This window comes from Lutjanus erythropterus, chromosome 18 (assembly GCF_056507025.1).
Source record: "Lutjanus erythropterus isolate fLutEry1 chromosome 18, fLutEry1.hap2, whole genome shotgun sequence".
NCBI lineage: Eukaryota > Metazoa > Chordata > Actinopteri > Lutjaniformes > Lutjanidae > Lutjanus > Lutjanus erythropterus.
In genome coordinates this window covers 7241094-7385272 of record NC_139334.1, presented here as the reverse complement: position 1 = coordinate 7385272, position 144179 = coordinate 7241094, and the positions used below count along the sequence as shown (strand labels likewise).

At 40.4% G+C, this 144179-nt stretch overlaps 6 protein-coding genes across 7 annotated transcripts in view; 1 reads left to right on the top strand and 5 right to left on the bottom strand.

Moving 5' to 3' along the window:
• col12a1a (collagen, type XII, alpha 1a) overlaps positions 1–61971 on the bottom strand; it is a 71778-nt gene extending 9807 nt beyond the window's left edge. Inside the window, exons 1-57 of the mRNA XM_084742958.1 lie at positions 61694–61971; positions 59773–59878; positions 55578–55694; positions 55320–55463; positions 53890–53943; positions 52344–52607; positions 52080–52244; positions 51658–51831; positions 50754–51044; positions 50017–50619; positions 48901–49179; positions 48536–48811; positions 48165–48437; positions 40469–40738; positions 38711–38977; positions 38397–38589; positions 37704–37825; positions 35473–35622; positions 35266–35385; positions 34973–35137; positions 34720–34866; positions 33920–34059; positions 32955–33084; positions 31287–31432; positions 30631–30760; positions 30369–30505; positions 28824–28953; positions 27928–28067; positions 27537–27669; positions 27304–27330; positions 26377–26666; positions 23026–23155; positions 22733–22872; positions 22486–22615; positions 20104–20246; positions 17314–17443; positions 16994–17136; positions 16634–16763; positions 15914–16033; positions 15672–15818; positions 15422–15538; positions 14204–14356; positions 13999–14073; positions 13784–13923; positions 13537–13660; positions 13290–13433; positions 12388–12552; positions 12122–12160; positions 11888–12026; positions 10327–10469; positions 9809–9918; positions 4317–4475; positions 3953–4030; positions 2558–2644; positions 2056–2109; positions 1096–1191; positions 743–796 (exon numbers count right to left, since the gene is read on the bottom strand). Coding sequence (XP_084599084.1) covers positions 743–796; positions 1096–1191; positions 2056–2109; positions 2558–2644; positions 3953–4030; positions 4317–4475; positions 9809–9918; positions 10327–10469; positions 11888–12026; positions 12122–12160; positions 12388–12552; positions 13290–13433; positions 13537–13660; positions 13784–13923; positions 13999–14073; positions 14204–14356; positions 15422–15538; positions 15672–15818; positions 15914–16033; positions 16634–16763; positions 16994–17136; positions 17314–17443; positions 20104–20246; positions 22486–22615; positions 22733–22872; positions 23026–23155; positions 26377–26666; positions 27304–27330; positions 27537–27669; positions 27928–28067; positions 28824–28953; positions 30369–30505; positions 30631–30760; positions 31287–31432; positions 32955–33084; positions 33920–34059; positions 34720–34866; positions 34973–35137; positions 35266–35385; positions 35473–35622; positions 37704–37825; positions 38397–38589; positions 38711–38977; positions 40469–40738; positions 48165–48437; positions 48536–48811; positions 48901–49179; positions 50017–50619; positions 50754–51044; positions 51658–51831; positions 52080–52244; positions 52344–52607; positions 53890–53943; positions 55320–55463; positions 55578–55694; positions 59773–59842 — 8637 coding nt within the window. The 5' untranslated portion in view covers positions 59843–59878; positions 61694–61971. The remainder of the gene's footprint in view (positions 1–742; positions 797–1095; positions 1192–2055; positions 2110–2557; positions 2645–3952; positions 4031–4316; positions 4476–9808; positions 9919–10326; positions 10470–11887; positions 12027–12121; positions 12161–12387; positions 12553–13289; positions 13434–13536; positions 13661–13783; positions 13924–13998; positions 14074–14203; positions 14357–15421; positions 15539–15671; positions 15819–15913; positions 16034–16633; positions 16764–16993; positions 17137–17313; positions 17444–20103; positions 20247–22485; positions 22616–22732; positions 22873–23025; positions 23156–26376; positions 26667–27303; positions 27331–27536; positions 27670–27927; positions 28068–28823; positions 28954–30368; positions 30506–30630; positions 30761–31286; positions 31433–32954; positions 33085–33919; positions 34060–34719; positions 34867–34972; positions 35138–35265; positions 35386–35472; positions 35623–37703; positions 37826–38396; positions 38590–38710; positions 38978–40468; positions 40739–48164; positions 48438–48535; positions 48812–48900; positions 49180–50016; positions 50620–50753; positions 51045–51657; positions 51832–52079; positions 52245–52343; positions 52608–53889; positions 53944–55319; positions 55464–55577; positions 55695–59772; positions 59879–61693) is intronic.
• A 2106-nt stretch (positions 61972–64077) lies between these two features.
• LOC146310549 (cytochrome c oxidase subunit 7A2, mitochondrial-like) lies at positions 64078–67565 on the bottom strand. The gene is made up of 4 exons (XM_084742008.1): positions 67415–67565; positions 65842–65931; positions 64541–64625; positions 64078–64344 (listed from the first exon to the last, which is right to left on the bottom strand). Exons 1-4 carry the CDS (start codon positions 67430–67432, stop codon positions 64286–64288), a joined length of 252 nt encoding a protein of 83 aa, XP_084598134.1. The 5' UTR covers positions 67433–67565; the 3' UTR covers positions 64078–64285.
• A 390-nt stretch (positions 67566–67955) lies between these two features.
• Positions 67956–73839, bottom strand: cdc50aa (cell division cycle 50 P4-ATPase accessory subunit Aa). Its single transcript, XM_084742007.1, has 7 exons — positions 73365–73839; positions 71789–71908; positions 71218–71325; positions 71036–71123; positions 70705–70848; positions 70402–70611; positions 67956–69133 (listed from the first exon to the last, which is right to left on the bottom strand). Exons 1-7 carry the CDS (start codon positions 73611–73613, stop codon positions 68940–68942), a joined length of 1113 nt encoding a protein of 370 aa, XP_084598133.1. The 5' UTR covers positions 73614–73839; the 3' UTR covers positions 67956–68939.
• A 1275-nt stretch (positions 73840–75114) lies between these two features.
• On the bottom strand, positions 75115–101454 carry LOC146310547 (filamin-A-interacting protein 1-like). The gene is made up of 6 exons (XM_084741835.1): positions 101244–101454; positions 88190–88481; positions 87686–87859; positions 87042–87220; positions 76915–79717; positions 75115–75672 (listed from the first exon to the last, which is right to left on the bottom strand). Exons 2-6 carry the CDS (start codon positions 88472–88474, stop codon positions 75466–75468), a joined length of 3648 nt encoding a protein of 1215 aa, XP_084597961.1. The 5' UTR covers positions 88475–88481; positions 101244–101454; the 3' UTR covers positions 75115–75465.
• Positions 101455–110885: 9431 nt separating this feature from the next.
• tfb1m (transcription factor B1, mitochondrial) lies at positions 110886–143619 on the top strand. 2 transcript variants are annotated; one of them, XM_084741837.1, is made up of 8 exons: positions 110886–111039; positions 112671–112817; positions 113387–113538; positions 114454–114562; positions 114648–114799; positions 115340–115459; positions 140745–140872; positions 142588–143619. In XM_084741837.1, the coding sequence occupies exons 2-8, from the start codon at positions 112685–112687 to the stop codon at positions 142865–142867; spliced, it is 1074 nt and encodes a 357-aa protein (XP_084597963.1). In that variant the 5' UTR covers positions 110886–111039; positions 112671–112684; the 3' UTR covers positions 142868–143619. The 2 variants fall into 2 exon arrangements, with proteins under 2 accessions (XP_084597963.1, XP_084597964.1); XM_084741838.1 differs by having other exon boundaries at positions 111010–111030.
• On the bottom strand, positions 126063–129950 carry LOC146310546 (claudin-20). Its single transcript, XM_084741839.1, has one exon. It carries the CDS (start codon positions 129912–129914, stop codon positions 129174–129176), a length of 741 nt encoding a protein of 246 aa, XP_084597965.1. The 5' UTR covers positions 129915–129950; the 3' UTR covers positions 126063–129173.
• Positions 143620–144179: the final 560 nt, after the last annotated feature.

Genomic DNA, 144179 nt, shown 5'->3' with positions numbered 1-144179 from the left:
TGTGGTGTTGTTGTCAGAGTATCAAGTATTTCAACTTACAATGTTTCCTTAATCTCTGATGACATATTACGGTCATATTACAGTCATTTTATGATAAGTTAATGGAAGTTAATTGGTTAATAGAATTAATTGCATAATCTTCGTAATAACTGTCCAAGCACAATCACACCCAAGTCAAACCCAATACATGAAAGTGAACAAAAGCTAAATCAATTACATGGTTAGAAGGCTATTGTGGATTTGGGTTTCCAGAGGCTTTGATCTCACATTTGCTTCTGACTTTAAAAAGCAGTGATAGAAACAATTTGAAGAACTCTGAATGTTATATTAATGGTAGGTCTGGTTTTATTTTACATTCATTTTCATCCAAGAAGTCCTCAGAATGACATCTACTGTACATCTAAGATGCTCATGCTTCAGACAGACTGTAAGTCTTCACCGAGTCACGATCATCTTCAATTACCATTCTGGGAAGAACACGTTCCATTCCCTATTTCCCCTTTGGTAACACGAGTCTGTGCTCCATAATAATTTAACTGCATCACTGGCCCTCTACTGTTTGTCAATCAACAAGGCTGATTTGAGGAGTGTGGGGCTCCCTGAGGATGGCATGGTAAACCTCCCACTCCGAGTGTGGTTTCAATCTGGACCAAATCCAGGCTCCAGTAGCAACGCCGCTGCTCTCTATGGATACTATCCTGCTTCCTGTTCATAAACCACAAAATGAGAGGGGAGTACTTACTTGCAGACCAGACAGGCCTGGGTCTCCAGGATCTCCCTTTGGTCCCGGGCGACCCTGAAGGTGGGGAAAGAGGAAAAGAAGCTTTAGTCTTTGTTTACCCTCTTTAGTCTGTGATTGTGATTGATTTCATGTTTTGACAAGAACATCTGCAGGTAAGGAAAATAAAGAAGCAGTCGAGCTGCCTGGCTAGAAGTAGCAGTGGAGAGTAATAATGTGTTTTGACTGTAGCTATAAATCTCACTCACACCCACATTCATATCAGCAGGAGCACTTATCATAAGTGAAAGTGTCTGTCATATAAATATACATCAAATCCTCCTTGGCCGGACTTGTACAGTGTTGGGGTAACTTACAGGTTCTCCAGGTAGAGACAGTCCGTTAGGGCCCTGTGGACCCGGTGGTCCCATTGAGCCTGGGAGTCCTGGCTCACCGCGTGGACCCATTGCACCCTACAGCATAACCCAGACACAAGACATGTTTCATAGTCACACTCTTTACAAAAGACTGTTTCTTGTACAGACATAGATAATTAATGTGTAACAGTGGAGATGAGACTTTAAGATACTTTTCACAGCCCCCCTTTAAATCATGTTAAGGAAAAATATACAGTTGATAACTATATTCTAACTTTTTGTCTGTGTTATCTCATGCTTGTGTTACATCAGTTTCACCTCTTATGTTTATCTGGGTCATGTGATTGCTTCCCATTTGCTGTGCTACAATACATCTGTAGCTACACCTGTTTGTCTGTTCCCAGCCCTGATGAAGACCTGCAGTGGTCAAAACATGCTGGCATTTTAAATGATTTAGCCACTGAAATAAAGGATCCTTAAGTCTGCCATTTGTCGTTGTTACCATTTATTTTTGGCCTGGGATGCCCTACTGATTAAGCAAAGTATTTTATATTTGCTAAGTATTTTTTATGTACTTTGCAAGACAAATAAACAAACATTTGGAGATCAGAGTTGTTCTTTGTTAGGTCAAAGCTGGATGGACGTTATAACAAATCATCCATCTTTGCTCACTACATCTCAGTCGTTTTTTCCCCTCAGGCATGCATAACTTCTTTTTAAAATGCAAAAATGTGAAATTATCTGTTCTCCTATCAGTATCAGGCATGAGAAGCAGATAATTATTGGTTATCTGTATCAGTTGGAAAAACAAAACATATTGTGCATCGCTTATGTCAGCAAGCCTTGTTGGCTGCGATATGGTTCAGTTTATTTGCCTAATACTTACGGTGAAATAAAAAGAGTTTAAAATTCAAAATCTGTAAATAAAAAATGCTCAAAATGATGTAAGGTGTTACTCACAGCGGTGCCGGGTTCTCCTCTGTCTCCTCGTGGTCCCTTAGAGCCGGGGCTGCCCTGGAAAAATGAGGAGCCAGAAATGCAGAGTGAGTGTAACAACAGCAGCAGATTCCAAGAGCCCTAAAACCCCAAGCCCTGCAAAATCCTCACCGGAGCTTAGTGAGGTTACCAAGCACACATATTCCAGACTTCTCCTCATGACCTTTTTTTTTTTACTGTTGTTTTTCCAACAGGCATTTATCGTTTGACACTTCTCCCTGAGCCCACATTTCACTGCATGCCACTGGTCTCATCTTCAACTGCTCTTTCCAAAGGAAAAGAAAACATTGCTCCTGATGTGAGGGACATCCTCGTCTACTTAAGTTCAAACTGTACAGCACAAGGCAAATGTCAAATAGCTCATTATGGCTGTAGCGTCCCTAAAACATTAGTATGGATTTATCGTCATCATCAAAAGAAAACTACTTTATCAGGTGAAAACAGATAAGGATAACAGTGTCTTTACCGAAGGTCCAGGAGGCCCCTGAGGGCCAATGCTGTCCTGTGTGCATGTGCAAGAGTGGGGAAGGGAGGGACACTTGGCCTCATCTCTCTGAAAAGGAATTTAGAAGATAATGAAATTAGAAAAGAGAAATAAATACATACATACAGCTGCACACATCAGGGAAGCATTACAATATAGTCCATTTCACACCCACTCACTAATAATTGAGACCGTGGTGATCAGCAGAATAGAAGAAAAAGAAAACCCTTGATGTCATTTTGTGACAGTATCCTGGCAAATCGTGGTTCTGACTCTCGTTGAAGTGTAAGAAGAGGAGACAGTTTAGAAACCCTGCAGATGTCATGGTGGAACAGTGGCTCAAGTTGAAAATGTAACTGGATTTAGCAAAAGTCGGAGTGGGGCTTTAAGACCAGATGCTTAATGACAGCTGCAAACTTTTTGGAAATCTTTGACATAACGAGTTATATAACACTGCACTCATTGACATGATGTATTAATATCTGATGCAAATTACAGATGAATTACTGATAATTGGATAAATGTGCGTGCATCCGGTATTTACCACGCTGTAACAAAATAAAAGAGATTTACGGCTTGCTCAACCATCTAAAGGAGCACTTGTTTTCATGTAATTGGTAGATCATACTGGCCGATTAGCACAATTACACAGGATACAAAGTTCCATTCAGTTCAGCTGAGGCACTTTCATTTAAACTGGAATCTAGTTATCAGCATAATGACTACATACCAGCGTACTGTACATAAACCTCTGAGAAGGTACGCATGCATACAGTATGTACTATAAATACCAAAGTAATGATCCTTCTACTATTAATTCTAAACAGTTGAGACCCAATAAAGTACATTATTAATCCAATCAAAATATCAAAATATCCCTTTAGTGCAGAGATTCTCATTCTTTTCTCAACCCCTTGAATAGTTGTAATATTTTCTTACACTCCTACATAGTTATGTGAAAGAACAACCCAAGATAAATGTGTTACAGACATAAATTAGAAATTAGATGTGTATTAAAAATGTTTGCTCCATGGCACCATGTGTTAAAAAATATAATAATAGAAAATACGAAATAGGTCTAATAAAACATAAAATGTCACATTCATGTCTGGGACTTGAATATGACAGGCCTATAAAAATGCTTGTGGATGATAAAAGTCTAATCAGAAATAAAGTCAGGCAATAATAAAGTCTTTTGTAAAAATGAATAAATATTTTTTTAAATCATATTATTTTAAATGAATGAATCTGGCACCCCCTGGCAGAGTGTCAAAGACCTCCGGGGGTCCCTGGACCCCTGTTTGAGAACCACTGCTCTAAAGCACCCACAGACGGTCTTAGTCATGAAAAGATTCTTTAAATGACACTTGTTCTTACTGTGGAGGGCAGGTCGCAGCATTTGTCTCGGCTGATCCAGCTCAAGCTGCAGATAATATCGAACATCTGGAGCTGGAACTGCACAACAGAAGAAGAGGAAAAAGATGGAGGGGTGTTACAAATGGCTCCAATTCGTGATGAAAATCCACACTGTTCAAAACACGACAACAATGAGCCCCACAGAGAAATAGAAAAATGCGGGCTTTCACCCCTCCAGCAGAGACTGGGAGCAGTTAAAAATTAATTGTGCATCTACGCACAAGAGGTTTTGGATATTGATTCTCTGGAAAGTTGTGAGATGTTCTTCCAAATGTTTCCAGGCCTTTGCTTCATTTTTAACGCAAAAGCTTTCTTTTTCACTTACTGTTGCAGACTGCCTCCTTCCGCCTCCAGACTTGACCATCTTGCCAAGCACTTCGTAGCCGTCCAGCGTGATGTTGTTGGCCTCCTTGATGGGCTTCTCTGCCACCTCTTGGCAGTCCACGTTGAGCTTGACTTTCTCTGGGGAGATGGTGATGTGGAGCTGCAGGGGATGAAGAGAGGGCACAATTGAACAAAACAATCTTGTCTTCCCGATACGTCACGGCAGCCAACTTTGTTGCAACACAATTACTTGGCATAGAGTACTAAGAAATCTGGAGCTTTTGAGCTTTTGAAAAGCTGGGTTTGGCATTCATTTCTATTTGGAAGTGGCATGATTGCCCTTTTAAAGAGAAGGGAAATTCTTTAAAAAAGTGTAACCAGAAGGATTGGAGCAACCTCATTGAACCTTTCTAACCATGTTGTCTGAAGCTTAAAGGAGCTGATACTGTAATCCACATAATTGCTATATTCAGGGAATTGTTTAGTCTTTGCAGAAGATGTTAATTATAGATTCTGATATTACCCCAGTGTGGTTACTGATTTGGCATGAGACTAATGTTTGATGCGTCTACAGATGAATGGACTGCAAAAAAAAAGGAAATATACAACAGTTGGCATTAACATGCAGCTTTAAAGCTGTGGTCCTCGATTGTATAACAACAAAAAAATGACAAAGTGCCAGATTTTGAAGTTTCCTGTCCATGCTACCCTGCTCCACATCTTGAAACAATATCATTTGCGGTGTGCCATCAAAAGTCCTACACTTTCCATACTTTCCCCTCACAGTTGCAAATTTTCCCCTGCTCGACAGTCAGACAAGCGTTCTTTATGTCAGGAAAAGCAAGCTACCATTTCTCTCTACAAAGCCGTACCAACCACAGGCCAGGCCGCAGTTCTTGGCAACCAATCACAAAATTACAGTTGACTTCCTTGGCAACAGAACAAACTATCTGGTGGACCGCAAAGAGAGAGGGGTGTCGTTTATCCCAGGATCCTGGCGTGGATATATTATACCATGATGCTCCTGAGGGCTTACCAAAACAGCTTTGGATGATATACTGGGATGGCAAATAATGAGCATGTATATATTACCTCACTGACCAATAAGTAAACACAATAAAAACACTGGAAAATAAGGCCTCAGAATGACTAGCTTTCTAGTGACCACTGCTCCCTCAGTTGATGGTATCTTCTGCTAAGTGATCTGCAGCGAAGTGTTGACAGAGGAACAGTTTTCATTCATCAATTGTTAACACAGAAGGTTTCACTGTGCTTCGCTGTCAGCACTCTACAGTCGGAGTCCATATGGTGAGATTTCAGGCAGACACCGTCTCCAACACAATACACTCAACATATTTCCCTGATTTCTATCGGGTTAGATTTTATTGTTCTTGGCTCTGTCCTGACTGTTTCATCGTTTTTTTTTTTTTTTATCCTGTCATTGATTTCATGCATGCACTAATACGCAGGTGTGAGTCTTTGCTATCAAAATGCATTCAAGATTAAGTTTGCTTTTATAGACAATAAAGGGAAATCCATATCCAGTATAGATCTCCATTAGATTGGTCATGCAAACAGAGCTTTGACTGATCATGAAATCCCCAGTTGGCTTGATCATTTTCATTGTATCATTCAAGCGTGGAAGCTCCCATGTCAGATCTGGCAGTTGTGAGCAGACGAGGCACTGTGATTTATTTGGGAAGAGAAGTTAATATATAATTTCCTGTATTTCTAGTGTGGTTTTTAGGGTCAGTAAGTCTACTTGTCCAGAACACAGAAAGAGGATGTCTTTAAGTCTGAAAGAAAGTTATCAGAAATGAAGAGCACAATGAGTGCAGTCAGTGGACAATTTGACAAAAAAAGAAACTCCCTCTCTGCCTTAATTAGCGTGTGCATATATTGGCACAACCTTCCCAACAAAGTCCCTGAAAGGAAAGTTTGAAGGACTGAGTTCAAGACTTCTTAAAAAAAACAATACGTTTTGTGTGTTTTAGTACAGTGCACTGCTACTACAGCCACTGACACGCTCGAATTTTTACCTATGTAAGGCTGAATACATGACAAGTCACGACAACTCATGGAAAATGTCTTCTTCACATCAGTTAACGGGAAAGTTCCCTCTGCTGACTCCCACCAGTCGAGTGTGGGAGGGGATTCCCTGGTGGGCTAGTGAGTGGCTAGCATCTGCTCAAGTCATCTCTGAGAGCTTTCCCACATGTTCAACTAGCGGTAGACCACGACCTCTTCAGCCTGAGTTACTCTTTATTAACTAGCCCGAGGAGAGGAGCCAAATCTGCAAGCACTCTCTGACCCAGCACTGTGACACACACAGCGCATGTAACACTCGACAAAAAGACAAACTGCAGCTGAAATGAGAAAACGCTCGTTGGGTAGATGGGGATTTATGATGCTTTTGACACAAATTCTTAATGAAAGGAACTACTAGAACGCATTGCACAAATTTAAGTTGTGGCATAAAAAAGTTGTTCTTTCATAAGTTGCAGCATGGGCTTTGGGAACATTTGATGTGCATTTTTCACCTTTGCTGATTTTATAGACTAAAGAATTAATCAATCACTTGACAAAATAATCAGAGATTTATTGCTAATAAAAATGAGTCTTTGACAAAACCCTTAATAGTTTTCATTGGTTTATAATCACCTGAAAATAAGAATTGTTGTGTTTTGGTTCCATGGAAGCCATAATGTTTCTAGTAGAGCTGAAATGATTAATCGATTAGTTGTCATCTATAAAATGATCCAATTATTTAACTATTAATTGATTTGATTCGATTTATTTTAGAAAAAAAAAAGTCAAAATTCTCTGATTCCAGCTTCTTAAACGGGGATATTTTCTTGTTTCTTTCATCCTCTATGACTGTGAACTAAATATCTGTGGGACAGAAGAAGTTTATAGACCAAACAACTAATCAATTAATTGAGAAAATAATTGACAGATTAATCAGCAAATAAAATAACTGTTAGCTGCAGCTCTAGTTTCTACAGTAGCCCAGAACAGACAAGCGAAACACAGCCTTTAGCATTTTTCATGAGTTTCAGTGCATCAAAATCTTACACACTCGTCCTTTAAAGCTCAAAATGTGATTTTATTGGATTTTGTTTTGTTTATCTTCACAACAAGACAATAAGCCCAACTTCCATTTGTAACAACTCTCATGGTCACTTTCTGCACACATGCTGAGGTCACTCTTTAACAGCCACGGACAAAGTGTTGGGAAACCACTGACAACATGTAAACAGACACCACCACAGCAGTCAGCTGCACTTACTCAGCAGACCAGTAAATAAGCAGCTAGGTAGACCGCTGCAGACTTGCCAGCTCACGGAACAACAACTACTGCACCACAAACTGGCCACCTAATGTACAGTGAGACTACAGTCTCCATCATGGCGACGGACAGAGAGAACACGCACACACACATGCACACACAGATCAGGCCGCCGTCCAACTAAACCAGCAGTGATGTCATTTACATCCAGTACTGACCCGACATTTTCCAGGGTCCTATTCATTCATGCAGTTACCCTACAATTAGTTGTGTAGATGCTAAATGGTCAAACTGAAAAGCCATTTACAAAACGCTCTGATCTGGGGGCCAATATATCATTGTCATCAGTTCCTAAGTTCAATAGACGGAACTGTAATATCAGGATGTGGGTGAACTTTGATTTTGGATAAGATTAGGGTATATTTAAAATTAGATTATCTTAGAATAAGTTGGGGGGGCTGTGTATTAAGTAAGGGGCAAACTGTCCTTGGGAACAAATTTGAATTCAATTGGACATGACTTTGAGTACATTGGAACCAGTCGTTTTTTCCCCTCTGTGATGAATCTTAAGTCATTCCAGGTCAGTCTGAGAATATACTGCTGCTCATTGTTCTGGTCTCTACACCCTACTGTGGTGGAACACAACAGAGGATGTTTTATGCTCGCTGCTGTTTTGAATTGGACTTCAAGGCATTTGATATCTCTTTTTACCTCCCTTACTGCGGCCTCAAGAGACTTGCACATCATTATGACACAAATGCTGTTTATCACAGCTGTAAGATTGGCATGTGGGCTTAATGTAGTGGTTAACCCACTTAAGAGAAACAAAGACTATGGAAAACAATAACACCACTGTGGGTGATTATTTCAAGTTACATGAGAGGGTCTGACAGATTGTTTAAAGAGTAGCTGATGATAATGAATCTTTCAGTAAGTGCGACTCTGAGAGAGTTCAATATTATTTTCATGCATGAACGACAGGGCGTGTGTTGGCGTGGATCACTTTCAGAGTTAAGAAAATCCATCATTTAGTCAACTGGGAACATCTGGATTCAGCCTTTTGCTTGCAAAGCTTACGTTTTTCCCACTAAAAGCAAGGTAAGGGAAGTCCAGCAAATGATGCTATTGAAATCTATTATAAAAAATGTAGGATCCAATCCCAAGAAGTATTGCCATTAACTGTGATATTAAAAAAAATATATAATGGTAATATTGTTAGTCTCAACCTCACAATACTCATGTGGTGAAAATTTGATATTGTTACAGCCCCAGTCTGCTAAAAGTTACAAACTGATATTTGGGTGAATATTCCACATAAGTTTTATTTGACTTATCTGCAGCCTGCAGCCACTGATCATGCTATTTTAATTGTTAGACTACTGAACTGGGTTGGTATCTCTGGTACTGCACTTAAATCATTCTGCTGACAGACGTCTCTTCCTCCTCTCCTGTCTTGTGTGGAGTCCCTCAATCCTTGGACCTATTCTGTTTTTATCGCATATGTTACCTCTAGGCCATCTGCTTAACTCCACCACTTGCTATTGTTATACCAGCAACACACAGCTTTACTTCTCCGTTAAACCTGATCCCTAGTATGAAGATTGACCCATACTTGAAACTAAAAGTCAAGATATCTTGGCCTCAATTGCAGACAAATAAAAATCAATCCGCTCCCCTGACTGGTGTTGCAGTTAGGAGCAGACTGGTTTGGAATTCATTTAACAACTACCAGGACAGTCTCCCATCTTGATGTGGTCAGACCTCCATGGATAACTATAACAGTTTGCACGTTATGATGGGTCACTGAGGTATCAGAATTTCCCCCCAACCTCTCTTTAAACATGTTTATAGCCCCCATGACTCATTTATTAAATCAGCTGCCCATGGTCTAAAAAAACAAAACTTAATGTCAAGTCATCAAAAAGGCCACTTTGACAGCTGACCGACACTCTAAGACAGATAGCAGGTAATGTGACACTGGCTGTTCGGTAGTTCAGCCAACTTAAGTGAAGCATAAAAGTCACACAAAGACATATGAAAATATTTAAAAACAGTATGCGTAAGGAGGTAAACAGAATGAAAACAATACTCTGTATGGAAAATGAATTTAAAAGGATAATCAACCCATAGGTTACCACAAAAGCCAAACTTTAATAATATCACTATGTGGTGCATACAGTATAAGAATCATGCACTGTATTTACCTTGTGGAAGCTGCCATGGAAAACCCGTTTCACTTGCTCCTCATTAAACACGGCTCTCTGGATCTCTCCTCGGGTGTCCTTGTTGTAGAAAGCGATTGTTTTGCTGGAAGCTGAAGAGAGAAGAACCTTTGATGAATCCCTGACAGCGTGTTACAATGCGATGGCACGCAAGGCACAGACAGGACTATAGAGAACACATGGTGGTAAGGACAAAGAGGAAGCTAGGAGGGACTGGGTCTATGCCAGTAATTATTTGCATGCATTCACCACGTGTGTCAGCACACATTTGTAAAAAGATACTTATTTAAAAAGTGAAGACTTTTTATGAGAGAATAAATAAGTCAGATTGAAGTCTTCCTCTGCCCCTCTATGTGTGACAAAGAACTGTGGCTGTCTTTAAATTACATAAGAGAGAGGACAAAAGTTGTTTTTAATAGAGTGTACAGCTGTGTGTATGCTGGGTCAGCTACAGCAGCTTCCCCCTCCAGCTGAGAGCCAAAACAGGATGGGGGGCTTACGGTTGACGGTGATCCCGACCTCGGGGTTGTTGTTTTTGTCGGCAATCTGCCAGATATCAAAAGGTTCAGAGGGTGTGTCGGGCAGCAGGCGGAAGAGCAGGATGATGGTGTAAGATGGGGGAAGACCTTCCGGATGGATCTCCCTGTTAGTGTTAAAAACATACATTGATGAGTCGGAACTGTGCCCTCATTACACCACCAGTCAGACTGTTAGAAATGAATACGGAGACCATTAAATCTTGCTGAAATTACACAACATCCCGTCTGTCATAGAGGCTGCAGAACCTGTAAACAATTGCCAGTTGTCCCACCGCCTTGCAGAAATTGCCCACATGTTGAAATTATTTTCTGTCCTCTCTTTCTGCAGTTCAGAGTGTTTCCAGCCAACGGCTGTGCCCACGCACACAAAATACACATCATTATAAACATATTAACAAAGTATGCTGAGGAGGGTTGGATACTTCAGTGGTTCCGAAATTGCCTAACACCATTTAAACAAGGCCCAATAAAGAGACAGAGCTCTTGACCCAGGGGTGATGGTTGTTTCCCAATATGACATAGGTGGGAGGAGGTCATGGTCCAGGGACTCTATAAATAAAGTGTTTATTTTATTCCCGCGAACACCTCATATTCTACAAGCTGCAACAACAAATAAGGCTGTAGGTGTAGTCACAAAACAATCTGCATTGAGTTCTGCTCAGGTGTGGAAAAAAAAGATATACATTTAAAGCCACGCAATACCCAGGTTTGAATGTGGAGCCTCTCTCCTTTTTCAGCTGTTGGTAACTATTTGCTCTTGCTGTGTTAGCCATCCATTATTAACATCTGCTCCTTCTAAAAGATTATTAATGATTTCTTATGACTCACAAACGGACTGTTACTCATTAGGTGATCATTCAGCATTAATTTAAACTAATGAATGTTGAACTGGCAAAGATTCATCATTTTCATAGGAAGACACCACGGCTACAGCGTTGATGTCAGAGTATTTCAGCTTATTTTCTGATGACATATGGTCATTTTATGATTTATTAGAGTAAATACATGACAGATTTCTCTTTTAAGGTTTGCTGTATATATTTTTCTATTTGTTTATTGCTGATATTGTGTGAGGTTTTTCATGGGTGGCTTGTGTGTGACTTCACCTGTTCACACCAATTGTATGACTGTTTCTTTGTCCATACTGATCATGTGACTACTTTTCAACCTGTATAACAAACATCCCTAAGGCGACCAGCCCAATGAAACCTTAATGGCTGAAATACATCTGTTAAAACTGCTACTATGATTAAACAGCCATGAGCTAATAAAGGCTTTTTAAATCGCTTCCCTCTTGAGTGCCTCAGATTTCATCAACAAGGCCTTGGGCTTGTTGCCAAAGGTCAGTGGGGAAAGCCTGCTGACTGCAGAGGCTATTGAACATCATTATGAGTAATGACTGTGGGCTGGGCAGGATTATAGTGCACAAGAGATAGGCCAATAAGCTGGGAATGTACACATAGTGAAACTCACACTCCCTCTGTCTGATACACCAAAAATACTAATTAGGCTCTGCTCTTACTTGGTGGGCTGATTGAGGAAGGCATCCTTGTGCAGCCTGTAGGCGATGTAGCTGTTGAAGGAGCCAGGCTCCATGGACACGCCGTTCATGCCGGCAAATGTCCGGTCTGTGATGTTGAAAGCCTCCAGCATCCTGAAGCCTGGAAGAGATAAAAACAGGAGCCGTGTTGAGAGCATGGAAACAGAAATAGAGGAACAGCGTAGCATAACATCATTTTAATGCCAACAAGCTTACCAGGTGTTGTGAATCCATTGATGTAGATCAGAGGGCAAGCTGAAACAGGACAAGGAGTTTTAGAGGGTTGGAAAAACAGATTAAGTTTTAAAGAAAGTTTACAGATTTCCTGTCAGCAGATTACTTGAAATGTGCGGTAATGGGGGTTACATCTGCAGGTGCACTAATCAACCACAACAGTAATTACAAAATCAAAGTCAGGGAAGTGATTTGCAGAAACACTTAACTATAATTTTGTTTTAATTATATATTAATGCCTGACTTACTGGAAGTGGCTGTTTCACAGATGAAGGTGATCAGGTTGTCCTGGATCTTGGCGAAAGCATCATAGTCATCCACCACAAATACATGTCTCTCACTGGGCTTGCTGCCGATAAGTCTCAACTCTGTCATATCCACATCAGCCACTCCTACGACAAACACACTGTAGCCTGTGGGGGCAAAACGCACACACAAAATAAAAGACAAAGACCATTGTTAAGCATCCAATAACCACAACCGGTTTCATAACTGTACAGATTATTACAATAGCCCCACACTTTGGCTCTGATGAAGCAAATCAGAGTTTAGGAACAACCAGCAAATTTGGATAATACTGAACAGCTTTTTTGCAAACAGTAGCCATTGTAAACGCTGATCAAAAATGACACTTGACAATGATTATGAGAAAAGTCACACAGCAGTTATTCAGCTATTTAGACCCACCCTCCTAGATTAGTCTCTGTAAAAAGGGAGACTGTTGTGGATGAAAGGGTTAAACACAGGACTCTTATTTTCAGTCACAGTTTGGTTGGGCTTAGGCAACAAAACTACTTGGTTAAGGAAAAGATTGTGCTTTGTCTCTGCTATGCGGGAGTAAATAGCCAATGTGGCTATTTACACCCAGCGTGCAAATAGAATTGTTGGCTGGGGACACCTGGGTGCTTGTCTCTACCATGCTAGTCTATAAAATCCCCCCCAGTGTTAACAGGCACGCTGGCTATTCCACCCTGGGTGCAAATAGCATCTTCCTTTTTAAAGTTATTATCATTCAACCAAGTAAATCCTGTTGAGATCAACACCCTCTCTGTCAAGGGAAACCTGGCCTAGACAGCAGCATAGACCAGGTTACAGACAACAACAATAACCACAATAACATCAAAATATAATAATATAATGCCACACATACCAGAATGCTGCAGTTTTTCTGCGCTCTTCTTCACGTCATCCTGGGAACGTCCATCAGTGACCACCACCAGCACCTTCGGGACGTTCCTCCTCATGCCACTGTCTGAGGTGAAGACCTTCTCATAGACGTGCTTCAGAGCAACGCCTGCACGAATGAGAGAAGACAGAGGACGTCAAATGTGACGAATCTATCCTCCCCAGAACAATTTGTTAAGATGCCAGGACTAAGATTGTTTTCAGTGGTGTACCTGTCTTGGTGTTGCCTCCTCTGTAGCGCACAGTCTGCAGAGCTGATATCACCACGCCCTTGTCATGGTACGTGTTCAGCTTGAACTCGGTCTTGGCGTCATCACTGTACTGCACAAATGAAACCTGTTCAAAGAGCACAAATATAAAATATAATTAAACAAATGTAGAAAAAGAAAAGATACTCAAAGCATCGCATAGGGTTTGTCTTAAGAAAATGATAAATATTAAAGACAGGTTTATGCTGACCTGCATGCCATTGGGGCTGATGACATCAAAGGCTCCAGTCATGCTGGTGACAAACTGGATGACCTTGTTGAAGCTCTCATCTCCAATACTCCAGGAACCGTCAATGAGGAACACCAGATCTGCCTTGGCACCTTTGCACACTGTGGAGCAAATACAACGATGTTAATGTAAAGTCAATGATTATTTTAGGACACAAGTGTCAGAGCTTTCCTCACCATCGAGCGCAGGGGGCACTGTTGCTGGAGCAGGGGGTGTGGGAGGCTCGGTTGGCCTCTCCGTGGGTTTGACCACTGACAGACAAAACAGAAACACATGCATCGAATTGAAAGTGATGTACTACATTGTGACTGGTGGGGGCATATTTGTGTAACAAAAGAAATTGGAAGGTTCAGCAAACTGGCAAAGAGGATGTCATCTTACATGTCCTCTCCTTTACGCTGACTCCAGGTCCCTCCAGGTTGGGTGTTTGGGCGTACACTGTGGCATTGTAGAGAGTATCAGGGGTCAGGCCATCAAAGCAGTAACTACTCTCTGAGCCTCTGACGGTGATCTCCTGAGCTCCACTCTTGGAGGCTAGAAGAGAAGAGATACGGGTTAGACGGATTCAGGATGCAGTAATCTGAAGGCTCAACAGTCAGGATTGCCCGATTGCCCAGGGAAAGTAAATGTCATGTCGGGCTGGTAACTCTAGCAACTCAAAATAACTTTTTTTTCCAGAGTTGATGATGTAAGTATAGGAGTGAATCATCTCGCTTCCTTCTCATCTCTGTTGGGAGCTGCATAAGTAGCACACTAGAACATGACGGTGAGTAAAGACAAAGTTTATAAGCTGAAATGCAAGCAAGCATTTCAATTATCCTGAAGGATATGTGTGAAAGTGCAAGTCTGAGAGCAAGGCAGACAGAATTGAGTCGTTTTTCAAAGGCCTGTAAAATATCCGGTGAAACATCACTGGAGGGCCATAACAAGGGCTGACTGCATCTTGCTTGCATACAGTCTTTGTTGAAATAATGCCTTTTTTTATACTTTTATATTTCTATATGTTTCTATTTTTATGTCTTATGTATTAACTGTTCTCTTTTTTATTAATTTTTCTAACGTTCTTTTAAACTTTTTTCTAATGCCATCGTTTCATTGTGCTGGTGTTTTGCAGCAGTACAATGACAATAGAGATTCTTTGTATTATTTCTTTGTATTATTATTTCCTTTATGTATTTGTATATTGTTTGTTATTTATCTTTCTACTGTCTTCTATACAGTTTTCTAATCACAGGGAGTGCCAAAGTAATGTTGTTGCACTGGTATCTTGCAACAGTGCATTAAAAAAAATAATCTTGAATTCTTGCATGACAGCTAAAAGGGCTGCCAACAACCACTCCACCAGGGCTTTGCCAGTGCTTGTATGAAATATGAACACAAGTAATCACAAAACTGTTTACCACAGCTTATCATGCTTTATAAAACACTAGTTACACTAATTACTTTGTTGTTAGTTGATAACTATTGACAAGTAAAACAATTTGTACAGGGACAGGTTAAAAACTGGCTTTGGGCCGGTTGGGCAAGAAAATATTAACATTGAACTCTGGGTCTAATTTAACACAGTCTGTAGAGTGAGCAATTGAGTAAAGCACTTACTGTCAAAAGGATTGACTTTGAGTCTGTAGGAGGTGGCTGCTCTGTGAGGGGCCCATCGGATGCAGAAGGAGTCATAGCCAACATTGTAGGTGGTCAGGTCTGTCACATTCAGGTACACTAAAGGGGAGCATTATTGTTAGAACACCTTCTTCTTTCAAAACAATGGATTGGCAGCTAAAACTAGAAACAACCAATTAATTTTGTGCACATAAACCTGTCAGCCAACCAACCAATTGCATCATTAACTTACATGTGGTGCCTTGTCCAATCAGAGGTTCACTGAAGCCTGTGTTGTACTGTGCCAACACCTTCAGGTCATAGGTGGTTCCAGGTTTTAGGTTATGCAGTTGGTGGGAGGTCACATCTCCAACAAGCACCTCCAAAGACTCATCAGAGCCTGAAAGAAAATGTTATAAATGTTACTTGATGAGATATACTATTAAAGCAAAGAGTAATTAACACAGTTTTATCCCCATAACAACATGTCCATACCCTCAGGCTGGTAGATAAGCTTGTATCCGTTAACCCTGGAGGGAGCGGGGTCCCAGGACACCCTGAAGCGGGTGTACCACTCATCGGAAACACGGAGGTTCCTGGGGCCGAGCATGCCCACTGTTGGAAACAAGACGGGACAGAACAGTCAACACAAGCTTTGGCTCATTGCAATAAGATGGAATTCCAGTGAATTCATTGTTGGTGAGCTGTCAGCAGGGTAATTTCTTCATTCTAGCATTTAATGGCTTTTGAGTTATGAGTGAGGTATCACAGATGTAATCAAGAGGAAGATAAATTCTACCACATCAGAGAAAACTGAAAATGAAATTAAGTCGCCTCAAGGAGAGGAGTGGCATTATGTTAAGTAATAGGTTTCCTTTTGTTTGGGAGACAAAATTAGGCAAGACATGGGCCAACGCTGCAAGCTTGAGATCTCCCTCACTGGAGTATAGCCAGTTCATAATTCTCTGGCAAGGGCTCTTGGTGCTTTTGGCCCTCGACAAAAGTCAAGAATTCTACTTATTCCACGTTTGCTACAGCGATTCATGATCCTAATCAATGGATCAGTCTATTCAGATTTTCTGCTGCAGATTCCTTGCACACCCGATTGCATGTGAGTGCAGATATCTGTGATTATGCTTAGTTTCATGTCCTTAAATGATCTCTCCATCAGTTAAAAAAGCCACGCGTAGGTTGCGCAGGTTTAATAGTTCATACCTGTGCGTCCATCTCCTTCCAGTTCTCCTCCTGGTCCATCAGCATAGATGGCAGTCACTTTGATATTATAGGGAGTGTCTGGATCCAGATTCTGCAGGATCACACTGTTTCTGTTTCCTGGTACTGTAGTCTACAGGACATAAGGCATATCATATAAATAAAAGGGTTAATAAAGTACAACAACAAATTAAGAGTATACTGAGAATAACTTGTGTTAATCTCAGACAAACAAAGTTGAATTGTCTGAAAAACTGGATAAGTGTCACTTTATCATCCCTGTCTACTGTCTAAATCAGTGAGGAAAGGTAATTTATTAACCAGAAACAACATTGGAATTATGTAGATTATAAACATGCTTACATATTCCTCGATGGGGTCTCCTGTGGTCTGGGCATAGGTGATGCGGTATTGCATGACAGGACCCTCAGCATGTTCCCAGGTCACAGAGAGAGTGCTGGTGGTGGGGTCATATACACGCATGTTCCTTGGACCACTACGGGGCACTGAGCAGAAGAGAAGAAAGTGTTTGTTTGTGCTGTGCAATCCAAACATCTCTATGTAATGGGGCTAACTGCTGATTTTGAAATACCTATAAAACATCTACACATGCCACATAGGGTTATTAGACTGTTTTTTTCCATTCAAGGATGTTTTTTAAACACAATGGCCCAGGTTCTTACAAGTCTTTCCAGGTTCACTGATGGCAGGTCCTTCGCCGTCACTATACAGGGCGACAACTCCAACATTGTAGTCTGTGTCTGGGAGCAGCTGCTGCAGCAGGGCCGTGGTGGTGGTCCCTGGTACCAAAATCTAGGAAGAGGCACGGAGCATGTCAGGAAACAAAGCATGGACCACCAGACTTAAGAACAGTTTCTTCCCCTGGGCCATATGCACAATAAACTAGAAACAGCCACTGAAGGATTCCTCAAGTGCAATATGATAAATGTATGTCCATATCTGTGTCTTAGTCATTCAGGTCATGGGATTCCCTAGGAGCTATTGAAGGCAAGCAGACTTTTTGCTTTTTGAGGTTCTTGAAGACACGTCACCTCTCATCCAAGGTTGTCTTTTAGTATTGCAGACATCAGGAGTAGTGGTTCTAATTTTGTATTCTCTATACCAATAATAAAGGATTTTTATATTCTATTCAACACTTTTGAAGAGTCTCAGTGCAGCTTGTGGAGACTTAAGTCCCAAACTGATCAGTAAATTGATCAATAAAATAATAATTTTAAAAAAAGATTATATTAAATGTGTTTTAAATGTGTATATTCTAAAAATAACCTGTGTGCATAGACAAGATACAGATCCCCCACCCAACACACACACCAACAAAGACCTCTCACCTTTCAACTGACAACTGCTTGTGTTGTAAACTTACTTTAGCGCAGCCTTTCACTCAACAGCCGCTCGCTGTCAGGACTAAGTGAAAGGTAGAGCCAAAACACCCTTTGATGTTTGACAGCCAGCACCACTGTTTGACCTGATCTGACAGTGACGACAGCTGATTACATAGGGGCCAGTTAGTTAGAAAACCTCTGTGAGAGAGTGAGGACGGGGTACGGATGAACCCTTGTGAAGGTGCTTTCAGTGAAAGTGGAGAAACTGTGTAGTGAAGAGGGTTGTGTGAGAGTGTTAGACCAACAAATTGACTGACTAACTAATAAATGTTATTTTATTTCAGTTTAAATCAATAGACTAGGATTTGTGCAGCCGGTCTCTGCTTACTTTTAATTCTGGACTCAGTCATTTTCTATTCATAGCTGTGCTCGACTCTGATTGTAAGTACTCTTAGATTTAACTAATCTTTGTTGGTGCAACCCAGTTTTAATGACATGTTTAATTTGACAACAATGTCCCATTGTCTGCTTTAGTTCTGTTTCAATTGCATCACTCACAGTCAGCTCCCATCTCTCCTGGTCAGAAATTTACAGGGGTCCTTGAGAGTGTCAGGATAAAAATAATATCACAGACGACACCGGCTAAACTGGTAATTCGTGCAACAAATCTCCAGCTGGTGTTAAATTTGATGGAGCTGGGCTGAAAAAGGCCACATTGCCGCTGACGCACATCATTGGATCTGGCCATGGAAAAGGCCTGAGCCTGCCACAAATCTGTGAACAAATCGGGATCAAGGCAGAGAGCACTTCTCTCTATCAGTTAACTGGAGTATGCGTCACTCTTCAAACACCATGTTATTAGAGTTCCAGTGGAGAAACTGTTCTTAATGGCGCAGTCTTTCTGGCAGATGCTGGAGAGAGCTAACGGTACAACGATGTCAATTAACACTTCAAAAAGTGCTTGTGGAATCTTTAAGCAACCCAGAAAGCCTTTACACGTGAAGATGTGGGCACACTGGTGCCAGATGCCACATCTCGTGTTGAGAACAGGAGATTTTTTAATGAGTTAATTATCACAGTTGAGGTTGAGCAGTTTGTCAGGAACAGAATTCAGCTGCACACATGCCTGCATATGAACGCACTCACACGGACCATTTGGTGAACAGACTAATGTTTTCTTTTCATAGTTAAGGATGTTTAATTCCTGATGGCATATGGTATACTGTAAATGCTGGTCGAATATTTTAATTGGTTGTTCCTTCAAACACGTGCTGACACCTCCACCCAGTCCTCGTCTTTTACTTAAGAAACCCACAGAGTGTGTGTCTGTGTGTCTACACTGTATGATTTAAAGGCTTCAGCAATAAATTGGTTACCATTGGGCTGTGCCAAAACAATAATAAAGTATGGCAACTCTTTCTATGGTGCCCATGTCTACAAAGCATTATAGGAACATACTTATAATGTGTTACACTGTGCAAATAGCAATTTCGAAATATAGTTAAAAGCACTTAAAATATTCATAATGCCTGATAACAATATTCATAACATATTATGACGAAGCGTATTAAAAACATACTTAAAAGGCTTTTTATGGTGCTAATAGCAATGTATAATTCTAATCATAAGAACTTCTAAATATTCATAATGCTTTATAACAATTATCAAAACACATTATAATGACTTATAGGGTCCAGTATCACAATACTTCATCAATAAGTTGCAGAGACACTGTGATATTTTGCCATTTCATTTAAAACACCCAACAACCACTTAGAGTGACTAATAAACACATTATAATGTATTATAACAGTGATTACAACTATGAGGAATATAACACACTATAATTATTAAGTACTATTATACTTGAACTTGTAAGTCACTATAAAATGCATAGTATAATGCATTATGATTATGCTCTTAATGCATTATATGCATGGGTGTCATAATTTGTTATGATCATTATTATAACGCATATTAACATTTATGAGTTCTTAACTATACATCTATACTATACTACACTTCTAACAATAATTATACATTCCTATATGCACAGTATAACATGTTATAAGTATGTTTATAATGCATTATGGACATATCCTTCTTCCCACACAGTGGATGGAAACTCACCGACTCAGAGGGCCTGGCACCAGTCAGAGGAGCATAGACCACCCGGTACTGCTGGACCGGGCCTGTGGCAGGCTCCCAGCGAACATTCAGAGTGTTGGTAGTTGGGTTGAAAACCTGGATGTTCCTGACGGGGCTGCGCTCCACTGCCAAGCCAGGAATGTCGGGTGGTGACAGGGTGGTTAGAGGCAGAGACAGAGATAAGCAAGCGAAAGGTGAGGGTGAGGGTCAGGGTGAAGCAAAGCCAGAAGAGGGCAAAAAGAGTGATGAGAGGACGGTTTGACAAAGATGAAACAGCGATGACAGAGTGAGGTTAAAAGGCCAGCAAGTCAAGTGGTTTGTACAGATTGAGAAGATGGATGGAGAGATAAAGCAGATGAGACAAAACACAGAGTGTTTAGGTCAGGTACTTTAAGAACTCTAAGTACTATTGGTGGGGGGTAGACAGAGGTCAGTAAAAACATCAATTACACAAGAACAACGCTCATAATATTGCACACAAATGCAGGTAGCACATTCCTATTCATATGAGTGTTTCAGTAAGTTTGACCACATGTGGTTTACCTTGAACATACAAAATGTAAGTCTGTCTCACTTTAAAGCAATAACAAAGGAAGTAGTTTGATGGCATGTGAAGCAGCACGGGATCATGGGGATTGTTGTTTTTACTTTTAAACGAGCACCATAGCTGATGAAAATCTACCTGACATGACTAAGAATTGTTGTTCAGGGACAGGGTTATATTAAAGTTTTATTCATGTTCATTTTAGTCACTAGCTAGCAAGGGCTAACAGGAAACAAATTAATTAAATAATTTATCTGCATTTGAACATCACTGGAAACAATTAGGATCATGTAAGCACACAACTTTAAAAACTAAACTAAACATTTTAATGCAGAAATGTTACATATTATAGCTTTAACTCCTAACTCATCGTAATATCATCCTCTCTTTGTGTCATTTGAACATAACATGGTTTAGACTAGTTTTGTTTACAGCCCGAAGAGTCTAACGACCACATGAGAACCTTTCAGTAAAATGTGAACAATGCTGCCGACTAACCAACAGAGACAAGTTTAAGACATTTTTTAACAATAGCGCTATCAACAGGACTCTTCCTGTCGGTGCCCTAAAGGTTAATGAAAAGGATATACAAGGCGTATGTGCAGCCCTGTGTGAAGCTTGCCTTCTAAAAAAGACCAAGGCAGATGTTTAGAGGCTTTGTGCCGCTCCCCATTATAACCCAATAAATGCAAGGGAAAAACACAGTGGGCAGAACACAGTGAGTGAGCTTCCGTACTCTTAAAGTTTCACAGACCAAAGCCGGTCGCTTAGAAAGCTGCTTTGAATTTTAAGGTGCAATTAACAGTCAGTGACGAGCAAAGGTAGCTCAAACGCTGAGATTAGAACCTTCCTTATTTGAAGTACTGCAGGTTGAATGGAGTTGACAATATATTCTACAAAAGCTAGCAGTAAAAAGCTTTGTAGCAGTACGATCGGATATGCTGTACATACTATATAAGAATTTGGTTAACATGTCTAGGAAAAAGCCACAGAACATGGAGGAACATTGGTCCAGAAGGGAAAATGGGGGGGTAACAGTAGCATGCATGGAGCATGACCTTAGCCAAGTGAGTTGAGAGCCATAAAACATATAATGCTCTCCATTCATTTCTAACCCCACTTCTGTTTCTTTTTCCCCAAGGAGAGGCCAATTACTCAACATATCCCCTCCCCCATTCCCCAGCCCCACCATTATCCTGACCACTACCCTTCATTCCAGCCTATAAATGGACAATATTACGGTAAAGAGAGAGGAGACACCATTATAATGCTGCCAACGGGGAGGAATTCCTTCCTACGCAATCACCCCACAAAATGCTGACTCATTCCCAGCAGAGATTGGTGGTTTGAAGTTGTGGGAGAAACTGGAAAATCTCAGTTCTTTGACAGAGTTTGAACTAAGCTGACTGAGCTTAACATTGTCATTTTACGCTATGTTTCATGTTACATTTTTCCATGTTAGGTGTGAATTAAGTGTGCATTAACTCACCTCTTGAGAATCAAATGGCATGTGATTGGTGTGGTTTGGCTTACAGTGTTTGAAAAAGATTTGGATGATGATCCAGATCAGTTATTGAAGTTTCCTGACATACTGTTACAGCAGGCCAACAACTGAGGCCAGTGAGTTCACTCTGGACGGACATGAATGGATTCCTGACCACGGAGAAGAATCTGCATTCTCAGAGGTCCTTTTCTCAACCTGCATGGGCTTTTCTAAACCCTGAGAGATGTCTTTTAAGGATGTCACTACTGCTCCCACCTTACATCACCATTGTAACTTGTGACCTACACTACCGATTTTACAGGCATGCAGTGCTTACATGTTTTTCCATTCTCAGACATGCGTTGACCCTCTCCAACGGAGTAGATAGGAACCACAGTCACAGTGTAGACAGTATCTGACTGCAGGTTCTTCAGGACAGTGTTGTAGGTGCTGCCTGATACCTGGACCTGGAGAGAAGTGTAACAAGACATACATCAGGTTGTGTTCTGGCCCAATTGTGATTACAAAGAGTGGAACATTTTACTCAGCGTGGTCTAATGTTCTAGTAACGTTTCCCAGTTTACCATTTCTTCCTCTCCTCCAGCTGCAGGGACATAGTAGATCCTGTATTGACGCACGTTGCCCTCAGCAGCCTCCCACAGGACATTCAAAGTGCTGGTAGTGGGATCAGTGACTCGCAGGTTCCTAACACCACCCAAAGGCTCTGGGGTAACATAAAGATATATATACTCAATGTCTATAAGCTCTAATGCAGCAAGAGAATTTGCATCAGTGCACCACCATACCAACTGAATACATTCACTATAGGTTCTTCTGATATCGCTTATCATTTGGGAGCACCCTCTGAACAACTTACTGGTCTTTCCAACGCCGTTCAGCTCCTGACTGACTCCTCTGGCGTAGACCGCCACCACGGTGATGGCGTACTCAGTGTCAGGGGTCAGCTTGGGAAGCAGGACAGTAGTCTTCTTCCCTCCAACCTGGGTCTGTTTTGGAAAGAATAAATGTTAGCTTTCATGCCTAATATCCTGTTCAAAATATAATAGTTTATTAGTTCAACTGTTTATAGTAAAACAGCGTTCCTACACATTTTCTATTTCAAAATTCCAGACTTCTTGGTATATTTTTCAGACCATAAGTGAGTACGAATAGCTTTTTGGTCTTAATAAAGTTCAATAATTTAATTTCTTTCAAGCTGATCATGGATGTTTGGATTTGGTACAGTTAAAAGACACTCAGGGTGGAGCTGTTTTTTGCATGTTGGAACGTGTGTAAGAGTGAGCATGCAGTTGTACACCACACTTCTTGCTTTGCTTTCTATGACGTCAAGCTTGCTCTGACCCGTAGACACACAGTGGTAAATATTTTTACTTCACTGGCTGCTCCAAATGCCATGAAAAACACTCCGCATGCATGATCAACCTGGAAATTGCTAAAATCAAATTCCGTATTTTTCCACACTGTGTAGGAACCCTGGTAAAAGTCAGCTAGGCAATTCATTCTCTTAGAAAGCATTTTCTATGAAATACATCTGTCTTGCTAAAAACTTTTAACAGCCTTTAGCAGCTGTAATTTACACTAAGCGGAAAGATATTTGATCTGTTTCTATGATGGGATAAATAGTTTAACAACTCTCCAGGGGGGGCTTAAATTGATAACCTTGTGGAAAGAATTCTATGTGAAAGCTACGAGACTGTCAACATTTCAGAGGAGGAATGTTTTGACTGTTTTTGGACATGGTTAGTACAAAGCATACCGGCCAAGATAAATCTGTGCACTGATGACTCAAACAGTCGGATGTCTTGTCCTATCAGTCATGACTGGTGATGAATTTACTTCATTACTTTTGGCTGAAGCTATAAGGAGTGGGGACACTCAGTAATTCCAAACGAGCTGGGAGAGTGTGTTTGCATGTGATAATGTGTGCACCTGTGCTTCTACATCCGCTGTAACCCTCTATGGATTTCTTTAATCTCTAAACCACCATTTTATCACTTGGCACTGCAGTAGCTTTTCTTGTACACACGTGCAAAATGTGTGTCAGACATTTCCGAAAACAGACTTGTTGTTCCCAGACGAAATAATGCAAAACTCCCAGGGCTGGTTATACTTGTTGAAATCCTGACAGTGAACCAAGACAACTTGGCTGATGCTAGCTTCCAGTTTTCCATCAGCCTTTCAGTGTGATATCACCCAGGCAATCAGCACAAATAAATTTCATGAAGTACTAAAGAGGAAAATATTCCATCTTGTTTTTAAAAGGGAAACTAGTGGTCAGTCAGTAAAAGCCTTAACACCAACTGAGCTGAAGTGGAATTTGGAACAAAACAAAATTATAAGGAGAGAAAATTAGGTTAAACCTCTAGTTGCCCTCAAAAGTATGACAAATGTTAGATGACAGACTTTAGGGCAATTATTCAAATAAGTGAAAACAGTGAACTGAGCAGCTTTGTACACCACTTTACACACAATTTACTGTATAACATATGACACCCATGGCACAGTACCCTGTCATTACAGAAATACACTGACCTGACAGAGCAAGTTCATTCAAATTTACCTGTATACACACATACACACACAAACACACACACACACACACACACACAAACACTTTCTGTCCTCCTCTGAGGACAGACAGTATTTGTGTTTACCTTCCTATAGCTCTCACTTCCTTCGTAGCTGCTAACCAAATCTCTGTGGTTTGAACTTTAGTTTCTCTCCAGTGTCTCTGTTTGTACTTTCAGGTATCTGCTTTTTTTTTTACTGTTTCCCTTCCGACTGGATAGGAGTTGTGTTAAGTTACTGCTGACGAAATAAAATGTTTAACCACTGTTCGGATGCGCGACTACAGACGAGTACGAGTCAGGCCAAGCAGCACATGTGTGTGAAAAAGGAGCAGAAGAATCACAGAAGTTACACACAGTGGGACCAAGCCTTCATTGCGTCTGCAGAAAAATGTGTCCACCTAGCTGTCAGTTTTCCTGTCAATCAGAGCTGGGGCTAATAAATATCTGTGACCACAGTAGAGTCATTTGCCCCAGGAGAGAATTCCATTTGTACCCTTTCCCATTTAAGACAAAACCAGATGTTTGTGGGGGTTTTTTTGCATTTTGATCCCACAAACCTGCACTATACTATACGTGACCCACATGTATAGTGGGCTCCTGGCTTTTGGACCCCACAAATGAAGTTAAACAATCCCACACACACACACAACAAATACACTACACACTGCATGTGATTTATCACAACACGGATAAATGTTTAGTCTCTGAAGGATCTGTTCATCTGTTCTCTCCCCTAAGAGCTGTTATCAGCCCTCCAAATGTGTCACATGAAGCTTTTACGATGTCTGAATTTTATTTCTCTTTAGCAACTGCTCACAACTAATAAATGCCAAATAGTAAGACTGAAATATTTTCACCAAAGTTAGTTGGAACATTTCTCAGTGATTTAAGGGGTTATTTTGCAGCTTATCAGTGTGGCTATCAGTCTGTAGTCTTGTACATGAGCGTGAGCATAAACACCATTTAGCACACTTCAGCCTCACTTTTAAGTCTTGCTTGCGGAGGCAATGAGAAATGTCTGACAGCAAATTGAAACCAAACATTGAACTGTCATCCAAAAAGACTTTTGCACATTCTGTAAGGGCAGCCAAAAATGCATGACCAGCGGGAGACAGTCTGCAGTGTCAGGAAATATTGAGAAAAAACTAGAAAGGGTTTTGTCTGCATTAATGCTCACATATCCAAACAACAGATTAAGAGATTTGACTTCAAATAAACTAAAATAATGAAATACCAGTGGCAGAGTTTTAGCTTTAAATTTCCTCCTCTGGAGGAAGAAACTAATCCAGTGACTGACTTAAAGCTCAAGGAGCCATGAACAACAGTTTGTCTGGTTAAGTAATGCTGGACTGAAGTGCAGTAAAGAAGGCAAGGAGGAGAGTAAGGACTAAGTATATTATATTTCAATGCCTATTACTCCTTTTGTTTCTAAACTGTTGGAGCAAAATCATGAACTTTTTGGTCATAAGTACACTTGTAGAAATAAGGATTCCAGAAGGACTGAGCATCCGTTTAAATTAGTTTAAATTATAACTTTATTTATTAGAGATACATTTAACTACAAAAGTTCATCACATCACATCTCTGCCTTTGAGAAATAATTGTATTATGGTGTGTGGGTCTGTTGTGTGACTTACCGTCTGGGTCTTGCCTCCAGCTGTTGGGACATAAGTGATCCTGTAGTTCTGGACGCGACCTGGAGCTGGATTCCACCTGGCGTTCATACTAGTAATGGTTTCGTTGAACACAACCAAGTCAGTGGGAGGTCCTTGAAGTACTGGAAAATGTGTGCACACACATATCACAATTAAAACCATATCACTATGTCTATCCATTATATGTAGTAAGAGCACTTTTTCCATTGAGTTCCTTAAAATATCTTTTAAAGACACAGTCCTTGATATCTTGACTGTTTTGTCATCAAAATATCAGTTATTTTACTTCTAGATGATTCACTTTATTTACTTTTTGGTAAAACAAAGCATGTCTAGAACTGATTTATATGAAGGATTGTGGCTTTAAAGATGAAAAGACAATCCACCTCTGGGATTTTGCCTTTTCTGAAGCAGGGATGGATTTTCTCAAACAGCAATGGATTGATGGAAATCAATGGACTGATGGAAAGATGATAACAGATGGGCTGATAAATGCATGATGGATGAATGCAATGAATAGATGATGGATGAACAGATGGATGATGGAATGGGCTTCAAAAACAAGGATTTTCAAATCCCTGTTTTGCAGGGCATGCATAGTTGAAATCCATCTTCAGCCATTTCATTTGACATTTGACTGAGTAAGAACACATTCCGGAAAAGCCATGGGATGGATGGATGACATGGACAATGGGACAAACAGACAAGGACAGACGAACACAAAATAAACTGGCTGTGTCAGCTGCAGCACAGCGCCTCTGGAGCGGTGGATGGGTTAAGGGCCTTGCTTGATAATGTAATGATGGTTGTCCAGTGAACAAAAGTGCTGATGACTATTTGAAGTAATAAAACATGCTGTCATCACTTGAAAGAAAACGCATCTTCTTGCTTTACCACAGATATACTTACCTGTGCTTGGTTTAGTATGCTTGGACACTAAAGAGGCAAAAATAGAAAGGAATGATGGGCGTACCCTTTGCTGAACATTTCACTCAGCATATTTCCAGAAGGTAAAATCAAAAGGTTAACAAGTATGCTGGCCTTTGGTCAAGATCCAACAGAGATTCTGTTAAGTAAAACAGTGTAACTGTCATGATTCGTCATGAGTCGTCATCGCAAAGCTGCCGGTGTGTGTATCTTACATGTCCTCTCAGTGCCCAGCAGATCTTCGCTCTCTGATTCGTCGGGATAGATTGCGGTGACAGACACATCGTAGGGTGTGTCTGGCTCCAAGTTCTCCAGAACGTGGGTTGTCTCGTCATTGTTCAGAATGGCCTGATGAGGAAAACACAAACGCAGCATGTGGGAAGGTGTTCAACTAAAATTTTAGCCAATACAAACAAGCAACACAAGATACGTATTAGAGTGATTATAACCGTGTTGGTGCAAACGTCTGTTTTTCACATGTTCTCACTGCCTCAACTGGAGGTCTTTTAAAAAGCAGCGCCAAAACATTTTCTGCGAGACTCATCAAGAAATACCTGCATGAATTATTAGTAATGTAAACATCTTGGACAGCTGGTTTTCTCTTACGTATTGGAAGTTGCTTTCTCCCTTCTTGGTCCAGCCAATGCGGTACAGAGCCACGTCAGGGGCTCCATGCTCCCAGGTGGCTCGGAAGCTGGTCTGGGTAACTTCTGAGAATCGCAGATTTTTCGGGGCAGGAACCACATCTACAGAGGAGAAGGAGGGAAATTAAGCATGATCTTTATCTCAGTGAGAAGCAGGCAAATGGGAGTCACAGTGTGTTAAGATCAGTGATGCCCTCTTCTTACAATTGAATTTCCATCTCTACGCAGATAACACTGTTATCTATACCTATATGAATTCTATTCATGCCGCCACTCTAAGCCTACATCTATCTTAAGCTCCTCATTTCCATAACTTAAAACGGACCTAAACTATGAAAAGAAAAAATTAAAGTTGTTTTCGAATGCAAGAAATATTGACTATGACACTGTTGAAATGTGTTCTGTTAATGACACAATAACAGAGAGAGTGCAGTCATATAAACGTCTAGGTATTTGTAGAGGTGAAAAACTTTTAAAGTCCATATTGATACATTCTTGCCAAATCTGAAAGTGAAACTAGCTTTTTTTTTTAAAAAGAAATAAATATTGTTTTCCTTTATTTACAAGAAAAAGAATTGTTGAAACACTTTTTTCTCTGTCTTGCATTACAAAGATGTTATTTATTGATTGAACAGCCAGCTCCACACCAAAACCTTTGGATGCAGTACATTACATTGCGCTAAGATTCATTGCTGGAAATAGTCATAGTGAATTTTTGTAAAGTCATGCACCTTTACCTACTAGTATATTGATTGTACAATTGCAAATGAGAGTTCTCATTCAACGTGGTTTCCAAGGATTTAAATAAATAAATGATGAAAATGATGATGTGGCCATTACAGAAATCTCCATTCTCACCAGTGATTGCTTCTCCCAACATTGGCTGACCAGGTCCCTCATCATAGATGGGAGTAACACCCAGGGCATATTCAGTCTGTGAGATCAGGTTGTCCAGTTGTCTGGTGGTCACACCTCCACCAACTTCCAGCTGTAAAACAATCAAACACGTTTGATAAATACTGTTACACAAAATCAATCACGCAAATATACGGAGCTTTGTTGTTTGAAAGCAAAAAGAACTTCAGATGTTTTTCTCTTCAGACAACTTTTGCCAAGTCTTGTGAACCTTTAATTCCACACACAGCACTAGTTTCCAGGAACACTGGCGACTGCAGGAATGCACACCTAATAAGACTGGTAGGAAACTTGACCAGAAGGTATAAAACTGCGCTTGTTTCCAGAGGAAAATGGGAACAAACAAGACACACAACAAACAACAAAAAAGCAACACAATTTGGCCACCTGGAATACTTTTAGGAAACACCACACTGGTTTTACTGCTCTTGATTCCATTAAGTTTTATTAGCACAATCTCAAATTAAACTTAAGGGATTCATTCTGAATGCCAATTAGATTGAACGGCCCCTTTATGTTTGTCTGATCTTTCATATTTTGAGTTATAAATCTAAACATGGTATTTGTCTCTCTGGACCATAAAACCAGGCAAAAGGCTTCACCTGGAAGAAATGTGTCCTGCCGTCTCTGTTGTGACTGGCAAGTTGTCGGTTATTTCTGTCACATAATCCATAAGGCCAAACATGACATTCTGCTACTTTCTGGGCAGTAAGAGTTTCCTCCACACATTTATGACAATCACATCCTCAGCCCACGAGTCACTTTCACATGTGTGTTTCCATCAGTGGAGCTCTGAAGATCACCTCCACCTGATTTATGGTTAAGGAAGTTCCAAAAGGCAGACCACAGAGTTTGCTGCTGTAGCCCAACTCCCAAAACCCCCAAAAGGGGATGTGCAACCATAAAGTCTTTGTCCAGTCCCCTGCACCTGACTAGAACCACCCTTTAACCCCAGCAAAACCATGTTCTGGTAGTTTCATAATCATTTCATTGGACTCCAGAACATTCCCCAATGTCCATACAAGCAGCTGCAGGCTCCATTATGTGGCCCAAGCCAATATATTGAGGGATCAGTCAAAAAATATCTATATAAATTCATCACCATCAAACCTAATGGCTCAAACAGGCAACAGGCAATGAAAGTTCATAAGAAAAACATAAGGGCAGAAAACTGGTAAAAACACAGGCAACTAACACTTTTTACATGTATTCTTTGGTTCTAGTCAGAGGTGGGAAGTGACTAAGTACAAATACTTTGTTACTGACCTCAACTAGAGGTTTTAGGCATCTGTAGTTACCGTGACGACTTTTTCTCACTACATTTTCACACAAATATTTGTGCTTTCTACTGCTTACATTGTCAAATCAGGCTAGTTGCTTTAGGTTTAATACATTATAGACTCGTTGAGGGAGAAAAGGTAAGGTTCAGTTAGCGTTGCACACAGTACTTTTGCCACTTCTGAGAAACATGACTGGAATCAAACTCACTTCTTTAGCTTCTCCATCCTCAGGCTTGTAGGTGATGAGGTACTTGCGAACAAGACCAGGTGCAGCGTCCCAAATGAGCCTCATGGTGCTATGAGTGACGTCACGAACCCTAAGTTCGCCCGCGGGTGGCAGGGGCACTGAACAAGGGGCAGAAGGTCATTGTTAGTTTCAGGGCAGGATTATAGTAAAGCATTAATGAAAAGGTCGAGTTCACAGCTGTATCAGCTTTGTGAATTCAGATCGTAATTTATCAGCTACATACGGGTTACTCCCTGCTTGGTCAGTGGTTCACTCGCTGACTCTCCATGCAGGGCGAAGAGGGAGAGTGTGTAGGCCGTGTTGGGGAGTAACTTCACCAGCTGGACATCGGTTGTATCCCCTCCCACTCTGATCTGCAAGGGGTCCAAAGCAAAGAAACAACATAAGGTCAGAGGGGGAGCGGATGACAGGGACTCCTCAGTGACATAGATTGAGACATTTAGATGAGAACAGTGGGAGAAATATTGTGGTTGCAGCACATCTGCTGATTCCGGTTTCGACCCACTGGATTTGACACCTCATGAACAAATGATGATGTTCCCTTGGCAGAGTGAGCTCATGGTTCGCCCACCCCTTAGTGACTAACAATGTTCCTCTTTATTTTCTCTGTTGCCTGAATGATGAGGCACACACTGGTGGCTTCGTAAAATGTCATTTCAGTGCGTGACATCTGTATTTTGTCAAGAACTGCTGACAGTGTTTGGTCACTTCCAGTGTTTAGCAGTGCGTTTGGTCTATATAAAAGCAATTGCAATCCATAAACACGTGGACATGTTCACGTTCTCCTTGTCCAAATCTGTCATGTCCACAGCTGATTGGCTGTGCGCCCTTTCTGTCAGTCACGCTGTGTTCTCAGTGTTTTCTGAGAATGTCTCTTACCTCCTGCTCCAGGGTTGGCTGAGTGGCATTGATGGCGCTGTAGAGCAGCATGTAGCCAGTGGCACCTTCTGCTTCCTCCCATCTCACACGCATGGTGGTGGTCTGCTCATCATAGATGTCCATGTTCCTCACAGCACTCAAGGGCACTAGATAACAAAAGAGAATCACGTTAAAGGCAGGAATTATTGGCACAGTAAAACTGAAATATCAACAATTGCCCCTTCCTAAGTCCCGCCCCTTTTCGCAGCAGAGCAAGCTTGGTGCCTCAGTCAACTCTCTTCTTTCCTGTTTCCTGTACTTAGAGATACCATGTGCTAGGCTTCACTTATGTTAAAAAGAGAGCAACATTTTGAGCATGAGTAAAATATGTTGTTGGGGGACCTGTAAAAGCAACATGTATTCAAATCTTAAAACTAATGTTGGCAAAACGCAAGATAATAGCTAATCTTCAATCAATCAATCAATCAATCATTAGTTAGCTAGTTACCTAGTGTTTTGTTAACATTAGTTAGCTGATTAGTTAGCTACCATTTTGCTAACATTAGCTTGACTAAGTTAAGATGTGACCCTATGTGTCACTTTTGCAAGGAAAGGACAAAGTTGACTGAGGTACCAGATTTGCTCAACGGTTATTGGAATATATTGCAAAAGCAGTTGCCTGTACTTGTAAATGCAAAGTATACAGATAGATAGATAGATAGATAGATAGATAGATAGATAGATAGATAGATAGATAGATAGATAGATAGATAGATAGATAGATAGATAGATAGATAGATAGATAGATAGATAGATAGATAGATTGATTGATTGATTGATTGATTGATTGATTGATTGATTGATTGATTGATTGATTGATTGATTGATTGATTGATTGATAGATAGATAGATAGATAGATAGATAGATAGATAGATAGATAGATAGATAGATAGATAGATAGATAGATAGATAGATAGATTTTATGTTTTTGAGTGCAGGAGAAGTTTCTCAGGCCCTTTAGTATTCTCTTCACACTGCACAAACTCAACAATCAGTGCTATTTTATTTGCACTTTTATAGACACTATATAATGCTATTAAATCTCTGCTGCTCTTGAGGTCTCCAATAAAACTACAATTAACAACATCTTGAAAGAAACAAAGAAAGAAGTCAGAATGGCCCTTAAACCCCAGAGTGATCACGTAAATCGCATTTGAATTTGCATGTAATTAAGATTTACTATTGCTTTCTTTTTGCAGCCACATATGGTTTCATAAACAAGACCAAGATATATATATTACCTTTGAACATTTGATTAATGGGGACCACGCAGGAATCACAGTCAAAGAGTGCATTAAATTTGTGTTATGTAACTGAGCCAGAGAGCTTCAGTGATGGAAGCTGATTCAAAAGGAAGCCGCTGTTGAAAACCCCATTTATCTGGGTTTCCTTAAGTGGGAAAGTGCTTGTGATTTAGAGTGTATTTTTTCAAGCAAGTTCAACATAAAATCTTCACATCTACGACGATGATCAAAGACCACTCAGTGTTTTTATAGACAGTTTAGTTCAAGTAGTTTACATTCCCACTGACAACTTTCACCATATATGGATTCTTATAAGTAGATTTCTTTTAAATCAAATGATGCAGACCTAAATGTGAGGCAAAAAGCCAGAGAGAGCAGACATACGTGTGGTCTCAGTTCCTTTTAGAGGCTCGCTGCTGAACTCTCCCACCACGGAGTAGACGCTGACCATGTAATTGGTCAGGGGGTCGAGACCCTGGAGAACCACTGTGTTCTCAGTGCCGTCCACAAACACCTGATAGAAAGGGGGTGGTTAAAAGACAGCAGTTAAAGGAGGCATCTGAAGAGTCTTGTATTTCTTTTGCATGTCTTTAACACAAAGCTACTTTCTGGAAATATCACAGATCATTCCTTTATGTACACATGAATACATGCATGAATACATGTATTCTGCAGTCTCATATGCTACAGTGATAAACATGAAAAAAAGATGAAGCATTTGTGGGAGGGCGAATATCAGTCTAGAAGCATAGCAATCAAAACGTATCTTTTTACTGGCTTAATTTGTGCAATTCATAAAGCGTTCCAATTCAAACCAGAAACTCCTCTAACAGATTTTTTTCTAGACTAAAACTCAGCATGCGTTTCAATTTTCAAATCCATAAACAATAATAAAACCTTATCCACTATGTTCACTATTAAACAAAACCATGGAGCTGGATGAAAACAAACATCCTCCAACATGTAATTAGATTCAGACACCAAATATGCATCTATTCCACACGTCGCAGAGCCAGGACCCTGCTGGCCAACAGCGCTATCACTCACGGAGCCAATATTTGCTTTCTAATCTCTCTAAACTGAGAGCTGTGTGTTTTTGTTCCTTTGCCCTGTGTCAGACTGTAATGTAATTAGACACCCAAACAATGCAAGGCCAACACAAACAGGAGGCTGGAAATACAGTAGAAGAAGTAGAAGTGGAGTTTCCCATTAGTCGCAGAAACTGTATGTCAGGACACATAAAGCCAACATCTCCTCAACACCCACACAGGGAGATTAGCTACAGCAACTGTATTTTTAGAATGATTGAATCAGCGGCAGTGGTTCCTTATTGTATGTGGCAGGCATACCTGTAGTGGGCTTCCTGACACAGTCATGTACTCTATGCGATACTTCTCCACCGGCTCTTCAGGGCCGGTCCAAGTGGCTCGGAAGGAGCGGTGAGTCACCTCTGTTAACCGGAGGTTAGTGGGAGGTTCGGGAGGACCTCCTATTTAGGCAAAGACATAAAAAGACAGAAACTGAAAATAAGGGCCATCACAGTGAACACTATACATACATACCATATTATAAATTACACATCAACATTATATGTTTGGTAGCTAGCTAACAAGTTAACAAAATGTTACATTGTTTGCTAGCTGTAGTTTTTAAGAGAGGTTTAAATGTAATCTTTCCTTATTTTAATCTAGTTTTAAAGTTTAATGCAACAAAAACTTAAAGACAAACAATGATTTACTCTCGTTTAAAAATGGATCCTTGTTGGTGCAATCCAGCACTGGCGGGGAAAAAATACACTTGGCAACAAATAAAAGCATTTGTATTTAGTAACAAGTCCCAGCAGAACCTTGCACACATCGCATTGAGACTCTAAAGCCACATCCTCTCCAAGGAGTTCCCCTACAGTATCCAATAGCAGCTTTTTAATTTGATTAAGGAGCAGACGGTTTCCTATTCCAGGGAGGCAGGAAGATTATTGGGGAGTGAAGGAAAACATATATCTGTAATAATTTCCCAGAGCCTGGTTGGTTCCTTGCTTCTAGGGTTGCTTTGCATGGTGGGCCAGATGTGTAGGTGTCTGTAGGTCTGGGATGCTATGCACTATATTTATACTGCTTATCAAAAGTCTGGAAAGCAGAAACTCATATACCTGGTCCCTTGACACTGTTACAGAGGTTGTCAGTGAGGTTGTCAACAATGTCCAACAGGAAGGAGAAGTCAGCCACATTGTACATGTGAATGCTATCCGGATCAGAGGCAATGGACCTCAACTCATTCTCGTCAGCATTCTTCACACCTAAAGAGCAATAAGGAAGACAACAGTCATGAGCAGTTTGATACATATGACAGTTTCACTTCATACAACTAATAAGTGTAAGCAAACAGAACTGATCGTCGCTTACCGATGGCGTAGAGCTCAATGCCCTGATCACGCAAGTTCTGAGAGTTGACAATGACATCATCCTGGGATTTGCCATCAGTAATCAACACGCCGATCTTTCTAGAGTTGGGTCGCATCCCGACATTCTCTTTGAAATTGTTCTGGAGGAGGTAGTTCAAAGCAAGTCCTGCAGGAAAGACACCATTGTTGATTTTTCATGGTGATAGACACAATATAAAACTTAGTACTGTGCAAGCAGAAGAAAAAGTGTCACTGCTCTCACAAGTAAAACATGGAATGAACAGATCAAAGTACCAGTCAGTGTGTTTCCGCCTTTGTAGGGCAGGTTAGCCACAGCTTCCAGGAGAGACTCCCGGGTTCGATGGGCATCCAAGTGCCATTCAGTTTTTGGGTCTCCACTGTACTGAGCAAGACCTGAAGACACCAAAAACACATTTGATATACCAGTGCAAAAGAGACCTCTTCTTGTTTTACTTGTAATTACCAGTTGGGTAGACTCACCGATTTGGACTCTTTCAGGACCAATCTCAAAGACTCCCACCATACGAGCAATGAAGGCACGAATGGTCTTGAAATTAAGACGTCCGATACTCCAGGAGCCGTCCACCAGCAGCACAATGTCAGCCTGTGCAGTGGTCCTACACATCACATCTGAGAGGGTAAAATGTGAGTGTTTTAATTGGAACAAAGTTGAAAGTTTCAAATAAGATTTACAACACAGAAGTCCATGTTCAACTGTCATGTACACACAATGGTGTGTGTGGTGTGGTGTGTGGTGAATTGTAATGATGTATTATGTGCTTAGAGGTGTGAGAGGTAAAGGAAAGGAAGAGAGAAGAGCTCTGTGACATAAAAGTTTGGCACTGAACCAAACTAAATAACATCAGAACATTCCCCATGGTGATAAACAAAAAACATAATCACAGCCAAGCACTAAAACATCTTCCTCTAAAGATTTTTTTTTTATCAGAGAACTTTTATTTTCCAGGTGTTATAATGATTATCTTCAGGTCTTGTGGCATGTCGAGGCAGCATTTCTCTTAGTTGTTCTTTTTAATCCATGAGTCCCAGGGGCAAATCTGGAGAGTGCGCCCTTAATGACCTGTGACATATGAAAGGTTTCCATTGGAGAAATTACGGTGCCCTCCAGAGCAGCAAGTAAATATTCAGATCCTGTTTTCCAAACACCTGTATGATGACAAGGAAGGCATCCAGTCCTCGACACCTAAAAGAGGACTGCAGATGTGCACTGGAAATAGGCAGTTGTTGCAGTAACTGCCATTCTGCAACTGAAAACAGGTTACACTTTTGATTTACAGATTGTTTTGTTCACACAGAAAACCCAAACCCACCCCCCATGACAGACAACCAGCTGGCAAGCTTCCACTGACTGCAAGGGAGAGAATATATATAGAGAATACAGAGAAAGAGGTACAAAAACATGTCTGCTAATAAACAGTGTCTTCAACAGCAGCAACAGATGCTAATATTTTCAAACACAACACTGGCCCCACAGGCAACCAAGCATCTAAATTTGGAGGCCAGAGTACTTTTTCAATGGCCCAAATGTAAATTAATGTAAAAACAATACAGAAAAGGCAATTTAAGACAATTTAACACAGGCTTATATAACTGTGACTCTTCTATCGTCCAATTTTCCCATGAATTGTGATATGGTGTTTTCTTAAGGCGTTATTTCTCTCTCTCTCTCTGGGGAGACACACCCTATTTCCCACCAACAACCCATCCACTATTAATCAGAATGTTAATTTTTCTGACCCGGCCCACCCAATCCCCAGATTAACCACAGTGCCCACAGTTATATCTGTGGTCCGTGCATCATAACTAGCTGGCAATCAGTACTGTTCACTGTTTTTGTACAATGTTGAAACTAAAAGGCGCAAAAGGAGTTATCCAAAATAAAAAAAAAATTAAAATCCATTGGCTCAGATCAAAATGCAAAAATATTGAAATGAAAGAGAATGTTACTTAAGACTTTTGCCACACCTACAACTATGTTTGCCCTCAAGCTCCAAAGAGTTGTTAAGAAATGACCTGTATGTCGTACAGGGGATCTGTTTTATCTTATGGAGCTGGGAGCTGTCACTGAAATCTACCTCCTTATTAGGACAGGGGCCTGCAGCTTAGCGGTCAAGCTGACCTTCACAGCTCCTTCCAGCAAACACAACATTTTCCTCTTCTCACACTTACTGCCTGCTGTGCTCTGACTCACAAGGTAGTAAAAAACATTTTATAACTGCAAACAGATTATATGCGCATGACTCGAATCTGCACTGGCTGTACTTGGACTGGAAATAAAAAGCGGAAGCCCAAAGTGACACAATGAAGAAAGCAAGAAAAGGGCAGACAGATGGAATAGCCATTACATCTGCTATTTCGTGAGACAATTAGCTTCAAGTAAAGACATTCAGAGAAACTCTTCAGCTTTTATGGGGCATGGGTTTAGAGTGTATTTTCCTAAGCAAAAGTTTACTATGTGATACAGTGTCCAATGTTTGACTGTTGCTGCCGAGAGACATAACATACTGGAGACACTGTCTTAATGGTGATGACAAGCGTAGTAACAGAATGACTAAAAGTATTTCATTTGTTAATGTTGCACTCAGTTTTAGCATACAACACATTTTCTCCCTTATTCCTTTGATCAAATCATGCATTTTTGTCATATATACAGTATAAGCATTTTATAGTTGAGCATCAGACAACTTTACCTCCATCGTAAGGAGGAGGCTCAGGGTCATCAGAGAGAGTGGTTCTCTCCTCTCCAGCCAATGGCATACTCTCGCCTCCATCAAACATACCAAACACATTCACTGAGTATTTGGTATTGGCTCTGGAGATGAAAAAAACAAAGGATGTTTTAGGTTTTTTTACATAACATATTGGAGAACAAAGTTTACATGACAATAAAGCCACATTTCCACTGCATGAACTTTCCGCAGGGATGAGGACCCTTTGAAAGAACTGAGTGCATTTCCACCACAAGGACCAGGGTCTAAATTAAGTTCCAGGGACATTATTACCCCCACGCCCCACCCCCCCAGCCCCCATAAGTCCATAAGTCCATAAGTTTTAGTTCATTGTGCTTCAACGCTTCAACATGGACCTACAGAGGAACCATGCAATAGATAGACCAACAATGAAGTCCAGGCCTTGCGAGCATTTATGCTGAGGACAAAATCTCGCTTTATATGGCCTCATCATTGTTGTATAGTCAGACACAACTTTTTCAAATGTCAGCAGACACATTTGCCTAATTTTTACGGGTCTGTAGACCATGCTGGAAACGCAGACAACGATTGGCTGAAGGACCCTTTTAGCTCCTAGAAAAGTAGTTCTTGGGACTAGAAGTTCCTGGTACATTGGGTGGAAATGTGGCTTTAGAAGAAAAATGAGAAACACACCTCAGCTCCTCCAGCACCACAGTATTGTCATAGGGACCAACCCGAAGTTCTCCTAGGTCAATGTCATCCCCTACAGGGTGGAAAGTGACCTTGTAGCCCCTAACATCACCAGGAGCATGGTCCCAGGTTACACGGAAACTGGTCTTGGCAGGCTCTGAAGTCTGGAGGTTCCTAGGGCCCTTATAAGGTGTCACTAGGGAGAAGAGAGATGTATAGATTGATTAAATGATACAGAACTAGCTAGTTACTGGTTTTCCTTTAAGTGGAATAGAAAGAGCAACATTTGTAGTTTTGGGAAGGATAGACCAACGTACGTGTTGTTCCTTCTCCTTGCCTTGCTTTGCCCTCTCCAGAACGGTAAACTGGCAGGACAGTGATCTCGTAGGTGGTGAGGGGAGTAAGGCGTCTCAGTATGGTGGAGGTGTTACCACCAGGCACCTTGGCTGCCAGCTGGCGCCCTCCTACCTTGGGTTTGTAGGTAACGCGGTAGTTGAGTACATTTCCAGGTGCAGGTTGCCACGTCACCTTCATGCTCTTCTCTGTCTCCTCAGAAACAGCAATTGTTCTGCCAGCGGCTGAGACTGCAAGGAAGGGAAAAAAGGAACAAAGGTTAAAAGAAGAGAAATGATGAATTGATGGTGTGAGGGAAAATGTAGATTTTGGGCCTTGTTCAGATGGGAATCTGTGCTAAATGTGTTCTTAACCACCTATGTTTCCAATATACCTTTGGAAATATAAGCAGCATGGCTTTCCTGCTGGTAAGTAAACTAAACAGTAACACGCTTGGCTACCTCACAGTCTTTCATCCGGATATCTGCTCAGTTTCCACATGCGTGTGGATACAAACCTACCCAAATACTTCTGATTCTCAGAAGTATACATTAAACAGGCACAAATGCACATGATTGATCATGTTTAGTTTGAGGAAAGCCATAGTTCTCGTTTTTCCATTGTGCGTCGGTAGAATGTTTCTTATTTTCAGAGCAGGAAGGGCAAGTGTGAATTGTCAGAGGCCTCGAAACGAGCTGAGGAAAGTATTCAGAACACTCGACTTCAGAGGGAGGACTTTTATTAACGGAAAAAAACAGCGCATCCAAGTTTGCCGTGTGAGGCTCAGCCCAAAGAGACGTGTGATTTGTGTAGAGCAAAAGCAAAGAGAGCAGCAGATAGTGGAAGAAAAGTGAAGGAGGGAATGAGCAAAGTGAACGTTTAAGCCTACAAAGCTGCCTCGTGGTGGTGTTTGGTGTGTATGTATGCCACCTCCCTTGCTTGCCAGAATCAATAAACATAAATGATGGTTGGAAATATTTTTCCTTGAGCACATTCCATTTCACTAACTGGTGGACCAATTCCCTCCCAACTGGTTTCCGCTCAATGTGCTTTTCTCATCCAAGCATGAGTGCAGTCTAACAAGGGAGAGGCCAGTGTCTATCTGTCCTGCATCTCCCATGAAAAACTGGTGCAGGTGTGCTGGACATTACGTCACCTCTGTAGTACATATAACACACACGCACAGTCTTAAAGGTGTGCACACGAAGACTATATTCTTGATGGCTGAGGCAAATGCCAACAGCTATGAAGTTATCTCTTAGCTCAACAGAATGAACAGAACACAAGTGCCTCTGACAGATCTCTATTTCTACATAACACCCAAAAGTGGCACTTACAGCTAAACTGTGTTTCCTGGATCATTTTTAAACTTGCGTCACTGCCCCATATTTCTCAGAGATGATCTCCTAAATGATGTCTATAACTTTAAGGCTTAAGATGTGTTTATGACACAAATGTCTAGAACTGCATTCTTGGCTTTAAAAATAATCTTTACAGTTACACATGAAGCCCTTCCTTTGCTGTCATAGAACTCTTATGGCTTTTATGTTTGTAGAGTTACACACAGATAACTTTGCTTCACAGTTTCTAGGTAATCAAGGCAAGAAATTCAGAAACTGAAAAATTAAGGTGCAAGCAAGAGAGGAGGAAAGCACTGGAAAAATACCAAGAAGAAAGAAGCAAAAAGAAAAAGAGCAGAGAAGTGAAGACTGGGGGAATAAATTAAAGCTAAAGTAACTTACTGTCTGTGGTTTCCTCTCCAGTCAATGGCTGACCCTCTCCATGTCCATAGACAGCATACACAGAGACCTGATAACGTGTCTCGGGGGTGAGACGCTCCAGGACTGTGGCTGTGGTGTCTCCTGGTATTGTCTTTTCCCCAGACTCTTCAGTGAACAGAGACTTCCACCTGATCCGGTACTGGCGAACATTACCCGGGGCCGCCACCCAACTCACAAGAAAACTGGTGTCAGTGACGTCTCTGGTCTGCAAGTCTCTGGGTGAACCAAGCTCTGTGGGTAAATGAAAATGAACAGCATTAGAAACAGAGGTAGAAGTATTGCATCAGTCTATGGAAATAATAAGTAGCACTACAGTTGTACTTTTGTTTACCTAAAAAATCTTCTCGGGTTTTTATTTGTTTTGATTTGCTCCCATGCATAATAATTGGACAAAGATGGTAGTGTTAGCAGGAAGGTACAACAACGCTTTAGGGAGCTCCAGCCCAGTGATGGTTTTGTCCAGGTGCTGTTGATTTCAGGGGCGGATCTAGAGAAATATTCATGAGGTGGCAAGTTGGTGGCTGACTTTAAGGGCTTGCAAATATATATAAATGCTAATTTCATCGCAATCACATATATCATATTTGCTAAAGTCTCTTAATTCCCCAAATTAAGATATTTTAAAGCTACTGCAAGGGGCTTTTAACTAGTTATGAATTTACAATGCCTCTATATGACCTACATACATACAAGTGAGACCATCAATAAAAATATTGGCTATTTCTGTATAGTTTTATGTGTGTATTTCTTGTTTGCTTTTATATATTGTATTTTTCATGCCTGCCACTCGGTCAGATTCTCAGATGATACAAGCCAGTGTTACATTTTTCCAGGCAGTGAGTCATACAAGCCAAAGAAGTAGGAGCAGATTTTTATTTAGATAGGAAACACTAGTGCCTTTTTCCACAGCAACCTCCAAAATTAACAAAAGTTGATCGTAGTAGCATTAACTCAAAAACACTATATTATTGTGGCACACGAGTACAGCATTGAATAGAAATATCTAAATGTGGGATTAGAAATCAATAAATTGCTTTATTTCTAAATCTTCAGGCATTTTTTTTCAAAATACGTCTTTTTTTAATTGACCATAAGCCCATCATAAAATCTGGCCAGAACAGTTCATTAAATTATATGTGATAGAGCATCATCTCTTGCTGCATTCACTTGCATTTTGACTTCAGAGTTTCGGTCTTATAAGCCACAAATTTTTATACATATATATTTTGAACTAGAACTGTCCAAAACTAAGATGGTAAGCCATCTTTTAGGGTGGCAGCTGCCTCCCCATGCCGAGCCTCTAGATCTGCCCCCGTTTGATTTCTAATGCATATATGGAGGTTTGAGGAAGCCGAGCGAAGCAATAAAATGGACAAAAGAAAAAACCTGCAGCGATAAATCACCAACAATCACTCATCTGTCTCCGCTTTAACCCCTCAGGATCTGTCTGAAAAACCTGATTTTCTCCCTTCATAATCAGAGAGTGCTGGAAAAATCTCTGCAAAACTAATCACAAGTCACATATTCTCAGCGTCTCACCCGGCAGCACTTTAATTTTCCATCGAAACAGAGGAAACCCGAGCCACAAAAGCGCGTTCGCTACAATTGCAGATGTTGCGCTCTCCCCTTTCTCTCCTCCGCTCAAGTTTCCTGAGAGACCATCATGAAAGCAGAAAGGCGCAGATATAGAGGGGAGGGATTTTTGTGGTGGTGTCTCGTGATGAACAGCCAGCACACGCACGGCTTAAAGGGATGCCCATGTCGAGATGGACTCTCAACACTCCGGTCTGGCTGCTCTATTGAGGAGCCGTATCCACCACAGGAGATAGCCTCCCACACAACCTCTGGGATCCTGATCCTGATTCAAGCCCCTAAGCCCCTACATGCCAGCACCTAATGGCAATATAATCACAGGCAGAGCAGTTCAGCTGGGTGGTCTCTCGCAAAGCTCATTCGTCAAACCTCACCAAATGAGGTTTCATAAAAAACAAGGCAGTTGTAAAGAATGAGAGACATCACAAAATCTACTGATGCACGATAATTTGGAAATGTTAAGTGACCATGCAGCAGAACAGGCAGCCACTGTGTCTTTCTGTCACCCTATGAATCCTCCACAGTATCCATCATTTAAGGAAGAACTGGAAAGTGATCTGAACAGAAATAACAGCAGCAGCCCTGCCTGCCAAGCAGAGCGATCTGCACCTTGAGAGCAGAGGCCAGATACAAAGAGTAATGGCCACGACCGCAAACTAATGAAGAGTTCCAGATTTTCACAGACCGTGAAAACAGTGTGGGCCACTTATAAGTGCGCGGATCATTCTATCAGAAAGAGGTTATCTTTGCCAAAAGCAAAGAATGAACTTGACTGACTTTTCCGGCTGTGTATGAAGCAAGGGCGAAAGGATCACAAGATAATGACTTCTGCAGACAGTGGCTCATTTTTCATCAGTACTCGCAGACATGCTAAAGAGAGGGGACTGCTCCAAGAAGCGAAGCACACATACATGAAACACATGGTCCACAGACCCTGAAAAACCTTTGGTTTGCATGTAATATACAGAGGTGAGAAGTAACGAAGTGCAAATAATTCATTACTGTACTTTAGTAGAGGTTTCAGGTATTGGTACTTTACTTTAAAATTTATTTTTCTGACAACTTTTTACTTTTATTCCTTATATTTTAAAGGAGAAACATGTAAGACCCTAGTGATCAAAACGAGTAATGCGGATCAAATAAGCCATAAACAGAATATTAAACAGGCTACCCTATTTAATAAGCAAGTTATTTCCCCCCACCCACTCCTCCCCAGACTCAAAGCTCAGGCAGGCAGGTTGCCTGCAGGCTGCAGGGACACTGGATGCAAGAAGAGCACAACATCAGCCAATACATGGACAATGACAAACTATGATGAATCAGCTTTATCAAGTTGATCAATTGTTTATAACTGTCTTGAAAATTAAAGCTAGGCCTGTTATCCTGAATTTACACACTACAGACTTGGAGTTCAGTCACTGTCTGCCAGACTCCAATAACATATTACTCAGTTTAACTGATATAAACATCTACTCCTTAAAGATTATTAATGATATCTCATGACTTATAAAGAAGCACTTACTCATTAGAATATTTGGCATTAGGTTTTACTCTAATTAGCATGAAACAGGCAAACAAAAACAGTTGTTCCAGTCAGGAATAGAGTAACAAAGGAGAACATGCTGACTATAACACTGTTGTCAGAGAAGCCAGTATTTCAGCTCATCATGTTTCCTTAATCTCTCTTATGATTTCAAACAGTGAATATAGAGTATTACATATTTCTCCTTTATCACAATACATACTTTATAATCCTTACATTTTCAAAACAGGTTCATTATTTTAGTTTAAATGCATTTGAGGGGAATTATTAATTATTTTTATTTAGCATCATTGTGCGCCGCCTTCCCAACACCAACACTAATTTAAACTAAAATGGACAATGCATTGTTGTATCCATCAGCGCGTATATCACACAACAGACATAACAAGACGAAAATTACATAAAAGCTGTAACAAGACAAACCAGACAGGAGAGGTGGACTCAAGTGTGGAGAAAAGATGAGTTTCAGTTAGCTTTGCAAAGAAATTTCCAGTAGAAACGTCCTTCACAGGGGTACTTAATACTTTTATACTTTAAGTAGCCTACATTTCAGAGCGTGTACTTTTTCAGTACTAGAGGTACTGATTCAACTTTTATGTTTTTTCACAAGTATCCATATTTGATACTTAAATACTGATATTATAATACTTGATAAAATAATGTGTGTACTTTTGCCACCTCTGGTAATACATGCATTTACACAATATGAATGTATTAATTGTCAGTTATTATTTATATCTAGCTACATGGTTATTACAATTACAAAAACAGTGGCTTCTAAATATATTAATAGATGTGTATACAAGCATACACACGTACTTTCATGGTAATAAAAAACATTCTGGATGTTCTTATCTTAGTCTTGTCTTCCTCAATCCGCCTAAACAGTATCGCACCCTTCAAGGAGAAGGATACCCTCAAATTAAGACCTTGGACAAGACCAGATCATAAATTCACATTAAAAGCCTCACCCACTTCTCTAGAAAACCACATACGACACAACTGAAGATCATCTTAGGTTTCCTGCAGGGCTTGTGCTGACATAACCTTAACATCTGCAGCCAAAGACGTCCAAAGCCTGAAAATATAATGACTGCACTTATGAAAGATAAATGCCAGTAGGCAAACATAATGCACAGATAACTACTGCCAGCTCATGCCTCGAAAATTATCCTAATGATTTTATATGCCCGCTGGATCTCTCACTCCATCATCACCACAGGATATCTTGATTCACAGCCTTGTTTATGGATAGTAGGTATTTAGATCTCAGTACAAAAAAAGAGAAAAGACCCATGCAAGCTCTGTCTCACTCAGTCTTGCTTTCCCTGTAAACTCTTCCAAAATCACTGCAGGAAACACATCGTTCCTTCAAAATGCCATCTCAGCACTGGCACCCTACTTCAGACTTCCCTTACTTTATTGCTCTTGGTTCACTAAAGCATACGTCTGAGCCACAAAGATGAAGCCTTCAGTGTCTATGTGCCAAGGTCGCCTGTCTCTGGCCTTTTACCTCAAAAGACCTTCAGAGTGGTGGAGAAAAACAGTCTGGCGAGAAGCTGGCACCGCTTGAAAGTTCCCAAAGGCATCAGTTTAAGAGGAAATCAAACAAAGATGCTACAGCTTCACCTGCTGCTCTCAGAATTAATGTAAAAAGGATCCCTCTGGCACATGTGAAAATATTTGCTATGTCATGCAAGTAGCTAATTATTTGAGATTGGTACAATGGGTGCTTCAGGGGGCTGAACGCATGACCTCTCAGTTATGGGAGTATTTTATCCACCGGGCCACCCCTGAAGCATTCTCAATTTGAAGTGGTTTTTCTACTCATCCTCGCCCTCTCCATCTGTTCCTGCCTGTCCTTCGCCCCACCCTTGGGGAAGACGAACAGACAGTTCTCCCTGTGACCCGACAGACAGCTCTCACAACTTTCAAGGTCCTCTTAGGTAACGTCTTCCACATGCTGGATAAAACTCCCTCTTCTTAAGTAAATAACTTTGCCATGTTTGTGTATAATATCCACATTTGGGATGTTCATCTAACCATTCGCTATGACACCTTCCATCTGAGTCATCTCAGGATGTTATAATTCTGTCCGACTCAAGGCTTCTGTGTTGGCGCCCGTCCAATCCCATCTCCACAAGGGATGTCTTTGTGGAAGCCACTCTCTTCCAGTTCTCGCCTACATGGACTTCACAGAGAGGGTCACTCAAAATGAGTGGCACCCAAAACAATGAGATCAGTGTTGGGGCATGCTGACGTCATGACAGCTTAATAGAGCTGGCTAAACAAAGTGCTTTGTCATGGAGCTTTTTCCTGTGGGGGTGTGTGGTTGATGACAGCACAGATTTGACCACTGTGGAAACTAAGTCTATAATCACAACCAAGCCCTTTGGTCAGTGTGGGAACAGAGAGGAAAAAAGGAAAACACAGCTAAAAAAAAACTTGCACATCAACACACTAACAAACATTGTATTATTCTAGTTGTGAATCAAATTTTGTTAATTTATACAGGGCACAGTATGAGGCAATAGTCCTCTTATTCGGCTACCACACGGGTCCATGTAGTCTGTAAAAAACATTCCTGTTAAATAGGCACATGCCCAGCGCTAAGGACCTCACTACTGCCAGCAGTGTAAAGAGATGACATTAAAGCTACTACAAGGATTTTTTTATCTGGTTATGAAACCATCTCAGTTTAATACTGACACCTCTATATGACCTTTACAAGCAAACAAGAACATCAGTGAGAATACTGGATATTTCTAGTTATTCAGATTCTCCATAAAATCAGATGAAACAAGCTTCTGTTTATATTTTTCCAGGCAAAGTTAGTGAGTAGTATGTCAGCCAAATATTTAAAATATTTTATTTTTGACATTATATTTTGTGATTATTACGGTAGAAAAACTACCACTTTTGTCCTCCAGGCCCCCCAAAATGAACAAAATATGAAAGTGCCTTGTAGTAGCTTTAAAGAACAAAAACTCAGCTCTTGTTATTTTGATGAATAGCATATCTTTGACGTGTCAGTGGGCTTAAAATGCTCTCAGAGAGGAGTTCATTCCAGCTGAACTGAGGTAAGCATGGACATGACAACCACTGTTCAGTTTTCATCTTGGCACACAGAAATCTGAATAAAACAAAGTTGTTTCACCAAAAGAACATGGAAAATGGTCCTTATTCTAATGTACAGCCCAGGCTACTGAAGCCCATTCTATACAATACAATGTCTTGGTACTAACACATTGTAATTAAATGCCCAGACAGGTAAGCTCTTATTTCACACATAGTTTACTGGTTTTTCAACCATATGGAACCAACTGAAGCCAGAGATATTCTCCGCTGTGGGATACAGTACCATGATTGTTGTTTTACCCCCCCCCCCCACAGCTAGGACCTCCCTCTCTCTCTCAAAACAGACCTCTTTAACTTCCTTTCCTGTGGTGTGACACTACAACAATCCCTCTTCCCACTCAGTGTGACATCAACAGAAGACCTGCGCCCTGTTGTGTCTCCTACGCTGTCATCTCCAGACAAGAAAACGATGCTCAAACACAGATTTATATCACTGCCTTTGGTTAACCCACAAGTAAAGTGTGATGACCAATGAACTGAACTTAAGATGGTCACAAAATCACTGATTCATCAGATGCTGGTAAAAACATCCCCAATCTAGTGAAGCAGCACCAGCACAGATATTAAGCAACATACTACTGTGAAAACAGTAAGAAAAGTTTTTTAGACTCATAAAAAGGCTCATTAAATAAACATCCAAATCATAGATATATGATTATCCAAATTGTAGATAATACCTTTCAATAATCATACAACCCCACCTCAAAAAGCCTGAACTATCCCTTTAATGATAAAATATTTTGCACATGTCTTATAAACCACTGTAAAACAGTAAATTCTTGTCTCAGACAGTCCAAGATGTAAAGGTATTACCAGGAAGGCATATGGCTGTCAAAGTCTGTTCCAAGCCTTTATATAAGTTCTCAAGGTTTACAAGCATCCCACACCCATTTCCATCTCACTGCCTTCATGGGCGGCAAAGCCACCGTAACCTACAGTCTATGTGCCAAAAAAATTACATCAAGTGCCACATTCCTGTCTTTTCCACTTTAACCACAGCCCATATACTCAACCAACCTTGCAAAGTCAAAACTCAACTTCCTTAATTCTGATGTAGTCGCCTGTGAGAAATACCAGATGGTACTGTGCATTCTTGAAGGGGCTTGAAGTGAGACAAGTGACCTAATTTCAGTAGTTTGACATCATGCAGGATCTCATAAACTTAACAAAATACAAACAATAATAAAAAACAACATATGTGCATGCCTAAATCTTAAAGTTTCATTGCATCTCGAAAAGAAGTTGAACACAATGACTCATTTGTCCAGTCAGCAACAGCCACTTGCTGAGCCCACGGCCATAAAGCATGCTTCACATTTCTGTCACACATTGGCTATAGAAGTAACCCTACCATGCTTCAAACAATGTAACTTTCTCTCTTACCTTCTAAGGTGGTTCCTGTGCCCAGAAGAGGATCTCCCACACCGGAAGCGTAGCGCGCAGTCACAAAGAGCTCGTATTCAGTGGCTGGTTGGAGGTTCTTCAGCACAGCCTGGGTAGTATCTCCCTTGACAGATATCTCCTTCTTCTCACCGCCCTCGGCAGGTTTGAAGGCAATGCGGTACTGGACAACATTTCCTGGAGCAGCCTGCCATGCCAGTTTCATTGTAGATATGGTCTCATCAAAGACACGAAGGTCACGAGGAGAGCCACGGACTGAGAGTGAATAAAAATTGATCAGACACAATTCATATTCTTATAAATATTTAATTGCTGTTAAAAATAAGCTTCTAACACCAAGTTTCCTGACTCACCTTCCTTGGTGGTGCCATCTACTTGCATCTCCTGCCCTATGCCTGTAGCATACTCAGCAGACACAGACACACGGTAGGTGGTAATTGGGAAAAGCTCCTGGAGAACTATGCTGGTCTCCGGTCCAATGGTTTGGGCCTCCAAGATTTCCCCAGCACCACTTAGTGGGAAATAGGACAGGCGATACCTGATCACTGAACCTGGGGCAGCTTGCCATGATACTCTGAAACTGTTCGTTGTCTCCTGTGTAACACGTAGATTTCGCACAGTCCCTTGCTCTGAAAAGGAAAGAATAATTTAGTTCCCAACTCCTCTCACTTTGATAGCTATTACAGCACTGGGTCATGTCCAAGTAAGAATCTCTTACCTTCTAGAGTGGTCTCTTCACCAGTCAAGGGGAAACTGTCTCCTTTTTCATACTGAGCAAAGACATTGACCTCGTAGGCGGTGATGGGGTATAGGTGGGGCAGAACGGCTGTGGTAGTATCACCAGGCACTGCCAAGGAAATGTAATCTCCAGTGATGTCTTCAGCCTTGCGGAAACGCACCAGGTAAGACATGACATTGGCAGCAGGAGCTGTCCAGGTGGTACGGAAGCTTCTGGAGGTAATCTCAGAGAACTGCAAGTCGGTGGGTGGAAGCAGACCTAAAAATAAAAGATTGCTTGGTATGAATGTCTGTAATTAAGGCCCAAATCATGTAAAAGTAACAAGTTGCAAATTATTATTCCCATCATCATATTATACTGTAAATCTGTGAGATTTATGGTGCTAAGTTTATTTATTTCCCCTTTCTGTCCATTGCCTTGGTTATAATTACCACTTTCAATTACTGGCAACAATGAAAAGCAAAGCACTGTGGTAACCTTACTCAGCCCACAAGGTTAAAAAAAATTGCAAAGCATGGAATGCTGCACTCACCAAGTGATTGTGTGTTTTGGAAACTACAGGCTTCAGTATCAATAAGCATATTGTGCATTGTCACGGCATTCTAGCACTGGATGGAGGAGCCACAGGTCAGAGCCGGGGCGGCCTTTTGAGTCAGAAGTGTGGTCAAGTCAAAATAGTACTGGTGTTCCAGTCACTGCAGGGTTTTCAAACACTAAGTAAAAAATGGTGTGATAGAGCTCATTCAAGAAGCATGTATGTGGTTTTGTGGTTTGCTTATTGGCAAGCTATGGCTGAGTGAGTTGATTAAATTTTGCCTATGTCTTGCATTACAGCAATTAATACAGTGTTTATACAGTATTATGCTGCTGTATTTTCTTAATTACACTGGCTCTTTGCCATTAATCCTACTTCTATAGCCTAGGCCAACTGACAGTTAGATGGTACAGTGTCCAGTATGGACAGCATAGACCAACACAACACATACTTAGCAAATGGCAGCCATCCAAAACTGATGCCAAAAAGTTAGGGGCATATTATGTGGCTACACTCCAGGTCAGTGTTAATGGGTTTAGATATTCTATCCTCCTACTTACTCCTCTTTTTGATGTTGAGCAGCTCCTGTTCAATCCTCAGACAGATGGACTGGGTCAGCTCCTTGGAGATCCTCTGGAAGGCATCAAAGTCCTCCACCTCAAAGACATGATTGTCAGATGGGGGATTAGCGATGGCCTCCAGCTCTGACCTCACCGCATCCTTCACACCAACGGCAAAGATCTCCACATCAATATTCCTAAGGTTGGTTGCTGCATCCTTAAATGAGTCAGATGACTTTCCATCTGTGATCAGGACCATGACACGGGGAACATTCTGTCTCGCTCCACGGGCAGGGATGAAGATCTTTTCCCTGACATAGGTCATGGCCTTGCCAGTGTTAGTGGAGCCTCCACGGTAGGGGAAAGTGCGCACAGCCTTGACAACAGCACTAATGTCATGATGGGTGTTGAGGGCAAACTCGGTGTATGGATCACGACTGTATTGGACCAAACTGATCTGGACCCTGTTGGGTCCAATGTCGAATGAATTGACCAGAACCTCCAAGAAGGCACGGACTTTGGCAAAGTTTTGTAATCCAATACTGTATGAGCCGTCAACCAGTAGAACCACATCAGCTTGCACATCCACTCCCAGAGAGCACTCTGCAAAAAGACAAAACATGATGAGGTAATTAAAGGTCTTGTATGTTGAGACAAGGTAACAAGTGAGGGATTAAAGGAAATCTAACATATGAATAGTCAAGGAAAAAGGACATGTGCACAATAAATCATCTTACCTGTTGACACCTTGACAGGCTGGGTCTTCTCCATTGCCATGATGGGTTCACTGGGAGTCAGACCTTTGAGGGCATACAGGTTGATCTCATACTCAGTCTCAGGGGAAAGGTCACGGACATTAATGGATGTCTGGGTGGGACCCATGTACAACTCTTGCCGTTTCATTCCAGCTAGCATGGGGATGAGGGTGACCTTGTAGCCTGTGATATCACCTGGGGAGGCATCCCATGTCACCCTCATTGACTTAGATGCAATTTCTGTCACCTGCAGGTTAGAAGCTGGCTCCACCACTGGGGAAAAGTTGTAGGATATACATTATTACATGAGCTTTCAAGATTAATTAATCAATAAAATGTTTGCTGGGCTGTAAATCAACAATATCTGCATTTCCACCCAAAGTATCAGCAACTTTTAGTCCCAGTTACTACTTTTCAAAGAACTAAAAGGTTCCTACAGCCTCTTGTTGTATGCCTTTTCACTACAGCCTAGGGACCCACAGAGATTAGACAAATTAGTCCTCTGATGGATGAAAAGTGAAAGCTGTATTGCAAATCAGTTTTATGCCATATATAAAATGGTGGCAGAAATAAGTAAGTAAGCCTTCGACCAATCAGAAATTTTCCGCACTGCAAGCCCTACCTCCAAAGTTTTTGTGCACATTGAAAGTAGTAACCCCATGAGCAGCAAATTTTGGGGGGATAAAATAATGTCCCCAGAACTTAATTTAGACCCTGGTCCCTGTGGTGGAAATACACTAAGTTCCTCCAAAGGTTTCTAGTCCCTGGGGAAAGTTCCTGCGGTGGAAATGCAGCTAATGACAGCACATCCTATTAGGATCTTTCAGCATTGAAGCTTCAGAACCCAATGTAATGTAACACATTTGATTAAGACATTTTGACTTACTTTCTTCTCCGCTGACCAGAGCAGTGAGCTGCTCATCAACACCGGAGCACACCTCTGTGATGATCTTTTTCGTTACCTCTTGGATCAAGTCAAAGTTGGGAACATTGTAAACATGTTTGCTGTGAGGTGTGGAGGCCATTTCCCTTAGCTCATCCTCATCTGCTCCTTTGATACCTAAGTGGGAAAATATTAAGTACAACAACATCAACTCATATGTTTTTCAGTCAGTGGCTGCAAGACAGATGTGGTAGACTGTTGACGGTTTTAGAGCATTGCCTGTGTTAGAAAAAATAACAGTACTTGACTTTTACGAAGTCAAATATGGATATTGCAATCAGTGGAAAATCAAATGGTTTCCAAGAACAGGCAGACTTTCACATGGGAGAGCACTATTCAACAAAACACTGAATAATAAACCATACCTAGGACAAATATTTCCACTCCAATGTTCCTAAGCCTTCTAGCATGCTCCTCCACTGCGTCCTGGGATTTTCCATCAGTGATGATCATGGCTACCTTAGGAAAAGCTTTCCTGGATCCAGCTGCCTCCGTAAAGATGTTTTGCAGGAGATAATCTATGGCATCACCTGAAGACAGAAATATAAATGCATTTTTGAACATTTGTGCAGGGCTTTTCAGAGCATTTTACTGTTTAAAATGTGTATCTCCTTTTGTGATAACTTTACCTGTCATAGTATTTCCCCCTTTGTATGGCAGGGAGTTGATGGCTTGGAGCAGATCTCCTCTTCTGGTGTAACGGGTGAGGGGGAACTCTGTGCGGGTGTCTGTACTGTACTGAACCACAGCCACCCGGGTTTTGTCCTCGCCAATGTCGAAAGCCCCCGCCAGTGAAGCAATGAAACTGCGGATGTGCTTAAAGTTTTCTCTGCCCACACTCCATGAGCCATCCACCAGGAAAACCAAATCTGCTATTGCACTGACCGAGCACTCTGGGCAAAGACAGTGGAGAAATAAGAGTCTGTCAGTCAAAAGGTTAAGTAGCATGTTTTGATTGATGCAAATTAGGAAAGGTTAAAGTTTTTTACAACCAGTTAATGATTGGTGTAAAAACACACCCTTTATGTCTCAAATTAAACCAATTTCCAAGCCAGAAATGTGCCAATAAGGGTATGGCAGCGACAACTTCTTGATCTTGGAACAATATTTTTACACTGGCCCATTTCTTCTCCTGTCTGTCTAAATAAAATCAAATCTTTGACAGTTAGCTGGATGGCTCAGAGATATGCGTTCTGACATCAAAGGAAATATCAGCCACTGCCAAACAGCGGGCTGGTAAAGTCATTCCAGCAGACGGAGGCAAAAATGTGGCTTTACAGACTAAACATTTCGCAGAGGTTCCACCAGCAATGTTCACTTTTATACTTTCAAATCCTAGGGGGCTTTAAATCATAGATTAAATTCTCTGGAACATTTGAGATGACTCTATTGAAATAATTGGCAGAGCTTATGTGGATGGACTTTAATCCTCATTCCCCTAGGTCTCATTGACTCTAAATTCTGTTCCTCACGTCTTATAAGCCTCGTATTTAGAAGGGCTTTTTTTCTCAAAATTCCCTGACCTAATGCTGAAAATGATGGCATCAAAGTAGGGGTTTAGTCAAACAATCCTGGTGGCTGTGACAAAAATTCTGAGTGCTTAATGAATAAGGGTTTAGGAGAATCTGGAAGTGTAGGTATAGTTTCCATAAGAATCAACGGGTATGGGAAAAAGTGAGTAAATCCACACAGATTGGTCTCAAGATATGAGCAAAGGACAATTTGACTACAGATTAAGGACTACAATTCTTGCCACATCTTGTAACACTTTGAGGAACATAACTTGCCTATAATTGGCACATTGAATACATCATTGCTTGACAACCCCCCATCCTGCACTCCTCCACTCCATGACGCATAACAGAACCCATGTCTCCTAGCTTCAAGCCTGCCTTTCCTTTTCTCTTGATGTGCCGACTGGTTTCAATTAAAGGAACCAATCCCTGTGTGTCCCCTCCTAGTCACTGTCGAATTCCCTGATGAATCTCTGTCTGCTTACCCAGTGACAACCCCAACAGAGGGTAAAATGTATGCCTGAACAAATTATTCCATGGGAAAGAAACATCACGATGACAGTCATCAAGGGAAAAAAAATATATTTAATAAAACCTGGACAGCTGTGTGGAGGACAGGCCCTGTTCAAATTTTGGTTGACACCAGAGTAAACATACTCACTGATTGCATCTGACTGTGGCCTCCTGACTCGTCCACTGGTGTTACTGGACTGGACTGAAACACAGGAAACATTTGGTGAGTTAGCACCACACATTCCCGCCTCACCGTGGGTTGTTTCACAGCGGAAAAAGGCAAGAAAATCAACACATCATAAAAGCTGGTTGACAGGATCGAAAACACATGCACACAAACACATATCTCTGTGTTAGCTATAAACAGTGAGCAATTCAAGAGTCAGTAAACAGATGTGATTTCTCCTGACTTTTCTTGATCTCATGTGGCTCGATGAAAAAGTTACATGGAATAAGTTATACTCTTATTAAAGGGGAATATAGCTCTCTCTAGCAAATCACTAGCAGTCAAATATTATCTCTATGTTGTAGGAGGAGATGGTCTGTCTGCCTGAATGGATGTTCTCATAATTTATTCTTGATTTCAAGCCATTAAAACAATAGTTGAAGTTTTTGAAGTGGGGTATGAGGTATTTATCCAAAGTCTGTGTATTATCTACAGTAGATGGCGGTCGGCATACCTCCAGTTTGGAGGAACAGCAGGAGTAACATGTAGGAAGCTAAGCAATGTACTGATGTGGACAGGGTCAAGATCAGATTACGCTATAGTGTGTGCTATATTTAGGATATTTTCACTGCTTTACCTTGCCATCAGACAGGCATCTCCAAATCAACCAGACTCCTTTAGCAAAAACAGAAATTTTACACAGGAGCTGCTGGTCTACCATTGCTGCGACCGATAAGTTAGTTTGTGTTATTGTACACTTTTGATGTTTTGAGGGGTTATTTTGGATTCACCAAAGTCACACATAACACAAACAGCTGATGGAGGCAGCATGACCTCAGCAACTCCTGTGTTCTATAAAGCAAAATTACTGATTTTGTCAAGGGAGTTTGGTGGCAGGAAGAGAGCAATTTAACGAGCAATAAAACTTAAGTTTCCTTGAAAAAGTCATTTTACTTTGCCAAAAGACATAGCAAGATAAAATTGGAAAAAATACTTCTCTTTTTTTTAGGTAAGCCTTTTCTAGGTGGCTAAACTATGTTTTGCTGCTTACCCTCACCATGGCACTTGCTTAGCTACCTATAGCAGTACTACTGCTGCTTCTTTAAACTGGAGGTGTGCCAACCACCATCTACTGAAGGTAATGAACGAGAAGACAATAAACAGGTTTACTGAAATTTTTAGAGATAAATTTCAGGTGTAGTGTAGTGGGAATGCAACATTAAGGTCTTGCTACTTCTAATGAAATTTATTTCAACTATAGAAGTTCAGAAACTACAGGAATGTGTAAGAAGTCTGAACTTATACTTGTGTATTATGCAAAAATAATTGTGCACTTCCATTTTTCAAATGAAAAATTTAGGGCAGTTTTTTTCAAACAATCTAAAGTGACCCAGTGTGAAATATGTACTTACTGGTCAGTTGTCCAAAGATGGGAATGCTCTCCTCTGACCCTTCATAGGAGTTTATGGACACTGAGTAGTCCAAGTCAGGGGTCAGGTTAGTGATTGAGGTCGTGGTGGTATATGCATCAAGGGTAAAGTCTCTGACTGGTTCATCTGGGAGAGAGAATTTAACAGTAAATTATCCATTGTTGCAGTGTGTATATAAACTGTGTTTACACCGGCGGGTTCAGATGACCAACATATTGCAAGTCCTGATACTATACTGACCTGCATCTGATGTAACTTGTATTCTGAAGCCCTCTATCCTTGTTGAGGGCCTTGCCCATGACATTTCCACTGTGTTTTCATTTAGAATTTTAAATTTCAAGTCTGAGGGGGGTTCCACTGCAAATAAGAGGTGAAACAGTGTTAAATCACAACAAATACAGACATATGTATGAATGTAGTTATATTTATGATCAAATCAAAGGGAAGCATCTTCAATCAAGCATTCACATTGATCCCAACAACAAACACTTCATGACTGAAGTGGACTCGTTCGTTGTTGGGGACAGACACATAACACTGATGTCCATTTGTGAGGGTGACAAGTAAAGAACACGTGACAACATTGAAAAAGTGTGAGAAGCCATTTTGGAGTAAAATGGCATTTGTTTGAGTTGCTCAACCGAGACGGCCAGCAACTCAAGCACTGGCATACACAACATGTGCACAACAAAACTCTACCAAAGTGCAAACACTGAGTGAACCATCCAACACATGCTGAGTGCAGTCATTACAACGCATGCCCCGACCACATACTAAACTGCATTTATGATGGAGTTGATCTCAGCATTACAAAAATACAGTGACTTCATTCACAAGTTTCTGATTATACAATGGAATCAAGGTTGCCATGTGGTTGTTGAAGTAACTCTTGACAAAATTGAACACCATATGTTATATATACATTGTATATAAACATATTTCAAAGACAAAAAGTGGTTTGTGGTTTATTTGGTTAAAACTCTTACACAAGTGAGTGGCACACATCCATTGCAAACCTTTTAAAAAGAATACACAATACGTCGCCAGAGACCCTTGTGTACTTTTTCATTGGCAGCTTAATGCATAAGAAAACATGAGAGAACAAAATCACTCCAGACACAAAAGATTGGTCAGATGTGCTATAATAGAGAAAGTGTGTACATTAAAATCAACACAGGAAGACATATACAGTGTGACAAGACCACGCGCCTTTACACTTGACTTGATCACAGCGTCATGCATCATGTACATGAGAAAGTTGTTTGGTTCAACAACTTTGATTATCTGGACGGTAGTTTCCATGTACAGTTGGGACCACACAGACAGAGATGACAAACATATTTTAAAATGATACTCTTTCTTACAGCTTCAAGGTTACCAGTCGAGGAAAGTGGCTAACGTTAATTAGTGTAAGTGTGTTAACATTTAGTATGTCTCATTTACATGCACAAAGGCCCTGAAAATCAAAGTATTTAAAGTTACACATTTAAAAAGTGTCATATGGGTAGTTTAAATTTATGTCCTCTTTTCTTCATTCATTAAATAATTAGAGGGCTTTTAACACCACACTTAGCCCCTAGCTAAAAAAGCTTTCAAACTGGTACATTCAAAAATTGGCTTTAATTAAACTTTAGCCCAGGGCTTGCCCTGGAGCAGGGTTAGTTTAAGTTGGTGTGGTTATCCCCTGAAAATTGACTAAACATGGGGCTAAAAGGTGCCCATGTGAAATGGGGCTAAAGGCAAAAGGGTAATAACAGAAAATTTTAGAATGTCCACATTAGTTGCTGTAACAATGCACATTTAACCCAGGGCTACAAGAGTGCAGAGTAAATCGTGCACCCATGGACTTAGCTTAACCCTGGGTTAACAATGTGTGTGTGAAAGGGGGATAAATTATCCGAGGGTTAACTCTTAGCCAAGGGCTAAGAATATGCAGTGTGAAAAGCCCTAAACTAAACTAAACTAAACTAAACTAAATTGTTGTTAAGTTTCATGCGACTCTGCTCAAAAAGTTATGCTATTAGCAATTCATGCTCAATGAAAACAAATTAATCAGAACAACATAATGAACAACTGTGAGACACAATGAATGAAATACATTTAGTAAGACATTTCAAGATGTTAATGAGGTTAGCATGGTGTAATGTGCGCTAACTTTTAGTGTTGGGCCTACATTATTCACAGTGGTACCAGTGGTAGCAAGCCATGATGGGGATGATGATGAAGGTATATGAGCATGCATTATTAGACCGTAAGGCATTAGCAAAGAGTTTTGCCACGTGTACGAGTACACGTTAGCCATTGTGTAAGAACAAGAGGCAAGAATATCATTGTAAAATACACTTTGAGGAGGAAGCCATAGCTTGGGACACACTGAATGCACAGGCAGATGACAAACAGGAGCCCATGAGATAATTAAAAACTGGGATTGGAGGATCACCAACCTGGCATATCAACTCAAGGAGCCCCGATGGACTGCGTTCCCCCTGATTTCTCCACGAGTACTCATCTCCAACACCAAATGGTAAGGGAAGTGTGTGTCTGTGAGAGGGTGTGTGTTTGCATGTGTGTGTGTGCAGGTGTGTAAAAGTGGGAACAGGTAGTAACCGGCAAAGTGATGGATGATGGATTTGGATGAAAAAGTTTTAGGCGGGTCTTCACTTGCGTGAGCAACACACCTGCCGATCCACTTTTTTTTTTCGTTTGCAGTCATTTCAGTTTGTTAGTTTATTTGACCATACGTCCTCCTGGTTTTAAAATACACTGGAGGAACAAAGGTGGTTCTGTCAAAATAACAATCCGTGGTATGTTATTTGGACCTTGCGGTTGCTCTTGTTATATGGATGTCTGTCCCATCAGTTCCTAATAAAGGACACCTCTGGCTCCCAGAGGCCAGAGTCTGGCTACTGTTCTGTTCGTAACCTCAGTCTCCAGCCAGCCAGGCAGCTATCCTGGCCTGAGCCGCTGCCAGGAGGAGAGACCAAGAAGAGGAGGAAAGAACACCGACTCTCCCAAAGAGGCAGGACAGATGCCAAAGTAATTCCACAACATGTGCTGACATTAAACATTACTGCATATTAACTTTCCATATGTAGTGCAACTCAGCGTTTTTGCGAATGCCCGCAAAGAAGCCCGAGAAAGGCTCTTTGTCTTTGCGCTGTCTGAGGATTAATTTGCTATTCTCGTATTTCATCTTTCCATTCCGTTAGTGGAGATATGTGAGAGTAGACGTTAGGCTCCTCTCCCCCGGCCAGAGAGCTCTCAAAAAGGAAAAATCAGAAGGTTTCCATACCATATTTCCATTTTTGCCTTTATTTTGGACTGAAATGTTTGCATATGAAATTACTTTGAGCCATTTTCTGCCTAAACTACTGACAGATTGTTAACAGCCTATGACATGTAGAGCAAAAAGTATTTAACAGCTACTAAAATGGTTAAAGTTATTCAATTATGGCACATTACATTTGTTAGCCTATCTGCCAACAAGACTGCAATAATGCCTCAATAATGCAACACTGTCCTAAGTGAATAATCACTTTTATTACATGCAGTAAATGCATTACACTACTTTTTTCATTCACTCTTAATGTTGAATGCATTTTGAACTTTCTGCATTTCAAATTATAGCACTCTATTTCCACCATTGTATTATTATGTTGTTTCACAAGTAATTTAATCACTTCAAACACTGTATTTACTGCTGCAGCCACTCTAAAACCATTTCCAACAGATTTACACAGGTTAACAAGATCCTACTACAACCTTGGCATAATCATAATAACTAAAATATATGTGATCTAGCATTTCAACATCTAATTACCAAGGTCTTGGCAATCTTCCATATTTAACTTCGGAGAAAATGCAGAGGCTTGCTGTCATAAAATTAAAACAGCAACAGCTCTGCTGAAACATTTATAGGGAAACATTTAGCCCTGAAATGACTTTTGTTCTCCTCTGTGCCCTGCTGTTTAATGTATTTAATTAGAAATTGGAAATGAAATAAACCTTGGTGTGCTTGGTTTCTTATATTTGCCAAACCTGAATGAGAAAATTGCTGCTGAAGTATTGGTTAAAAACCATTTAAATTACAATCTAAATACAAGAAAATGAGATCTGGATTTTACATCAAAGCCTGTAATGAATCCTGACTGATAAATCCAGTAAAATAAGCAACAAATGAGGGATAAAAGCATGACAATCATCAAGGAATTAATCAGTAGACCACATAGTCACATAGTCAAATAGCATACACATGAAATAAGAATAACTTTATTCAGTTTATCAATACAAATGTTCTTGTTAAAGTAAAAGACTAATCCCTGTGACATCATAGAGAACCAGTGGAGATAAATAAGTGAAAGAAGAGAAGCAGGAGATACAGAGACAGAGTAGGATAGTGTATGTAAGTGAACTGAGGCCAGGTGGTTTCATTTACCTTGAGCATCTATGGAGGATATCAGGGCTGCCAGAAAGGCAGCCGTGGCCAGAAACAGCCCTATCTTCATGTTTGGCCCTTAAGGGTCAGCAGCGCATCAACCAGCCTGAGGACAAAGGGAGAAAATGTGTTGAAGTTGCAGATCTAAGACACAGCTCACTTTGTCTGAGTGGGGGGGGGGTCTAGGCATCACACGCAAGGGGGGAATTTCCTGCTGCTTCAGGATGGTCAGATTTAGACTGAAGAATGGCCGGTTTGCATGGAACTAATAGCAAGTCATAGAAAAATGCATCTTTCGCAGTGATTCCAAACGGTGTCCTTTTAAGTACGGAGTCAATATTAAAAGCTCATATTATATAATAATTGCTTTTTGCATTATGACAAAAATAGCAAGATCCATCTAGACTCCCTTACATAACAAGGGCCACACCTTACTGCCTCCCGCTGACGCCCCTGCCCTGAGGTGGGTATTTAACCCTGAGTGATATAATAGGTATTTAGTAATGAGGGACTGAAAAAAAAACATTTTAACACATGCTCATCTGTTTGATCTTCATATGCGTAAGTCTGGAAATGCATTGTCTTCTAGCTGAGAGCATTTTGGAGATCACTAAAGCAGGATAATTTCAAACTTTTCCATGTCGAGGACCCCCACAATGGACACGTTAGATCACAGACCCCCAGTTTTTAAGAATTTTGTCTTAAGGAATTCCTTCGCAGTAATTTCATCTTTAGGTTTGAAGATGAAAGTGAAGAAGAAAGTCTTCATAATCCATCAGTGATCAAACCAGGATTAATTTAAATTTTAATCATTCAAAACAGCCAACCCCATTTCTTCCACTATTGTTCCAACTTGCTAAATATGTGATAAAAGATAAAAAAAAAAAAAAAAGAAATCTATTCCTCCTTTTGCTAGGGAACCCCTGCAACCCATTCAAGGGCCCCTTTTGGTCCCAGACCCCAGGTTGAAAAACACTGAACTTAAGTACGGTCTTATCTACGCCTCTTATTCTTTAGCTTTACAGGGATGGGGTCTGAGTGACTTTATAAGGTCACCAAAAACTTTGGTCCTCTTTGGTAACATGGTGTTTTTGAATGTGTAAAATATCAAGGGGAGTTTTGATTGCAGTCCTTTTTCAACAAATCACATATTTTTGTATCTCAAATCTGAAAAAGAAAGAAAAAAAAAAAAAGCCTTCCTAATTCCTCTTCTTCACTTTGAGTAGATCTATTTCTTTAGATTCAATGACAGAAATCAAGGAGGGATTTTGATACATTTTACATGGAATTACCTCATACAATAAATTGAGTTAAATAGATTGTTATAATGCAATTATTTAGTCATCTGAAGTGGAATAATCTCATGCAATGTGGTTGCCTTTTTTTTTCTCTAAAGGATAACTGGCCAACATCCACACAGTATTGTCTGAATTCGGTTACTGTAATCTTTACCACAGGCTGTGCGCCCCGCCTGGTGCACAAACCGAAAACTGCAGCTACAGGGGCAGAAATTACTTTGTTGGCCCCTCGGACACAATTGGGGCTCATCTAATTCAAATTATTAAAGTGCACATAAAGCACAATATTAGTGCGTGACTTCCTGCCAAAATACTTTTATCTCTAAAAAAAAAAAAACTTAATACTTTACCACAAGATTTCAAACCAAAATGGCTTAAAGTTTCATTCATTAAAAAAAAAACTTGTTAAAAAGTTATGTTGAGTTAGTAAGCTTGTAAAAAGAAAAAAAAAAAAGCATCTAGCTTATAGTGACTAAATTGTTTGAAAACGCTTCTCAGTACAAAACTGCGACAAAAAAAATCAAAATAGTCTCTCAAATTTTGTTAAATATAAATTAATTTTTGCTATCATTAAAAATGCCAAAGTAACTAATTCACAATAAATAAAAAGTCGGTCTACTCACCTATTCAGCCCCCAAGTAAATGAAGCGACCAAATGTCAGAGAGCAGCCTGCTTGAAGCCTCCCCCTCTGCAAAGTCAGAGAGAAATTTCAGGAGCCGCGGCTGGAGCCTTCTCTCCTCTCTGGCTACTGGAAGCTCCGCCAGCAGATGTCCAAGGAGGAAAAGCCTCTTTCCAAGTGGGAAGAATCTTTCCACCATCGGCTACTTAATAGGGGGGCAGTTCCCAGCTCTCAGTTTACCATCATATGGGCTTCTTACGAAACCTCCCGCCTGTCAGTTGATGCATGTCCCCCGCTAAGACCGATCCACTCACTGTTTGGAAATTACATTTTTTTTTTCCCCCTGCACATTCCTTTGGTCTGGTGATTTAATGAGTTTCCAAGTGCCAATGTGCCTTTACAGCAGGGTCACAGTTGGTCAGACGACACTAAAGAGGGGGAAGTGTTTTATTTGCGCAACAGAGAACCTTATCCAATTTATTTACTTACAGATGAAATAAAAATCATTTTTCGCTTTGTAAAGACATCTCTTGACTCTTGTCATAACGGGGATATTTCTCATGATGCGTTCAAGGTGCATAAATAAAAAGTTATTTCAGGGTTGTTATTTCAGAAGAGTATTTATAACGTGAGAGTCAATGGAGAAATAACTTTTGTTGGGAAAGTAGAAGTATTTCAGAAATAGACTCCCCTGTTACTCAGTCACGATGCGAGCGCTTCTAGTTGTTTGGTTTTTGGTGCCCTCTAGTGTTCACTTCAAAGACCCTACACTAGATACCAGCTTTGGTTGGTGAGGGAAAGCTGCTCCAGTATGATAATAAAAAAAAAAAAAACGACTTTTTGGCATGAAATAGTAGAGTAAACACAGGTGTTACTAATGCTGCAGGTCTAACACAGTCCGGATGCTGTTACTGTGCATGTTGGCTCACTGGAAAAGCTCTGCATTGAAAGGAGGGTCAGGCCTGGAATTTCATGATTTTAGAGGCAACGCCTCTTGGCCTTTGGTGTGGTCAGTTTTCTGAGCCACTAAGGCCAAATGCCAGGGCAGCAAGGCCATCAAATAAAACAATGATTTTAAGCTCATGGAAATAATGAATTTTAATTTCATAGATATGGATGATTTTAATTGAAATGGATTAATATTACAAAGTTTATTTCAAATAGGACTTTTTTAATGTTCTTTTCACAAAATATAATTACTTATAAATTAGCTATATTTACACAAACTTGTGTGTCAGTTCATATACACACAGCCCTGGACTGAGTCACAACTAATGTTATGTTTGTTAATATTATTGTTACGAACACCAGGCTACAATACTTGCTCACTTTTGGCTTCTTAGGGGTCAGCTGAGTCAAAGTAGCGATAAGTGAGCAATGCTTAACATTTGTTGAGTTTCTTGTCATATCAGTTTGCTAATTTATCGAACTGTAATCATAAATAGTTTTCAAGCACTTGATAACAGGCTCAATATCCAACCCACTACTGGATATTTGTGCAGTGTTTCACTTCACACTGGTGTCTAAAAACAAATTGACAAGAAAGAGGCAGAGGAGAAAACAGTCACCCGGGGCAGTGAGAGTGTGGCATAAAGGCCACTGTGGCCTCAGGCTATATCATTTTTTGAGGGGCATAAGGTCAAACTGAGGGGGGACGATGGCCATGACCTTTATGGCCCCCATGAAATTCCTGCCCTGGAGGGGGCCCTAACTTAGTATCATTGTTAACACTTGGTTATCCTTCTATTTAATATCAACAGGGCTGCTGTGAAATAAGTAGGCTTTCTATTTTAATTATTTATCCTTTATTTTGCCATGAGGGTCCCATTGAGATATTAGATCTCCTCTTCCAGGGAGCCCTGGTCAAGACACATGCACACTCACATAAAAGAATATTTCACGGGTTAGAATATATACAGTTCATAAAAAACAAACAAAATGGAAATAGTAAAACACACAGGCCATACTGGCGATATCCATCTGACATTTCACAAGTAAAGGATTATGTAAAGCAGTTTATCTGTTTCCTTCAGAGCCGTTCCTACAAGACCTTTAAAGGTATTCAAAGAAGGGAGTGCTTCTAAAAGGACATGGTATTTTGCAACTTATCCTCTGCCAAGACGAGTTAAGAAAGAGAGAGGTTTTACTAAGCTCTGAGTGCACCCTGGGGATATTTAAAAGAATCCGGCTTGTAGTTCTTTGCTACAGCCAATTTAGGCTTAACTTTTTTCAGTAGATTATCAATGTGCTCATTAAAAGCTAACTTTCTATCAAGCTATATACCTTAGTATTTATAAGAAGTAATTCTTTCAATATATGTACCCTCTAATGTCAGCTCAGCTCATATTCTGGATGAAAAATAAGAAGAAAGGGGTCTTGTGGCACAATTTAATGAGATAGATATAATTTTTATTATTTCCAGCTCATGATGTGTATAATCAATAAATATGTCTTTCAAACATTAAAAATACTGTTATTGTTAATAGGACAAATAATCTTCCCAGATTAGAAATCTGCACAACAGAGTTGATGAATTGCATGCAGCATGTGCATGACTGTTTCATCAGATGGGAAAGGCCAATTTGCCAGCCTGCTTCACTGTGGCTTCTTGGGCATTGCAGCACTAAGCAGCTCGTACACAACATATCCACTCCCTGTGAAGAGATCAGACAAAAACACAAGCTAATTATCCTGACTTCAAAAAAACCTTGATGATGCATTGTCAAATTGCAGTCATTTTGCTTTCTAAGTGGTCAAGTCACTGGTATGAAATGTGTTTTATCCAAAAGACAGACTGAGACATCTGGAGTGAGCCTGACTCATCAAAATCTCAGACAATTGTTGACATACCAAAAACAGTGAGAGCCATTGTGGTTCTGTAGAGCACAGCGTCCTTTGACCCGCCCTTCAGATGGATAGGCATACCATTGTCCTCCTGTTCAAAGAGCAAAGAATGAGGACATATAGTTACAGGACTGCAACTAACAATTATTTTTGTTGCTGATTAACTGGCCGATTATTTTCTTGATTAATTGATTAATCATTTGGTCTATTAAATATCAGAAAACAGTGAAAAATGTTCATTCTACTCTCAAAGTCAAAGGTGATGTCTCATTTGTCAATCCAAAACCAAGAGACTTTCAGTTTAATATGATATGAAACAGAGAAAATCAGGAAATTTTCAGCCTTTTTTTGAATGAAAAATTAAACAATTAATCAATTCTTAAAAGAGTTGACAATTATTTTCTTTAATGATTAATCAATTAGATGACAAAATCACTGTAGCTCTATATGGTTATTTTTTTTAAAAGACAAAGTGAAGGTATATGAAGGACTTTTAGCTTCACGTGTGTCTGTTTCTACGGTATTCACATTTCTGTAGAGCTCATCTCTGGTAAACCGTAGCAATTAAGTGGTGGCATACAGTTACAGTATACTATGCAATGAAGCAGTAGTTGCTCTGGGATTTAGAAGTGAGGGTAGGTCATTTTTCAGCTATGGCTACAGTAATTTCTAACACTATGCAAGGATCAGCAAAGCCTGCCACAGTGGAACGTTGATTTTGCAATGGGTTTTTAATTAGCTGCTTGCAAGCATAATTAGTACAATAACTCCAGCCACAGCTACAGCCAAAGGTCATTTAAACACTGTATGGGGAAAATCCACTGATACTTATCTGTCAGGCTACAAAGGAGATAAAATTAGATTCTGTCTCCAGAACCTAGGAATAAAGTAGAAACTTTAACATTATCATTAACAGTATCAAAAGCTCTCATTCTTCGTCTCACTTTAAACACAGACAAATGAAAAAGTTTAAAAATTCCATCTCAAACAGGCACATACCTACTTTAAAAGTATGATGAAAGGTACTCAAATTTACATTAAGATTGTGATTTCTGTCTGAAAACTGTCTCATACCCACAATGCTACATAAATCAGGTATACTGATTAGAGTGAACTCATACAAATTAGCTCAGATATGCAATTCCAAGTGAGTAAGTCTGTGGGAAAGTTCTTTATAAGGCTAGACCACTTGTGTGGCTTACAGGAGTCACACAGCTTCTGAGACACATTTACAAAGAGCAGATGGGATAATGATAGGATCATACGTCAACACACGTTATCCTTGTCCTCAGAGAGATTAACCCTACCTGAAACAGTTTTTGTTTTTCCTTCACAGTGTTATCAATCTGTCTGCGGGCACTGCTGGTGATGGACCGCCTGGAAAGCTGCCGAAGTCCCTGGTGGTACAAACAATTAACTGAGGATTTCATAGTTTAAACATCATTTCAGTCTGACAAACAGTGGATAACGATATAAACAACTAGTTGACACTGAAATGAGATTAGAAATTACATGAAATAGTGGCACAAAGTTATAAGAGTTTCTACGACATTAAAGCACTAAACTACTTTGAAGCAAGTGTGCTAAAAATACTACTAAGTGGTAGTTAAATGGTGTCATCTGCTGGCCAAACCTATACATTGCATGTGTATGAAAGGATTTAATGGAAGACTCAAAGTCAAAACAGAGGTCAACTCACTGCTGTCATCTTCCATTACTTAGTTCAACAAAGATGGTACTCTTAACTCTGAAATTAAGTTGTTTCCTCACCTCCCACCAGCCACTTACATATCTTACTAGTAATTGTCTGGTGGTTGACGCTAATTTTGTGACCTGGTGGCAAGTGCATGACCATTCTTACATCCACTATTTTTGTCTGAAATCTATGCAGACTGTTTTGAATTGGAAACACACAAAGAGTTACTGGTACCGGACTAGGAATGAAACGTTTTCATGATACACTGCAATAAAATTCTAGATATTTGGTGTTACTTTTTCAAATTTTAATTATTGTAATAAAACTTTTTAAAAAATGAAACATGGATTTGTTGTGTCAATGAAAGCACTGCCAAGACTAACATGATGTCATTTGAAAATGTAAAGAGTTTTTCAATATAAAAGGCGTTGAAATTATTTCAGTGTGTATCAGTATTTCTTCAAAATTGTCAGCACATTTTAACAATACAGCAAAGATACTGATAACTGTTTTAATTTTAGTCACAATAATCGTAATATGAAATTTTCATGCCATCATTTCATCTCAGGTCCTGATTTCATTCCCTGGTGTCCAAATATATTTGATTAAAGACTGACTTTTCTTTTTCTCAAAACTCCCCTCAACATACAGCATGTTTACGTTCAGGTATTCTGATCGTTTTGCCGATGGAGATTATGAGTCTGACGAAACGACGCCTTGTTCGTAGTTGTCAAATGTTTTATGTCGAGTTGAAGCGAGGTTTTAAAGATGAACATCTTGACCAGTATTCGGCTTCGTGTGTAAAATCACGAACTTCAACGCGTCTGTTTTTTTAATGCTCCACTTGTTGCCTAACTAACCTCGCAGGTTCCGTGTTCCTGTCACACAGGTCAAATCTGGACAAGTTAGAAATACACACTAACAACACCGTATAACGATTAATACTCTCTATACTGTATTTTTACACAAATTACTTTTCTATTTGATTTACTCTCATCTGCTAGCGTGGTAGCGTTAGCTAAATAAAGTTTGAAAAGATTAGCCTGGGACCATTACTCGTCGTCAGAACTAGCTAAGTTGACGTTAGCGACGATTACAAGTAGTATTTAAATACACCATACTAACATTTTAATGAAAGAACTAACGTTTCATGATAAATACAACAAATTTATCGTATTACTTACCATAAGTTGTCTGTACATTTTGGCAAACTTCTCTGTAATGTATAGCTACGAGGTAAAGGCACAGCACAAGGACGGACACTGACAGTTTGACTTCCCACAATCCCTTGGTGGGACTGTCACATCCGGTCGCGTGGGCTTCTTATTATTAGCGTATTATTTCATACAACTATTTTTATAGATTATACAGGGGAGGCCACCAGAAAATATTTTGACTCTTGGCAACGGGTTGTACCCTTTGTAGAAATGTGTAAGTTTTAAAACTTTTCTCCTCCGTTCTTAAAATACTTACCATTACTATTCCTACCTATTTCTTCATTAATGTGTAAGTAAATCTGTGAACATGTATAAAAGAATTACATTGGTATATTATTGTATGGACGTCTGCCTGCACTCCAATTTCCAGGGGTGGACAGAAACTTAACTGTCTCATGTTCAAGTTTTATGTATTTTGTGGTACATGTATATCTGAAAATAAAAACCTTGATTAAAAAAAAAAAAAAAAAATCTTAAATCTACAATAACATCACAAATGACACCAATACATTGACCAAGTTGTTTAATTGGACCCTACAAACGTTATAAAAACCCATAAATTTCCAATTTAAACGATTATCTTGTTATTAATAAATCAAGAACTCAATGTCATAACAGAAGATGAAGTGAAACAAGGGGAAACTAACAGATGTGACACTTTTAAAGTGCATATCATTTGGTCAACATGGAAGAATGCAAGTTAACTTAACACACAGGCCACACTGTAAAAAGAAAAGGGATTTGTGCTCTACTCAGCCTGAGATGCTGCCCAGAGTCTTAACAATTAAGAATACTGGATATAGTGGCATAGGATATTATTTCAATCATTAACCAGCATTAGATTGTAATTTTAAAAATATGCCTTATAACTGTATCAGTCTCTTTACACAACCAGTCACAGAGGAGGGTAGATAACCACACTTTTGGTGCTACTTGTCATGAGTATTCTACTCTCCACGGTTAAATACTTCTTGACAAACATAAATGCTTACCATATTAAACGGCATGCAAGCAATGAGTATCCCATCCTGTATTCAAGGTAATCTCAAAAACCACAGAGGTATGTCTAGGAAATATAATGGTACATTCATCAGCAGGACATATTACAGTACATATGGACACAAACTTGCTTTAAAAATACATACATCCTTCAATAATTAAGCCATTCGCAAAGCACTGCTAAAATAAAACACAGATACTTTGATAATGTATAGATAAATAGAGGATAAAAACTTTCTTTTGAGGACAAGAAATGACATTCTCAGCAGCTGACGTGAAGCTATATGCACCGAGACACAGACGCTAGCATCCTTCTTTTGCCCTACACATAAACACAGCTTTTGATGATACTTCAGATAATGCTGTCCTTACAAAAACACACAACAGACAATTAGAGACCAGTGTAACACACTAAACTCAACAAGCAGTCCAGAACGGACCCCTCAGGGTCACCCATGCATGCAGAGGCAGGAAAACGCAATACGAGGACCATTTAATTTGGGATATCTGCGCTGTTGTTGCGTGTATCGTATTTATGGTGGATGATGAGCAGTACCACGCCCAGGAAGAAGCAAATGGAGCCCACGGTGATGTAGGCAATGCCAAGGAAGGGGTTTTTCCCTCCCATCCAAGAAATGGTGCTCAGGATCATCCGCTTGCGACCATCAAAGCTGAGCACGGGGTAATCTGATTACACACGGTTAAAGGAAAATGACTGGAAGCTCTGGACTGAGAGAAAAACAGATTCAACATCAGGATTCATAGGCTACATCATCTACTCACTGACTTTAAACCTTTCTGCACTGCACTGAGAAAAGTACAAAGGATATTTTCACAGAGTGTCAGTAAGTGATTCATTTAATTATTGCCCAATCATACAGTGCTGCAGAGATTGTATATTTTTGTAGGTCAACCTGGAGGTTAGCATCACTCTGGTTTGCTCAACATGCAAACCAGACTTCATGATACTTAGAAGTTTTATTCAGCAACATAATCTTCACAAATGAACACCACTTTGAAACATAAATATGACTAATGTTCAGCGTGTTTAATTTCCACGCCAACCTCTATAGTCTCATTTGGCCAGTTGTTAGCAATCACCTTTTTTGAGACAAGTAAAAGCTTCAAAATTCAGGAGTAAGGCATTAACTGACAACTAATTTGTGTCAACCACAGACCTTATTCTAGGCATCTAACAAAAAAAAAAACCCATTCAAATAACCCCTGGAGATGAGGGAACCAGAATTGCAAATATGCCAACTCATTTCCTGATTTTAGGACTAATACCTGCAGCACTCTATTGTTTAGGTACACTCTACGCTTTTAAATGGTCAACAATGTCAGTTGACTCATTTCCAGTTTAGCTCTGTAGAGTGACAAGAGTTTTAGTACAACTACGTTTACTTGCTGGTTTTAGGAACTGTCAGGATGTGTCTAAACATGACATACAAGCTTCTACACCTGGGGTCTTTTTCAAAAAGCTGTCTTACTGAGATATCTGGATAGCTTTGCTGAGAAGAACCATGAACGCCCTTAATCGGGAACATGTGCCAATATAAAATGACCTGTTTTGGGTTTTGGTTCTCAGCATAGTTTTACAAATAATTCACTAAACCAGTTTCTTGAGAACAACCCTGGTGTGGACTTTAAATAAACAGAACTGGTGTTTGTTTATTGAACCCTCTGATGGCAAACTGATGACAAACTAAATATAATTTGTTCAAATATTTACTTTATGCTGTTTAGGTGTTTTGCTGTTTCTATTTGTCACTCTCTGTGGACAGGTAATCTTATCCTGTGAAAGGGACTGCAGCAGTGTACTATTACTGTACTACTGTCTCATACTGTTGCAACCCTACCTACAGAGTTTCATGTAAAGAAACAAAATTCATACTAGCCAACCCCACAGCCTGTGTCTAGCTCAAGTTTTGACTGTGCAGCAATTCAAAGGATACTGTATGTGATGTCCAAGACATAGTTGCCGCTGGGTAGGGTGGGGGTCGTGCTGGGCTTCTTCTGGATGATGCGATAGAGCTTGCGAAACGTGGGCAGCGCAGCCGTGCGCATCCACACAATGAAGTCCTCGTTGATGAAGCCGTTGTTCTCAGGATCTGACGGATCCAGCTCATACACGGGCTTCCTCCAGTTCACCGGCTTACTCGTGTCTGAATGAAAACAAGAAACCAAAAAAAGCTAGTCACTGCAACTAAGGTTTTATATGAGCCTAATAGATCCAATGCACAGTTTGCTACAATCACCTTGGAAAGCTACAGTCAGGTTGCTGTTTCCACCAGGGTTCCTGAACTTCACGTGCTTGTCTGTCCACCATGCAATGCCCTTCTTTACCAGAGGAATGGCATTTTTGGTACCATTGGAATCAATGTGATACAGCTCCAGGGTGTCTGAAAAAAAAAAAGACGCATTATTGTTACATTAAGTGAGTGCAGCAAATGAGCTGATATCAGAGTTCTGTTATACACAGAGCTTTTAGTAGGAGCTCCAATGATTAGATAAGACTTGAACCCATGTGTATCAATAACCCTTACATTGCTGAAGAATATGCAAAGCTGTTCACCATGTCTCACCTACCATTGAAAAGGCTGTTAGCTATGGCCCCACATGGAGCGATGGGCAGTCCACCACTTGTACGGTACGGTTCACATTCCTTGCTGGGGTTCTGTAAAAAGCAGCCAGTGTTAAACCAATGCAAAAGCCATTTATTTAAATGCATGTTACTCATATTATAAGAGAACAAGACTTCAGGATTATACCGTCAAAGCAGACCGGTCACCATTAAGCTGGCTGTCATCCCTGGACTTCACATAGCGTCTGTGGTTCTGATAGAAGTTGGATAAGCCGTAGTACATAAAGACATTGCTCTGCAGAGGAGGAGAGATCAGAGAACACACAGAACTTTATTTTAAATTTAACCAAAGGTTCACATGTGCCCTCTAAAGTTTTCTTCATGCTTTCATTTTACCCCTCTCTGTCCTTAGTTGCCCCTAAAAATGCATTATGTTAAATTATGACCAAAATCTAAGGTGTACTTCCTGAAACTGTTGAGATGAAAATGCAACTGACTAAGAGCTTTTTATAAGTAATCAATAAAAGCTTTCTGAAAGTTGCTGGGTGGCATATTTTCAGACTAGAATAATCAATGATGATGACTGCTCCAAACAAACCCTGAGTGCACCTTTGTTTAGATTTAAAATAGATCTTAATGGACATTTAGTGTCAGGTGGGCTGTTTTTTTCTTTTATTGCACTCCAAGCAACACTATCAATTTTGAAGCTGAGGGCATGTATTATTCACAGGGTCGGCATACTGTAAGCTGGTGCTCACCTCAAATGGCTGTGACAGTGTGAAGGCCACAGTGCAAAGACATGGCGTCGTGCTGTTCCAGCTGAAGTTCTTGGCACAGCTGTAGCATGGACTGGAAGGGTCAACACCAGTGTAATCAATCTGAAAATGAGTTTAAAAAAAAATAGCAGAACTTAACATACTGTTACGTTACGTGTTGACATACTGTTTCATACTGTTCCTAACACACTTGATAACCAGTTTAATCAGTACAAGCAGATACATTTAATACAGTCTAATACAACCAACCTGCAATGAATTCCACTTTTATGAAGGTTAGAGTATTTTGTTTTTGTTGTTTTTAAGAGGGGTTGTAAAGGCTATTTTGGAGGCTTTTTAATATTTTGTCTAACCATCATTGATATGAACCTGGAGTTATACTGAAAAATATTTCTAGAATTTCTCTAGCCTCATTGATCTAAGTTGAGTATTGTACTATTTCATTACACATTTTTATTGCAACAAAATAACCATTTTCCATAAACAAAAGCACATGAGAAAGACAGACAAAGAAACAAAGTATCCCCTACCACCTGCTGCCCTAGTATGGTAAAAATGAGGTACTAATTTATGTAATAAATTACATATTACAACATAAAGTAGACCACAGGGGCAAGTTTCCATAAGGGCAGAAAAAAGACCCATATTTTTTCATGTGTTGCTAGTTTCCTCCTTACAAGATCTTTTCAGGTGTACTATAGGATGTTAATTCATTTAACTACTGTCTCTGTGAATAAGGAAGTTTAGTTTTCCAGTTCTCTACAATACACCTTTTCCCAGCTGTGTTCCCATCTAATATTAAGTATTTTTATTATAGTTTTTTTTTTTTTTTTAAAGTCCTTGTGTGTCTCTCAAGACCCTAGGGTCAGATGGAACTTAAGTTTTTACAATATCTGGACTTATTCCTGTTATTTGTTATTTGTGTTCTTGTCGTGTCATAATATTAATCAGTATTGCAACAATACTAAAGTGATGACTATTGGAGCTTCAGTACAAGACTTTTCAGAGATAATTATCAGGAATGTGGATATAATGACCAAGCGGGTAAAAGCAAATAATAGTTCAGATAAAATGAGTTAAAAAAAAATTACATCACTGAAAACCAGGAAAAGACAAGGCTTAATGCCATATCACGATATAAAAATATCCCAAATCTAAGATAATATGTAGTTTAATCTAACAATTTTGATATAATACTGACACACTGCCCAGCCCTATTAATTTATGAGGAACTAAGTTCTACGGTGCACCTTTCCTGTAATGTTAGAGGTGGTTGAGACTGGCGGAGGGACATGATGTAAACTAGTGAGGTTGTTCTCCCACTCTTTAAGCAGACTTTAAAGTGGACCAAGTTACAAAGATAAATGTTTCGGTGTTCTTGCGCTACCCACAGCACTTAGCTCCGAGTAGTTTATTTTAATACATGTATTTTTTTTAAATCAAGTTTCTAATAATGGCCCAGCGTCACAATAGTAACCGTGGTTGAAACAGACAGTGTAGAAAAACCTAGACGAAGCTGGTCAGAGTGAAGTTGTGAAGCTAAAAGATGTTACTGTACCTCGAACTCTTTGATATTGTTGGATGAGACGTAGAGGCCGATGCCGATGGGGATGAAGATGAGACCGATAACGAAGAAAGCAGGCAGCACGGTGCCCGCCGTCAGGATGGGCTGCCAGGCCGGTAGTCTCTGCTGCTTGAATGCCGTGTTGTCCGGCTTTTTACTTTTCACAGCCCCGGCGCCTCCGTGACTCGAAGCACCAGAGTGGTGTCCGTCCTCTTCCTTAGCGTTGTAGCTTGACGCCATCATGGCTGCAATCCGCTCCGAGCGAAAATAATCTACTGTAACAGTTTGTTAACAGCACACGGTTCCTAGTTAATCCCACACGGCGAACAAGAGACAAACCGTCAAGGCAAAGTGTAAAACTGTCGAAGGAGTGACATTTACGGTCAATCTAGTCCAAGTATCCACTCATTGTACAATTGATTTTTATCTGTTTTGTTAATCCAATCCGAGAGGAAGGAGCCGGAAGCTTCTGAGCCAATAGGATGATGATACGTAGCTGTTACATCATCGCAGATAATGAAGACGCCCCCTTTTCACATTGTCTGCTTAGGACAAACATCTGATCACAGATAAATGTACACAAATGCAGTTCTACAATTGAATTCCAAGTATGAAAGCAAAAATGTTGCAAAAAAATTAATTTAACAAGCAAGCTGACACCTGACTGATAAATTTAATAACGACTTAATGTTGAATTTACTTAGAACCATCCACTTATCTGAACTGTTTGAATCCACTTCTTTTAAATTTCTAGTAGGTAGGTCTATTTTCAAGTTGTGCAAGTTTTAAAACTTGATGCAGCATGATAAGTATTTTTGCTTTATTTTGTCTCACAAATTCAGACAAGATTAATCCATTATTTAAAAAAAAAATGCTCAACTGAAGTCCATTCAGGCAATAAAATTAAAGGTGAAAAATTCAAAATTAAACTTTGGGGCCACCAAGGTTCAGCTGCTGAGCCTAAATTGAACTGATCAGACATTTGTCATATGATCCAAGACAGAAAAGTTAAAATGAAAGACAATAAAAACAGAAAGAGAGACAGAAATCCAGTTGTTTAATTTTGTACAACTTGAAATTATCTTCCATAAATTCAAGTAAAAGTTTTTTAGAGCATAAATTGATTTAATGCACTGACAGGCTACTTGAATTCAACTATGTTTATAATGATATGATGCTAAAAATGTTTTAATTTGATCAATTATTTATCAGTTTATTCTTTTTAATAATTTTAACTGTATTTTAAAGTTCTCTGTATAGCACTTTGGTCAGCATCTGTTGTTTTGATGTGCTTTATAAATAAATTGGAGCAAATATTGTGGTCTTTCTTTGCTTCTGTATAGTTTCTTTTTATCAGATTATATTGGAATTTACTAAAGATCAAGAATTTAAATTAATACATTGACCCTTTTCTTCAATATATTCAAAATATTTAAATATTTCAAATATTTAACAACTCCCTTGGTCGGTGCAGTCATGGTGCATAGAGGAATCGAAGAATTCTGGCTCTGTAATGTTGTAAAAGCATGACTTACTTTAAGTACAAAGATGAAACAGTCATGTGCAATAGATCTGGCCTGTTTGCAAAGTTAAACTCAGTTGTCTTTGTGTCTTTGCTGTATATTTGTGTATCTTATTTTCCTAAACAAATGAGCATGTCACACTTTGAAACCACATTTATTTAAAATACTTTTCAGTACAAATCCTTTACAGAAAAATAAACAATTTACATGAAAACATAATGTATCCTTATAAAACAATATCAAACTCCTTATATGTGAGTCAACCACTCAAAGCCAGAAGTAGTTAGTAGCAGCACAGTCTGATATAATATTTAACCCAAATGCCCATAACAATACACACTGTAAATACAGTAAATATGTTTCTATCTAAATGGCAGAAATGGATATGAGACGTACAAAAGACTTTACAAAAATGAGAAATTCAAGGCTTATTTAATTACAAAAAATATCTCTGTGCCTTGTAATATCTTGTATGGGGACATCAGAGTTTTTATTCTGAGTGTTGCCTTAATCCCTCTGAAGCACCATATTTAGATACAAACAAAAGTATTTCATTGACACTGTTGTGTCAATCAGGCCTTTCCTCCATTTTGTACAGTACTGTTATTCACAGTGGATTTTTTAACTTCTATCCTCATAGACTGACTCTCAGCTCGTGACTCCAGCTTCACTCCACCCGAGATCCCCAGAGATCCCAGCACAGCCTTTCCTGTCTTCAGGCTCTTGGACATTGGGATGCGGGTCAGCCCTGTGCGAGGTGGCTGGGCATCGTGCCCAGTCTGTTGACAATAAGGAGAGAAAGTACAGTTTCTCAGGCAGGAGAGTGAAGACAGGGCAGTATTTTAGACGAACATAAAGGGTAAATATGGAAAGGGGGCTAAACCCATTATAGGAAAAAAAAGGAATTCTCAGTTTCTAAACAATGTAACTGATCATATGTGCTATAGGAGAACAGTGTGAAAGAAAAATGTAAATATTTATTCAATCTTTCATTTCAATCCCAGTGGGTGAGCAGCAAGGCTGTTTTGTGTCAGCCAGAGGGCACTGAGCCCTGCATAGCTGTTTGTGAATGTAAACACTGAGTAACTACTATAAATTACAGCATGACTGTAGCAGAGTGGCAAAATGCCACATCATTAGCCCTGCTGTTGTGAGGCCTGTCCATAGGACCATTTCTGTCACGCTATCCATCTGATCCACAAAGAGCATATTATAAGGTCCACTGACACACCAGTGCAGGCTTGCAGCCAGTGAAGCTGTTAATGAAGAATATTTACCTGATCAAGCATCACATGTGTACTATAGAATGATAAACAATTGACAGACAATGAAGAAAAGACTTTATGCATTTGGGAAATAAAATTATTCATGTGAGTCTTTCACAAGAAGATCAATACCTCTCCCATGTTTGTATGCTAAATGTAAGCCAGCAACCAGTTAGCTTAGCTTAGTACAAACACTGGAACTAGATACAAACAGCTAGTTTGGCTCAGTCCAAAGTTTACAAAATCCTCTTTCTGTCACTCAATCTCCTGTCACACGTTAGACTGTATCTTGTTTGGTTTACTACTATATTCGGTGTATACATACACATAACCCACATAAAAACACAGTAACACATGTTGATTTGTGAACTTTGGAAGTGCTAGTTGGCAGATTTTAGTGTTTCTTTACAGAGCTGGATCAGCCGTTTAGCTGTTTCTTTGTGCTAAGCTGATAGGCTGCTAATTGTAGCTTTGTAATCAATTCCCCAACAAAAAGCAAATAAGCATTTCTATAAATAAGTTAAACTATTAACAATTTATCCAACATACAAAAAATACTTTCCCACTCAAAAAGCAGATAGTTTGGACTTTATTTATCCAGATTTTGAGATAATGATGATGAGAAAAGTCAAAACAGTAGAGGTGAATGTAATTTTAATTTTTACAAAATCTACTTCAACAAACAAAACCAAAGCTATATATAGGAAAATATGTTTTTTCATCATTTGGATGACGGCACCTTTAAGTGAAACTTACCATGCTTTGTGTGGGCCTGGAAGTGTTGGATGCAACAGGTGAAATTGTGATACTGCTCATCACTTTGCTCTGTGTGCTCCTGGTAGCAGTGGTGGTGATTTGGCGAGGGGAGCGTAAAACTGTCCCAGTTGATAAGGTCATTTCCTTGCTCTCTGTCACAGCAGCCACAGGCCTGACTACCATCTTTGGGGCCATGCTGTTGCCTAGATGAATATGGATCTTGTTGTCGTCTGTGGTGGTGATGATGCTAGAGTTGTTGTGGCCCTTCCGTATAGGCATTGGGACCATTTGCTTCTCAGGGGTAACCTTGAAGACAGCTCGGCCCATGGTCATCTCCTGGGGTTCTGGGGAGGCAGATGCTTCAGGAACTATGGCAGTGCTCACTGTCATAATAGAGACAGGCGACAAGGGCCGTCCTGAGGCAGAGGAGGAAACTCGGCTGCTTTCTGGAGATTTGGCTCTGGATATCGTTGTGATGGTGACTGGGGATTTGGCTCTTTCAGGGCCCTGAGTTCCAGTGGTGGACTTCCTCTTGTTGGTTGGAGCAGAATAGGTGGGAATGATTGTGATTCTGGATTTGGGTTGAGATGGGTTGGGGCTGAGGGGAGCTGAGCTAGAGAAAAAGTCTTCAGCAGTGGGGCTGCTGATCTCAAGAGTGGCCAGGTTGTTTTGGTGGTCTGGTGTTACTCGGATGTGTAAAGGCTGCCCTTGCTTCTGGGACATGGTAAGTTCAGAGGACAAATGATTTCCATTAATGTGCAGAGGCTTTTCTAAGTTGGTCTCTTGTGGAGTGTTGTCCTTTTTCCTCATCCAAGGAATCCAGGATTTCTTTAAGTCGCTGCTAGATGAAGGGCTACGCTCTACAGTGCTACTCTTTTCTGTTGGCTTCTTCAGGCACTTCTGTCTGAGGTTGCTCATGATGTGATTCTCTTCCTGAACAGACTTCCTGATAAACACAGCTGGGGTGTCCTCTTCTGTTGGACCAATGGACGATGCCTCTGTCTGGACACCAGTGGAAGTCACAGCAACGTCCACCATTCTCCTCCCATTCAAACCGGGCCTCAGTGCTCGACTATGACGCTTTGCAATCTCTAGTTCTTTGGTGAGGTGAAAAACTTCAGTACCCATGTTCTTTGCTTTCTCCTCTTCTTCCAAGAACCTCTGCTGCAAGATTGAATAATCCACTTGGAGCTGAGATAGTTGGTCTTCCTTGTGCATCAGTTCATGGATCTTCTCCTTGAGGGCTACGACATCAGCCTGCAGTTCCCTGGTTTTGACCTCCTCTCTCTTGCATTGTTGTTGGAGGTCTTCTTCTTGGGTGTCCTCCTCTCCCTTCTCGATTGCTTTGTTTCGCGCTATCTGACTCCTCATTTCCTCCACCTGTTGGGAGAGAATGTTGGCTTTGTCTTGTTCAGTCATGAACTTCTTCTCCAACATGTCGTACTGATCCTCGGTCTTGATCAAATCTCCCTCAACTAGTTCAAGTTGTTTGAGACGATTTTTCAGGCGCTCAATTTCAAATGTCAGCTCCTTAACTTTGTTATCTTCTCTTTTAATGGGGTCAGACGTTCTTCCCAGTTCACATTTCACTGAGTTCTTTGCTGACAGCTTTTCTGCTTGCTCAGATCCATCTAACCTCTTTTTCATTTGACTGACCTTAGAATTAAGATCTTTATTTTTATCAATTTCATAGGCTAGCTTAGTGCTTAGCTCCCCCTTTTCTATGGTTAGAGCCTCTACTTTGGTTTCCATCTCTGATTTTAACTTCAAGAGCTTTTTGCTTTCCTCTATCAGTTTTTCAGTCACCTCCATAACTTTACCCTGCTCAACTTTGACCATCTTACTCAGATCGTCTTTTTTCTTCTCATCTGACTTCATTCTTTCTACCAGGGTCTTTCGTTCTTCCATTAAAGCAACAGTCAGTGACTTCAGCTTAGTTAAGTCATCCTTAAGACTCAGCTCAGACTTTTCTAACTTGAGTTCAGAAGACTCAAGTTCTTTCATACGGATCCTTAGAGCTACTACTTCATCTGAGAGCTCTTTGGTCAAGCCCTTCTCTTTTTCTAAAGCGTTATGCAACTGTGCACAGTCAGCCTTGCTTATGCTGAAGGCATCCTCAAGTTTCTCTAACTCCATCATTCTTTTTTGGAGCTTCTCCACCTCCAGTCTGAGGTCTTTACTCTTACTATCCTCCTCTTGAAGCCTCTTTCTGAGCTCTTTACACTGATTTTCAGTCTTAGTAATCTCCTCATCCTTCCCCTCCATCTCCAGCACCCGTTTACGCAAGTTCTCCAGCTCAGCAATCAAGTTGGAGTTGCCACACTCCCCTTTGCTGATCTTCTCCCTCAGCTCCTGCAGTTCCTCCTCAGATTTCCTCAAAGCCTTGTTGCTCTCCTCCAGCTCCTCCACTTTATGCGTAAGCCCTAAAAGTTTGGCATTAAGTTGGCGGTTGTTTATCTCCTGACTGGCCAGCTTGGCGCTCATTTCCTCGTGTTGTTGGGTGAGCTTGGCAGATTTCTCTTTAAGCTCAGCCTCCAGGCTCAGCACCCTGTGGCCATCCTCCTGAGCACGCTCCCTGGCTTCACTCAGTGCCTGCTCCCGCTGCTGGAGCTGCTGGCTGAGTTCCTGGACACGCTGGCTCTGTTGGTCCATTTGCTCCAGGTGCTGTTGGCGCTCATTGACTAACATCAAGGCAAAGGACTTCAGCTTGACCAGCTCCTCTTGCACCTTGGCCAGACGTTTGGAGTGCTCCTTCTCCTTTCTTGCCTGGTAGGCTTTCTCGTTCTCAAGCAACCTCTTAAGTCTAAAATGTGAAGAGAAAAAAAACAAAGGCAAGGTATTTATTTTTTGTTTTAAAGTCAGTAATTATGCATCTGTATTTGCTATCATGTCATGGAAATATGAACCATTTGTATTCTATGCAGTGTTTTATCCCAATTAATATTTATATTGTGAGTAAAAATTCTCATTATGTCCAGACAATTCATAAGACTACTGTGAGTGTCAGAGTGTCAAAAAATACATCCTCAAGATTCAAGTTTTCATTAAACATTTAAACTGCCATTCACATAAATCCAGTAATTGACTATTTTCCCACAGAAAATATTATAGTCTGCTGAAACAGAGGCTATTTTTATCTACTGTAGACAAAAACTGAACCGATCATTATATACAGTGTATTGTGCAATGAACGAAAGGCCACACAGGCTATGCTACTATGCATAACAAGCAATAAGATTATGAGAGAAAACTAACAAAGATCTTCACTACAGCTCCTAAACACTCCTGCAATTTTCATCCCTGTTGTTGGGAAACAGACTAAGAACACAAACTGCTGCAAGTTTAACTCACACCCCCTCACCAAGTGGTCTTCTTTTCTCTTAGCTTCTTTCTATGCTGCTCATGCCCATTCTCATCTCCGGCTCCAACAAAATGCATGCAAAGCAGATTGAATGCAAAGCTGCATCTTCCCCAGCTCGTACACTCCCAGAGACATGCTAATACAATATTCGGCCAGAACATTTTTGCAATGCAAAAAAAAACAAATTAATATAGGCAGCAGCACAACAAGTGCGATTGTGCATCTATAGGTTATACAATTTCTAAATGTTAAACATTTGCAGTCACAATATCCCAGAAACTTTACAACAAATCCTATTTAAAACTTACCCCTATGGATGCTCTACAGATGACACATAAACATTTTTTGGTGTTCTATAAAATCCACTGAAAATGCATAAGAAGCAGCAGGGGCCTCCTTTTCCACAGATCTTCCACCGTCACATTCCAAGCATGTTATCAGGACAATGAAAGGTGAATAAATACAGTGAGTGGAGCACCACCGGACCTCTAGTGAATGATGTCACCTCATCCATATAAGGCAGTGAAGTTTATGAGAGTGTGTGAGCTGCTCTGCTGTGGACACTGTGATGGGGGTGGGACCTTTGCCACAGGAGGAGTGTTTTGCAAAACTCCCCCCAATTTTCATGTTTTCATAAAACATGACATGCTTGAGGGAAAACATATACTATAACATAACTAGACTGGACTTTTTTTTCCAGAGAGTTTACAAATGTACCACAAAGAATGAAGAAATATTAGAATTTCTCTCACAAAATCAGGTTCAGTGCAAGTTTGGTGCAAACTAAACTCCATCTTCCAAAGTGCTCAGGATATTGCCTCTGCAGACCGGAAGCCATAATCTCACTGGTACAAGAGACAGGAGAGAATGTCTGCTGTAGTTCCACTCGAGGGGAAACTGGACCTGAACTGGGTTCCCTGCAAAGTCTGCATGTGATGAGGAAACCAGATATGGATGAGTTGGACGCCTCCCTTGAGGTGAAGAAGATCTGGGAGGATATGTAACCATGACAATGGGTTTATGACGTGCTATGCTCTGACTTTTGCATCAAACTGTTTAGATAGCTACGGTTAATCTTAAACAAACCATGGTTTTCACAGCCCTACGTATCTCCAAATGAATTCGGTTTGATACTCTAAATGTTGATTCTCAGTTTGTAAATGACAGTAAACATCTACATTGATTTATATTACCAGCAGTCTTCATTGCCAAGTGGAATTAGTGGGTCTGGCTACTGTACAGAGGAGCCATCCAGATCTCAGAGTGCAGCTCTTAAAATTCATACTTACACAGTCAGATGTTATTGATAGCTTGGAAATTGGCACTCTAAAATTACTTTCACGCAAAGGTCAACGTCATGATGTCAGTGGTATTTGGCTCCAGTGGTCAAGTCATCTAAGGTCCATAGTTTAGTCTTGCAAGACCGTGCTGTGTTACTAAGGAAGAAATAACTATGGACAAATTGGCTGCGCAGAGTGTATTCAGTCTTAAGTGGCAAATACAAATGGTTGGCTAAAAGCTATGACTCTGAAAGCTTAACCACAAGGAAAACAGCACTTCTGATGAAGAAACACAGACTAACCCAAGAGGGACATTCCATGAAAAATCCACTCCTCTTTTTTTGTACATTAAGACTGGGTTGCACTAACAAAGGTCAATTGAATCTAAGATTAGTTCTAATCAGAGTTTAGCTATAGGTTTGAAATGAGTAAACCCAGGTTTAAAATTTAACAGACCTCTCTTGCACAATTAAATACTAATCTCAGTTTAATGGGTTTAGTTTATTGTTGTATTCTTTAACAAAGCTGGCTAAAAAGTTTGCCTACCCATGATGGTCAAATTAAAGGACCAACATGGCCAAATAATAATATTAACAAATGGCCAACAACACAGTAATGAAAATGAGACTGCCTGGCAGCAACTGGCAGACTGTTTTTATAGATCAGCTGGTGTGGAAAAAGAAGAGAAACATCACAAAATTCATTTGGGTTGAATCTGTCCCTTAACTTTCTTCTAGGAACTTTATTACTTTGCTCAATGCATTTCAAAAAGGCAGCCAAGTTTTGGTGCAACAGACTTAAATGTATTCCACATTTAGAGTAGGAACTAAACCATTAAATCAGGTTTAAAAATTAATTCTTCTTGGGGCAACCCGGCCTAAGTGTATGGGTTTCATCTGAGTGTCAACATTTTCAAATGTATTGTAGTTTAATAAAGTTATTTGAACGAGGATTAGAGATTATTAGTGTGTGTGAAAGAAACAAAAACATATTACTTAAGCAAATACACAGGTGCAATCCGTGAGTCAACCTTCATTTTTTGCATCACGGAACAACATCTCATCCCGTGCTTCCTGGGGAATGTTGCTCAGAGGCACTGCAGCCCCTGTGTGTCAAGAGGCTGAGGACTGAAGCAGACATGAACTGCCAAAAAGCTGTCATAACACTGTGTTGTATAGTAATGACCTCTCTTGACAGAGAAAAAGCATTACGTGTTAAGCAAGAGAGCCAGTGATAGTGTACAGTTCATGAGACTGATGTGGTGTTAAAAGAGAGAAATCAGATGCAAAGTGGACATTGGACTATTTAAAGACAACTACAACAGGTCTACACATATATTTATGTACATGATCTGCTGACTGATGGTTGACTAATGTGATGTTTTTTTTTATGGCAAGGCTTACAAATGACAAGAAAACAATCATTTTAATTTTCAGTTTCAGGTGTGTGAACTCATTTTGCGTGCGTGACTTTGCACTCTTTGAAACGCCCTTCAGGAATGGGAGCCTTTTCTTCCGTTAATCATTACACATACCACCATGCCACTTAGATAGTTTAACTTCTTGACATAAAAATTGCTCTGTTGTCTGAGAGGGTGTTAATGGTTGATGGCTACCAGTCAGAAACTGCCTCTCCTGTGCCCATCCTCAGCATTCCTGCAGATGTTTGGCACAAGACCTTTGACTTTTCTCTCTTCACTCTCACCCAGATGGCTGTGGGAGATCACACTGATGAAGATGAGATGATGACATGCTTCCATCCCGCCTGAAAGACTGAATGTCAAAACAGAGCGGTACCAGACATGGCAGCTATGTGCGTGCTTCTGCGTAGGTGTTGGCGCTAGTGCGTTCGTGCAGAGAAAGTAATGTTGTCATGTGTTTTTGAATCTGTTCTGTGCTAGTCTGTGTTTTGTGCTTTTGTGTCAGCTCTTTTTTCTCCCACCATTTTCTGTTTCTATGTATTTCAGTCTAAGTCAGTTTTGTGTCTTTCTAGTGCAACAGATAGAAGAATCTGGCCTCTGCAGGTGCTGACAGATCAAGATCTTGCAGAGCTCATCCCCTTCATGCTCTCTCTGAGGCCGACCTGTGCATGAGCCAAAGAACCTGCTGGAAACCACCTGGCATAAGAAGGAGGTCACTTCTTTCTTGCATGCAAACCAAGGATCAAGTTAAAGTAAAGACATAGTTCACTTGTGATTTGTACCATATGCTTCAAAGTGAAGCCTTGGCTTACTGTTCTCAAAGTTTAAAGGTTCTGATCATGAATCATTTAGTGTTATTAGCAATGCTAACAGCTTCACTCTAGGGATATTGATGTCAGTTGACTTAAAAGTATAATCTGAAATCTTTTGACCAAAGCTTGTGCCTGTATTTCCTTATTTTGTCATTATTTTGCAGTGCTTGGATGCTTTACCAACCCAAAATGTCTGCATTTGATGTTCTGGGAATGAGTATCAACAATCAACTATCTATCTGGTGTGTTTACGAACAGCTGGGACAAATCCTACTGATTCTGCCTTTACGATGGATGGACTGCCATGAGATTTAGTGCCTTCATGATGGGGAATATTAACCAGTAACCTAACTTCTGGATGGATTGCAGTTTAGTGCAAATGTTCATGTCCTCCTCAGGATAAACTGTAATCATTTTGTTGATAAACTGAATCATCAGGTCAATTTTAATTGATCAGATTCTTTATACCAAATTCCTTGAAGACATTCCCATCAGCCATACTTTTTTTAATGGTAAGTAGCAAATGCTAGCATGCCAATGTGCTAAAATAAGAAAGTAAACATAGTAAACATTATATCTGCTAAACTTCAGCATGTTAGCATTGTTATTGTGAACACATTAGCATGCTGACATTTAGCTCAAAGCACCACTGTGCCTATGTGCAGCCTCACACAGCTGTTAGCAAGGCTGTAGGCTATTCCGTTCACTTCTTACTGCTACCACATAACTCAAATTGAGCAAGTTGCACACATAATATAAATTCCATAATATTCGGATGAAATCATAAAACAATTAGCTTGGCTCTGTATCCGTTTATTATCTGCAAGTTGCTTTACAATAAAGAACAAATTTTTCATTGAAATGTTCTGAATCATGACCACACTCTTTCCATGTCTCATGAAACCAGTCAAAGGAGCAGCTATAACATTAAGCTAAAGTCTGCTGCTCATTTCCCAGCACTCTCCTCTCTGTCTGATGGCAGCTCAGCTGTCATGGCTGTGATTTAGCTTCCATGGTCTGTTTCCTGTGTCCTGCAGTAAAAGCTCAAGGAAGACAAGTAGTGAGTGCCTCCGCTGGGTCAGTGCTGCAAATGAACTGTTTGAAGTTTTGACAGTTCATGAAATGCAGCATAAGAGTGGTCTCTAGTCTGCACTACAGATGACTGACTGTACAGTATATACTATACAGATGCTCCATTACTCTGTCTCCTGCATGCATACTATCATGGGTGTTGGCAAACTACGGATGCTAATTTGCAAACCACATATTAATGTACAGGTAAAATATACATTTTATTTGAAGCGGTGTGCATAACACTGCCAACACTATTATTGCACTGTCATAACCATACCATGACACCTATCATGAGCATGGGGTCTTTCTAAATGTTTATGACTGTTCATTTAAAAGTTGACATTATTTGAGATGTCTTTGTTGTGACAACTTGACATTAACCAAGACAGTGTAATCTGTCACTGTCTTTGTTATGACAACTTGACATAGTCAAACTTAAGTAAACTGTTTTTCTTTATGTTTTAACATGACATTATACTGCAATATGTGGTTGGTTTTGATATTGGCTGTCATGAGACAGTGTCGTGAATATTTTCCTTGACCTTAAATAAAGTGGTACATTTTGGGCTTGTCATAAACACAGTATTAAGTTTTATTACACTGTCAAATAATTTTTTTCATCAGTGTCACAGATAATTTCCTAGACTTTAAGTAAAGTGGCAGCCTTCCTACTGGGTTATGTTGTCTTGGTTAATGTCAAGTTGTCATAAGAGAGACATCTCAAACAATGTCAAACTTTCGTTGAAATTATATAACCCACTTTGTTACAGGTGTCATGACATGGTTGTGACAGTTTAATGCACACCCTTTCAAATTAAGTATATAATTAATGCATACAACATCCCCATCAGGGTTAGTGTGTGAGAATGGACAGTGTTGTATTATGGGAATTGCAATGAAATACATTCCCCAACAAGCAACAGCCAATTAAGCACTTTCATGTGTGAGTACGTTAATTAGTAGGGCCTCCAGTCTCATACACATTCAGTGCACATCTACACCCTCACTACCAGGCTTGTTTGATCTCTGTGAGGCCCTCCACACACACGTGATGTAACCATCCCCCCTCTGATGTTGGAGACTCTCTTTCCCTCTCCACCCAACCTCTCATCTCTTGTCTCCTCTTGACCAACAAGCCAGGTCGCAACCTCGGCGATGACTTCATTTCATAGATGATGTCATGGGAGATTTGCCCCTCTCAAAGCCCTTTATTCCTTCGTTTGTCAGTCCTCATGTTCCCCTACCCAGTGGCCTTGTCTCCTCCCCCCTCTATCCCTGACCTCCCTCTTTCCCACAGCCTGAGCCTGACCCCTTCCTCACCTAAAAGTTCCTCTCCACCTCCCTCCTCTCCTCCACAAGCTCTGCACCTCTCCCTGTCAAACAAAGGTATGTGAGGTTATCACTTCAGTAACCAGCCCCCACCTCGCCACTCCCTCTCTTGTGATCCACTCGACTGATGAGGCCATTTTTCAGACCTTCTCCGAGGTCAGTTTCTCCCTGGAATTGTCTCGTCTCACACACTTTATGTGTTCCACACGGATTTTATAAACTACGTCAGCTCTCCAATTCATGTTTTCAGTTTCTACGTCCTCAGTCTCACCACTCTTCTTCTCCCCCACTGCTTTCACCTTTTTCTATTTCACCATTACTCCATCTACTTCTTTCTTCTATTGCCAACAAATTCTCCATATGCAAAAGATATACTTTGTTTTACTATTGAAAATAAAGTTATACTGACATTAAATATATTGTGTTACGGTACCACTTATACTGTATAAAATAAATGTTATGCTCTTTTCCATATCACATAAATAGAATCCATGATGAAAATGTATGTCAATGTTAATAGCTGCTATTTTTCTGTATTTTAATTTATATTGAGCTATGTTACAGAAGTGTTCTGGACAACTGGCAATATATACATATTATATGTATATACACTCACACCATTTATATACATATATATTATAATTCAATGCATGACAACTCCTAATAGGGCTTGAAAAACCCCAGGTTGGGATCTAATGTCATATAGTGTAGTGACCATTTCAAATAATTTATTATAGTTACTGAATTATAATATCATTTCAGTAATTGGACATTACATTATATGTCCACAGAAATGTAGTTGTCTTGATGGTGTGGCAGTTTCACGCTCCTCCTCCTCCTCTCCTCCTCACCTTTCTCTCTCATGCTCCAGGAGGTTGGTGAAGTCGTCGCTCTTGTTCATGTAGTCTGCATGTTTGCGTTTCTCTGTGTCCAGCTCTTGGACGGTGCGGCGGTGGCACTTCTCAGCAAGCAGCAGCTGACCCAGCATCCTCCTGTATGTCTCCTTATGTTTCTCCTGCAGACGCTCCAGCTGCGAAAAGGCAAACACACACAGTCACAACCATGAGGAGAAACACATGCATGAACCAAGGACACGTAATAACTGATTTTTATGTGGTGTAACACTGTTGGCCACTGAAATATTTATACAGCTGATTTTCAGCGTGTAACTCACAAAGAGAGACAATTTTGTAAAAGAAAAACATCTACAATTGGCTCCTCCTCCACCCCGCTTCTTTTTACTATGTGCTCCAATCACAGTTGGTACCTTGGTCAACTTCCTCCTTTTTCTGTAAATCACTTAGCTTGGTTTTCATTTCACCATATAGCATATCTAAACACAGGAAACAGTGAAGGTGAGGTATCCAGCATGCTAAACTGTCATTGGAGCACAGAGACAAATGGGGTGCGACTTAAAAAGGGACAATTCCTACAAATATTAGGCAAATTTAAGATTGAACAGGCACATTGCTTTGACTGATAGTTGCTAACTGACCTCAACCATAGGCTTTTGGTAGACACTGTGGTTGTGCTGCTGGGTGCCGGTGATGAAGCCATCCCTCTGCAGAGCCTGAAGGGCTGAACCAGGGGCCACAGAGCCATAACGTGATTCAAGGACCTCTGGGACTGCTGGTTTGCACTTGAGCATGCAGATAACATCCTCTCTGGCCTGAAATCACACATATATATGAAGATATATAAATGATACAATAGATTAGTTCTTTCTCCAAAATAGTAAACACATGGCACATTTGCTTGTTTTCTCTGACATGTGAAACTACCATTTTCAACCACAAGATAGAGCTATTGTGCAAAAATTGCAATCCAACTCAGTCCAGTGACAGCATAAGCACTTTCCATTCAAACATATTTTGTGTTAATCCACAATGCCTTTCACAGGTATGTTTTCCTTCCCTCATCCCTCACTACCTAGTACAGCAGGTCAAAGGTCAACGAGATAGAATAAACCAAATGCAACTGGGAACAATACCCAACCTACCTGAACCTCTCCTTCCATGATGCCCAGCAGTTTCAGCAGATCCTTTTTGGACAGGTCCATGATGTCCCCTGTTTTTTCTCCATCCTCGGGGGAATCGATCAGTAGTTTCTCTTTGTCAGAGATCACCTCATCCTCCACCTTATCCTCCCCCTCCTTCTGCTGAACTTTGGCCTTCAGGCTCTTCACGGGCAGGCCCACTTCCTGTTCTTGGCTGATGTCATGGTCACCCTGTGGAACCCCGAGCACCCCATTGGCCGGGCTCTCCACCCCACTTTTTGATCTCATCCTCTATCTGCACCAATGACAGAAAAAAAAACAATTTCTTGGCACAGTTTGTCTCATTATGTTGTTTTCCCTGTCATGCCATTGTTTTGTTATCCCAGTTTACTTTCATTTGAAAGCTCTCCTCTAATACTTCAGACTGTGTAAAATGCACAGGTTTACAACTAGAAGAAATTGCCCTAATATTCCTAATCTGGAATAAAGATCCATAATTACCCCGCACTGTGCTGTCTGTGTGTGTTTGTGTTGTATGGTGGTGTGTGCATTCCTGACACATACCTTTGTGTATCTCATGCTGAGTGTTGATGATCTGGAAGCACATTTGTGGCACTCCTGGGTGCTTTAACCTTCTCTGCTGACATTAAAAGTCTGAGTCAAACATTTTATCCAGATCCTGAAAATAAATCCGCTGATGACAGACTCTAAATTTAATTTGGCTACGTTAATCATTATTAACGACACAAGACATGCTGCGGTGACCTGTAGCACGCTTGTTTTCTAACCCTAATTACTTAAACATACAGTCAGTTGGAAGAATAATTTAGTACACGCATGTAATTGTTCACTTGCACAGAGTACCCTTTCAGTATATCCCAGCTTTGTTGTGTGTGAAAAATGTGGAGCTGTGCAGTGAAGCTGGACCTTTCAACCATTTATCCACTGCTTCTGGCACACACTACTTTTGCCACTGATATTTCAACTGTGTTTAATTCACTTTTAGCTAACTATTTCAACTGTTTATTCAATAATTCAGGCAATTTCTACTGTCTGTTTGGCTAGTCATTTTATCTATTACTCTTAACTAGATGTCTGTGAAGACTCAGTCATTCAGGTCATGGTCTCCTCTCGGAGTACGAAGCCAACTGGACTTGCTTGAGGCCCTTGAAGACATTTCACCTTTCATCCAAAAGGCAAATGAGAAGTTTCAGATTAGAGGTGAGACGACTCCAAGAACCACAAATAAGTCCAGTTGCCTTCGTACAGCTCCGAGAGAAAACTTTTAGATATCTGTTTAAATCCTTTTGGCTATCCCTTTGAGGGACAGCTAGCCATTACTTTTAGCTTGTTATTTTAGCCATTTATCCATTACTTTTATACAGCACTTCTAGTTGTTATACATTGTCATTAGCTAACTGTTTCAGCTGTTTATTTATTTGCAGTCATTATGGCTGGCAGAATACTGGTTACTGAAGATCAGCATTACACCACTTTGTCCTATTTGGTTGTTTGTTTTCCTCTGTAACACTGTTGTAGAGCATACTGAGACTGAGTTCTCAGGCCATTGGTCTGATTCCAGCCTGTGGCTTTTTACTGCAGGCCATCCCCTCACTCTCTCTCACCCTTTCCTGTCCTACTTTCAGCTGTCCCATCAACAAAGGCGTGAGAGGTCCAAGACAATGAAAATGAAAAATGAAATGAAAATTAAAAGACAAACTGTGGGTCAGTAGGATAGAAGCGTGCTTGCCTCTCTGTGAATGTGATTAAGTATGTATGTTTGTGTGTGCAGGCATATGTTTGTTCAAGCTCTATAACAACAGCCTTGAGACACAGAGCAAGTGCTCTATGATCGATTTCAGATATGACATCAACAGCGCTTTTTAATTACAAACAGAAAACGCTCCCGGCCTCCAAAATCCCCATCGAAGCACCCTGATGATGTCATATCACCCTGACCTCTGAATAGGGATTGAGACATCCTGAATAAGCTTGCCAAAATGTCATGAGTTCTTTCTCAAGCACAGGATGAGATTGCATACAACAAACCATATATGAACGCTCTATATAGTATGTGGTGCAATGTAGACATACAACTATGTCCAGAGATCTGTCCAGAGGCTTGAGGTAGAACATCAATAACCATTTGAATCAGTCTAACTCGATTAAAATAAGGGGGTGAAAGTGAATGGGCTGTTGTAGAGGAGGAATTAGACTTCCCATATGCAATGTTGAAAGGTTTAAAAGAAAAAGGCTAACAAAGGTTTTGGTTCACATCAAGGAAAATGTTTATCTTCTTCTGTAACAGTGGTCAGCGAAGCTAAGACTGCAGTAAATTCTAATGATGCTTGAAACCAGTCTCTTTGAATCCCACCTGTTTCCAGGAAAAAGACCCGACCACATGAGAGGGAAGAGTGCAAGATAACAGCAAAAGCATCTCTCGGGTCAAACAGAAAAGAAGAAAATCTGACGAACCAACACATTAAGTGCATTCCTTATCTTAGTTCTGGGAGTTCAGCGAGTGCACATTGGCTCCATGGAGAGCTGGTTCTTAACCAGAGATTAATAGCGGTGCCTTCTTTCCCGTCCATAACTATTAATTTCAGCTGTGGGTTCACTATCATTGAGTCAAATGTCATAGCACAGCAGCAGTCACAAGTGCCAACAGTGTTCATCCCACCATTCAAACAGTGCCAGGGAGTTTGAATGACCAGAGAAATGCCCAGTAGTGGAAGGCATTAAAACAGGCACTACTGGGGCACGAGTGATGAAACATAGAAACATGTGCAGTAGTGTAAATGACTTGGGCAGAGTTCCTAAATAAGACAAAATGGTTGACGCTGAGTTCGGCACTCGCTGGTTTATTTTTAACTTCTGGGTTGATGCCATGAAAATCCTGAGAAGCTACTGTAACAGCTCGCCTCGTTTTGCGGTGTCATTCTCGGTCAACACAACAAGCAAGAGAGTGTGGGAGTGTGTGTAGTAGTGTAGAAAAATACCAATTCAATAAACATAAAGACACTCACCATTCAAAATATGCTGAACTGACCAATCCCAGTGTCTTAAAGGTCAGCAAAGTGAAGAAGACTCCCACACAAATGTACGTTATCTCCTACAAACTATATACAACACACAAATAACAAATAAATAAATAACAAAAGCAATCCAGTTGTTTACTTGACCCTTACACTCTACTTGGCATATTTTGTATTGTATTGATACCTGGATAACAATTATCAAGCTTTCTTTATACAAATTATCAATATTGCAAATGCGGAAAAAGAAAAGGTATTAGAATAATAAAATCAATTTATTTTTCAGCTAATATTTTTTCTGGTGAGCTCTGCAGAGGACAGTCAGCACAATTAGTAGTTTTTTATGACAGTGATGGTCATTATGTCTTCTCAATAATCCCATTTTCTGCAATAAAATGACTTAAGCGGAAGTTTTTATTATTGGATAAAACAGGTATTGACTGCAGTCTAAAAAAAAAGGTAATAAATCGCAATATATCGCAATGCTCACCATATCACAAAACATTCAAAACCGCATCAATGTTGTGATAAATTCACATTGTGACATAACTATTGATATAATACTGTATTGTGACCTTTTTCACATTGCAGTCATTTAAGTTTAGTTTTCCCAAGTTACACAGATTCATGCAAAGCACTTCCTTAACACTGTTAGTAGAAAGTAATAATCACTACAATTTCAAAAGACACTACTGATGACAAGTCTTTGATCCACCTTGACTGAAGCAGTCTTGATTGTATTGAATTCTCCACAGCAACAAATGGGGATGCCAAAGCCACGTGGCCTGCATTCCAGTCTGACATGCAACATTCCCAGTTGCCCTTATAGAAAATAAAGGAGAGCTGGCAGACAATACGCCTGCACTCTGAGGTCTGAGCCAACTCGCCACAATGCCCACACACATACATGTCTGGCATCTAAGCCATCACAATGCTGCTGATTGCCCAGCATCCAATTCCATAGTGCCTTCTGATATGGAAGCTGGCCTAATACCCAGCGAGGCCCCAGTCAAGGCCTGAGCCTAAATTTAAAGTGGGACCCCAGATCTATCCCATGCTTTGGGCAAGTCCAGCTGTCACATATATGAGTATTTATAGGCTCCAAAGAAACACGTGCCTCCATTCCAAAGAGAAAAAAGAGACTATAAAATTTTATCAGCGGTCAGCAAGTTCGTGAATACCACTGATGTTCACTATATGTGAACATATGACTTTTATCTTTGGTCTGAAATTCCCTTTACTCTGTGCATTTCATACATGAGAATCCATGTTCATTAACAACCACCACGCTGGCCGTAACTCAAGTAGGATAACATCACGCCATCCAATGATGAATGCTCTGCTTAAGAAATAAAACAATTAGTTGATCAGTCAATCAGTCAATATAAGTTTAATCAGAAATTGAAAACTGATTAAAGGTTTCCATAATTTTATTAGGCAATATAGGCATTCAAATGCTCACTGTTTTCAGCTTCTCGAACGTGAAGAATTGCTGCATCTTTGTGTTTTATATTATTTCAAGTATAATATCATTGGGTTTAGGATTGTAGGTCAGACAAAACTGATGATTTGGAGATGTCATCTTGGATTAACATCAACATCAACATGTTACTGATATCCTGTGTTTCTAGGATCCTTAGTTCCTAAAGTTATATGTTCCAAGGGTCCTGTGCTCCCAGCTCCTAAGGTCTTATGTCCCCAGGGTCCTATGCTCCTCAGTTAGGGCCAGTGTTAGAGGTTAGTATAGAACATAAGACCCTTGGAATATAGGACCCAGATATGTAGAACTGGAGAACATAGGACCCTTTGTCATGTTCCCATTATGTGTCATATAAAACTGGAGACAATAGGACCCTGGGAATATAGGAATGACTCCACTGTGATCATGATGACGTCTGACAGCCCTAGTTGAAGTTCTACAATAGTGACACCTATGTTATGTTATCCCTCTCTTTACACATGTTATCTTGTGAAATATCAGGCTGTAACCCTGCTGAACACTGTGCCGGTCTGTGATATTCTCATAGAGAGAAAAAGTGAGGAAGGGGAGAGGCCTGGTGATAAAAATCTGACTTCTGGCCAAATTAATTTGCCAGAGATGAGGGATGAGGACAGCAGCTGCACATAATGCAACAACATGCTATAGGAAAAATGATTTGTTTGATCCAGTGAGGTTGATATATTCACACCACAAACCCAGTGTGACTAAATAAGGAGTGGGGAAATGTTCTTTGCATGCGAGCGTTTGGCAACTTGTTCTGCCAGAGGACACTGATAAAATGCAGTGCTCTTGAGGAGCTCTTCCATCCTGACAAGAAAAACACAGTAGTCCGCCAAGATATGGGAATTTCAATCAAAACTGTAGCCATGGATGAGATTTGAAGCTACGACTCAATCCATCTGATATTGAAAGTTTTGCGAGCACCTACAGTATTTCCCATGCAAGGGTACAAAGCTGCCGTCTGTTCCAGGAGTTTGATGGACAGCGTGTTCCAGCCGAGACGGCCAGTGACCTCAGGGGTCAGATTTTACATAACAGCCATGTTCAAGAGGCTTAAGGCAGAGATGGATGACAAGATTTTTAAGTTCAGATAGCAACACTGACTCAGGCTTGCTCACATTCCCCTAATATTTCACTTTTCAGAATCCAGTTACACTAAATTGAACTGTCAGAGCCTTTATGGACAAAACTGAAACATTTACAGCTTGTCCTCTTGTAATTGTGGCTTCTATTAATACCTCAAAGCGACAAAAACTCTACCATTGACATGCCATGCTGGAACAAAATGTCAGCCTTGGTGGTGGGTTTCATCTTGTAGTATTCTCCTGATGTCACATTAACCTGATCCTCTCACTGGAGCCTACTGTAGCTTCAGCAGTTAAGGTTTCACTAATGAGCAAACTGAGGGGAATGTTTCTTTCTAATTTCACACTTTTATGTCTTACATGCTGGCTTTGCTTCATATAAACAACATAGCAGAGGTAGTTCCTGAATCAGTCACTTATAAAATGACATTTTTACGATAGTTGTGCTGTTGGCAGTTTGTTAAATATTCACTTTGAGTCATATGATCCCTGTTCTAATCCACAGGAGCAATAGCAAACCTTTACAAGCTGAAACATGCATAATGAATATTGATGTGTGTGGGAGACTTTGATGCATATTGTATTCAGTCACACAACATGCCAGCTCCTCTGTCCGTAGGCAACATACTGTCTCTGAGCATATGGATGGGCGCAGCTGGCAGAACACGTGATTCACCTCCATCTGTTGTAATTAGTTTAATATACATGAAAAGTGAAGACATCTGTTATTTCTAAGAGTTAAACATGTTCAAAATGTGGAGCAATTCACCATGGCGACAGCATTTATTCAATCTACTGGGAGTGGCTGTAAACCAAAACCGACTGATCGAGCAAACTGGATTCCTCTAGACCAATAGCATGAGTGGATATCGTCTTCATGGCATGGAGATCAAGGAAGAGATCAAGTTCTGGCTGTTCTACGAATAGAAACAGCAAGACAACATATGGATGAAGCTGTCTCAGATATAGCGGAAAGTCATGTGGCATGGGCGTTTCTAGCAGGGCATGTAGGGGGGCACTGGCCAGACCTGAAATCTGATTGGTGCCACCACATTGTCCTCAAGTATGACTGGTTATCTGTCCAGTGAGAGGTGGGACATTTGTTTGAACCAACTGTTTGATAAGATTTTTTTAAATGTGCATTGTCTTCTTTTTTATGTGGCCTACTTTTATTTTGTCAGAAGGTGTGTGTGTGTGTGTGTGTGTGTGTGTGTGTGTGTGTGTGTGTGTGTGTGTGTGTGTGTGCACATGCGTACTGGGGCCTGCAATTGATGTAACAAATTTATGACTGACCTCTTCCAGACATTAGTGGCACAGACATGCAATGGGAATTTCAAAATAAAGGCATATCTTAAAGATGACAATATGGGGTTCCCTGGTAGACTCCTGCCTGCAGCCCTCTGCTGCATGTCATGTTTGTTTTTATGGCTCTCTGTTTTGCTATCTGTCTTTTTTTTTTTTGCTCAAAGTTATGCTGCCACATATATTATTAAATTACAAGAAACTCAAAGTTCTGTCTTGTAAGAGGAAGTTTGTTTTCTTAATGGTTGCTCTTGGTAGGAATTGTCCGGTCTTTGTTCTATATGAAAAGTCACCTGACTTAACTGTTCTTATGATTGGGTGCTATATTAATAAAACTGACTTGACATGACTTGGCTTTGTCCCTGCAGCTACATTCACACCCTTGCACTGTTACAACCCCAAGAGTGAACTGATTTTATGAAAGTTTAATTGTCACATGCTCATATAAATTAATGTCACTGAAAGGGCACTGCTAGAACTGTAAGATATAGCTGGCTGGTAGAAATAGAGATATAAAAAAATCTTTTGTGTATGGCCATAATCAGATAACGCTGTTATTATTATTTTTTTTTATTTAACTTTTCATTCCAAGCTTTCAGTTTGACACTTCCCGTGTATAATGAGAATTTTGTGCCATGCAAGATCTAGAGATTAATTTTAATTAAATCTAAACATATGGGACACTCTTCCCTGATGTAACTTCAGCTTAAACTTGAGTTCATCCATATTTCTATATCAACACTGAATAAAAAAAATTAGCAATGAGCCAACAGACTGCACGGCATGCATTTGAAATTGTCATGGCAGGAAAAGCACAGGTGCAACTAGCAACATTAGTGATGGCTGTTGTCTGTAAGGTATTTATTAAGCCAATCTAGTAAATCTGGAAGAATAATTTGAGGACCCTGGAACTGTTTTGCCTACATGGGATGCAGTAATTATTAATTAATGTAAATAATTACACCTCTGCTTTTCTTGCTTTCTCAAAAAGCAAAGAGGGGAAGCCTTTTAATATCTTAAACTGAATGGCTCACAAATGTACTGCATGGGTTAGTCTCACTTGCTTATTAACCATTAGCAGCTGTTTTTAGCATGCATTAGCAACACACTGTCGTGTCTGAGTACAACCTCAGAGAGCCGTTAGCATGGCTGCAGACTCTACCCCAAGTGTATGATTGTGTTGAGACTGGAGCAACTATTCATCTTAAAAAATAAACAAGAATAAACTGTAAGATACTGTAATGTTAGAAATTAATGTAGTTGTGAGAATTGGGGAATTTTGAGGTGCTCATGTGTATGTGTGCATGGGGATGTGCATGTGTGTGCATGTGTATGCATGTAATGCCACCCCAGATTACTCATATCCAAGGAATAATGTTGGTAAATTTGAATAACATACAGGCTTTACTGATCCTGTGTGAATTCTCTGCAAGAAATACAGATGTGGGGAGTAATTTCTAAATCCACTGAGGTCCCCGGGTGCTATTTGTCCCATGCAAACAGGGGTAAAAGATAGGGTGAATAGAGCTGAAGTTACCAACTAGCCAGTGAAGAAAGAAAAACATCTGGCAAACAAAAGAGATACCAAATCAAAGGTAAAAGAAGAGCCTTTTTTTGGACATAAACTCGTCAGGTGTTAACAAACAGTTCCAGTGCAATTTGGTGTCTAAGTGTTGATATGTTTGATAACACATTGACCTTAACAAGACTGCAAGGTTGAAATATGTGTGTTTGTTTTGGACCTCAGCTGGTAAACATGTTACCCTTGTGTGCTTGGAATGATAATGAAATATGTGGCCAACCACACTATTCCAAATCTTCGCTATCACAACCCATTTCAGTTTTGTAGGTGAGCATTTGTATTGTTTTGTGTTGCTATAGTAACTGTGCTCTTTTGTCTGTCGTTTACCTCTTTCTTAGAGAAAAAAAACAACTAGTTATCATAAAAACAATGAATGCATTTTTGCAGGTGGTACAAAAAGAGAGTAAGACTATACTATATTGTAAGAGAGAATAAACTGGCAGCAGGTTGAAGAACTCTGTCTCACAAACAGACGTATGAAATTACAGTGTGATATTTGGTCTTCAGCACCAACAGACAATCAACCACAGAGACCAGTCATCCTTATCTCAGAGCTTTCAGTAAATAGAGACTTTTTCTCTCTCCACGTCGGTGACATCACTGAACAGATGAGATCTTTGGGTGGCTGTCACACACCAGTTCACTGGAAGAGTCACGATTAAGTCACTTCCCCTCAAAGAACATAGATGAGAGAAGAAAAGCAGAGGGTGGGAATATGTTTGAGATCAACTAATCTTTCCCTTCTGTGGAATTTCAAATGTCTCATACATCAAACCAAAGTGAATTTGTCCTGCTGAGAAAGATGTAAGGCTGAAATGCATGATTTATGAACTGAACGATTATAGTCATAGCCTTTTAAGCTCTGATAAACACTCAGAATATCCCTACTGTATGTTTACTTCATGAATGACCTCACTGGTTCTAATATTATTACATGTCAAGAATGAATTAACAGCCAATCTACTGTGCCATCTTGCTCACTACGTATCAAATGATCTTCAGAAGATCCTGGGTTGCTATGGCATTTAACTTATTTTTAAACCAAGGGAACATGAGTTATAAGTACCACCGTCCTGCGAAATATCCAAATGTGTCTAAACTGCATTTTTGGAATTCAAGACCAGAGGCCCTTATACGACTGGAGCTGTGCATGTGTCAGTGACAGCTGTTGTTGAGGCACACCAGAAGTAAGGGGAAGACACCGACCACGGGCAGCAATATGCCCCACCTCCTCCTACTATACTGTGTTTGCATTCATGCACATAGGCATATCCTCGAACGAATTTGCCTTTCTGCACAGACGGACACGCACGTACAACACACAAGCACAGACACACATGCATAGCAAGGAAGGAATGGGGTCACTGAGTTGATAATGTGCCAAAGAGCATAAATGTGTCAAAGAATACTGGAAGTAATGCATTTGAAACAGGCACGACTCCTCCTAAACACATGGTGCCTTGTTCTTGCAACTCTTCCTTTTTCAAAATATTTCTTTTATAGCTCAGTTATTCGTTCAATTATTATTTTAATTGTTATTTATATTCTTATTCATTTTGTAAGAAGAAAATTTCATGTGTTAAAGGGATTGTTTGCATTTTTACAAGTGGGGTTGTATGAGGTCCTTATCCATAGTCAGTGTATTACTCACAGTAGATGGCAGTGGGCACATATCCAGTTTGGAGAAGCAGTGGGAGGACTGGTGAAGGAAGCTAAGCAGTGTACAGAGAAAGCAAACCATATTTTAGCCACCTAAAAAAATCAATATCAGTTTATGTGTGTGCTTATTTAAAATATTTTCATATACATTTAATCTGATTTGAATTTTAGGCCACTAAAATACGTTTTGCTGTTGATCCTGCTGCTCCTGCTGCTTCTCCAGACTGGGGGTATGTCTACCACTGTAAGTAATGCATTGACTATGGATAGGACTAAAATACAGTATTACATGTCTTGACTGTCCTTTACAAGTGGGCAACTCATTCAGTTGGACATTGGATTTGCTAAATGTTGCAACACAGAAAAAGGTCTTCCATCTGAGAATCTCATGCTCAAGCTGACAACATACCTCACAACAACAGTATGTCACCTTCTGCATGAGCAACAACTCGAGTGACATACAGCTATAGCAATGTCATGAGGTAAGCCAGTGACACATTTAGTGCATCTCACATCAATGCTGCTTTGGCAAACACCTAGGCTTCACCAGCTTGGTTTCAGTTTAAACAGGGACCACATTATTGATTTACAGTCAGACTGATTCATTTACAAGCCAAGACTGATAACTGTCCAGTCCACATTCACTAATCAGTATTTCTCAAGTGGCCATTTGCCTGATTGAGCTCTGCAGATTTTGCAGGGCCTCTGCAGTGCACAGCGAGAGAGGATGAGCTTAGATAAAGCTGGAACAGGCACAAAAATGTTAATGAGTAATATCTCCCCACCAGTTCTCTTTGTCTCGTGTCAGTGGTGATATCACTGAGTGCACAGGGGCCACATCAGCTGCTGGAGAGGGTGGGAGGCAGAGGGTGGGAGGAAGGGTGAGGTTGCACAGAGCCCCCTGGACACTGACAGAAAGGGTCTCTGACAGCAGTGTGAAGCCACACCTGCGTTACATTCCCTCGCTGAGAGTGAGATACATCTCGTATTTTCTTTTGGGCTTACTGAAGGAAGGTGATGTGCGCCTTGACAAATGGACAGCGGCTAGCAGGAGCCATGTGTCTCCTCCAAAAGGCCGATGACTTCATGCGCATGAAATGGAATTCATTTTGGCGTCATTACAGTCCATAAATAATCAGGATGAAAGATGTCATCCTGCTGCAGCTAGTGAAGGCCTTAGACGTGTCTTAATGTTAAGCAGTGGTGTATATTTGTACTTAGTGTGTGTACAGTATAATGAGAACTACATGGTGTTACAGAGGTGGTGGAGCTGGCGGCTGTTGAGGGCAAAAGTTGCATGTGTGTAACAAAACCTCAAGATAATGCCATGTTAAGTCCACAATATGATATTTATCATAATATTAAAAACAAAGAAAAACTACAACAGTGTCTTCAGGTGAGTGTAGACCTCCATCAGGCAACCTGAAAAGAATACTTGGATATAACTCCTTTGAAATCACCCATATTTTAATAAGTGGAATTAAATTACTTATTTAATTCAAATACATTTATTTTGTAATGTAATTAGATGTAACTGCTTACATATAAGTGGTTACTTTCCAGCACTGCTTGTGTGAAATTTTGTCATAAATAGCAAAGTTATGGTCAAAAATGTGTTTTGTGAGGTCACAGTAACTTTGACCTAATCTAATTAGTTCATCCTTACGTCCAAGTGGATGCTTGAATCAAGTTTGAAGAAATTCCCTCCTGAGATATCAGGATATCATGCTTACAAGAGTGGGATGGCCAGAAACCAACTTTAAACTTCAAAATCTAATCAGTTAATCCTCGAGTCCAAGTGGACATTTGTGCCAAGTTTGAGTAAAGTCCCTTGAGATGTTCTTAAGATATTGTGTTCATATGAATGGGATGATCCAAAAACACTGGCATGCAGCCATAAAAAAAATAAAATAAAAAATTCAAGTTTTTCAAAAATTGTGAATCCTTCAGCATACAGCCATGAATCTGCACCAAAAAAGTTAGGCTGATCAATCCAGCTCCAGGTCTGCTGATGACTCACTCACACATATACACACACACATACACAGATGCTAGCGATCACATGAATCCCTCTTTGGCAATGAATGCTTGAATTATGTATGCACAATTGCAAAACAAAATAAAGATCAGTAAGTAGTAGTCATTTTATAAAGTAAAATGAAAATAATAAATCAAATTATTATCCATGCAATATCATGGGAGATATGGTCATAGCCCGGTACATTTTTGAGACTTTTTTCTAATGTGATATCTGATATTCTATATATTCCATCACATCCCTGGGGTGTTTCTGTGTGAGTAATATCATTCTCAGACATGAATCTCTCTTTCTCCTACATTCCCAATATCTCAGTGCACCATCATCCCCCTGTTGTCTGCTGAAGTTGTGGGCTTCTCTTCCCACATGCAAAGCACAAAAAGCCCTCAAACTAAATGGTCTTATTCATACAGCCATATAAGATGTAATTCATCGGGAAATGTATGATTCATGACTCTCTCCTTTCTATAAGCGCTGCTACAATGCCAAATCTGTGTTGCCATTAACAGCACCAAGAGCAGTGCCTTGTCTTCTAATGGGCGAGCAATTAATGCAACATGCCAAAAGCCCCATCATTTGAATATAGAAAAAATGAGCTGAATTAATGCTTCAGGGAAGAGTTCTTTCATTCATATGGGGCAGAATAGTTCTTACCATGGCTCAAATTAAGCTGAGAGGGTGGATTTCTGTCAAAAAAATTGCATTTTCTAAGTTTATAAAGTGATGACAGCCAAGCAGAAGCACCTGTACTGTAGTATTTCCTGTAGCTCAGCCTGAAAGCAGTCAGGTGGTTGTCTTTGGTTGTTTACCTGACAAGGACATGGAGAACAAGCTCATTAAGAGAAACTCACTTACCTGCTGTTGTGTTGTCCCCAGGTTTAAGCAGTTAGTAGTCACACCAAGGGTAATCCTAGGGAAAAGGCAGTCAATTATCCACTAATATCCTCTGGCTTGCGTGGTCCACTAGTGGTGTCTGATTGTACTGGCTACTGAGTTGTGCCAAGAGCCATCTCAAGCTCTGCTTTCTCTGCTTTCAGTTCTTCAGGTCAGAGAGGGAATGGTAGTGAGCAGAGAGGGGGGGGGAGACAGAGAGGGAAGTTACAGAGCACTGTAGCTCTCACCCTCCCTCCCTCCCTCTTTCACTCCCACAGCCTATCCAGTTCTGCTCCGCATAGCAGTCTCAAACACACCTCTCATTTTCTTTCCCTCCTATCCTTACGAGAAGTCAGTTGAAAAGTGTGTGAGAATGAAAGGGAGGAGGAGGAGGAGGGATTGGTGGAGGTAGGCAGGCATTATTCTGCTCGCACTCAGCGGTTGAAAGGGGCCGTTGCCCAGTGAGGAGAAAGGCAGAGGTGCGGTGTGATGTCTTTTGTCATGAGGCCAGATCTTTTCACTCAGCGACATCCTCCATTGTCCCTCTTTGCTCTTTTTTGACTTGAGGCTAAAAGTATCCTTCTATATTTAACTTGTCCACTCTTGCCAACACGGGCACTGTTAGCAGCTGAGGCTAGCTGAATGCTAGATGTTTTGGCTGGCCAGTTAGAGAGCAGCTAACGCTCTCCACTGACCCTTGGTGACAGCTGAGCCATGCCATTCTAATGCTGGGAAAGTCCAGTGACAGCAGCCACCCAAGCCCTAACAGTGGTCCAAGCAACCACCAACTGCTGACTGAGGAGGGCTGAGTGTGGCCAAACTCTCCAGGACTTTGGCAGCTGGACAGCCGTTCTGGCCCCGCTTGCAGAAAACGAAGCCAGTGAGCTAAATCTGAGGTACAGTAATTGTGCTCCACATCAGTGGGAATAGTTAACTTTGCTGCCAGGGTAGGTTAGACATGTGCACAGAAGCAGTAGAAAGTAAACAAAAACATGTAAAGTTAGTTCACCTACTTTTTTTATAGCATTTACCCACATTTCAAGGTCAACATAAAGCAACAGCCTGTTGTAATCTTGTATAGCATCAGGTTAACTTACTTAATTTACCTTTTACATAAAAGTCATGCAGGTTATATAGGTATCTCACAATTAAAGAGCCCACAAAATGTGGACTGTTAATGGCTGGAAAACAGTATCCTTGCTAGTGACTTCTGTCAGCACTGGAAGTCCCAGTCACATGTAAAAATGTCAAAGGTTTGCAGCAAAATGAACTAATTTAAATTGTATCAGTGGATTCACTTGCAGTTGCCTGGGAAAATATAGCCAGATATTTTTTCGTCAAGTTAAAGTAGAAGCAGTAAGATTTGTCCGAGCTGTTCATAAATGCACCAGACAGATGATTGATGGAGTTTGATTCCCATGACGTCAAATACCACACAGCAAAATAATGACGAAACAACAGGCAGAGGGCAGAGTCTCTGCAGATACAGCCACCACCACACACATGTCTAGGAAATCATAAGTGATAAGTAATAAGCTTTCTATACATTATTTTGTAGGAAAATGTTGCATATCATGCCTTTAATATTTGATTAACTGAACAAACTCAAGACCTACCTTCTTAGTATGGCTTTTAATACAATGTTATCTTTTTATTTATTTATTTAGACTGTAATTAATTCATCTTAATCAGTTTTCCTGGCTGGCATATCATTTTATTTTATCCACATACTATTAATAACTTATTTATTCTTGTTTATCTATCATTTCTCTGGATTGTTTTCTTTGCAATACTCTACTTTTTGGACCTTCGTTTTACTAATTTCTATACATATCCTCTTTTCCTCGCTATTTTATTTACTGTGTGTTTGTGTGTGTTTGGGGCGTGGATTGTTTTATTGTTTTATTGCTAGAAGCACTTTGTGCTCCACTCTGTTTGTATGAAAAGTGCTAGGTCTGATTGATTGAGTGGTTGATAATATTTGATGAACTCTGACTTATAACTATGCACGACTGACAGATAGCAAGTGTCTTTACTGACCGTTGAGGGACATAGCCTGGGAGTTCACAGTAGCTGTTTAGCTGTGTAGCACAATCCACTTTCATTTAACCCTCCTCTGTCAGAGTATAAATTGCTCCAGAGAAGAAGACTTGTTGCAGACAGTTATAAGACAAGAGCTGGTAGTAAAAAAAGATGATTAAACTGTGTAAGGTAATTAGCTAAAGGACCTAGCTTGAAAAATGTTTCCTACAATAGCTCTTTATTGAATTAAATGTCATACAGGTCTTTGAACAAAATGCCAGGGTGAAATAAACAAATAAAGCGTGTCTGACTATGCCAACATGTTCCCTGCATAACTGCCAGATATGTAAAATAAGGTCTGGTTACACGGTGGCTTAGCAATGTCACCCCACAGCAGAAAGGTTCTGAGTTCAATTCCAATGGAGAGCATATAAATGTAACACAGAGTTTGCATGTTCTCCACACATCAGTTTCTTTTTCGCTTATAAAAACATGCATGCTGCTCCTAATAATCAGGCTAGGTTAAATTACTCAAAAGGTAATGATAGATGGTATAAGATGGTATAATAAGAGCACTGAATAGGATCTTAAGTTAAATATATAATCAGTTTTTAAAAGCTATATGCCTCCAGAAGAGTGCTGACATTGTCATGAGATGTGATGTCAAAAAAGAAATACAATTATAAGTTTATTTAAAGAGGACAGACTTTGTCACCATTTTACAGATTAATAAATATATGATAGAGACACACGGGATATAAATAATGTCACAAATTATATGCACAAGGAGGGTGAAATGGTTCTCCACTTCTTTGTCAAAGAGACCCAACACAACAGTTTGTCTCCATTCTGACTGTTTTAATATCTGGGCACCCTGACAGAGCTGAACAACTACTACAAACATTTACTGGTCAGATGTCTTTGTTTCCAGCCTGACCTTGTTGTTGCTGTAGCTCATGTCAATCACTGACTGCATTATTTACTATTTGCTACATTACTGGGGAGTTGCATGACTGTAATCATGTAAGAAGCATGAGGAGTGAAGGGAGTGCACCACCGCCTGCATTTGTCTTTCACATAAAGTAAAAGTTTTGCCTGGCCATCAGGGGGAAGTTCCTGGTGAACATAAGGACGCTCTTATCTCTAGGTGGAAACCAAAGCAAACAAAAGACACAGCAGCTAACCACCAGATAAACTCACTGAGGAATTATGTCAGATGGACAGGGACACATTCACTCCCTCTCCGTCAGTTCTTCTGTTGCAGCGATCTGACCCAACAGTGGTTTTGTACACACAAAGCCATTGCAGGATTATGTGGGTGTGGGGCTGATGTAATGTTCAATGAAATGAAAACAGTCTTCAGAAGACAAATAGACAACAGACAAATGAGAAGAGAGAAACACGCAGTGGACAGACATATGCTATCTGAGGGGCTGGGGCAGAAAAATTAAGAAGGGCACCAGCTGTATGTGTTGGGCCACCAGGGAGCTCAAAGTCATGATGCATTCATGGTTCAACATTTCCAAGCCCTCATTTACATTAAAATTGGTTTATTAAATGAATTTAAGTCCAAGTGCCACTACACCTCTGTGATGAAAAACACATAAGGAACTATTAACTATTTAACCTTTTACCAGAAGTAGTAGTAAAGGCCTACTAAGAGGGCACTTTATTGAGTTTTTTGGACATTGGGCCATCCTTGAGTGTACTCAAACATATTTTTGTCCACTGAAAGAGCAATCTTAGGGACACTTTATCACATTTTACCCACTCAAAGGGCATCCTGGAGGGACTTTTATCAAGTTTTTTGGATATTGGGCGACCCTAGAGGACATTTTAACATATTTCGTCCACTGAAAGGGCAACCTTATGGGCACTTAATCACCTTTTACCCACTGGAAGGTCATCCTAGAGGGCACTCTGTCATGTTTTGTCCACTGAAAGTGATTCACCCCTGTCCCCGCCCCCTTGCATCCACCATTGCTTTTTCTGGTTGTTAACTCCTCACATTCCTTTACTCTCCTAAGTGTCACTAGATATTTGAAGATGCAAGGTCACTTGAGAGTTCATCAGCCTCAAAGACATTTTTACATGTTTCTCATCCTGTATGTGACACTCAAAGTAAAATGGAGCAAAGAAATGCTGAAAAAACAAAGCACATTTGTTTGACAGGCGCCTTCCTCCCCACATATGAAGTCATCCCCCCACATGTGGTATCGAAGAGGAAGATCTATCCCAACTGAGGTCATGAGAAGTGTATTTTGATTGAATGCCATAATTCCCACACCCAAAATGAAGTCATGTGGTGGGATTCAGCGAGGAAGAGGTTTGTTATGATTTCACTCTGTATATATAATGCCCACAGGACGGTGGTCCTGTCTGGGCCCATTGGGGCTGTGGTTGTTATGAATCATAGGAGAGATGTGGGCTGGTTGAAGTAGCTGCCATTCCCACACTTTCATGATGTGATCAGAATGAATAGCACCCTGATTTAATTAATGCAATATGGGTGATAAAATGTTGTTGTGAGAATTGAGCCATGTCATCCAGCTGCAAGGAATCTTGGTTGAAGGTTTTGTCAAAGGAAAAGTGGGTAAAACAGACAATGCAATGTTGGACAAATGAATTTAGAATGTCATAAACCAGTCTTGTCAACTGATGATGTAACACACGTCACATTTGCCCTCTTTGTTTGCAAGAACACACACATGCACACACGCATTTTTACATCTTAATTTTTCACACAGGTCTGTCAACGCTGTCATCACATGCCCACCCCCAGCAACATAATGACTGAGGTCCCGTCCAACAGTCCTATCTGTCGTCAAATACATTAGCAACTCTCAGTTCGCTTTTACTTTTTCTGCACAGACATCACCTCAGCTCTCTCGGGTCATTTTCAGTTTTGGGCGCGCTGACAGATGCTAATGAACTGTCCAAGCAGAGAGAGATTAGGCCAGGCGGAGACAACAGGGAACATGGTGTTCCTGGCCTGAAGCCATGAAGGGACTAAAGAAGTTTTTTGAAAAAGAGATGGAGGCCAAAGAAAAGTGAAGAAGAAAAGTAAGGGATGTGTAAAGTTGAGTGACAATGTTTATAGCCATGTTTTACTTTTGGCCACCTGTAGGTCTATACGGTGCATTGCTTAACAGGAACACCCTGAAATTTTGAGAAATACTCTTTTTTCTTTCTTGTGGTTTCTGTGTGGTAAATGCAACATGTTCTGACTCTCAAATATAGCAGCTTGATTTATCTATGATGCTGTAGGTATGCCTCTGGCATCAATTTTACATGAGCATGGTTCTATGGTCAAGTTAGCAACAGTAAATTACCCATTTTTGGTTAGACTTTAAAATATGGGGTCATGGGGTGTCCAGAAATGACTAACTGCTCCACTGACCAAGCTGCTGTATTTGACATGCTGAAAGTGAGAACAGGCTGGTAAATATGAAACTAGAGCCAACAGCTAGCTAGTTTAATTCAGCATAGAGTCTGGAAGCGAGGGGAAACAGCTAGCCTGCCAGTTGCGAGGCAACCAGGAAGTACTTTTCTTGGCCTATACATAACTCGGTACAAATCCTCCCTTAAAATGATTGAAGATGGTGAGAACATATCACTCCAATTTTAATAACCATGCACTGGCTACCTAGGGCTGATTTTAAGATTTACTTATTACTTTTAAAGCCCTTCAACGCCTGGCTCCAGAATACCTGAACTGATGTCCCTCAACCAATCAGTATTTTTAAGTTTTATTGTACAAGTGGTTTTGTCTTTCATCCTTGGTATTTTATATATGTTTTTTAATCATTTTTTAAGGCTAACTGTTTTCCCTTGTTTCCAGTCTTTGTGCTAAGCTAACCAGCTGCTACTTCTAGCTATATATTTAGTGTACAAACATGAGTCAAATCGATCTTCTCATTTAATTCTTGGCAATAAAGTGAAAAAGGGTTTCCCAAAATATTCCTATTCCGTTAATATTACTGCCACTGAGTGCATCAGCAGACCACCCTCAAACATTTGGCACCAAAACCTCCAGTAATAGGCTATAGATTATTGTCCCTGAGCCATGACTGACAGGGTCTTATTATTTTGGTTTTATTTGATTTTCTTCCACACTACTCTATAAGAAACTACAATGTCAGACTTGGACTCATATGACACACAAGTGCAACAGAACACCAAATGTTTTATGGTAAATTGTCCAAAAAAGGCAGACAAATCTCAGGGTGCCACAAAGATACCACAACACATGTATCACAAGAACACAATGATTACCACAGGAATTTCAATGGTGAAGTATACACAACGTCTTTTATGTGGTGCTGTACGATAGGACGTTTTTTTGTAAGGTTGACAGACAAGTATGTCTAATTAGGGTTTGGATTTTTCCACTTCCCAACACAGTAATAGTGTCCTGTCCAAAATGATAAATGTACATAGTTTTGTGTTTATAAAAAGCAAAAAAATGACATAATACAACAGTTTAACTCAAAATAAGCACTGCTTCCTTAGCCAAATTCAAGAGAATATCATAAGTAAGTGTTCACACAGCCCTCTCCCTCCTAACTAGTCTTGTATTTGAGTGAGGGTGGGGCAAAAAGTATAGTTTATTTAACCAGTTTTACAATTATTTTGTGTTGGAATACAATATCGCCATAGCAAATACTTGAACCAAGTAATCCAAATGGATATTCATAATAACATACATCTGGTTTCACTTTCTGGGCTGGTGACACTGTTGAACTTGCATAACACATCCAGCTAAATAATAATACTGACTCAACTTTAAATTATCGTCACAGCAGATTATTGTTGAACTTACTGTAGACATCTCATCTCTTGTGGTTTTTGCGTTTATTGATGTTAGTCTGTTCGTCTAAATTGGCCTGGAAATTATATACTCTTAAGTATTTCTGTCTTTGTTTTTCTTCTGATGTTTCAGTTTAAAGAGATGACTTACCATCTCAGAAATGTTAATTACTTATGTTTCATTTCCTGCTCTTGCTGATCACACACTATAGAGCTGCTTGGAGGAAGTGACTCTCTGACGCCATCCTGTGTTCAAATGATCACACAGTTTTGTCTGCCAAGAAACCAAGCCAAGCCTTTGCACCTCTGAGACGTCTCTTTAACAAGCTAACAGTTTAATATCATGCCTGATCCATTTTAAAGGAATTCTTTTGGGCGCTTTCACGTCTTTTGCAAAGGATGTGGCCCCGGCTCCTGCTGCTCTGGGGGCCAAACTGTGGCTTTTACCTCAGCTGGAATAACAGCAGGCATCTATGCTGTAGGCACGATTTCATCTGCTGCAGAAGGAGTCGCAGGAAGAGGGCTGGTGTTAATTAGATATTTTTTATATCTTGTCAGGCTTTGTTTTCTATTTTATTGGCATGGATGGTCATGTTCATTTCCAGCCTGTGGTCCTTTGCTGCATATTATCAGATAAATATACTTAAAGTAAAAGTATTCATGCTGCAGTAAAATGATCCCTGTCAGTGCTATTATGTCTGATGTTTCTGGATTAATATTATTGCTTTAATCTTACGGCTGTTTACTGCTGTAGATGTTAAAGGTTGAGCTCATTTTAACTACTTTAGTGGCTGCTGTTGGCTATCTACAGCAATGCATCATGGTCGATAAGACCATCAAATATCCTGTGAGAACCTTGTATCTCTAAAAAGTCAGCTTTTTTTTTCAGCCTTGTGGATTAACCAGTACAGTATTTGCCTCTAGAATGTGGTGCAGAAGCATAAAGTTGGATAAACTGGAACTCAAGTAAAGTACAAAATAAGTACAGTACTTGATGTAAACATACTTAGTTACTGATTACAGCTCTGAACTAATGCAAGATGGGAATTAATGGACTGACATTCACTGATGATTGATTAAATACTGAAATTAAAATCAATTAACTAACTAACTTGTTAACTGATTAAATGAGACACTGTCCTTTTTTCAGCTTTGTGGATTGAAAAATACAGCATTTGCCTCTGGGATGCAGTGTAGAACAAAAAAGTTGGATAAATTGTAATTCAAGTACAAAATAAGTAAAGTACAAGATTTAAATGTGCAACACTGATTACAACTCTGAACTAATTCAAGGGATGGAAATTAGTGGATTGACAGTGACTGATGATTGATAAAATATGGAATTTAAAATCAATTAACAGACTAATTGCCAGGCATCAGACCCAAAGCTCAGTGTTATGATTTGGTATTTTCTACATTTTATATTCTAAAATTGGTTATTTAGTTTAATGTCAATATTCACGTATCCTAAGATCTGCACAAAAGTTTTTTGTTTTTTTTTCAAATGGGTGCTATGTGTCCTATAGCATTTTGGCTGTTGACTGTGGCCTCATGGAAACATATTTGTTGGCCTTTTCAGTTGAAGAAAATAGTGACATGATAGTATGACCACACAGAGCTTCAGGAGATTAATCTTGATATTCTGGTCATCTATCCATGATTTCTTAGACTGTGTCAATAACTCTGTCCCATTGTTGTCTTATACTTATTGCACTGTCAGGAAGGTCACTCTCCAAACACCTCTCCATAGCAGCAGACAGAGCATGACCCTTCCCCCAACACCACTACCAGTGTTTTTCTTTCTCCTCTCTTTAGGGTCTGAAGCGCTTTCCCAAGGACAGCCGCAGCAGGAGACAGAGCTGCCACTCATCTGCCAGACCTGCAGGGCAAGAGTATTTCCATCTCAAGCTCTGACACCCATGACCCAGCGTGGGTCGTGAGCAGAACCAGGAGGCCACAGAGCCACGGGGTCCATTCCAAACAACAGCTGTGCATCATCCAGCATGACAAAACACTTAGACAATGAATTTCTGCCTGGCAGTGGACTGTAGGCATGCAGACTGCTCATCAGTTTGGACTGAGAGAATTCAATTAGTTCAACATTATGGAGATGTCAAAGGCTGAATTTATAGCCCAATAATGACAGTGGAACCAGGGGATATTGGGTATTTACATGCTTGAGTGGGCAACATGCTTAATAATGACCTTGTCTCTTTTTTCTTATAAATGTACACATTAGATAATATTGATTAATTGCTACATTCTTGTAGATTTTGTTCATGTAATATGAATGTAAAGCATAATTTACAGTGTAGTTCTTCTGTTAGAAGAAGGCAACTATGTAAAAACCTTATTCATGCGGTTGCATTAATATTAACATTAATAGAGGAAACAAATAATTCAAAGGAAAAAGGAAAGTTAAGGAAAGGAAAATAAAGGAAAGGGGAGGAAATAATGGTACTATGACTTACTGCTTATTTTACATAACTGTCTTTGAATTTACATTTAATGTCCTTGATATGTTTCCTCTTTAAAAAAAAAAAAAGAGAGAGAGAGAGAGAGAGACCAAAAAGTAAGCCACTATTTATGAATCGCTTCTCAAGAGTATTTTAATTTTTGATGTGTATTTAGTTTTGTATCTGTCTACCTTACATATTTTATCTAGCATTATTATTTTTTACTTTTATATACGTTTTAATCAACTAATTCTGCTTTCTGTAGTTTTACTGTAGCTAAATGCTGTACATCATCATTGATTGTCGCCCTCTTTTGGCTATGACTCATCATTACACCAACAATGGTCAGGATTTCAAGGGCAACGTAAAACCCCGCCTACATTCATCTCATTGGTCCATGTCATCATTCTCGCAAGCTGATTGGACACCTGGACGTCACTTCAATGACGAATGCGGATATGTAAGGGAGGAAAACGACACCGGTGAGAAACGTGGGTAAACGGTTGTGTATTTTAATATCTTTGTGCTCATTATGTTGCTACCATTTATTCTCAGTCTTACTTCGGTTTTAAGAAATAAGTGTGAAGTTCTCCGCCTACATTCAGAGCCTTTATACCGCTGGCTCTGGACTAAAAGTTAACGTTAGCTACAAATGCTAAAAACTATGTCAGAGTGTTTCATCTCAGTGCATTGTTAACAAGAGTTTTTAAGTGAATATGTCTTTCTCACAGCAGTCATTTTGACATGATATAGTAGCAGTGTAACCACAGGTATTACTAATGATACGAATTCATGTTCTGTTGCACTCAGGTCAAACAGGGAGTTCATGCGCTGCTACTATGCATGTTGGCTCACTATGTCATTAGTAAGACCAGTGTTTACCCAACTATTTCATATCAAAATGGCTGCCGTGGAAAAGTTATACTGTGCCTTTTTAAATCCCTGGACTGCATGTTACTGTCATCCATTTGGCAGTGATCTATTGTTAAAGGATTTTGCACCTAATTCTCTCCATAAAGTAGCACACATATAGGAATTATGCCAGTTTCTTTACTGCTAAATAGACTGACCAGTACCTGCATTTAAAATGTAAAAATGCTGATATATGGAATGGAAGTGTTTCAAAACATGTTGTGAAGGAATATGCATCCTGTATTTTGTGTCTTCAAATGGTCCATGTAGCTGTCTGTTGTTACACCACTAGGTGGTGCACAATATCTTATTATGAGACTTACTAACATCAACACAGTCACCTCTTCAGCACAAATACCTCAGCTTAAGGCTAGACATTGGAAATCAATACAATGACCTGATAAAGAAGTGATTGGAATTGATAACAGCTTGCCAGAACAGGAAGCCACAGATTAATACTGTCTGTTCTGCATACTCTGTGTTGGCAAATAAATAAATAAATAAATAAATAAATAAATAAATAATAATAATAATTTAAAGGTTAAAATAAAGCCCACTCAATCATTAAGTCATTGGTTTCCTAATTGTCACTGTTTTTGTTTGTGAGTATGTGCTTATGCGCTTTTGAAGAATATGTTTTTTTCTCTATATGTTATGTATTTGTTTTATTATTATTAGCTCATGTGCATTTGTCTGTGCTTGTGAACTTTCATCGTCAATGTTTTTTCACGTGCCATCAATCAGCTTTTGTGTGTGCTCATGTGTCTCTGTGTTTTTGTGCGTTATCTTTTAATGTTTTTGATGTGCCATCAACCTGTCAGGGACAGCAGATGAAAATGAGCCTGTATGGCTAAATTTGGCACATTTACATAATGAAGTTGAGTACTCATGTTAATTAATGTGCATTATTCCCTCTTAAGTAAAATATAAACTTTTCAGAATCACAGTTAATACTAATAACAGAACTATTTCTAATATATAAAAATATTTAACTGTGTACACATTGCTGACCAAGATCTGCAATTCAAAAAGTCTGCCTTAAAATACTACTCTTAAAAACATTTTGCTGACTCGTTATTATTACCATTAATGCTTCACGTGTTGCCCTTTTCAGTATTTTTGGATATTTACGCCTCTCAGCTTCTGAATTGTTTTGCCGCTGTAGATCAATCATAGTTTCTCTCACCTTTTGTGTGTTTGTTTTTCACAGTATTCACCTGAGCGATGGCTGCCTCGGGGAAGCTAGCGTCTTTCCGTCTGCCTCCCTTGCCGACTGTGGGTGAGCTCATAAAGCTGTACAACCTGCGAGCTGAGAAGCAGCTTTCCCAGAACTTTCTGTTGGACTTGAGGCTCACAGGTTAGTCTGCCTCACTCTCTCTTTGTCTGTCTTTCTCTCTGTCTGCACTGCAGTGCACCAATACCTGTGAGCTCCTGTTCTTTGTTACTATGTCTACAGTGAGAGCATAATGGTGTGTTTTGTCAGTGCACTTGATTGCACAGCTCGACACAGCCTTGTTTCAGGGCATTGAAAGCGACAGGCTTCTCTGTATGGGTGAGGTTGAGTAGATCTCCTGCTAATGTGAGCAGACCAAGTCAATTGTTTGCAGCCCTTGCAGAGCTTGAGCCTTAATATAATTATCAGTGATGCAGTGCAGGTCTGATCTGCTCTTCTGTCCTTGGGCAAGGTGACTTGTTAGATTAATGCATCTCATCTTCATCACACAGAGGCAGACAGGTATTGCAACATCACACGCTATTTGTCTCAATTTAGAATCTGCGAGATGCTGTTGAAGACATTTGGTTGGAGAATATTGTGCAATTTATGTGATGCATGAGTAGATCTAAGTCAGTAGTAATTCACTGATTGCGTGCAGAAGTATTGATGAAAGGCTCTATTGAGTTGGTCATCCATCTGCATCTTTTCAGACAAAATAGTGCGTCAGGCTGGCAACTTGAAGGATGCCCATGTGTGTGAGGTGGGTCCGGGTCCTGGGGGACTCACCCGCTCCATCCTCAATGCTGGGGTGGCTGACCTGCTTGTGGTGGAGAAGGATACACGCTTCATCCCAGGACTGAAGGTAAACTAAGCAGCTACAATGATCCTGGGTTGGGCACAGTGTTATCAAGGTCATTAGGTCATTGAGCTGAAAAAGCTCTTAACACCTTCATCTGTCAGTTGTATGAAGCCAGTTAATCTATTTTCAACTGCAGTATCATTAGCTAGCTTAGTTTTTCTGAACGCCTTTAATTCCTCTATTTTAAAGGGATTGGACAGGGTCAACAACAAAAGGTATTTCAGCCACTTAAAAAAGGACCACCTAAAAAAAATCAATACTGGTTTAAGTGTAGACTATATTTAGAATGTTTTCACTGCTTAGCTTTGCCACCAGACACCATCTTCTGACAGGAAACCACCGTTATATAAGACAAATATCGATCTTTCTTTAAAACCAACCAAACTGCATAGGCAAATATTACCTCACAGCACACAGTCGCTGCTGGCTGCCTCGATCTGTTGGTTTGTGTTATTATGTGACTTTGGTAAATCTGAACTGTCCTATTAAAACACAGAAGTCACACAATGAAACAACAGAACTAAAAGATTCTTGCAGCGGTAGGTCAGTAACTCCCATGTTCTGTGTGGTAAAATGACTGATTTTGCCCACGGAATATGGTCGGTGCTATTTGACTCATATGACAGCAGTTTTCCATCAGGAAAGGCTGTCTGACGGCAAGTTAAAGCCGTAAAAATATTATAAATATAGCATACACCCTAACTGATATTGATTGTTTTAGGTTGGGGGCTGACCCCGTCCACAGAACTTCATTGATTAGCTTCCGCATTAGTGGCCTTTTCCGCTTCTGCAAACTGGGGGTGTGCTGACCAACATCTACTGCAGTTCATACACTGACTATCGTAAAGTACCCCAGACAACCAAACTTCAAACAATCTGAACTGTTCTTTTAATATCACATAACATCCATTTCCACAGCTGTTGTCTGAGGCAGCACCAGGGAAGTTAAGGATCGTCCACGGTGACATACTCACCTACAGAACGGACCGAGGATTCCCAGTAAATATCTCAAAGCCATGGGAGGAAGGTGAGATAATGTAATTGTGAAAGCTGTTACGGTGGTCATGTGGAGTAAATCCATCATACTTAAATGTGTATGTGTGGCTCCACAGATCCACCAAACCTTCACATCATTGGGAATCTCCCGTTTAATGTCTCAACCCCCCTCATCATTAAGTGGCTGGAGGACATCTCCAACAGAACAGGGCCCTTCGCCTATGGACGCACCCGACTCACACTCACTTTCCAGAAAGAGGTTGCAGAGGTGGGTGGACACTCCTGCATGTTTCAGTTTTCAAGGTGTATGTTTGTCATGATCTTGCTGTCTTGTCCACTTGCCAAGAGTCAGTCATTCACTCAAGAAAAAAAAAAAAACAACTTTAAATTGTGTGTTAAAACTAAAATTGAACAAAGCTGGAAGATGCTTTTGGTATGAAGTCTAGACATAGCTCTTTTGCAATGCCATCACATCTATATAAAAGTATTGTGTAATGAATGGCTTATTTTATTGTTATGATTAAATATTGATTAATTGATCCATAATTAATCACATTTTGTGTCTAAAATAAAGAAATCTGGAATTTTTTGGCTTAGCAAATGACGTTTGCTCTTTTTTTACGTAAAAACATAATTAAGATAAACCTAAATTCTCATTTGGTCCAGTTTTTGGTCTTTATGTAATATGTTTACCAGACATATGTCATTTCTACTAAAAGCAACATTATATAACCTCAACAGTTAACCTGGTCTTATGGAAGTGCAAAGTATGGATCACTAATTTGTAGTAACTGTCCTCTCCATACAGAGGTTGACAGCGAGCACGGGCAGCAAACAGAGGAGTCGTCTTTCCATAATGGCTCAGTATCTCTGCACAGTCCGTAACTGCTTCACCATCCCTGGACGGGCCTTCGTCCCCAAACCAGAGGTAGGATTTAACTTTGATGATAATACTTAAAGGGATTTTCAGGATTATTGGTTGTGAGATTGTATAAGGTACTTATCCATAGTCAATGTATTACCCACACTGGATGCCAGTCGGCACACCCCAAGTTTGGAGACACAGAGAGGAGTACTAGTACTGAGGCTAAGCAATGTACTTTATCCACTTAAAAACAGGTCCACTTAAAAAATATTGTCGGTCTAAGTGTACACTGTATTTAGAATATTTTACCTTTACTTTACCTTACATTGCTGCTGGAGTGGAAACCACCTTTAAGACAAAAATTGCTCCACAGGCGAAATCATTCATTTTAACTCACAGAACATGGGAGTTCGTGGTCTACCGCTGCTTTGATTTGTTAGCTAGTTTGTTTGTTAATTGTGTGACTGTGGAATTTTAAAAGGACAGTACAGGTTCAACAAAGTCAGACAGTAACACAAAGAACCTAACAAATTGAGGCAGCGTTAGACCAGCACCTCCTGTGTTCTCCTGTGTTCTGGTTGGTTGGGAGAGAGCAATATTGGCTTATATAACAGCGGGTTCCCTGCAAGGTAAAGTGATGAAAATATTCTAAATATAGTGTACAGTTAAGCTGATATTTATTTGTTGTGGTGGGCCTTTTTGAGTGGGTAAAATACATTTGGCTGCCGACCCTGTCCACAGCAGTTCATTGCTTAACTTCTGACACCTACACAAGTTTTAAATCAACATTCACGTGTGGGCAAACAAGAGAGGAGAAGAAGATGTGGAACAGACAGCTGTAGTATATCTCTTCACTGCAGTTCACTGCAAAAATCAGCATTAAGTTAAATTCATCCACCACCACGTGTCAAGGTGAAGCCCAGTTAATAAAATTAGTCCCCAGAGTAAAATTATAAACTAAGTCTTTGTGCCAAATACACACAGCCTTTTTGCTTTTTGACATACATGGTACTAATACATGTTAAGATATTAAAGGGATAGAAGCTAAGCAACAAACTGCTGTGGACAGGGTCAGCAGCAAGACTTGTTTTAGCCACACAAAAGGGCCCACTTCAACAAACAAACTGACAAATCAAAGGAGTGGTAGACCATCAACTCCCATGTCCTGCAAGTTAAAATGAGTGACCTATGGAGTTTGATTGGTTTGGACGGAGCAATATTCGGCTTATATAAGGGCAGTTTCCACATCTTGCTCTCCCCTCTTGTTTGCCCACATATTCAAATCCACACATGTAGAATGCATATTGATTTCAGCCTTTAGTGCCAGAATTGAAACAGTGTCTGCAAAGACGGCATCGGCAGATGCACACATTTCTATTTCACAGATCTTACCTCGCTGTAAGATAACAGTGGGATCTCCTCACATCTCCTAATCTCTGCTCCTCGTCTGGTCCCATCTGAGTCCCTCATCACGTCACCACCATCACTCATCCCTCATCCCTCCCCTCAGTCTCCTCGCTTTAAGGCTTCATTAAGACTGTGTTGAATCAGTGTTGTCTCTGTTCTGTCTTTGGACCCTTTCTAGGTTGTAATGATGCCTGGTGGGTATTTGAGATGTGGTACGATCATACTGCGCCTTGTAATGAGGGCCTAGTTCTTTTTTGGGACCAATTTCTCTCTCTGCGTCTTTTAGCCCATGTGTGTGTATCTGTGGCGAAAGAAAGACGTTCACTCTTATGTAATATGAGAATGCCAGGATTTTTTTTATTTTGGGGGTTAAGGATTTATAGTAGGACTGGAGGGCACATTAAAAAATAAATTTACTGCTGAAAGATTTTAAATATCAGTGTTTGCTAACAGACAGCACCATATTGAGATGAGTCTTTTCAAAGACTCAGGAGCTCTCTTACATCCTTGTACAAATGAAACCATGTTTTTCCTTTCCTGAATTAAAGGATAGGTGTTAGGCTGATGTCAAAGATGGACTTTTGGTCCCTTGAAGATGTCGTGGCTCTTTAGGAGACTCACTGTTGGTAAATATTTAATCTCCTGTGTGGAATCAAATGCAGCAGAGTGAATGGGACCAGGGCTGATTGTTCATTCTCTTAGAAGAAATGGCTCCCAATGATTATTTCATCACACTCAGCTGCCTTTCTGTGCATTTTTTACTCTTGAGTGTCTTATTTTTGTGTGTATGTAAAACGGTAGCTTAATGGATTTCTGCATGCTTGTCTATGCTCACATGTGTGTGCCTGTTGGCATGCATGCAGTTTGTATAAACATGAACAGAGCACACTGCATGTGCGTGTGCAAGTTGCAGATGAATCAGCGCCTCCCACATGCCCACACAGGCCATCTATCCCCACTAAATGTTTTAATGGCCACTTGGTCGAATTGATATCATTAGGAGAGATGATGGCTGTTTGATGAGCAGGCCTCCTGCTGCTGGTGTCCTATAAAAGATCAGAGAGCACACACAGTATATTAATGCTATCGGACTCTCTGCATTGTGCAGGCGACTTTTTACTAGTATGTCATGTAGTATAATTCATAAAAAGCTCTGTGGCTCTGCATTGTTTACTGGTGCACACCAGAGTAATTACGCAGAATGTGCATGAACAATAAAAATGTCCTGCCTGATTTATGGGAGGACATCAAAGACTAGTAGGAGGGGGGATTGAGGTTGTGACACACATGAATATAGACTTTTAGCTAAAGCATCATTTGTCTATAAAACTGACCCATATATGGTCAGAATGCATAAAAACATCTAAAAAAAAATTGAAAATATTGTCATGGCATAAATGCACAATATGTAGTGGATACTGTCTTGGATGTTGCCACTGTGCAGGGCTAGTGAAAAAGCAGAGGCAACTTATAAAAATGATAACGGCTAAATAGCCCCGAAGGTGGGCTGATGTTAATTATAATGGGCGAGTAACGCTGCCAAATATCAAAGGTCTCTCCCTCTATTCCCCTCAGTTGTTGTGTGTCTCTTTCTCGGTTGCTGCAACGTGTGTGTGTGTTCAGAAAGTGTGTGTGACTGTGCCTCAAACCTATAGCCAATATATCGGTTGAGTGGTCTAATTGTTGGTATTATCTCATTTCCCCTGAAGCTTTGCAATCACTGATTGCGTTAATGAAGGACAACTGGGCTTTTCTCTTTTGTCTTCTTTCGGCATGTTTTTGTAATGGTCTGAACCTGAGGCTCTGTGTTCTGCTTGAAGTGGGTGAGCCATAGTTATCCTGGAACAGGATCCTGGTCAGCTCAGTCATGTATTGATAGGATATTTCTGTTAGGACTGAACAATTAATTGAAATATTATTGAAATCGCAATACGGCCAAGTGCAGTATCCAAATTACAGGAGCCGCAATTTTTTGACAAAGGTAAAATCACAGTATATTGGGGTTGCAATGGGGGTTGTTCTTTTTCCTCAACAAATAACAAATAAATAATAACAAACATTAATAATCAAGAACTGATTAATGATTCATTCAATCATTCATTCATTGTCCGTAATTGCTTATCCTTGAAAGGACGCGGGGGGGGGGGCTCCTCTGAAAATAATGTCAGATGTGGCGCACTTACCTCCATTTCTAGACTGACAAGAATGACTAAACCAAACCGTGAGAAAACCTGCAAGCTCTAAACAAATACAACATAAAGCACACATCATCAATCAATACATTTTTAATTGATTAAATTCTTAAGGTGATTAATGATTAATCATTAACATCTCCACAACATACTACTATAAATTAATCATGGCACTACTGAGATTCCCAGGCTTACAGTATTCTTCTGACATCAGGGATTGTGCTTGTTTGGTGCAGACCCCAGCAAAAATCACATCATCAATAACATGTTATTCACTGAAGACAGACTCATGTCGCGCTCACGATATCTGTTCATTTTTCTTTTTTTTGCACATCATTCAGGCCTAATTTTTGTATTTCTGATGTCCTCCCCCGACATCAACAATGGAAACTCTCCTACACTGCAGTAAATATGTTACGTAGCAGCAGGTGTTATACTACACATATGGCAATTAGTGGAGTGTGAAAACCATGTGAAGTGGTTTTAATACTGTGTAATCAAACAAACAGCGAGTCACAAAGAGCTAGAGAAAAAGCAACAAAATCACTGACCCTCTCCAAATAACTGTGAAAAGAAAATAGCTTCAGTTAAAGGGAAGGGGGGAGGGGGGGGGTTGATTTGAACCTATAGGATCCGGCCAGTGCGAGATAATGGGATAATGAGAAGGGAAATGTTGAATCCATTTTACATTAGTAGCTGCTGGGGCCCATATTGACGTGGGCTGTGCAGATAGGTTCTTATCCTCGCTGTTCAATCTGTCTGTCTTGTTCTTCTCGCCCCCGGACTGCACCTCTCTCGTGTCACATTGAGTGACTGCGATTGTCCTTGAAGGTTTCTGAGAGCGACGATTGGCTGCTTTGATGGTGTTCCCCCAGGCTCTGTGTGCCCTAGGTCTGTCCTACTGCAGATCACACCTGCCTCCCTTTCCTTATTAGTCACGCTCCTCCTGTTAATTCTCACATAGACAGATTGAGTGATCTTTGAATTGCTTCTGTCATCCACAGCTGCACAAATACCTGAACTATCTCTTTTTAGGATGTAAACTGAGAATAGAAACAGCTTTTGTGTTGTTGCTTCAGTCATTATACACATTTCTAATTTGTATTCTGGTCAGGGGTCAAGGAGTTTTAGAGTGCACGCTGTCATCAAGCGTCTGTGTCTTCAACACGGACTTGCAGTCCTTTGGTTTCATCTTCACGGCCTCTTTATGCCGAAAGTGGCTGATTTGCTAAGAGTAAAGAGTGCGTGTTGACTGGCTCGTCTCTCTTCCCTTGCCTCTCGACTTCCTTGACAGAATGTGATTAAAATCAACTTCAGTCCGTCACAGGCAGGTCTATAAGTCGTGCAATAGATGCTCCATCACGAGCAACCTGCTGTTTCCTCTGAAGAGCTCCTGTAGAGCTCCGCATCTTGCTTATAACTGTGTTATTTATTAGAAAAAGTGAGGCATCGAGAAAGGGGTAGTAGGACACAGAAATGCTAAATAATAGAAGTGGAAAACCAATAAAAGAAAATGGGAAATAGGAAAAGTAGAGTGACAACTAAGTGGGAGAAGACAATAAAAATAAAAGATGTAAGGTGAAAGGAAACATTGGAAACTGACTCAAACCGCAGTGAGATAAAAGAATAAAGGCAAGAGGAGATGGGGATTGAGTCCAAGTGGATGGAAAGGAAATTAAAGTGTATATAGTCTGGATGTGAAATGAAACAAAAGCTGGAAAAGGATGAAAAACAGCAACACTTCCTCCACACAGACAGTACAGAGCGCTAGAAGACAGATTCATGACAGAGATCGATCTGGAAGGAGAGCGAGGCGTACCTCCAGCAGATGGTTGTCTGGGCGAGTCGTCAGCCCCGCTCTGAGTAATGGCTGCATCAGCTTTCACCCACCAACTAACTGAGCCTCACAGGAGGAGAGCCCTACAGATGTTCCACTTGTACACAATCGCCGTCCAAGAGCACAGGCCAGATGAGCTGAGCCTAAATTAAATTTGTTGATGCTGCATTAAACATCAATTATAGCTGGCAGGTGTCAGAGAGACTTTGGGCTTGTGCCGTAAAAATCCAGCAGATGTGTACACCAGGGATGTCACAATACCAGAATTTCAATACCAGTGAAATTCCACGATTCTCAATACCCAATTTGGTGCCATAGTAATAAACAAAAACAATAATAAAATTCAGCCATTGTTATTTTTCTTTGCCACTTGAAATAAAAAACTCATCTGAGTTTCTTGGACTAAAGAATTGCCTAAAGAAACTTGTATTGTATTTCTTTCCATCAATTTTAGGCCTATTATATGAAATCCATAGATCGAGAGTAGGGAGCAGTGAATGAGTTTGGACACTACCTAGAACTTTTGTATGAATACATGCTGCTCCCACATCAGGTCCAGAAGAATTTATTCCTAGTACCTATGGTACTGTATGAAGACAAGTACCTTTATGTTTTCAGAATTTTAGCATTGATTTAGTACTGAAGTATCAGGTCTCTTGACATCCCTAACACACAGCCATTCAAAAAATATATTACATTATATTTTGATATCATTTGATATTTTTCTGTGGCTGTCAGCAGCTGATTCAAGTACCAACAGTGAATGTGACCCACCTTAGTCCATTGTAATGCCGTGGCAGGCTCAGTGATGGATATCTTCTCTGTGACCTGAAGTGGCCCAGCTCTCGCCTCAACAGTAAGAGTGAAAATCAACTCGGAGGGACTGCACCGCTTTCTCACCTCCCGCCACACATTCTACAGGCACACAATTCATCTAGGCCTATTCCTATCTTGCAAACGGGGTCAAACGTGGTATCAAGAGTATCGGGGAAAGTTATTTCAATGACTTGTGCAAGCGAGGTAAACGCCTGAGGGCTTGGTCTTAATACATCACAGACCCAAGGTAAAGAAAAGCTAAAAATACTCCCTTCTCCTCTCTCCTTAAACAAAATGCCGAGGTTGGCAGATGTGGCTTATGAACATCCACCAGAGATCTACTACTCCTCCTAACAAGAAATTGTGCCGGGATTCGCTCAGAGTCAGCGCTCAGAGTTTAGCAAATTCAGCTCTGTTTAGTCAGTGAACATGCCAAGAAAATATGCAGGTATTTTGAGGAATAATGTAAAACCCTGGCCGCATTCCAAGGAAAGAAGGTCAGCTTCAGATGAGTAAATCGCTAGCGGTGCTCTGATACACTGATAACTAATGAAGTCGGTGGAAAAAAAAGCCTCATCACAATGAGAGGCATCAATCTATAAGCTATTAACTTGAAGGGTTATTTGAACGCTCAAATTTCAGCTTCATGCACCATGATTTCATGACTTCATATCAGGCTTTTTAGAGGGACTGTAGGTTGGATTTAGTGGGTGTTTTCACCATGATTGTTTAGTTAACTGGTAATTGCGTCGACCTTTCTGCCTGTGTGTGAAAGTGAGCCTCTGCCTTAGCTTAGCTTTTATTGTGTGTCTGTGCAGTCACAAATACAGTGTGGTCTTCTGTAATGCTATGCAATAACCTCTACAGTTATCATTTTCATCAAGACATAGCGATAGCAAAAAACTGTTGTGTCCACACCTTTCAACCATTTATCTTCCCTCACTTTCATCTTACAGAATCCTCTGAGCTCTGTGCTACAGAATATCATGCAGGTATTGAAGTTTAAAGTGGAATTTGAAACAAGCTTAAGATGTTGCAAGCAAGTTGTGCAAAGACGAGTGCAACATAGCAGGTTGATCAGCTGTTTATATGTTGAAAACAAAAGCCCACTGCTACAAAAATTAACTGCTTGCAAGACTCCATTAACATATTGCTCAATTTAACAGTAATTAAGCTTCTACAAAATCTAAAAGATTATTAATGATTTTTTGCATCAAATGAACAGACACTTACTCATTCAGCAAACATTTGGCATTCATTTGAACTCTAATTAATGTGAAACGGGCAAACAATAACAGTAATTCCAAAGGAAGACAGAAAGCCGAGTATTTCAGCTTTCCATGTCATATCATGGTCATTTTATGTTCATTTACAGTAAATATATTGCAGATTTCTACTTTAACAAACAAATTTTAATATGAATGGCATTAATTTAGTTAAAGCTACTACATATTGTGTCGATTTTGGAGTCACTTTGTGTCAAAGGCGGTAGTATTTCCAACCATAGCATAACATCACAAATAAATTAATTGAAGCATAAATCTCCTTCTGCTTCTTTTTAACTGCTTCACGTACCACTCACTGTAACTCTGAGTGGGAAAATGTAAACACAGGTTCATTTCATCTGATTTCATCGAGAGTCCGACCTGGTGGCTGGCATTAAGAGTATCTATGTAGAAATATTGTTTCTTCTCACAGATGGTCTCATTAACTGATGTAGTCATATAGAAGCATCAGTAATAAATGTATTGTTACTGTTACTATTTCATAACCTTTAAAAACTCCTTGTAGTAGCTTTCCAACAAGTCTCAAATAGCAAAGTCAATGTCTCTGCACTAATTAATATATTGTAGTATTGTGTAACAAAATGCAGTAACCTCTACATTGATCATTTTCATTAAGAGAGATATGAGATTGCAAAGAAAACTGTTGTCCACACCTTTCAACCATTTACCCTCCCTCACCTTCAGCTCGCTGAATCCTCTGCACCACGCGTCTCGCCCCGTGCTCGAAGCTGAAATATTAAAGGGCCTCCTTTGAACTGTCAGAGTGTATTGTTTTCCCTACAAGCGCTCCTTTTGTCATCTCCACAGCTTTTACTGCCTTTCTCAGCAGTTAACTGTTCAGCCAAGGTCGTTGCTGTTATTCCCCCAGCCTCACAAGAGCACTGGGAGCAGAGGAGAGCAGCTCCAACAAAGGAAGGTCATTCTCTCTTGCCGTTGATGACCGCATTATATCTCCAATATGAACCTTCGCGAGCATTACGCCTGTCCAAAACAAAGAGCCGCACATTATGCATGGTGACGTACTGGAGCGAATGAGGCGCTGACTGTATTTTGAGCAATGTGGTGATTGCTAATGGAATTTTGGTGAGCGATGGCATGACGGCTCCTTAACATGATCTGATATCTGTCTCGCTCTTTGTGTCTGCCAACATGAATGGTGGAGAGTATTAACACTCCTGTGAGCAGTCATCGCCTCATTGTCTTCCACTTTTCTTTTTCTGTGGTTGATCTTTGGAAAGGTTATTCGCCGGCCAAGAAGGTCAATAAAATAATCAGCAAATTTGACGTGGCAGGGTAGTTCAAAGAGAAGAGCCTGATGCATGATTAACCCCTGCCTCAAACTGACAAGCGCTCACCTCCCCTCATCTAAGCTCACATTTCAGATCTGTCATAGCGGCAACTCGGGGTGAAAGCCTTTGATGGAAAATGTAGGTTAAATACACAGAGGAGCAGATCTTATTAGCGTTTCCCCACGAGAGGAGTAGTTATTTGATCTGCACTCTTGTTGCATAACCAAGAGTAGTGGGAGAATGAAAGAGAGACTTGAATAATCCATGTTTGTTTCAGGAAAGCACATTCTCACTCAGCCGGTGTCGACGAGGCTCCAATCAGCTGTAATGAGAGCCCAGATCCTCTTGGAAAGAAACAATTTAATAAGCGCTCCATCTGAAGTGTATAGGCTACAGTATGTGACGCAGATACCTGTAGTAAATTTGTGGAATATGCTGTACTGTATTCTGATTTGAAGCAAGTTCTGCTCCATTCTTCATTCAGCAAGTTGTACAAACTTTGATGATTCGTAGCAGAAGTTGTGGTATATTCTCTCATTTCTTTTAGATTCATGTAGGACCACAGGGAAAGTCAGTTTAATGAAACACATTTGCAAGACGGGATGTTTGTTTCAGAATTTGAAGGTATAATATGCAACATTTTCCTAATTAAATACTCATAATCACAGCCCCTTTCAGTCGTCACTTATGACCTACTAGTAGTGTGTGGTGATGTCTGTGTCAAGACTGCCCCCTGATAGTGACGATTCAAATCATTAGTCTTTCAAGAATCTTTCAAGCTTTTCTTTCAAGCAGTCTTTTTTTTCCTTGTCAGTCAGTGATAAAACAGATAGGAACTTACAAAAAACCTTTGGTTTCTTCAGTATTATGGCCTTAAACTCAATAACTTCAGGTTGGGCCTTTTCCCTAGGCTTTGGGAAACAACGATCACCATTTTTCATAATTTCCTGACATTTTATAGATCAAACAACCTATTGATTAATTTAAAAAAAATCGACCAATTGATTTTCAAGGAAAATAATCATTAGTTTCATTTTAATTAGATTTTTTTTCCAAGAAACAATGTCAAACATTTCTTGGTTCCAGCTTCTTAAATGTAAGAATTTGCGACTTTTCTTTGTAATTTATCATGATAAGTTGAGTCTTTCAGTCCTGGCCTGTTGGTTGGAAAGAAGAAGCAATTTGAACATGTCACTCTGGGCTCTGGGAAATTGTGATGGATAATTGATCAGATCGATAATGAAAATAATCGTTACTTATTAGCCAGCATACATATCAATTTATCTGGGATATGATAATATCTGCTCATTCTGTCAGTGTAGATTCATGTTACTGATAAATTGCAGCTGTCATCTGTTTGGCCTTTATGTGAATGTCTGTTATTCACCTCCTACTGTATGTGCTTTCTCTTTCTTTTGTGGTTAACTTTAATGATTATCAGCAGCTGCTCTACATGTTGTCAGTAAACTCATGACTTTGTGTCAGATACATCTGACAACCGAGATAACTCCCATTCCCTTGACCTCCCAGAGGTGCTGTTATTATCTCGTTCATCTATCACCCCATGCTCTCATCTCAGTGAGGAATGATTGGAAGAGGCTGGGAGTTGTATTGAAGGAAGGATTCCTTTTTCAAAACCCATTTGCACACAGTAATGTTTTATGGATGGGTATTTTAGTTGGACTGATCCTGCCATATTCCTGGGTGCTGTGTATGAGCAGCCTGCCTGCCCACACTCAGCACAGCCTGTACTATCCAACAGTCTGTAGATCTGGCAGGGATGAATGCCATCTCCGTCCTTATCAGCCACACACATTAAAGCACACAACATGCAGTAGGTGTGTTGCTTTCACAAAATAGTTTTATTGGTAAAAAATAGAACTACTTGCACAAGCACATTGAGACAACTGTATCAGAACTTGTGAACTGTTCATCATCACAAATATGCTCTGGCAAAGTAAGAAGTGCTAAAGCATCCACAAAAATAAGCTGCAATTATCAAAATGATAAATCACTGTCTTGTTATACAGTATATGCAGGAGAGTTGTAACTCTTTAGACTTTTAGGACCTAGTCACTTTGCACTCTGGCCATTTATAAGCTAATGAAATTGCGTGCTGATGATCAAGCTGCACAGCCACAAAAAAAGAGAAATCTCTAGCTTGTATTTCCCTGCTGAATCCTATCAGACAGAAATCGTTCCCTTTTTTTTTTTCCAGAGTGCCAGTCGTGTTGTGTATTTGCACTGGTCCAAGGAGCTTGGAATGCTCAGCCACTTGAAACAAACTGCTGTCAAGTAAAGTAACACAAGCAAAGGTGCATTGAGTCGTCTTCTTATAAAGAAGATATGGTATGAACATGACATTGTATTTTATATTGAAACAATCGGAGGGAATCCTGATCCCTCAGTAAAAAGAAACACCTTTAAAACCCTAGATGCTTGTGTACAGTTGTCACAGATTTAGAGTGAACCAGAATTCCTGCAACAAATAAATACATTTAGAAAATACCACAGTCACGTCTTTCCAATGTAACTCCAGTGAAGTCTTGCTGTGCTTTGGAAAATGAGGAATAAAGAGGATTTAAAATAACCCTCGAAAGCTGCACTGGACTGTACACAAGCATCTAGTTGACTTGAGACTTAGTCTGGCAGAACAAATCACAAATCCATAAAACATTTTGCTAATGTATAATTCATGTACAAACAACGGAATAAAAAAATAAACAGAAAGCACTCCAGATAGTATTAAAACGTGTCATCATGAGACGATTTGGCACATTCTCGAAACACATAACGTGTTGGTATTAGTCGATGACATGGCACATTCTTTACTTTGTTTATTGCATTGGTTATGGTGCCTGGGCAGTGAGTAATTGTCAGGAGGCCAGTTCTGTCTGTGCTAGGCAGGATGGCTAAGTCAGGGTGGGGTGGAAACCTGGCCCTAGAGGGCTGCCAGGACCGGCAGTAGGGCCCACAGAAATGCCCCTGGCGTGCCAGCAGGTGGCGAGCTGGGCTCAGCCATCTGCTCTCCCCCAGGAAGCTGCATGTTTATGAGAGAAAAGGAGAGAATGTGCGGTTCCATACATCACTGCCAAGGCCTGTCTCAAGCATGAAAACAATACTCCTCCTGTATCCATCCCCAAGTAAAGCGAAGACACCCTGGAACATGACTGCGTGAAAGCATAACACTGTCACTGACACATGAGTAGGTGGGAGTTTTGTTTATGTGCGTGTGTGTGTGTTGGAGCGGCCATGCTTTCAACATGCATCAGCTTTCTTTTCTGAGCGATCACATCCATGTGGCGTGTGACACAAGCAGGACAGAGTGAAGACGAAGAGAGTGACATAAGAAGGTAGGAATAAGAGAAATGGTGACACAGTCAAGTGGCTGAAATTTAAGACACTGAGGGCGTCTGCAGGTGCAGGCTGGTAGCATATGCGCACTGCTGACGCACTTGGAAAACAAGTCACATATGGAGAATGACTCAAACCTTTTTTAGCTGCCTGCCACACAGCTACCCAGTCGACCATGACTCGAGAAGCCTCTCTTTTTCTGCTTCGTTTTTTGCCTCTCTTGCCACTGCACCATTAAACACCCGTTCATCCCTGGGAAACTACTTGCATGGTATAAGACACCACAGCAAAGAAAAGCATTTGGACCACGTAACAGGGATGCTGCCTCATGTCAAAGGCTAATAAAGGGGATTAGTAAGAGTAGTGTGAGCAGAGACTCTGATTAAAGCTTCTTGGAGGCATGACTGGAGGAAAAAGATGCCCCCTAAACAACTCCAAATCACTGACTGACATGCCCCCAGACAATAAAGATATTTGAATGCTGAATTCCGTTTCCATGGCAGTGTGGAGGAGGATGACAGGAGTGAAAAGCACATGCAAAACGCCGGCGTGTCTTGAGTGTTTATACACAAAGACACACAAGAGCGCGAGTAAGTGTGTGGGTGTGCATGTCTGAGGGTAGATGGATCAGGATGGGTAGCTGTTGGTGTGTTTGTCTGCTTAGAAATATAAAAACAGCACATCAGAAAGTCCACTCTGCAGAAGGACCAAGCCTCCGTCTATTAATTTCTCTCTATTTCTCTCATACATCCACCCGCGGAGAGAGGCAGGCAACTGTTTGTCTGCATTTTCTATCTCAAATCCAGCCCAGCAGCCCACATCTACTCCTCCTGACAGTCCTCTTTGAACAGTTACAGCAGGGGTAATGTTTCTACAGCTTTTCAGGCACAGGCATTTTGTGGCTATGTCTCAGTCTTCTACCAGGCATTCCGCTGTATTAATACACAGACAGGCTCCACACAGCATGCTTTAGAGGCAAAATATCAACATCATTCTAGTAGCTAACAAAAATATGACCATTTATTTCAATCAACTCCACATAGCATTCTAGTGGATAAGTATACAAAAAACTACAATGGCTTGCTATGAAGGGGTTTCCACCTACAGCTCTCAGACATTATATTGCCTATTTTGTCAGTTGGGAGGGTACCAAACGATTGTAAATAGCAGCTAAATGATTGCTTCTTTTCTTTCAATTCAAACCTTTGGCGAGGAAAAAAAATCTACATGGAAGGCTTCCTTATTTGCTTAATCCATTCCCCAGGGAACTCTTTCTGTGATTTACTGATGAAGGATGTCTGCATTTGGTTAGCGGCTGCCTTCGATGCTGCAGCACCTTATCCTGGCTCCTTACACATTCACACTGTTTGTTCCAAGGCGCTGCTCAGGGAATACCTCCACTGCTTGTGCTTGCAAAACAGAAAAAGGTAGAAGAGCGAGATAGAGGAGAGGGGAAAATGAATTCAAAGTTGTTGCCCTCCTTTCTCATTTTTTCTCCACCTCCAGCTGGAGTAGAGCCGAGTGTGTAGCATAAGCCGTGATGGTTCCCCCTCAGGCTCATCTCCCTTTAGCCGTAGTGCACACAGCGCTGCTTTATTACACATAGTCCTGCAGGCTGTAGCCAGTCTTATTGTCTAATGGGGAGAGAGAGCAGTACTGGTGCTGGAGCTCCTGCTCCTGCCGGAGCAGCTGTTGCTGCTGCTGCTGCTGCTGCTGCTGGAGGAGCAGTTTGTCAGGGGGAGGGAGCAGGACCAGGTCCTGGGGGCCATGCCTTTTCCCCGAGCAAGACATACAGAAGATGAACCCTCCCATGAAGAGAAATCCTGCGGAAACAAAGGCCACGTACACAGCACCCCCCGGCTCAAACTTATTGCTCTCGGGCACACTGGAGTCCAGGAAGTTGGTGATGACCTCGTTGGTAAACCAGGAAGCAGGCACCAGACACAGAAAGCCTGCGGCAACAAAGCAGCCACCACTGGCAATCGCAGCGTGCCGCTTGGAGCGCCGTCCACCTCCCCAGCGTGTACATTTTAGTCCCAGGGATGCAAGGCAGAGGCCCATGGCAGCCAGTACACAGCAGAGCACCATGGTGGTGCGGGCAGTCTGCAAGTACGCAGGTAGTGAGAGCACAGAATACTTAAGTGTGCAGCTGAACATGCCTGTGCTGTACCATGTGCAGTCCATCCACAGACCCTGCATCTGGGAGATCGCTGTGATGATATTGGAGCCCACATCTGCGCTGACCTTCCAGTTGGGCAGCAGAGTGGCAACCATGGCACCCATGATGCCCAGCAGTGCCAGGACAAATCCAAATATCTGCATGCCCGTGGATGCCATGCTCCTGTTCAAGATGATGTTGCTGATGCTGCTGCTGCCGCCGCCTCAGCCCTTGTCCTCGCCAGGCAGCATTCACCCAGCGCCAGCCAGCCAGGCTCGTCGACCCCACTGCCCAGCCGCCTCGCTCCCCTCCCTTGGTGGTGTTACCGGCTGCCAGTCAAATCCCCAGCTCCTCAGCTCCTCAGCTGCGGCTCCACTGGACTGGAGGAGAGAGACGGAAATGGGAATTTGAACTGAGTGGCTCCCCCTTCTTTCTCCTCTCATTCACCTCACACAGGCACAGACTTTTCTGGCTGGAAACAAAGGGCAGCATGAAGAGTGAGCGCTCTGAGCACGCTCTGGCTGACTGTACTGTAGGTAAGAAAAAGCACTGGGGGTTGCTGTGCATGTATTCATTTTCTCTCTGCTGCCTTTTCCTCAGCAGAGCCCCATAGAGCTGTTATTGGAGAGGGAGAAATGAGTTTGTGGTATTTGCAATGCTCAATAGCTATGTGGACTTAAAGCTGCAGTGCCCTCTCCCCACTCATATACTGTATATTCTACCACTTTGATTTCTCTGCTGTTTACTTAATATAAATTGAGGCTACCTTTTTAAACCATCACATAACATTATCTTCTAGAGAAATACCAGTTTATTTTATTTAGTCAGCCGCTAGAATTAAACTTTGTGAATGTAGCAGTTCTTTTTTATCGGACTTCCACGCCAGCGCATCGTGCTCTGTCTCATCTAAACCAATAGGTCGTCCCGGCTATGAAAAATAATCCCAAAGCTTAGTCTAACTGTTTGCTGTTGTTTTACGGTCCACGGATGGGGGAAAAAAAAAAAGCGATGTTGAATTAATCCCTTACCCCGGCTGGTGCAGAGCTGGCGCTGCCGCGTCACGTTGTTCGCAGTGATTCCTGTAAACACTGACAGACAGCGGGCTGATGAGGGGGCGAGCAGCAGAAAACAGCCCGGACCGTGGATCCATTCAACACGTCCATTTCCTTAGCAACAGTGAATCAGAGGACATCCCCGCTCGCTCCGTGGACCACACAGCCTTCCTCGGCCGGAGCCTGGGAGAAATAACCGTAGCGCTCTGCCTGTCTCCCTCTTTCTCTCTCTCTCTCTCTCTCTCTCTGTCTCTCTCTCTTTGCTCGCCGGTTTGTGTGTGTGTGTGTGTGTGTGTGTGTGCTGGAGCTGTAATGGATTACTCTTTCTTTCTGCCCGCTTCAGAAATCCGGTGTTACTTTTAGATAGCAAATTTAAGGGGAACTGGGGACGCCTTTCTCTCAGTTTCTCAAGCTATTTGGACAAGGCCAACCAAATTTTTATACGTTAACCTTACATCTATATGCTAATTATCCATGCCATTTTGAGTGATTTCTAACCCTGGGGACATGATCAAGGGATGGTTAAAAATAATTTCACTAATAAACTTTTGCTTCTTGTCTCAATAAGCTAGTATTCCGTTTTGCAGTGATATTCTGATATTATTTATTTACTTAAGTATTAGTTATTAAATACATGGAACATAGGCCTACCTTGAGCCGATGTGCAGATGTTAAAGATGATATGTCGCTGTAGACATATTTCTGTGTGAGACAGGAAGAATGGAACAATTTGCAATGCAACAAACTTTTATTAATCATGTGACAATTACTGTGACATTTACTAATTTATGTAAAAGAATACTGTTGTGGTCTATTTTGATATGCCTAGTTGGGGACAGTTGCATCAACTTGTTGCAACTGTTTTTTTTTTTGTTTTTTTTTTCAATAAATGCAGCAGCAGATGTTGAATGTGTTTGACTTCCAGGTGGGAGAGGGTGTAACTGCACACATGCAATGTGAGTATCTTCAATCTAGCAGGACTTGTAGGAACCGTTCCCTGTTGCAGTTGTATCCAGTCTGCCCTACTTTCTTATGGTTGTCAATATGTTCACTGTCCTTCACCTTTTATAGAATCCTAAGTAAACAATTTAGTAAGAATTAGTTAGCTTTTAACTAAATAAAATGGATAACTGCTTAGCTTTCTGACGTGACTGAAAGCACTGTTTTTCACTCTGACCATAAGACATTTTCTCACCCATCTCTAGAGGTGTCTTTTCAGAAAGCTTTGATTTTATTTGTACAGGTTTTGTAATGTTTGTCATTTCTACAAACAGTTTAGTTATCCTCAAACTCTGGGTTGCCAGATTTTTTATTTTTTATTTTTTTTTTACTTTTAAAACACTTTTAAAACACCCAAATATTAACAAAAAAAAACAAACAAACAAGACAAATGACTTAATGAGCAGTAGTGACAGGATTGTGGCTCATCACAATTTGTCAGTATGATACAATGATTTCAAGTGTTGTAATCGGGTAATAGGGGTTATTTAACTTGGTAAACTGCAACAAGCCTTAACAATATGCCAACACTATGTGTGGGTGGTCATGATGGTTACTCGTATCTCCTCTGAGTCTCAGCAGAATTAATAAAAATGTTCATATCAGTTGTGCTGTCTGAATGCATTCACATAACTGAGGAATATTTTTATTAATACATTTTTACGTACTGTAATTTTTAAAGCATTTTACCCCACACAATGACAACCAAAACAACCCTGGTGGCTGGAAAACCACCAAATCTGGCAACACCAATCAGACTTTGATCAGATTGTATTTGAACTACTTTCTCTCAAGGAAATAGTGCCTGTGACAGTTGTTTACGCATTAGTGCAGGGTGCGATTTGATTGCTTTTAGTATATATTACCTGTGAATATTCTTTATTCATCAGGACAAGTTATTATTATGAGAACAATAGTACTAGTACTTACTAAATGTCAAAAATGTATGTAATTTCAAAAAGTAATGTCCTAAGCATCATGTAAAAAAACTTAATTGAATAATTAGAATGACAAACATCAAATTTCACCGAAATTGATATGAATTATGAAGTTGCACAATGATATTTGTAGCTCAAATGCGAGATTAGTTGTCTCCTCAGATATCAGTTATTCAGGACAGAGAAAACACTTCTATCTGTGTAATGTAAACTAACTAACTAACAAATTAAAATTAAAACCATCCCATTCCTGCATTCAGCTGCTCTGTAATCATAATGCAATACTGCTGTTGTTAAGAGATAAGAAATTGCCAAGATGCAAAGTCAAGATAAGATTTCCAAACATAGCCTCACAACACAACTATCAAGTCTAGTCTGCTATCATTATGACCACATGAGCTGGTCAGAATTGTGTTCTACAAAAGCTTTGTTTGTTTGTGTGTCGGTCCAGAGGCCAGAGGAGCATGTGTACCCCACCATGCCAAAACTGACCCTCCCTCGGGCGTCATCTTCATCAGGCATCAGTCAGCAGGAGCCTAAAACTCACAGCTGCTACCCTGTCTCTGCCTGTCTTTCCTCTCCTCTCTCTGTAGAGGACATACAACAAGGGAGGGAGTGGCTAGGACGGCCTTGATTCATGAATGACAAAGAGGACAAAATGAGAGAGGGGGGAAAAAATCAGACAGGACTAATAGACCCAATACCCTTGGAAACGCAGATGTGTGTTACTTTTATTTTGCTGCATGGGCAAATCAGCAAAAACAAGCCAGCTGTAGGAAATTATTTCTCCTGCCCCCCCCCCACTTACGGTATAACAACTAGGCATTGACCACAGTGATGTGTAGCCATTACGTGTAGATAGGTTGGTAGCAATTGATTTGTTAGGCTATTGATCTGTTTGTTTAATATGGCCCAGTGCTCTTTCCAGCCACCATTGTTTTTCCCATAAAGTACCCCGAAGAGACCTTTTCTTAAAATGAGATCTGGCCAGCATGCAGGGACGGTGCACACCACATTACCTCTGCTGTGATGTTGTTGTCGACCTTCAGCACTACATTGTCAGAACTCCTTGTGGGGAAACCGCTGCAGCAGGAAAAGAAATTTTCCAGTTTTTCTACAGACACACGACAGTGTGGCGTGTGTGACCTGTCTCGTTGCAACCGATGAGATCCTAAGTGCTGATGCTGGTGTTGTTCTGTGGGGAGTAAGATAAATAAATAAATAGATTAGAGGGGAAGTGGATGAAAGGGGAGAAAAAGATGGAAGGAGAGAAGAGCAAAACCCAGTTAACATACAACCGGTGAGTGCTGATGTGTGACGCCATGATGTGTGAAGATATTGCGGGCTATTATAAGCGTGGTCTCCTTTATTTTATCACCTCGCAGCAGAGCTCTCTAGCCTTTCTGCTGCATAGCTCTGAGGCACAGCCGGACCAGCCACGCTCCCTTTTGCCCGCACAACGGGCTTTTATCGTTCAATTTGCATTTTTGCTCTTTTATGTCCTCGGTTGCGTAATTGGTTTTCGTGCTCATCGTCTTGCAAAGGCGGTTTGTTCACAACAGTGATGCAAGGTGTCGTGTGATAGCTGTGATGTCGCTGTCAATGCAATCTCGTTGCAGAGCAGGGCCTGGGTCCAGTTTCACCATACATTATATGTGTAAACCTGTCCAAGGAAAAACACTTGTGACATGTTGCAAAATCACTGACATAGGCTTGATTAATGAGTCTCTTCAGCTCAGTCTATTAAGACCAGAGCTGAAAAGGTTGGTCAATTAATCGATTAATAGTTTCATTCAGTTTAAATTAGTTGTTCTGAGTTATTTTTAGGAAATAAAAATTCTCTGATTTTAGAATAAAATAAAAATAGCAAACTTAAACTCAGTAACGCATCATTGGGTATTAAGCAAATGGGAGCTGTGTGTCAGCCCATCAGCTGCAGATGTGAAGGTCGCAAGGCAAAATCCTACAGCACACAATGTTTGAAGGATGCCACTACATACCTTACATTACACAAACTGCACAAGTATTCCAGATGTGCTTCGACATCAACTGACACAGAACTTTTCACCACTGAACTTAAATTCAGTTTTAGGTTCATGTAATCTTAGTACTATTCCTACTATTACTACTTATGATAGAAATAACAATAATAATTGTCATCATCAGTAAGAAAAAATACCGATGGTATTGGTATAGTATCAGTATTGGCAGATAACGAATTTCAGATTTCAGAATCGGACCAGTGCGTCTCTGATATCTTTGGGTTGTGGACAAAACAAAACATCTTTCGGAAACACCGTTTTTGACACAAACCAAATAATTAATTGATTAATTGAGAAGATGATCAACAGATTATTTGATAATGAAAATAATCATTTGTTGCAGTCCTTATTAAAACTCTCAAGTGAGAAATGTGTCTTAAACACTCAAACATCCCATCAAAACTATTTTCCCATGGTGTCCCTATTTACTGTTCTTCTGGTTAAGTAAATTTCACATTTTTGGGCAAAGTTCAAGCTTTTCTATGATGGAAGCATCTCTCCAAGGAGCTTATCCTGTCAAAGAGCAGGGCTCGAAGGTCCTGGTGTGCATGCCATGGGCGATTTCATGGGAAGTACGCTGGACTGCCTGCACAGGAAGCCAAAGCCCTTCCTCCCCATACCCCTCAAGCAACATCAGCCTAGTATATTCAGCTGCATTGACTGCTGCTTTCTCCTCTCTGAGAGGCTGTCTCCCTCCACTGATGTAATGGAGGTTGTCTTCTCAAGGTATTGTCATGATTAATGCAGCTCTTCCCCTTTCAGTTGCAGGATCTCTGTGAGCCATTCTCTCTTGTATTCCCTGGCTGTATATAGCTTCTCTTCCATCCCCCTTGCTCTTTCTCAGAACCTGCCTGCCATTATGTAAGCGCAAGTGTTGGTGGCTCAGGTAGCACTGTGGCTGGTGCCCCAGGGCTCCTGCCATCTCATCGTGGTTCCACTTAGAAGGACATGACAAATTACTGCTCACATGCCATTGGGCAAGAACTGACCAAGAAAGAGACATTGGAGGTGGAAATGGAGAAAGGGTAAGCTGGAGGTCCATGGGGCGAAGCAGGAGTAATAGAGTCCTCAGCTGAGGTTTGTGAAGGTCAAACACATGAAATATGGCAACACGCAAGTATGTTAATATGGATGAGGGAGTACTGCACTGAAGTGGGTCAGAAAAGGTCTTGAGTTGAAGATAAAAGGAGGTGTGACTTTTAGGTAGCGATCGCTCATATTTTGCCCTTTTAAGTGCTCTGTCAGGGAAATCAGCTGTAATAAACCTTCTTTCACAGTAGAAATGCAATGTGTTAGTTTAGCCTGGAGGAGATCATGCGATTGTTTGTGTGCGCGTGTGCGTGTGTGCATGTATGCATGTGTGCGTGACCAACTGACTTGAAGCATGTCCGCAGCTAATCTTGCATAGTACTAGACCAGTTCGATTTTTTGGTGCATATTCATGACTATATGCTGAATGGACTTCTCTGATTCATATTTTCTTGAAATCCCTTTTTAATGCCTCCATGCTAGTGACAGACTAGAGACATTATATTTTTGGGTGTAAGTGCATTGCATGTATTTGTAATTAATTCCAGTTACTGAGAAAATATATGTAATAAAAAATTAGTCAATAATCAAAATGTTGGTGATTACTAAGGGTTTATATCTAAATATTCTTTTCAGGTTGCTTGGTGGAGATCTGCACTCAACAACATACATAAGGGAGAAAGCAAGTTCAAGCTCTATGTAAATGTTTAAAGTCTTTCTTTTCAAACAGCCTGATCAAATTAGCTGGGTTGAAAGAGTCAGGGAAAGTTGAATTTTCATGAGCTTGAGTATAGGTCCTTACATAACAATTTAATTTAGAGGCCAAATTAGTGGTAATGATTCACTTGTTTTCTCTGCTAAATACGACTGTTTGCTCAAGTCTACAAGAAATTATTACAGTTGGAGCGTTTCCAGTCTCTGTCTGCTCTGTATGTATGATCCTTGCTGCCACCCGTGTAAGGAAAAGGGGAGAGGGGTGAGAGATAGCAGAGCCTGAGCGAGGGAGAGATATTAAGCTTGTCAGATAGGGTCAATAAGTCAGTCTGCTGCCCCAGTTCAGAATCTCCCAGCAGATGCAAAGTATTTTAAGGGTTTCGGGGGGGGGGGTGAAGGCATGTTCATAGTACCTCAGTCGAGGGTCCAGGTGATGGCGTGTGATTTAAGATGGAGTTTCCTTGCATGTTGAGGTTATCAGGGGAAGGATTAATGGCAGGGAGCAGGATATATTCCTGTGGTGCTACCTAGTGAAGCTGTGTTGCAAGGCCATACATAAATCATAGCAGCAAAGTGACTTGGACAAGCTGATAGCTGAAATGCTGCTGCCTGTATAGTCCCAATATCGACGTTTCCCCTTGCTCCTCTCTTAAATCATGAAGTGCAGAATATAAATGGCCTAATTATTCCAGCAGAGAGTGAAATTAAAGGCATTCCTTTTTATTGCGTCTTCCTAACAGATGGTGGTCTGATCTTGCATCACCAAAGCACTGATAGAGGCGTTTCGCAATCCAGATACAAAATCCTGAAATCCTTACATGAGGGTGTGACAGGTGGATGAATTGATTCTCATAATACAAGCCTCTGTCTGTTCTAAATCAAATGAAGCAGTCACAGCTCTCAATGCCCTTGACAACACCTGCCACATGGCCTTTGTATTTAAAATGCAACATCTCGACTAAAAGGGTTAGTGTATTAATAATGAACATGTTGAGCACATTACTGACACAAATAAACCATGAGGTCATCACTCAGTGTTCTGTTAAACATGACAAAAATCAACATTAAACTTAAACACGATTTACTTAACATCTGTACCATACATGCACTCACACCCTCGACTCATAACAACCTTTTTTCCTCCACGTCGAACCATCCAGGGCTGAACTCAGGAGTTTGACACCTTCTCTACACTATTATTGCATCCAGCCTTCAGGGGCTGTTGAGACTAGTCTCCACCGCTGTTGTCCCATTAAACGCCACTGCGGCAGGAAGCTCAGCAGCAGCCAGGCATCTCTACGCAGGGATCTATAGATCTGATAAGAGATAGTGCTGCAGTTTACAAGTGCTCCCGAACGCTACCTCAGTTGTTCGCAGAAAGGGGGTATCCAAACAGCTCATTAGGAATCCTTTGCGTGTCCTTGGACCACTTTAGTTTTCCTCCCCTAATTATCAACGCCAGCCCCCTAGCTCTGGAGAGCGAAAGGCAGCTGTGAATGAGTGTGAGTCACACAGTCCAGAAATACAAGCTTCAAGGATGGAGGAGCTCCGCAGGGCTTATAGTCTGAGCTGAATTAGATGTCCTTTTATTTTACCACCTCTGTATACAGTATGTGTTTGTGTGAGTAAGAGTGTGTCTGTGGGTGTGAGTTTTTTTGCATGCTTGACTTGCATTTAAATATTAACATGCCACGTAACATTCCCATTCATGCATCTGCACACTTTGTTTTTTACAACTTTTGTCTGTTGTCATTTGCATACCTGCATATGTACAGTATACAACATCTGTCATCTCTGTTGTTTGTCTTCTCAGCTGATTTATCCATCATCAAAAAACACCCTTCAGACAGAACTACTTATTCAGTATTTTTTCCTTGCTATATATATATATATATATATATATATATATATATATATATATATATATATACATATATACTTGAAAAGCACTCAAAGCCGTTAAGCACTTAAGGACAATGAAATGTATTATAATCAAGACTAACGCCGCTGATGTCCCATTGTCAGTCTGCTCAGCCAGTCAGAGCACAGTCCCTCACAGTGCTCCCTCACAAGGGAAGTAAGGCTATTACCAACTATGGAAAGACAGACAAGCTAAGCTTCGCTCTGCTGCCCACTGTCTGGCTGCACCATTGGTCCACACACACTAGAGAATCTCTCTGATTGTGCAGTAGACCCTCCAGCTATAACTTGCAGGACTGAGCGGCATCATGTGAAACGCCCTTGAAAGATGATGGGCCTCTTTGTGCTCCAAATGCACAGACCCAGAGATTCAGAAATAGTCTATTAATGTTTCTTCTGATCCCATCATGGCATCAGAAGATAAAGACAGTAGATGATATTTAAAAGGGAAACAAGCAATAGAATGAAGGCAGAACATGTGGATGTATATGTGCATGAAATTAAAGGGGAAGTGATCTGAGAGCGGGAGTAAGGCTCTGCTGAGTCTGGCACAATTACTTCAACAGTGTGTCATGTCAGCTTAGGACTGACACAGGAACAATCAGGCGATGGCAGCTAGTGAATAACTAGAGCCAAGGTTACCACCATCACCTCCACCAGTGCTCTGCTGTAGTTCAGTGATTCCTAACTAGGGGTATTTGAAGCAATGCCACTCTTCTTGTATAATACAGGACCATCTTGTATTGAAAAATTAAATGTTCTGTCCCTTACTGAGTCAGTACAGGATGCAAATTGTCCCATATCTTGAGACACGCCCTACTCTAATGCATACATTTTCACATCCTTGACTGTAACTTGAGATAATAAAACCAATAGTATCATAAGACAAAGCCGTATTTTCATTGCTCGTGGTGGACTGTCCGAGCTGAAGGAACGTTCACTACAGGACTACCACATGTGAGCAGAGCAAAGGCAGAGCAGATTTGACAGACCAAATTTGTTGCCCATGTGATCTGAATAAAATTCACCAGAATGCAGGTAAAGAAATGTCTGGCACTAAAAATGTCATGGAGGTGGACCCCCAGATCTCCACTGGATTTGCATGGAGCTGCTGGCAAGGTGTCCCTTATTTTTCCACACTGAAGGTGGCAACCCTAACTACTTGTACCCCAGCTGATACATCAGTAGTTGCCAGGGTAAAATGGAAGGACTGTAGAGAAGTTATAATTAATAGTTAGCTAAAGAATAGGTAAGGATAAACAGTTGTAATTGATAACGTTAGGTAAAAGTTAATTAATAGACAGTTGAAGTAGTTACCTAAAGGTAATAGATAAAGAGTTGAAATAGTTACTTGACAGTATACTTGCTGAGCGAGTTTTGAAAAATATACACACTAAATAATTACCTAAAAGTAATGGACTGTCAGTTGTAGTTAGCTCAAGGTAATGGATATACAGTTGAAATAGTTAACTAAATGGTATAAAGAAACAGTTGAAATAGTTGGCTAAAAGTAATGAGTAAATGGTGAAATAGCTTATACTCGCTGGCTGTAAAGTTTATTATATTTTCCAGAAATATACCCCTGAGCTTTGCACAGCCAGGGTTTTAGTGGGAGTAGTTTTTTCATGACTTTCTTTAATTATTTTTTCCAGGGGGAGTTCAAAGCAGGTAAAGAGAATTAGTCATAGTACCTGTGTCCACTGAGTCTCACATAAAACAAGACATGAGTTCTGTGGCTGCCTAACGTGCCCTCCACTGGATCTATATGTGTACATGCTCCGTTGGTTTCACGCTCAGTGGAAGAGGAAGAGCTGGACAGACAAGACTGGGATGAAGAGAGGTGTGCTACAGTGAGTCCGGCTTGTAGGTATTAAGAAATTCAGTGGTGATGCAGCGACTGGAAGTGAGACAGGAAAGATAGAGAGAGGCTCAGTTTCTATGGTCCACCGCACAGGTGTTACTGTGGCAACTGGAACCGGCTCGCCAGCCAGCCGTGCTGCGTCATCTTATTTTCTGCCTTTCCTCTTTTCTTTTATCCCACTGTGTTGATCCCTCTGCTGCTCCCTCTTTCTCTTTCTTTGTCCAGCTTTGTATCTCTCTTGCCATTTGTCAGGCAACCTTTCTCTCCAGCCTTTCTCTCCACACTTTGCATTCTCCTTCCTCCTCCTCACGCATACCTGCTCTTTCTGGACACTTTTTTGTCATTCCCATGAGCACACTCTTTGCAGTCTTGTTTGTTGGGCCTGTGCTAACCCCCTGCTGTTCGTATTCCTCTTGCTGTGTGTGTGTGTGTGTGTGTGTGTGTGTGTGTGTAGGTGGACGTGGGAGTAGTTCACTTCACTCCTCTGGTTCAGCCCCAGATCCAGCAGCCCTTCAAGCTGGTGGAGAAAGTCGTCAGGAACATTTTCCAGTTCCGCAGGAAGTACTGCCATAAAGGAGTAGAGTAAGCACGATTATACAACTTGATGTAGCTTGTCAAGCATCTACCCTCTCTTTCCTCTCTTCTTCTGTTTTACTTTTTAATCTCATCTCATCTATCATTCTCTCTTTACATTTTTCATTCCCTTTTTCTGACAGCGGCGTCTTCATCTCATCATTAATTAGAATGGCTTTTGATTCGCTTCACTTGGACACACACACCACACTGACAAAGACACAACTTTCGAGGCTTTCAGTAACTACAGCCTGAACATCAGAGCTCTGTTCAAAACCGCTAGCGACAAGCCCACACACCCACGTGCATGTGCACACTGCTGCCCATCACCCCAGTGCCTGTTAGCAAAGTGTATGTAGGCCCGAATAACAAAAGAACACAGGCTGTGTGAAAGAGAGCAGCAATTATGAGTCATTGAGGTGGCATAAGAAGACGAGGCAGCATATTTTATGTAACTGCAGTGGGCTGGTAGCAGCGGCACCAAATTGGAGAGGAGACACCAGCGCTGAAGCGCCTAAAAAGCATCTGTACTCCGGAGTGTGTAGAATTAGCTATTGCTCACCAACCTGCAGAGAAAGATTACAGAAGAACATCTAAGGCAGGGAAATGTCTTAAAAAATAATTGTCTGCCTCTCTGTATTGAACATTCTGAGACAGAGCTTTTAAGGTTGAGAGCCAGCGAAATAAATGAAAATGTAGGCTGGACTTCACCAACAAAGGTTCATTTTTAAACCTTTTTAAAACATGGTTTAACTTTAAATTGTGTTGCACCAGATGTTAAAACTAGCTTAATATTAAGAAAGATCACATTTAAACCGTGGTTTAGTTTTTAACAATAAACCTGGAGTAAATTTATTTCTGTTGTACCAAAACTTCAAACTTTAAAATTTAATTCTGTTGTTACGTGTGATTTAACTTTTAAAATAGCTGGCTTTTTATTGATGGATTGAGCAAAATAATCAATTTCTTTGAAGAATGTTCAAGGACATACTCAACCCAATTGAGTTTTACAGTGCATCTCCTCTTTCTTTCACTCCAGCCAATAATTTAAAAAATGTTTTTGTCAAAGGAGAAGAGATTCTCTCAAGCCATCATGAGTGGGCTAACTAGGCTAAATAACTTTTTAGCTAGCCAGCAAATAATATCACTTTTTTGTTTTATTACCATTTAGCAAACAGTATCACATTTTTTGTTTTCCTTTTTAGCAAGATAGCAAGCATTGCAATGTTTTCTTAACTTTTTTGCTAACTATCAAATAATGCAACTTTTTTTTTCAAGGAATACAGAGCTACAAGTTTATTTTTATTTTTTTTAGCGTATGTAGGGTTCATATCTTAATTTATGTAAGCATTTTGCTAGCTCTGATAAGAGCTAATCTTAGATAAAATTAATCTTTGTTGGTGTGACCCAGTCTCCGATGATAGCTGCCCTTTTTATTCCACAGAAGTCTGTGTAAGTTGCATGACAGTATCTACATCCCTGACTATGGAGCATGGCAGTGGAACAAATTAACAATTCATGAGCAGTTCTAGGCCTTTGTGTGATTTCAATTAACTTCACAGATTTGAAATAATTGCTGAGGGATAATTTCTTTCTGTTTGAACTTTATAATGCCATTAAACTTGCATGATCATTAAGATATCAAAGCGACCTGGGTATAGGAATCCGTACTTATCATGTTCTGTATCATTTCTTCACTTTTTATCTTTTTTTCCCCTCCTCAGAAAGTTGTTCCCTGAGGCGTGTAGACTTGAGCTGACACAGGAGATGATGCAGAAGGCAGATGTGGACCCAACTCTACGCCCGACAGAACTCACTCTACCCCACATCAGGGCTTTAGCAGATGCCTATGCTCATATCTGCACCCAGGAGCCCAATCTCCTCAGCTATGAGTTCAGAGAGGAGCTCAGACTGAAACACCTCGCCAGGCAAAGAAACACGCCAATGGACACGTTTATCGACACGCCAGCCAGCACACCACCAAGTCCTCAACAACCCTGCTGAAAGAAAATGAAAAGCACAGAAACCAAAAAAGCCCACTAATAGCCTCTGTTAGCACAGGGAGACAACAGACTGCTCTTAGCTTTGACATTTCCACCTGGCATATGCATGTATTTTTAAAGCGTTTTTCCCTGCACTCAGGGAGCGATAGGTAACGTACATGAAATCCTGGGACGGAGGCAAGAACCAGAAGGCACATAAAGATCCTGGGTGGGTCGGACCAGCTCCAAGACCTTGTTCCAGGATGGGACAACTCAAAGCAGAGACGTGTGTTTTTGGTAGAATAAAGAAAGTGTGCTAGTTACCCACAGTAGCTCTTTAAGAGCGAGTATTTTTTTTATGTCCCAGTTGTTACTTCAGATCCAACTTGCATAACACCTTGTCCTGTGGGACCAGGAGGAAATGTCAGAGTGTTTTCAGGGTGGTTTGGAGAATGAGAACATCATGGCAGCACCATATCCAGGCCAATTTTTTCCTTCCAGTGTGTACCATATTGCTAAATCACTTGGGAAAGAGAGCTTAAAGGAAAAAGTAAAGTGGTGGGAATTTATCAGCTCCAGAAAGACTCATGTTGGAGAAGAGGAACTGATGCAATTCTTCTTCTTCTTCTTCTTCTTCTTCTTTTTTTTTTTTTTTTTTGTTACATTTTACAGTACAGTCAAAATTATTTTTCATGCGCTGATCATTTGAGTTTCTGGATGTTTCATAACATGGTTTCTGTCAGATTTGTGAATATAAACCTTCCAAAATACACAGTTTGGTGTTAATTTTAGTTTGCTTTATTTATGTTCTGGAGATTTATGCAACTTGCCACATATTTAATTAGACAGTGCCTCATTTGCATATTTGAACATAACATTTGGTGATCTAGTAAACTTTATTTGTTTAGCACCTCTCATATAAGAATGTGCTTTACAGCATGACTGTTGACAGTATTCTGGATCTATATATGATTTTATGTAGTGATAGAAGAGATATCCAAAATTCCATAAATTGAAGCAGGAATTTTGAACCAGATTTTATTTCATGTTCAGGTGTCTGTTCTTTTTTATGCAAATAAGTGCATCATTTAATTAGATAATCTCTCACTGGCATATTTAAACATAACATTTCAGAAAAGTTAAATATTAATGGAACCTCTGATGTCATACACATTTGTTACTTTTTTTTTGTACAGAATACAACATTTATGAGGTGTATGTTAAATGAATGCAACCCTGGTGTTGTTATGTAAGGTTTTGTATCAATACAAGTGTTTAAATATTCCTCTTTGAATGCTCCAGCAGATTATCACCAACAGAACATGACAGAGTTG

What these genes read in the sequence shown, in the direction of transcription:
- LOC146310549 (XM_084742008.1), bottom strand. An exon ending in AAAAACAAAAACTGTTTCAG is followed by an intron (nt 64,626 to 65,841) that starts GTAGGGTTAATC and finishes CTCTTTGAACAG; the next exon opens with GAGGACAATGGTATGCCTAT. An exon ending in AATGGCTCTCACTGTTTTTG is followed by an intron (nt 64,345 to 64,540) that starts GTATGTCAACAA and finishes ATCTCTTCACAG; the next exon opens with GGAGTGGATATGTTGTGTAC.
- cdc50aa (XM_084742007.1), bottom strand. Translation starts at nt 73,613, where the DNA reads ATGATGGCGTCAAGCTACAACGCTAAGGAAGAGGACGGACACCACTCT. An exon ending in CACTGTCACAGCCATTTGAG is followed by an intron (nt 71,326 to 71,788) that starts GTGAGCACCAGC and finishes CCTCCTCTGCAG; the next exon opens with AGCAATGTCTTTATGTACTA. An exon ending in AGCTAACAGCCTTTTCAATG is followed by an intron (nt 70,849 to 71,035) that starts GTAGGTGAGACA and finishes TTTTTTTTTCAG; the next exon opens with ACACCCTGGAGCTGTATCAC.
- LOC146310547 (XM_084741835.1), bottom strand. Translation starts at nt 88,474, where the DNA reads ATGAGATCAAAAAGTGGGGTGGAGAGCCCGGCCAATGGGGTGCTCGGG. An exon ending in TCATGGAAGGAGAGGTTCAG is followed by an intron (nt 87,860 to 88,189) that starts GTAGGTTGGGTA and finishes GTGTGATTTCAG; the next exon opens with GCCAGAGAGGATGTTATCTG. An exon ending in ACCAAAAGCCTATGGTTGAG is followed by an intron (nt 87,221 to 87,685) that starts GTCAGTTAGCAA and finishes GCCTTTTCGCAG; the next exon opens with CTGGAGCGTCTGCAGGAGAA.
- LOC146310546 (XM_084741839.1), bottom strand. Translation starts at nt 129,914, where the DNA reads ATGGCATCCACGGGCATGCAGATATTTGGATTTGTCCTGGCACTGCTG.
- tfb1m (XM_084741837.1), top strand. Translation starts at nt 112,685, where the DNA reads ATGGCTGCCTCGGGGAAGCTAGCGTCTTTCCGTCTGCCTCCCTTGCCG. An exon ending in GTTGGACTTGAGGCTCACAG is followed by an intron (nt 112,818 to 113,386) that starts GTTAGTCTGCCT and finishes GCATCTTTTCAG; the next exon opens with ACAAAATAGTGCGTCAGGCT. An exon ending in TACTGCCATAAAGGAGTAGA is followed by an intron (nt 140,873 to 142,587) that starts GTAAGCACGATT and finishes TCCCCTCCTCAG; the next exon opens with AAAGTTGTTCCCTGAGGCGT.